The sequence below is a fragment of the Delphinapterus leucas genome, chromosome 8 (genome assembly GCF_059928025.1).
Source record: "Delphinapterus leucas isolate spDelLeu-1000000601 "Yukka" chromosome 8, BTC_Dleu_Yukka2, whole genome shotgun sequence".
Taxonomy (NCBI): Eukaryota; Metazoa; Chordata; class Mammalia; order Artiodactyla; family Monodontidae; genus Delphinapterus; species Delphinapterus leucas.
In genome coordinates, this window is record NC_143136.1 from 73,858,277 (window position 1) to 74,002,455 (window position 144,179).

The 144,179-nt window shown below is 37.2% G+C and overlaps 1 protein-coding gene across 1 annotated transcript; it reads left to right on the forward strand.

Moving 5' to 3' along the window:
* Window positions 1-57,086: 57,086 nt before the first annotated feature.
* On the forward strand, window positions 57,087-103,651 carry ACVR1C (activin A receptor type 1C). The gene is made up of 8 exons (XM_022569768.2): window positions 57,087-57,342; window positions 78,199-78,438; window positions 83,193-83,423; window positions 85,985-86,152; window positions 87,493-87,649; window positions 89,622-89,746; window positions 91,887-92,017; window positions 96,206-103,651. The coding sequence occupies exons 1-8, from the start codon at window positions 57,189-57,191 to the stop codon at window positions 96,329-96,331; spliced, it is 1,332 nt and encodes a 443-aa protein (XP_022425476.2). The 5' UTR covers window positions 57,087-57,188; the 3' UTR covers window positions 96,332-103,651.
* The last annotated feature ends 40,528 nt before the right edge of the window (window positions 103,652-144,179 follow it).

A 144,179-nucleotide genomic window follows, 5' to 3' on the forward strand; every position in this document is an offset into this window, starting at 1 on the left:
GTGTTCAGAATGGTTCTGAATTGGGAAAAGGATAATATAAATCATGTTTTATGTCTAGCAACAAACAAATCTTTGAGCATGATGCAATAAACACTGTGGAGGAGAGTTAAGATTTAGAGATGTACCCTGATTGTTTGGTCAACCAAAAAAGAATATTCTTATTGGAAACGTTAGCTTTAAAAAGGATAAAAATGGGGGGTCTGGGTTAGGCCAAAAAAAAAAGAACAGTAGCAGCATTGGGTGAAATAACTGAGAAAATGGAAAAGGAGGAAACAGCCAAAAACAGGGAAGCAGTGATGACTGCTGGCATTTTGGGAGAGATTTTAAAGTAATTTTGCATAGCTCAGTAACTTGCTTGGGAGGTTTTCTCTCGCTTCTTAGGTTAATGTATCTTTGATACATCCAAGGATCTAAGAGATGGGTCAGGAGAGTTAAGGTCAACGATGGAGTGTCCCGAAATAGAATCAGATCACTAAAAGAGCTTAGTGACATTTAGTGACCCATGAGGCCACTATTGTCTCTTAGAGAATCAACATATGAGATAAATATTTGCCCTGAGCTGGTGAGTGTCCTCTCAAAATGTTGAGTGCGGAACCATGGCTGTGAGTCAGTACTTTCACAGAGAACAGAGCCAACACGTGTTTGCTTTTTTTCCGTGGTCTTTATGTTTTCCACCCATGGACTTCACTGAAAATCTGACAAAAGATTTTATATACCCTTCCTAGAGAAATTGTTTACATTTACATATAAGCATAGTTTTTTGTTGTTTGATCGCCACTTCTCTAATGTTCTTGGTCGTCTAGGGAAATATAAACAATGTAACAAGTAATAATACCTTTAATTATTAATTAAGCTAATAATAACTAATAGTTACTATTAATTAAGTCCTTACTGTGGTAAGGACATTGTGCTAAGCCCTTTATATGCATTACCTCATTTAATCCTCACCTTTACCCTATGAATTAAATAATATTATGGACCCCATTTTATAGATGAGAAAACTGAGGCTTAGAGAACTTAAATAGCTTGCTTAAAGCTCTACGGCTAGCAAGTGGCAGAGCCTGGAATCAAATTGAGGTCCGTGTGGTGCCAGTGCATATAATCTTAAACACTCCTTCATAATACCTCTAAATTTTTTATAGAATTTTTTTATGGGCACTTGAGATCCCATATTCCAACCTGGGCTCTAAAAGATTAGTGAACCTTCTGAATTTATACATTGTGTGCGTGTGTGTGCAATGTGTGTTTTTCTGGAGAGCGATAGCTTTAAGCAGATTCCCTTAGGATACCTCATCTAAAACAGTAAAGAGGCAGTCATCTAGCTCTGTCAGATTTTAGCTGTGGATTAAGTTAGGCCATCATAGAGCCACATATTTGGGCCACATTGATCGTCTTCTCTCCACTTCTGTCATCTCACAGAATTGCTGTTATTGAGTTGTTTTTGGAATAATGCCCTGGTCTTGAATTGAAGAATACTGCCAGAAATAGATGTATAAAATCTACGACTGCATTTGCTTTAGGAATATTTTTGAGTATATTTTAAATATACTCAAATATTTTAAATATTTAAAATGTTTAAAAATACCTCCAGTGTCTTCTAAACGAAACCTCAACCAACAAATTACTTTTAGAAGAGAGAATATACCTTCCTTATGCATAATAAAGAAAGTAATGGTGTATCCCTTTACGCAAAAGCCAAAATTTCGGACTCAAATCTGCAATCCAACTTTAGTACTTCTGGAGGGGTCTTTGGCTTGCATACTTGAATTTTATCTCACCCTCAGTTATAGTCATCTACTCTGATTTGTATTTTCCCTTGTTTTGTGTGTGTGTGTAAATAAATATATATATTTCATTCCATGAATTTTTGTTTTTGGCGGGAGAAGGATTTATTACTTGCAGCAAGTAGGGAGAACACAAGGGATCTTTCCTAAAGCAGTGTCTCCATTCCATGAATTCTTGTAAAGCGTCTGAAATTCTTTATGGAACACTGAGGAATATAAATTAAAAATTTAAGTTTTCCTCCTTCTTCCTTTTCTATCACTTCATGCCTAAAAAGAGGCAGAGCTTTAAGACCTTGCAAATGTTTGTTCTTTAATGCCTTAACCGACAAAGATCATTTTCAAGGAAATGGTCCCCAGTTAGGGCAAAATAGAAGATTAAAATAATACAAATGCCTTCAATGACAAACACTTTTCTTACTGATTAACTTAGCAGACGACCATATCTTGCTTCCCTCCTCCCCTACAAATATTTTCTCAGGCAAAAATGGATTTCTCATTCACGATTGGATTTTCTGAGAAGTAGCTGTATTGTAGCTATTTTGTGTTGTGAATCTAATAAAGCCACATGGTTTAAACCCAGATTTGAAGGGGCAAAGTTCTCTTCCGGTTGTGTATACTTGAGTACCTGAATGTGAAGTCTAGCCCAGTGAAAAGATCAACACACCAGCTCAGGCGTTAGCTGATATGCTGGTATTTATGCATAAAGTTAACATTTGGCTCAAGAAAGAACTTTGAATTTTCTTAATCAGTTAAAACAAGTAATTGGTTAAGAGTCTAAACTTTGGTGCTACAGAGCATGATTCTTGAAAACATTTTAGGTCAGGTTGAACCAATTATGAACTCTGCTGGGAAACTGTAAAAAATCAGGAAAAACGTTAAGACAGCTACAGTGGGTGTCTGTTCTGAAAAAAATGTATACAGAAAATCTTTTCCACTGCCTTGCATACCAAAAGAACTCTCAAATTTTTGCTTCTCACCAAGATCAATCTTATAAACCCTACACTTACATATCTCACTACTGGTTCCTCAGCTCTAACGCATGTCTCATCATTTCGAACTCAGTATCTGAAGTGGAATTCATACACATCCAACCTGACTCTTTTTTTTAAGTATAGTTGATTTACAATGTTGTGTTAGTTTTAGATGTACAACAAAGTGATTCAGTTATGCATATATATATATATATAATATACTTTTTCAGATTCTTTTCCCTTATAGGTTATTACAAACTATTGAGTATAGTCCCTGTGCTATACAGCAGGTTCTTGTTGGTTATCTATTTAATATATAGTAGTGTATATATGTAAATCCAACCTGACTCTTCTCAGTGTTCCCTCTCTGAGTGAATGGCCCACCGAAGGCAGGCATCAGAACGCTGAGGGATACCTTGAATCATTCCTCTCCTTTCCTGTCTCCCCCTCCTTTTTCAACAAACTGCTCTTTTTTCTATTTCTTTTGTCAAAATTTGTTCCTGCCAAGAGTCTTTTTTCAGCCAGATGACTGAGCAATCCTCCTGGCTAGTGACCTAGATTTCACTCTTGCCTAGGCACAGCCCATTCTCTGCATTAGAAGCTGTAGTGGTATTTTAACATTTCAATCTGATCATGCCATTCCCTTTATTGAAAACTTCCAGTGACTCCCCATTACTTTAAAAATTAGGATCCAAATCCTTAATGTTGCCTAAAAGGTGCCCACCTGATCTGAATACATCTTCAGACTCATCTCTAGCATTCGGATTTCTCTAAAACCAAGTGCCTACTTGCCTTGAGTCTTTCATACGCACACACACACATGCAAGCACTCAACCCCTAACTAATTTCTATTCTACTTTCAAACTCTGCTCAACACACATCCTAACAGAAACTTTCCTTGCTACTTCTGACAGGTTCAACCCACTGTAATTTTTAGAGTACCCTATATTTGCCCTTTCTAATACTTATCACAATTTAATTAATTCTGTAACTAGTTTTTAATATCTTTTTCTTTTGTTTGACATAAATTTCAAAAAAGTAGATGACATTTTTTTTTTACACTATATACCCAGTGTCTGAAATTAGTGCCTTGCACAAAGCAGGTATTGGGTGGATTAAGTAACAATTGGTGAAACACCTTGTGAGTTAGGTACAAAATGCCACTCTAAATAGTTATATGATTTTTACCTTGTGGAAATTATTAAACATTAATGCTACTAACTATTCCTATTTCCTTTGGGAAGAAGTCAATTTTAAACACAATTTTTAGTAAAAACTAGGAAAGAAGAGGATGGACATATACATTGACTGAGTGCTTACAGTGTAGAACGGCTTTAGATCATCAAGCGATACTAATTCTAGTGTAATTCTCACAATTGCTCAGTGAGAATTCACAAGAAAAGAACAGAGACCCAAAGGGTAACTTGACCATAGTTACACAGTTATCAAATGGCAGAGATGGCAATAATTCAAAGGTTTCAACAAAATAAGTCCACTTTTGGGAAATAACAGGACCAAATGTATCTTCTGGTGTATTAACACTTGTTAACAAAGGAGATGCTGGGATCTAGGTGTATTTGACTCAAGTGTCAAGAAACCATTTCCATCACATAACTGTCATTCCATCTATGGAATGAACGAAGAAAAGGCTCTTAGCAGTAGTGCTTTGATATACACGCTGAAGATGTATTAATTGCCCATAAAACTTAAAACTAAAGTGAAACTTTGGGGCTTTGCAGGAGCCATCTAAATTAAATCAAGATACAACATAGCAAGTTTTCCATCTGCTTCTATGCCATGTGCTATCAGATACTTTGACCTTTGAGATTTATGAAAGAGTACGACAAAATCCTGTTCTCCAGTTTGTTTATCCTAAGGACATCATGGCTTCAAGGTCTTCCAGGACCTTGAAGAAACAGATGACAACCTGTTGTCCACTTCTCTGCCTCTCTGGTATAGTCTGAGCTTGATCTCTAAATAGATAGCTGCAGCAGGGTAATGGGACAGGCCACCCTCTTCAGCGAAATGAAATTCATATTTGGTGCTTTTGATTGCAGACTTGACTGTCAGTGACCCACAAAGAGATACGTATGGTGCTGCAGTGAATTGGGTCCTTGCTACTCTGTGTGTGTGCACATGTGTGTGCACCTGAATGTGTATCTCTTTTGGTGCTTTTGGTGCTTTGGATTCTGATATGGTTCTCCTGTGAAGTGGTAAGGTCACACCTATGTGGGTGGAAGGAGAGTAAGTGGTCTCACTTTAAAGAGTTGGATATTACTGGAGTCAATGATGTGGTGAAGAGGAGGATTCTCAGAAAAGAATGAACATTTAGAAGCTGGGCTTTAGAAAGGCAAGAGGGAATGTCTGTTGCTCTCTGGGGTCAGCCTCCCCCTAAATAAGATGGCCTCTGCCGAACAGGCCACAGGGAAATGAGTCTGGAGCTGAGGGGGGAAACGCCTCTCTAGGAGACCACAGGAAAGAACATGAACAAATAATACTTTATGAACTATGTTGCCTGGTTGTATGTTCCTATCTGGTTTGGTTTCCCTTGTTATTATATCTGAGCTTCAAGTGGAGTTTGTTTCACTCCTCCAGCCTTGCATCAACTCCAGGACTAGGAATTTAGAGAGCAGTTGTGTTCCACATCAAGCTGTAGTATTACACGTGAATTTTTCTTCTATTTATGTCCCCATGTCCCCACTCTCTGGGCCGACGTGGTGGTGGCAGAGTTGATTACTGAGTTGTTTATCCATCAACCTCTTGCCTACATGACAATATCCTCTCCATTGAAACCTCAGAAGGTATTAGACTTGAGTTATCGAGCAAAGTTCTGGACTCTTTAGAGGAATATCTTTAGATTCTTCTTTCTCGTAAGATTCTCCATAGCCCTCAGATTTCCCGCTAATCATTGCTGTTTTCTGAAAGTCATGTAAGAAAAAAATTTTCTTCTTCTTCAAAAAAAAAAACCCTTAAAGGCACAATATACAAATACACAGCTATATACTAGCCTGATAGAATTTTGTTCATTCTGAAATATAATTTATCAACCAGTAACCATACAATTTCAGAACGTTTCTTGTTTGAATGGGAGGAATGGGTGGAAGATTAGGAGCCCTTTGTGTAGGACAGAGGGGGCAAAAGAGGAATAAGAGAGGCTAGAAATAGCAAAGACCAGCTGGGTTTACTTTGCCTCTTTTCTTGGAGTGAGGCTAATTTACTTTCAACTGGTGGAGTCCTTTTGCCCAGAGTGGGAAGAGATAAGCTGTGAGCCAACTTGTTTTTCAGTGATGGACCAAGTACTGGATGACTTTTTCTCTCAACCACAGCAGTTTCTTAAGAATCTGGTTTCCAGAGAATTCATAAATAGAAGTATCAGTGTATTTTACATCTCTATACAATAGATAAGGAGAAGGGGCACACCAAGAAAATAATGTACCTCATCTTCCAAAATGTCATGGTTTGCTGTATGTTTGATAATCCTAATGTAGGAGTCACCTTAAAGGAAATGAGTGGGTTGATAATGACTTATTATGAACCTCTAAGAGCAGGACACATGTGGGGTCCTATCACAAGATAAGCACCCTACTTGGCAGCAGGTTAGTAAAAGCTACTGGGTCACATAGACAATCCAACAGGAAGTGATTGAGTTTGGATTATTTTTGAGATCTCCCAGCATCCTTCACATCACTCTCAAGTTTACTCCTCTGGAGCTTTGGACAGTAATGCTTTCTATCATTGTTCTTTTTGGTTTCTTGTCCTGTTAGGTTATAGAAAAATCCCTGACGTCTCAGTTTAGGAACAAGAGTCTCACTCTTAGGGGATAGAAAGTGAGTACTTCTGATAACTATTTTTGGGCCTTTGTCATTGGCAATCTTTTTTACTTTGTGCATTTTATGTTTTACAGCCAAAAGTAAATAAATAAATAAATATTTTAAAAAACCTGATGCTCTGTTCCCAAGCCTTCCTTGAAGCTACAGTTAGGGTGAAGAAAGCCACAGCTAGTGTTCAGATGCAGCAGCAGGAGAGATCCTAGCAGAATCATCCACTGTCCGGCCTCAGGGTGTTGATGGCGTCAGATGCACTGTCTGTGCCCATTGGGGGACAGGGCAGAGCACTTCAAAGGCCAGTCCCCCTGGGTGCTTATTATGTGCCAAGTTAATTTCAGTTGCCAATGTCAGAACTGCCAGTGTTAGAACTAGCAATACGTCTTAGGTAGCATTCTGTTACATGAACACATTTGTGCTATAAAAAGATCCTTCTGGCTGAAGAGTCCATGAGAATAGATCGGAGAGGAGTGAATCTCAAGGAAGGGGGACCAGTTAGGAGGCATTTTTGACATTTCAAGTAAAAGAAGATGATGATTTGCGGTAGGATGGTCGCAGTGAGATGGAAAGAAGTGAAAAAATTTGAGAGATTTTTAATAAAAGTTAGAATCCATAGAAACTGCTGATTAACTGGATGTAAAAGATGAAACAGAGGGAAGTGATAAGGGGGAAAGAAACAGGGTATTTGTCTGGGGTTAAAAATAACTGTCCTTTTTGAGTGATTTACTCAGGAAGAGATGCATTTGTACTGAGTCATCTAACTCTCTTACCTCCTTGTAACCTCACTCTGGTAGAGTATAATTACAGGCCCATTTTAAGGAAATGATCCAAGTGGTGGAGGCTTGCTTACTTGGAACTGAATCTCTGACCTGCCTTTTATAGATAGAGCCTGTATTGAATGCACCTAATCAGCTTAGCACACTGACATTAGCCAGTGGAAGAGAAAACAGACAAAGTTTGAGTTTGCTGAAAGACCATATTAATAGTATTAAAAGCATACAAAAATCAGTGAATGGGGTGCAGTCATTTTGGAAGGTGGTGAAAACACCTAGTGTGAATACTTTACAAAGATATTAAGCTTTTAGCAGTGGCAGTCGAGCTAAGAAACTGTTTGATATCCCCCCATTATCCATGTCCACAGAGCGGGGTCATTATTTTTCTTTTTTATGAGACCTGAGCTGTCTCATGAAGTATAGACACTTTGAAGGTATATATTATAGAATCTCAACAAAGTTCCTAAAACACATGACTATTTTCATGGGATAGAATTAACAACAGACAAGAGAAGAAGAAGAACCGAAGTGAAACTAAAATTTCCCAATGTAAAACTTTCTGGGATTAAGAGATGAGATGAGTGAAGATGAGTGTGCCATGCACTTCTTTAGAGAGAATGTGAGTTTAGGGAAGGAAAAACGCAGTAAAATGAGAAAAGATTAGACCTTGACAGTATATAGCAAATTATCATAGTATGCCTCCTCACCATATGCTTGTTCCATGACAAGTTCATGTTCCAAGATGAAATGAGAAATTAAGATGCATGGCATTCATGATTCTGGAAAGGATAATAATAAAAGAAACCTGTACGATAAAAAAAATCCTAAACAACCACACCCAACCAATAGTCATTTTCAAAGTTCAGTTATTACACATTTACTTGCCTTATTCATTTGGAATGTTATTCTGCAAATGCATCAAATCTTTACAATTTATACCTGTTTCCCTGGTTATGTAAGATTTACTCACCCGAAGTCTGTTTTGCTGATGGGTTATGAACTCCTCAATTATTTGTTGTTTTTGTTTTCCTTTGATGATGAGAATCCAGGAGTCATGATGTAATGTTGCTATGGTAATGAATATGTACAAATAGATGATTAAGGGTGGGGGGAACCTTAAATCTTTAGAAACATATTTGCATGTAAATGTCTTTCCAGTGAAATTTTTAAAAATTTCACATGTAAATTTTTTTCTGTTATGTACAAAAGTATGAAAGATGTACTATATTATATCCTATCTTGAACAATGCATTTGTGCTGCTTATATTAAGTAACAGGAGTCACTCACTATGGTCCAAGGAGTATTTTCTTAATAATAGTTCATTTTTAAAGATATTGGATTAAAACTGGATTAATTTCCATAGGTGCGTTTATGTGTGTGTGTACAAATAAAGTATACTCTTTTAAGTAAAAATTGGGACACGTTATAAGGGTGAAGCTCTTTTCTTCAAGCCTATCAGAAATATTTATAGTTGCCTAAGAATATACTTTGCCAGCCATTGGAACTCAATACATGCTGAGTGGTTAACTTGTTACTTCAAAGCTGCCATAGAACTGATGTTGGAAGAAGACATGAACTTAGGACAGAGGGAAATGGTATTTGGAGATGTAGTTTAATATAATCCTACAAGTTAAGTATTTAGATTTTGACTTATTAACCTTTTTTTGTTGTATCACAGAACTTTGCACCAAGATATCAAGAGTTGCTGCTTCCTTCATTGGCTGGCCACATGTTGTCTGGCAAGGTACTTAACAACACTTGGCTTTTTTATACTGTGCTTAAGACAAAGGTAATGATCTTTTGCCATTTGAGGAGGATTCATTAGACCAGCATTGTCCAATAGAAATAGAATGCGAGCCACACATATAATTTAAAATTTTCTAATAGCTATATTAAAAAGTAAAAAGGAAGAGGTGAAATTAATTTTAGTAACATATTTTATTTGACCCAATGTATCCAAAATATTATCATTTCAACATGTAAGCAATATAATATTATTAATGATATATTTTACATTCTTATTTTGTAATAAGTCTTTGAAATCCAGCATGCTTTTTTTTTTTTTTTTTTGCGTTACGCAGGCCTCTCACTGTTGTGGCTTCTCCCGTTGCGGAGCACAGGCTCCGGACGCGCAGGCTCAGCGGCCATGGCTCACGGGCCCAGCCGCTCCGCGGCATGAGGGATCTTCCCAGACCGGGGTATGAACCCGTGTCCCCTGCATCGGCAGGTGGACTCTCAACCACTGCGCCACCAGGGAAGCCCCAGAATGCATTTTATACTTACAGCACATGTCAATTTGGACTAGACACAGTTCAAGTGCTCACTACTCACATGTGGCTGGTGGATAACATAGCAGACAATGCACCAATAGACTAAGAGGAAAGTGTTGAATTTATTTAGAATATTGAAGTTATTCAATATCAGACTTCTTGGCATAATAACCTTGCTTTCTTAGAAGATGAGAGCTTTCCAACTTGCAGGGAAATTTCTTACTGTATTCAAGAGACAAAATAAATATGTGGAGGGTAAATACCTGACATTAGCATAATGCCTTTGTTTGACAGTATGTTCACATTCACTACCCTTTTTAATCCTGTCGTGGTTCTGAGAAATAGGGAGGAACGAAGTTCCACTTACTTTTGAGGAAGCAGGCCCTGATCTTTAGGCTCCAAGTCTCATGATCCAATGGTAGATCACCATCTAGGGTATAGTTACCAAATAATGAGCAAGCCAAGTCAGCCAAAATATAATGTGTTCTAGCATTTTCTTTTCTTTTTTTAAAAAAAGCATCTGTTTTGTGGGTGTCTGGAAGGGCTCAGGCTTGTCCCAGATCTCCATTTTTTTTTTGATTTATTTGTTTGCTTGGATCCAGAATGAAATGAGAACAAAGTCTTTTTATGCTTAGGAATGTTTTGATTCATACAAGGTGGTGGTGGTGGGGGTGAGATCCTCAAGACTGTCACTATCATGCATCAAAGTCCGACAAATATCCCACCCCCAATACTGTGACTCTTTGATTAAGTCAACTGCATACAGCATTTCACCATAGGTCTTCCATAGATGTGCTATTTAGAGCTAAAGTAGGTGAAGAAGCAAGTAATATCTCTTACTCCAAAGTAATTCATTTATATGACAATCACTTTTCAAAGAGGCCCCTAACAGCAGCAATAACACCAGCACTGGATTCTTGGCTTTTTGTGTTGTTCAGTTTAAAATAATCCCATTCAGATTGACATATACACACTACTATATATAAAATAGATAACTAATAAGGAGCTACTGTATAGCACAGGAAACTCTACTGAATACTCTGTAATGGCTTATATGGGAAAAGAATCTAAAACAGAGTGGATATATGTATATGTATAACTGATTCACTTTGCTGTACACCTGAAACTAACACAACATTGTAAATCAACTATACTCCAATAAAACTTTTAAAAAATAATTCCATTCACTTTAATGTACAAGCTACATACCTGGATTAAATTTAGGCTAATTTCTATTAATTGGTAATGCTGCCCTTATATTTTCAAACGCAATCCACATGGGAAGCACACTCATTTGATAAGCCCCAGGGATTTAAACAATACTCAAAGTGTCTAGTGCAGTACTTTCAATCATTCTTCACCTCCCCTTAAAGCTTGTGTATGATTCCAACCCGCCCCTCAGTTTTTCAACTGCTGAAATTGTACTTGCTAAGTATTTTGCATAGGACGGGTCCTCTACTTCCTTCTAAACCTGGATTACACATTGCAGAAGACGACATCACCTGGTGCAGGTAGTCCAGCTTCGGTCGCCATTCATGGGGGGGGGGGTCACTTGAAGGCATCAGATTAGAGATGAAGTTTGTTAAGCCAAAACTATAGGTAGCCTAGGAAGTGAGGCACCTGGTTATTTCCAGGGCTGGACAGAGAGGGCGCCCTTCCACAGACGCGCGCACAGCCAGGAAGTGGCGGAGTGAGGAGCCAGGAGGAATACCCAGGATGTTTCAGGGCTCAGTCTAGTTAGAAAACCTTCAGGGCACTGGACAACCAATGAGTGTCGAGACCTGGACGCGTGGATCTTCTGTAGGAGACTATAGAGCGGAGCAACAGGAAGCAACTGCTGCAGGGTTTAAGTCTTTCTGAAGTCTCAGTAGGGCTTGCCTTCCTGTCCCGACGCCCTTCTCAGCGTATCCAGTCTTGGGGACTCCGCGTCACCCCACCTGCTTTCTTTGCCTCCCCCTGCGCCCCCTCCCGCCCCCACATCTCTGCGATCTCACTGCTTCTCCTGCGGGCCGCCCTTGCCCGCCAGCCGGGCAGCGGGGCCCCGTGCGGCTGCCGGAGGGCCCAGGGGGCGGAGGCGCGGCAGGGGCGGGCTCTGTCGCCCCCCCGCCCCCCTGCCTGCCGGGCTGCCGGGGCCAGTGGCTGGAGCGCCGCGCACCGCCAGCCGCGGGGGCGGGGGATGGGGGAGGCAGGGGAGGGGGGCGCCCGCGCTGATTAGAGCCAACCGCACACTTCAAAAGGGTGTCGGGCAGTGCTTCCCTCCTGCGCCCCGGGAACTTCAAAGCGGCCCGCGCTGCCCCGGCCGTCGCGCTCGGCTCCGGGGCCTCGCAGCCCGGGCGCGGCGCCTGGTGGCCATGACCCGAGCGTTCCGCGCCGCGCTTCGCCAGGCTCTCCTGCTGCTCGTTGCGGCCACCGCGCTCTCGGCAGGTACTACAAGCGACCCTTTCTCCGCGCCCGTGAGGGTGGGCGTCGGGGGCGGTCTGCAGGTGGGCAAGGGGTGGGGAAAGAAGGTGCTCCGAGCGAACTGACCTTCCTCGGGGCGGAGTGCGAAGCGCCAGTTAGATTGAGGGGGCGCGGGATAGGGCGCAGCGTGGGCACCTGAAGTCGGCCAGCGGGGTAGACAGGTGTGTTGGGGATGAAGCCACCAGGAGCGGGGAAGAGCTCCAGGGACGTTGGGGTATGGGATTAGGGGTGAGGTGGGTGACACATTTGGGGGCAGATTGTAGCGGAGGGAGTGTTTGTGGGTGTGTGCAGGGCTGGGAGTTGGGTGGCACCGTGAGTTCACTCTTCAGGGGCTTGGGGGACGCTCCGTGCTGAGCTCCGGAGAGCTAAGCAAGGATGACGACACGGTGGTGGTGGGAGAGTGGGGAGTGGTGGTGGCGATTCAGTCAGAGTTTTAGGAGATGAGGGATACCTCAAAAGCCGCTGGTGCCAAGCTCTGTAGGCGGGAGTGGGAGCTTAAATCTGCGTGGTTTGCAAGGCACAATGCTTTCGAGGTATGATCTTTACTAAGAGCTGCAGGAAAAAAAATTTCTGGCAAGAGTCCCAGCGTTTATGACAGGTCTGTGCTTTGATAGGCTAAATAGAGCCCTCGGCCCAAGCTAGAAATTAAACATTTCTTCATAATGTTTACTAGAAACTGGGGCAAATGCATGTAGTGTGCTATGATGAAAAGCCCTTTAACTCTAAAATTCTTTTCATTATCGCATTATTCTGGGTTATGGAGAGAGACCAGGAGCAGATTCCTTGCTAACTCATTCTTTAAACATGTCAATCAGACATTTAAGACATTTGCACATAAAAACCTGGTGTTTTTCTGTAGGGCTGTACTTTGTCTGAAGCTGATTTTGATGCATTTTTGTTTTCTCCGATGACAGTGTGTTTGACATTAATAGCTATACTCCAGGGTAGGTAGTTTTCCTCTTAGTGACATGTGCAGGAGAATGTTTTGAATAGTATGATTGCTGTCACGTGCAGATTCAGTGTTTTAGATGGTCTGAGAGACTCACCAAATACAATATTCAAATGAAAATTTGATTGTTGGAAGTGATCAGTTGATACAATATTAGGATGAAAACATTTCAGTTATCTTTGAAAAGGCACAGCCTTTTAGGAAGCAGTTACCCAGAGACTTGTCACGAAGATGATGGGATAAAGGGAAGTATTTGCATTCAGAGTTAGTAAATTCATCACTGGGAAGAAAAATGACTATGGGAAGGTCTTTATGAGAAATGGGCAGAAACTCCACTAACTTGGAATACTCAAAGTGCTCTTGATGACTTAATAGAATTTACACACACAAAGTCTTCTGGAGATCACAGTTTTAACTGGACACCTGTGAAGTTGCCTCTGAAGGCTATCTGTACAAACCCTTTTTATTTCAGGGAGCTAATAGCTTTGTTGCAGACATTTAAAAAAATAGACTCAATTATTTTTTATCTAGCTTGAAAGGTATATTTTGTTATATGACAGAATCTTTAGAAGATTTCAGAGACTCTGGGCATAGCAACATAGGAAACACATGCCCTGCCTGCTATGTTCTTAAAAAGGCATGGAAACTTTTGACATTGAAATGTGCAATAGATCATCCATTCAAATTTGATTGTTTCCTTAAAATTTGAAGGCTAAGAAAAATGCCTGATATGGAAATAATGTGGCAATACAGTAGAGAAGTACTTATCAAAATTGAACTTTAACAATGAACTTTTCTATGTAGAATGCAATCATTCTGAAACCTGTTTAAGAAATTTTACTCCTCTTTGTGTCCCACAGGAAAAAAAAAAAGTATATTGCAATCTACATTTTTGATTCTTATTTTTTTATACAAATCTTTGATTATTTGATAGAGGGAGTCAAGGTTATTTATTTATTTAATCTTTTAAATTGTTTTCTCATGTGGCTACCTTCATTATCTTTGACCTGGTCACTTTTTTTTTTTTTTTTTTTTTTTTTTGCGTTACGTGGGCCTCTCACTGTTGTGGCCTCTCCCATTGCGGAGCACAGGCTCCAGACGCGCAGGCTCAGCGGCCATGGCTCACGGGCCCAGCCACTCCGCGGCATGTGGGATCTTCCCGGACCGGGGCACGAACCCGTGTCCCCTGCATCGGCAGGGGGACTCTCAACCACTGCGCCACCAGGGAAGCCCTTGACCTGGTCACTTTTACAAATTGCATTGTTAATCATATTTACCATGTTTTGGAGATGTACATGCCATTGTTGACATGTTATATGAGAAGTTGCTATTGACAGTGACATAGCAAAACCACATGACAGAAAACACTACTTTCCAACTTGGCTCTGTTGAGCACCAAGCCTAGGACCTTAAATATCTGAAGATATTGATGAACGAATAAACCCTTTTTGCTTTGGCTCTTCTTCCCCAGCATCTCTAGCACCTTAGGTATGTCAAGCCTTGACAGCAGAGTAGAAATCATTGCTCCTTGGTGAAAATCTCAGAGGGTAACCGCTGGTCTGGTGGAAACTTAGAGAAACTATTTATTGGTCTGGACTGGCTAAAGAAATTAGGCTGCTCTGTGTTGCTCTAATTATCTAGTTTCTGGGTTCATTGATGTTGATAAGAAAGACCTGACATGACCTCACAACATTTATCATGTGTATTAAACAAAGAATTGCCAGAAGATGCCCTGGAGTTCTCAAATTTGAAGCTGGACTTGGACATTATACAGATTTACACATTGTATATTTTCTACTAATTTCATGAAACTCCTTTGTCTTCTGGATAGAAAGGATTATTAAGAGTCCAGAAAGCTAGATGCTGTTACTCTATAGGTGAAAAGATAACTGTTTCATTTAATAACCAGAGCGGGATAGGGGTTTCAGGTAGTGAGGTTTTTTTTTTCCCCCACTTAACAGCAGTTAGCAGTTCCTACTATACATTTTAAACTGTGCTGGAAGTAAAAGTGAAAGCCTTGGACTGAGTTTATAATGCAAAAGATGGTACCTTTGCCCTTCTTTAAGCATGGTCATTTATTGGTTGATTGACACAAGTGTAGCAAGAGGCTCCCTGGTTCCAAAAAAGAGACTTCTTTGGACTAGGAGAAACTCTGTGCAGAAGTCCTTGGGAACATGTTTCTTCATTGATTGTACTGCCTGAACCTGTTTTCTAGCTTCAAACTTACAGAAGTATAAAATAGAGAGTTCCTCCGGTTTTCTACAATGACGCAAAAATACGGGATTTGAGGTGTGAGAGTAAGAGAGGAACAAAGGATGACACAAAATTTTGACCCAAGCAATAGACGAATAGACCATTAAGTAAGATGAGGCTGACTGCAGGTGGAGCAGGCCTGGGGAGAGGTGGGGCATGGTGGAGGAGAGCTGGAGCTCAGTTTTGGGTATGTTGAGTGTTAAATGTCTCATAGGTACTGGGGTGGAGATGTCATGTGAGCAATTGGTTTTATGAGTCTGGAGTTCAGTCTGACCTGAAGATTAAAAATCTAAAGCCAAGGGCATTTACAGATAATTTTATTTATTTATTTATTTTTAAATATAGTTTATTTATTTGACTGCATTGGGTCTTCATTGCTGGGTGTGGGCTTTCTCTAGTTGTAGCGAGTGGGGGCTACTCTTCGTTGTGGTGCGCGGGCTTCTCATAGTGGTGGCTTCTCTTGTTGCAGACACGGGCTCTGGGCGTGTGGGCTTCAGTAGTTGTGGCTCATGGGCTCAGTGGTTGTAGCTCACAGGCTCTAGAGCACAGGCTCAGTAGTTGTGGCGCACAGGCTTAGCTGCTCTGCGGCATGTGGGATCTTCCTGGACCAGGGATCAAACGCATGTCCCCTGCATTGGCAGGTGGATTCTTAACCACTGCACGACCGGGGAACTCCCTTTAGATAATTTTAAAAGACACATTAAATACAGTCACAGATTTAGTGTATCACAGCATGCCCAGTTAAATTGAATTTCAGATAAACAACAAATAATTTTTTAGTATAAGTAGGTTACAAATATGACATGGGGCATATATATATTAAAAATTAATTGCTGTTTAATTCTAGTTTAACTGGGTATTCTGTACTTTTATCTGGCAGCCCAACATTAAATAAATATTGTGGTGAGATGAACTGCTTCAGATATATGTATTCCCAGCTCTTGCATTAGAGAATACACTTATTTTCTAGTTCTCATCTCTTAAAACTTCTTTTCTAGCTTTGCTCCCATCCCCATGTGTATCTCTGAATAGATCACTTCCAAGTCTTGGCACTGAATGTCCTTCTGAATCAACAGAGGGGGATACCCAGCCTTTCCTAATCTTACATGAGTACCTTAACATAAAAGGATGTGTGAAAAAGAAACAATACTCTCTAGACTCTCTGCAAATGATTTATTATTATGTGAAAGCAGTTGGTTTTGCCCAAAGTTATGGTCTTTTGAATGTGATTGTTGCTTTCAAATGCATTTTTAGAGTACAGGGGGACTGGTTCCAGGACCCCCGGGATACTGAAATTTGAAACTTGAGGATGCTCAAGTCGCTTATGTAAAATGGTGTAGTATTTACATATGATCTACGTACATCCTCCCATGTATTGTACTTTAAATCATCTAGATTACTTATAATACTCAATACCGTGTAAACACTATGTAAATAGTTGTAAATATAATGTAAAACCTATGTAAAGAGTTACCAGTGCATGGCAAATTCAACTTTTGCTTTTTTGGAATTCTCTGGAGTTGGTTGGTTATATCTGCAGATGCGGAACCTGTGGCTACAGAGGGCCAACTGTGTTTTCCTTTTGAATAAACATTCATGTGTTTCTCTTTAAAAAAACTTCTAGGCAGCAGCTGAGATCCAGGTTGTTGTATTTTTCTTGGCAGAACTTGCATCCCTTATTGTAAATAAGGAAAGGTTAGAAGAGAGGAGAACAACTAGAGTCACACAGGACCTGATAATCTGACAGTTTATGGTTCCAGAGCATCTTCCTAAAAGAATGATCTTGAGTCCTTCAGGAGAGGGACAGGGATACATAAATATCAGCCAGAGGATGTTTAGTTCCTGCTCTAGCTGAGTCTCGACCTGCTACCAAATAATTAGCATTGGCTTCATTTTGAGGTTTGCAGGGGAAAAGTGTCCTATAAGTGAACTGTAGGCATGGATCATTAAAAACTCAAACAGATATGTTCACATGAATATAAAGAGTTTGTTTTAATAAATAAACAATAGGATTAATTTTCAAATATAAATGGAAAACAGAACTAAATAGGAAAAAAAGGAAAAGTTCTAAGCACAGAGTGTGTATTTATCATTCCTTATCTTTTATATCTTTTTCTGGGTTTTTTATCGATTGGGATTTCATGTTTAAAATTTTTCACAGCAAATACTAAAAATCTCAAGGTTTATCTTTACATTGTTTAAGAAATTGGGCTAGGACTTCCCTGGTGGCACAGTGGTTAAGAACCCGCCTGCCAGTGCAGGGATCACGGATTCGAGCCCTGGTCTGGGAAGATCCCACATGCCACGGAGCAACTAAGCCCGGGCGCCACAACTACTGAGCCTGTGCTTTACAGCCCGTGAGCCACAACTACTGAGCCCACGTGCCACAACTACTGAAGCCTGCGTGCCTAGAGCCCGTGCTCTGCAACAAGAGAAGCCACCGCAATGAGAAGCCCGCGCACCACGACGAAAAGTAGCCCCCGCTCGCCGCAGCTAGAGAAAGCCCGCGTGCAGCAACAAAGACCCAACGCAGCCAAAAATAAATAAATAAATTTATTTAAAAAAATTGGGATAATATTGGGATATGTTCATAAATGATATAGAAATTCCAGATAGATGCACAACTATATGAATGTACTAAAGCCACCAAATTACATACTTTGACAAATTGTATGGCATATTATTTTATCTCAATAAAGCTGTTAAAAAGTAAATATAATAATAATAAAAAAAGAAATTACTCTTTTGTTAAGGGACCTAGGAATACCTAAATACTGTCTTGGTTCAGCTGTGCCTCTCCTCCAGTCTAAGATGGCTTACTAAGGGGGGCATCTAGAAAAGGGAGGGAAAATAAGGCAAAGTGACTTTTTTGTTGTTGTTGCCTGGTACTTTGGCCGCAAATTGCGTAGCAGAACTCTAATATTCTCCCTTTTTCTAAACTTTGAACAACTAAATAGCCTAGGATAAAGAAAGGGAGGTTGTGATAAGTCAGAATCCTGGATCCTGACACTACGCTACCAACAAAAGGTCTTGCAATGCATGGATGAAGCCAGAGTGACAAAGCAGGGGACCTCTATCTCCAGTAGCTCATGGTAGTTCAACCTTCATGGCAGCTCTGACAGGAGTTCTAGGCCATAATCTCAGGGGTGACTGCTAAGTGGGGAAAGGTGGAGCGTCTGTGGAGTTAGGTGGCTGGTTCTCTTCTATGAGGAAGCAGGTCCTGCCCTTCCCACGCTTGCTATGAAAAGAAGTAGGGGACAGGGTCATGACCATGAGCCCTGTGCCTTTCATGTTCTTTGAAAGCTGGATCCCTGAAGCGCGTGGGTCTCTCGGTTCCCTGGAACCTGAACAATACAGATCACTACTCCTCTCACTTAGGGATCCAGCAAAAAGTAAAAGAGAGGGAGGAGGTGAGTAGGAGTGTGAAAGAGACAAGGAAGACTTTATTTTCATAGAAGCCAATACTCCATTATTTTTCACTCTTTTGCCTTATCATGTGGCTCTTGAATTCATCTGCTCTGATTGGCCAACCAGGCTAACAAGGTTCTATTCTGTCCTGATGCTTCCCTTTTTCTCCTCTAGAATAATTTCCCTTTTCTGTTGTTCTCTTCTGTTTTTTTTAGAGTAGGTATGTGAAGATGCTGTTTCTTTGGAACTGTTTTAAATTAATCCCCTCAAGAATTCATGGGTGAATCATTCCGTATGACTCAAGAGCTTGGCTTATTAGTTTTTTTAAAACAATTTAAATTTGCCAGTGACTTAAGCATCCCAAATTAGATCAGTCTACTTTTTCATTAAACTTTTCACATCAAGAAAATGATTAGGTTCTCTAATTTTGAAAGTGAAACACACATATTTTCTTCTAATCTGTTTTATCGTTCTTGTCTCATGCTAAGGTAAAATGACAGAGATAGATGCTACATCTCTGTATGCTGATTAAGTTCCTTATACATTTTTCATTCAGTGCCATGATTGAATTAATACTTTGGTCAAAAACCAGATTAGAAAAAAATCTAATCCATCAGGATCTGGACAATCATCATTTTGACGCAAAATGTTTAGTTTCATAAATGCATGCTTATCTTAGAGATGTTAACTCAGAGGGTGGTAATCCAGATTAACACAACTTTCAGGAGCCAGATTGTTTTCAAACAGAGCCAAAATATATTAAAGAATATTAACTCATCACATCTCATAACTTTATCTGATGACATTTTCCTGGCCTGATCCCCTAGAAATGTGTTTTTTCCTTCTTTTCATTCCCGTTATTTCTCTTCAAGAGTAAAGATCTACACTGTGAACCTTTGCCTCTCTAAAATCATAGTGAGACTGCATTCTCACTCAAATTCCACTTGGAATCAAGAGTGTGTATTTCCAGGAAATAGACAATACACTCTAAATTTGAAACACTGAAAAAAGAATAATTATATGATTAGCAGAAGATTCCTTACAGAATAATAAATGCATAGTTGAATGAACCTCTCTCCCTTTTATAGCTGTTCTCTAGATACAGCTGTTCTCTAGATATATTAGCTATATTATATTAAAAGGCATTGCTTTTTTGCACATAGAAGAAAGTTGACTTTGTTAAAACAGCTGGACCTCTTTAAAAGGATTGAGAGTTACTGTGACAAATCAAGATGAGATGCCCCTTTAGAGTTAGTTTTCCTGAACTCTCCTTTGGATATTGTCTTTATCATAGTTTTTCATAATATTTCCTTATTACCTTTTTAATACCTACAGTATTTGTAGTGCTGTCCCTTCTTATATTCTTGACATTGAGAATTTGAATATTCTTTCTTTTTCCCTTGATCAGTCTAGCTGGAGGTTTATCGATTTTATTGATTTCTTTCAAATAAAAAACTTTTGGTTTTATTGATTTTCTTTGTTGTTTTTTTCCTTCAATTGTTTTCTGCTCTTATCATCACTGTTTCTTTTCTCTACTTACTTTGAATTTATTCTTTTTTATTCTGTCTTCTTAAGTTGGTACCTTAGATCAAGAGTTGACAGACTTTTTCTTATAGGGTCAGATGGTACATATTTTAGTCTTATGGACCCTACCGTCTCTGCTGCAGCTACTTAATTCTGCCATTGTAGCATAAAAGCAGGCATAGACAATACATAAATAGGTGTTGCTGTGTTTCAATAAAATTTTACTTACAAGTGGGACAGCCAGTGGGCCATAGTTTGCTGACTCTTTCTTAAGTCATTCACTTAAGACCTTCCTTCTTTTCTGCTATAAGCATTTAAAGCTCTAAATTTCCTTCTCAGCAACTGCTTCAGCTCATCCATAAATTGTGCTGTACTGTGTTTTTGTTTCCATTGAGTTCAAAATATTTTCTAGTTTTTGTGATTTTTCTGGGACCTGTGGGTTATTTAGATATCTGTTGGTTAATTTCCAAATATTTTGGGAATTTCCAGATCATTTTGTTATTGACTTCTAATTTAAATCCATTGGGGATGAAAATACATCAGCTGTATGATTTCAGTTTTTTAAATTTCATTTTTATTTGTTTCAGAACCTAGCATGTGTCTGACCTGGTGAATATACCATGTGCACTTGAAAATAATATGTATTCTGTTGTTGTAGGGTGGAGTGTTCTATAAATGTTATTCAGGTCAAGTTGCTTCACATGTTATTCAAGTCATCTATATCTTTACTGATATTCTGTCTTCTTATTTTATCAATCACTAAGAGAGGATTGTTGACATCTTCAACTTACATTTGAATTCAGCTATTCTTCTTTTTAGTTTTTCCAATTTTTGCTTTATGTATTTGAAAAGTTTGTTAATGGGTACATACACATTAGGATTATTATGTCCTCTTGATGTATATTCAGCATTAGGAAACCACTTGCTTTATCCCTGGTAATATTTATTATCATGACATGTCTTTCTTTATCACTGGCAGTATTCTTTGCTTTAAAGTCTACTCTGTCAAAATTAATATAGACATCCCAGCTATGATTAATATTTGTATATCTATCCTTATTTTACTATTAATATAGCTATTCCAGCTATCTTGTGCTGAATGTCTGCATGTTATAGATTTCCCATCCTCATATTTTTAACTTTATGTGTACATACATACATTTATACATGTACATATACATAATATATACATATGTATATATGTATGCGTATAGATGGTTACTTGAAGAGAGCAAATGGTTAGGTACTGTTTTTCATCCAGTCTTCCATACTTGTCTTTTAAATGTAATGTTTAGACCATATACATTTGATGCATTTATCAATGTGGTTATGTTTAAATCTGTCATCTTATTATGTTTATATCTCTCCTTCTCTTTCTTCCTTTTTTTGCTTTCATTTAATTGACTAAATGTTAGTATTCTATATTATTTCTTTTTTAAAAATTAATTAATTAATTAATTAATTAATGGCTGTGTTGGGTCTTCGTTTCTGTGCGAGGGCTTTCTCTAGTTGTGGCAAGCAGGGGCCACTCTTCATCGCGGTGCGTGGGCCTCTCACTATCGCAGCCTCTCTTGTTGCGGAGCACAGGCTCCAGGCACTCAGGCACAGTAATTGTGTCTCACAGGCCCAGTTGCTCCGCGGCATGTGGGATCTTCCCAGACCAGGTCTCAAACCCGCGTCCCCTGCATTAGCAGGCAGACTCTCAACCACTGCGCCAACAGGGAAGCCCTTATATTATTTCTAATACTAGTTCATAAGCTACATCTCTTTGTTTTTAGTGATTACTGCAAGATTTATAACATCCATCTTTAAATTATCAGAGTTTAATCTAAGAACATTATTATCATATTCTTCCATTTCTGTCTTCTTGTCCTTTGTGCTATTAATCTCATATATTTTACTTCTAAATATTTTATAAACCATGGGACAAGTTATTATTTTGGCTTTAAATATTTAATTTTATTTATTTATTTATTTGTTTTTAGTTTTATTAACTTTTCCATTGAAGTATAGTTGATGTAATTACCTTTAAGTGAATTAAAAAATGAATGTGGGGGCTTCCCTCATGGTGCAGTGGTTAAGAATCTGCCTGCCAATGCAGGGGACACAGGTTCGATCCCTGGTCCAGGAAGATCCCACATGCCACTGGGCAACTAAGCCCGTGCATCAAAACTACTGAGCCTGAGCTCTAGAGCCTGTGAACCACAACTACTGAGCCCTCACGCCACAACTACTGTAGCCCGGGTGCCTTAGAGACCGCATGCCGCAACTACTGAGCCCACGTGCTACAACTACTGAAGCCTGTGCGCCTAGAGCCTGTGCTCCGCAACAAGAGAAGCAATGAGAAGCCTGCACACCACAATGAAGAGTAGCCCCTGCTTGCCACAACTAGAGAAAGCCCACACGCAGCAACAAAGACCCAACGCAGCCCAAAAAAAATAGAAGAAAAAAATGAATGTGGTATTTTGTGTTTACCCACCTATTTATCATTTCCATTTATTGCTCTTCATTATTTTGTGTGGATCTGAATTTACAACTGGTGTCACTTTCTTTCAGCCTGAAGAACTTCTTTTAACATTTCTTGTAGCTCAGTTCTGATGACAATACATTTATTTTATTTTATTTTATTGGAGTAGTTTCTGCTCTACAGCAAATTGAATCAGTTATACATATGTATATATTCACTCTTTTTAGATTCTTTTCCCATATAGGTCATGGCAGAGTATTGAGTAGAGTTCCCTGTGCTATACAGTAGGTCCTTATTGGTTACCTATTTTATATATAGTAGTGTGTATATGTCAATCCCAATCTCTCAGTTTGTCCCTCCCTCCCCTTTCCCCTCTGGTAACTATATGTTAGTTTTCTACATCTTTGACTCAACTTCTGTTTTGTAAATAAGTTCATTTGTACCATTTCTTTTTAGATTACACATATAAGTGATATCATATGATATTTGTCTTTCTCTGTCTGACTTACTTCACTTCGTATGGCAATCTCTAGATCCATCCATGTTGCTGCAAAATTATTTTGTTCCTTTTTATGGCTGAGTAATATTCCATTGTATATGTATACCACATCTTCTTTATCCATTTCTAATCTATTTTTGTTTTCTGGAAAAGCTTTTATTTTCATTTTTCTCAAAATTTTATTATTAAGCTTTTCATACACTGGAATTGAAAGAATTTTATAGTTACTACTGATACATTCACCAACTAGATTATATTTGCTTTGCCCATATACATCCATTTATCTCTCTATTCATTAATACGTATTATTTTTGATGCATTTTAAAATAAATTACAAATAGCAGTACACTATTCTCTAAGTACCTCAGCATGCATGTTATTACACAAATTCAATATTTGCAAACACTTGCAAACACAACACTATCCTCTTTTGATGAAACATTTACATATAATGACATTCACAAGTCTTATGTGTGCATTCTTGGTGTTGAGAAATGCAGTCACTTAATCTTCTTCAAGATGTTAATGTTAAACGTCACCACGATGAGTTTACTCATGTCCTTACCCAGTCATTTCTCAATGCCATACTCCCAAAAGCATTTGCTGTTCTTATTTTTTTCACTGTAGATTGGTTTTGGCTGCTGAGTGTGTTGCTTTGTAAATGCCAGTTAGGTAAAGTTTGTTGATAGTGTTGTTCACATCATCACATTTTTACTGAGAGGGGAGTGTTAAAAATCTCCTGTACTTGTGGATTTGTCTCTCTCTCCCTTTATTTCTGTCGGTTTTTATTTCATGTGTTTTGAAACTCTCTTATTAGACACATACACATTTAGAGTTGTCTGTCTACCTGATGCAGTGACTATTTAATTACTATAAAGTCTCTCTCTTCATCTCAGTAATACTCCTTGTCTTGAGTCTATTCTCTCTGATATTGTTATAACCATGCTTCATATTTGCATGTATATTTTCCCCATCCTTTTACTTACAACCCATCTGTATCTTTACATTTGAAGTGCACCCTTTGTATATAATGTTCAGTTGGTTCTTGATTTTTATCCTTTAACGATATGACAATATCTGCATTTAATTTGGTGCAGATATTGCATCAAATTAAATGGCTAGCCCATTAACATTTAGTGTAATAGTTGATATGGATTTAAGCCTACCATCTTGCTATTTGTCTCTCTTTCTATTGTTCCTCTGTTTCTTCTCTTTTGCCTTCTTTTTGTTTGATCATTTTTGGGGCATATTCCATTTATTTCCTTTATGGATTTATTTACACTCTGTTTTAATTATTGTTATTTTTAGTGTATCTAGAGTAACCTAAAATTAATAATAATAAATTAGGTTACTCTAGACCTAACTGTATTCTTTCTTAACTTAATGTTTACTTTGAGTCAATATTGTACTATTTCATACTTCACTCTATACCTGACACTTCATTCTTCCTACTTTACTCCCCTCTTTATCCCATGACATCTCCTGCTTTAATGTAAAGACCATATAATAATATGATTACATTTACCAATAGTATGATTATATTTGACATCAACCAAAAATTATTAGAAACACAAATAATCAAGGAAAAAACCTTACTGTCCAGAGACAGGGCACTCAATAGAACCTGGTTTAGATGTGATGCAGATATTGGAACTATCATACAGGGAATTAAAAATAACTGTGATTAAAAGCTGTGTGGAAAAGGTGAAAAATATGCATGAACATCATTTGCACTCTGAGTGCCATCCCAAGTGAAAGAAAATTGACAGAGTGAGGCACCTTTATTGATAAAGGCTTGTTTTTTCAAAGGATTAAAGCTTAAATGACAGAGCTTGGTTTATGAGTCCTAAATGGAAAAGGCTTCCCAAACAGGTGTTGAATTCCTCCCTATTCACAACTTGCTCAGCTTAATACATGCTTCTTGTGCTCCCTGAAGTGCCTGAAAGTTTTTATTTTTAATTTAGTCTTTTTGCTTTGAAACAGGCTTCATTTACTGTGTGCTTTTGGCATTATTTATTTTTTTCAATTTTATTTTCTAAAATACTGTTGTCCTAGATTCTACTCTATCCTGGAGCCCATTTTTATTTTAAAACTGATTAGGTGGTTTATTTCATTTGTTTTGCTTCTGTTTCCTGATTTCATGTTTATTAGAAATAAAGCACCATGTTAGGGTATGCCTGATGAGAAAAAAAATATGCATGAACAGACGTGGCATTTTAGCAGAAAGATAGAGTGTAAGAAAATGTCAAATGGAAATGCTAGATGTGAAACATGAGAGGAAGAATGTTCTTGATGTGCTTATCAGTAGACTTAACACAGCCGAAGAAAGAATCATGAACTTGAAGATGGAACAATAGAAATTACCTTATAATTATGTAATTTTACTATTATAAAGTCATTACACAAAAGTGGAAGGTGTCAGGAGGTAAAGATGGAAGAATGAAAAGAACAAAAACAGGGCATCCAAGAGGTGTAATACAATATCAAGTGGGGGATAACATATGTGTAAATGGAATCAGGTGGAAAAGAGAATGGCATAGAAGAAATATTTGAAGAGATTGATGAATAATTTTCCAAATATAATGAAAGACATCAAATCATCAATCACAGAGACTCAAAGAAGCCCAAGCAGGATAAGTATCTCTCCTTCCAAACCCCACACTATTAGACATATCATATACAAATTGATTAGATTCAAAGATACAGAGTAAATCTTGAAGGAAGCCCAAATAAAATAGACCTATAACATACAAAGGAACAAAGTTAAGAATTAAAGCAGATGTCTCATCAGAAGCTATGCAAATCAGAAAACAATAAAGTGACAACTTTAAAGTACAGTATAAAACTGTCAACTCAGTATTCCATACCACATAAAGTTATCTTTTTAAATGAAGGAGAAACAGACATTTTCAGACAAATAAAAACTGAGAATTTATTACCACAAGACCTGCACTACAAGAAATGTTAAAGCAACTTTTTCAGACAGAATGAATACAACATCAGAGACTTGTATCCACAGAGTGAAGTAAAGATCTCTGGAAATGGCTAAAATGAAGAGAGATATAAAATAAATTTTTCCTTAACTTTAATCACTCTAAAAGATGATTGACTCTCTGAAACAAAAATAGTAGCAATTCTCTGTGAGTTTATAGCATATGTATGGATAAAATGTATGACAGCTTCAGCACAAAGGATGGGAAGGAGGAAATGGGAATATACAATTGTTAAGTTTCTTATATGTGAAGGGTTATATAGTATTATTTGAAGTTATACTATAATTAATTAAATATGTATATTTTACAATCAAGGGCAATGCCTAAAATAGTAAAGTGTAAATTAAAATATTAAGGTATAAATAAGAAACCAATAATGTACATAAAATAAAATGAAAAATTTTAAATCCCAAAACATGATGACAAAATGGCAAAGGCACCAAACATAGATGGAACAAATAGAAAGAAACTAGCAAGATGGTAGATTTTAATTCAACCATATCAATAATTACATTAAATGCAAGTGGTTTAAATACAGTAACTAAAAAGATGAGACTATCAAATTGAAAAAACAAACAAGAACTAACTATATGCTGGCTATAAAAAACTCACTGTCAATATGAGAAATGCACTTTAACTATAAAGACACAAATAGGTTAAATGTAAAAGAATGAGAAAAGTGGTACCATGCAAACAATAATCATAAGAAAACTGGAGTGACTATCTTAATAACAAAATTGACTTCAGAAAATGGAATGTTGAAAGGGATGTTCCATAATGATAAAGGAGATAACTAACCAAGAAGATATGATAATCTTAAATGCGTATGCACCTAAATACCGAGCTTCAAAATTCATGTAACAACAATTGATAGAACTGAAAGGAGAAAAGACAAATCCATAATTAAATTTTGAGTCTTCAACACTCCTCTCTCATAATTGATAAAATAAGCAGACCAAAAATTAGTCAGAATATATAAGGTCTGAAAAATACTTTTAACCAACTTGACTTAATTGACATTTGTGTAACATTCCTATCAGCAACAGAATTTACATCATTTTAAAGTGCACATAGAATGTTAATCCACATAGATCGATTGTGGGTCATAGAACAAACCTAATAAATTTAAAAGAACTTAAAATATACAGGGTATTTTCTTTGAACATAATGGAAGTAAACTAGAAATCAACAACAGGAGCCTACCTGGAAAATCCCCAAATATTTGGAAATTAAGCAATAAACTTTTGAATACTTATGGATCAAAGTAAAAGTCAAAAGAAAAATTAGATAATATTTTTAATGGAAGGAAATGAAAACACAACATATCAAAAACTGTGGGCTATACCCAAAGCAGTGATTAGAGTGAAATTTATAGGAACAGCAAATAAAGCAAACAGAAGGAAGGAAATAAAGGTAAGAAGAGAAGCCAAGGAAGTTGAAAATAGAAAAAACATTAAAGAAAATCAAGGAAACCAAAAACTTTTTTGTTTTTAAAGATTAATAAAATTGGTTTACCTCTATCTAGATTTACCAAGGAAAAGGGCAATACACAAATTACCAATGTCAGAAGTGAAAGACGACATCACTATAGACCCTACATACATAAAAATAAGGGAATATTTCAAACATTTTTATGCTCATAATTAGGATATTTAGATAAATGAACACATTTCTTTTTTTAATTATTTTTTATTGGAGTATAGTTGATTTATAATGTTGTGTTAGTTTCTGCTGTACAGCAAAGTGAATTAGTTATACATATGTATATATCCATTCTTTTTTAGAGTCTTTTCCCATATAGGTCATTACAGAGTATTGAGTAGAGCTCCCTGTGCTGTACACTAGGTTTTTATTAGTTATCTATTTTATATGTACTAGTCTGTATATGCCAATTCCAATCTCCCAATTTATCCCTTCCCACTTTTACCCCTTGGTAACCATAAGTTTGTTTTCTACATCCATGACTCAATTTCTGCTTTGGAAATAGGTTCATTTGTACCATTTTTTGATTCCACATATAAGTGATATCATATGATATTTGTCTTTCTCTGTCTGACTGAGTTCACTTCACTGACAGACTCTAGGTCCATCCACCTCACTACAAATGGCATTATTTCATTCTTTTTTATGGCTGAGTAATAGTCCATTGTATATATATGTACCACATCTTCTTTATCCATTCCTCCATCAATGAACATTTAGGTTGCTTCCATGTCCTGGCTATTGTAAATAGTGCTGCAATGAACACTGGGGTGCATGTATCCTTTTGAATTATGGTTTTCTCTGGTTATATGCCCAGGAGTGAGATTTCTGGATCATATGGATCCAGCTGGATCATATGATAATATCTCTATTTTTATCGATAGTGTTTTTAAGGAATCTCCATACTGTTCTCCATAGTGGCTGTACCAACTTGCATTCCCACCAACAGTGTAGGAGGGTTATGAACACATTTCTTAAAAAGTACAAACTACCAAGTTTACTCAAGAAGTAACTGAATAGTCAGAGGGATTTATTTCATAGCTTAAAGCTTGAAAACTTTTATCAAAGAAGTATCCAGTCCCAGATGGCTTAACTGGTGAATTCTATAAAACATTTTAAGAAGAATAATGTCTACTTCCACAAATTCTTTCAGAATATGGAAGTAGAGTGAACACTTTTCAGTTCATTTTATAAGACCAGCATTACACTGAGACCAAAACTAGGTAAAGACATCTCAATGAAAAAAACCTACAGACCAGTATCCCTCATAGAGATGCAAAAACTTCAACAAAATATCAAATTGAATCCAACAATATAATAACAGGGTAATACATCATGATCAAGTGGGGTTTTACCTGGGTATACAAGGCTTTCAACATTCAGAAATCTGATATTACAATTCACCATTTCAGTAGCCCAAAGAAAATAAAAATATGACAATATCAATAGATGCACAAAACCCAGATGACAGCACTCACATCTATAATAAAAACTCTTGGGCTTCCCTGGTGGCGCAGTGGTTGAGAGTCCGCCTGCCGATGCAGGGGACGCGGGTTCGTGCCCCAGTCCGGGAAGATCCCACATGCCGCAGAGCGGCTGGGCGTGTGAGCCATGGCCGCTGAGCGTGCGCGTCTGGAGCCTGTGCTCCACAACGGGAGAGGCCACAGCAGTGAGAGTCCTGCATACCCACAAAAAAAAAAAAAAAAAGTGTAGTAAAAACTCTCACCAAACTAAGAATAGAAGGTGAACTTGCTTAACATGAGAAAGAGCTTTTTCAGAAAACCTATAGCTAACATTGTACTTAGCTGTGAAAGACTGGATGCGTCTCACTAAGTGTGGGAACAAGGCAAGGATGTCTGTTCTTACTACTTCTAATAAATACCAAATGTAAAGTCCTAGCCAATGCATTAAGATAAGAAAACTGTATAAAAGTCATATGGATTAGACAGGAATAAACAAAAATTTCTTTATTCACAGATGATTTGATTTTATATGTAGAAAATACTAAAGAATCTCCAAAACATTATTAGAACCAATAAGTTCTTGTTCAAGTTCAAGGTTGCATGATACACAGTTAGTATAAAAAATCAATTGTCTTTTTATGTAGTAGCAATGAAAAATTAGAAATTGGAAAAAAGGAACCATTTACAGTAGCATTTAAAAATCCATGTAATATTTAGGTATCAATCTAACAAAATATGTGGAAAATCTGTATTTTGGAAACTGTAAAACACAGTTGAAAGATTCAAAGACATAAATAAATGGAATGATATACTATATTCACAGAATTGAAGGCTCAATGTTGTTAGTAAGTCAGCTATCTACAAACAAGTTCTATAGATTCAGTGTAATCACAGTCAACATCCCAATCAAAATTCCAGCAGGGATTTTTGCAGAATTCACCAAACTTTAAAAAAAAATTACTATATATGGAAAGGCAAATGAGCTAAAAGAACCAATCAGTTTTGATAAAGAAGAACAAAGTTGGAATCTCACAATGCCTGATTCAAGGCTTATAAATCTACAATAATTAAGACAGTGCATTACTGGCAAAAGGAGAGAGGAATATTGGTTAATGGAATAGAATAAAGAAATGAGAAATAGATCCACACATTATGATTAATTGATTTTTTACAAAAGTATAAAGGCAACTCAATAGAGAAAGGACAATCTTTTCAACAAATGATGCTAGAAAAATAGGCAAAAAAAGAGAAAAAAGAACCTCAAAACATGACTGACATGGTTATAATTGTTAAGTCAGAATGGGTAATAAATGTAAAAATAACATCTAAAACTATAAAAACTTCTAATAGAAAACATAGAAGAAAATCTTGTGATCTTGGGTTAGGCAACATTTTTTAGATGAGAGCACCAAAACCATGATCCATAAAAGAAAATATTGATAAATTGGACTTTATCAAAATTTAAAACTTTTATTCCTTGAAAGGTGCTGCTAAGAGAATGAAAAGACAAGCTGAAAGATGGGAGATAATATTTGCAAGACACATGTTTGATAAAGCACTTGAATCAGAATATATGAAGAATTCTCAGGACTCAATAACAAGGAAACAAAGAACCCAATAAGAAGTGGGCAAAAGACCAGAACAGATATAAGGAAGATATCTGAATGGAAATAAGCACACCAAAAAATGAGGAAACGCTTATTAAAACCACGACATGCCACCACACACCTGTTCCAGTGGTGAAAAAAACAAAATAAAACAAAACAACAAACAAAAAACAAGATAAAAATACCAGGTGCTGTCAGGAAGGCTAAATACCTAGAACTCTCATACATTACCGGTGGGAATATAAATGGTACAGCCACTTTGAAAAACACTGGTAACTTTCTATAAAGTTAAACATACACTTTCTGTAAAATGTACTAATCCCACTCCTAGATATTTAGAGAAGAGAAATGAAACATTTCATATAAAAATCTGTATATTAATGTTTATTACAGACTTGTTCCAAATCAGCAAAAACTTAGGAAATATGTCCTTTAACTAGTGAATGGATCAACAAACTCTTGAGCATTCATTCAATGAACTTTAAAAATTTTTTTTAAAATTTTTATTGGAGTATAGTTGATTTACAATGTTGTGTTAGTTTCTGCTGTACAGCAAAGTGAATCAGTTATACATACAGTTTTAGATCCTTTTCCCACATAGGTCATTATAGAGTATTGAGTAGTGTTCCCTGTGCTATACAGGAGGTCCTTATTAGTTATCTATTTTATACATAATAGTGTGTATATGTCAATCCCAATCTCCTAATTTATCCCTCCCACCCTCTTTCCCCCCGGTAACCATAAGTTTGTTTTCTACATCTGTGACTCAATTTCTGTTTTGTAAATAACTTCATTTGTATCATATTTTTTTGATTCTGCCTATAAGTGATATCATATGATATTTGTCTTTCTCTCTCTGACTTACTCCACTTAGTATGATAATCTCTAGGTCCATCCTCATTCAATGAACTTTTGTTGTATGCAACAACATGAATGAATCTCAAATGCCTTCAGGCAAATGGCAGAAGCCAGAATCAAAAGGCAACATTCATTTGACATTCTAGAGAAGGCAAATGTATAACAGAAAACATCATTGTTTGCTATGGGCTGGGGTAGCAGGAGGAGTTGTCTAACAAGCTGTATAGGGAATTTTGGGGGAAATTTGAACTGCAGTTGTCAAAACTCATAAAACTGTGTACTTAAAAAGGATGAATGTTACCATATGTAAATTACACCTCAATAAACTGGACCCTACTTCCCAAATTGGAATGCATGTGTATGAACTAGGGAGTCTTATATAAATATCAGGAAGTCAGCAGATGGTTGTTCAAATTGGTTAATCAAGAACAGCACTCTATTTTTAGAGTGAATGCCCTAAGACAGTATCCGAAAAACAAGAACAAAAATAGTTAAAAATGGGTGCCTCTGGGAAGTGAGACTGGACAGATTCTTTTCATTTTAATTCTTCCTATACTACTTTTTTTATCATGTGCATTTGTAACATTGATTAAACAAATTAAAAATTACAAGTAATTGATTTACTTTTGTTATATAACTTCCATGCAAGTAAGGGATGTCTGTACATATTAAAATGTTTTTTTGTGTGTATCATCTTCAGTCTGTAAAATGGCATAAGGTAGACAGAAATGAAATCAAATTAGGGTACATAAGGCTGTGTTTCATTCATTAGCGGGGAGTAGAGATTTCTTCTCTTGGCAAAGGAAATTGCAACTGAGGGTTGTTATCCATACACAGATAAAGCCCGTTGTAAATGTGGCATTGCTCACCTGCTTTTTTAGGTGAAAGCATTTGGTTCAACTTGAAAGGTCATTTATCACCTACAAGAGAGCACTTATGGGCTGCTTTGGCTCTTTTTGTTGGTTTACTATAGCATTAAGCTTGCTTGTGGAGAATTTTGCTTCCATCTGCAGTCTATACACAGACCCATTAATGCATTAACAAACCTTATTTTGCTGAATCAGGTTAGAGGTACCCCTTGTTTAATACAGTGTCATGCACATAGTGGGCAGTCAGCATTTTCTTGATTGCCTTCTACACAGTCAGAGAAAGTCACCATGCCGGTTTTGACACTCTTCTAAGACAAATTAAAAGATGAGAGGAAATGTTGTAGAAAGATCATCAGGCTACGCTAGTGTGTTGGTTTATGTCCTCGAGATCAGGTAAGATTCCAGTGTAGAGTGGGAGTCATTATGTGATATTCATATATCTGAATTTTCAGGGATAGCCCTGCTTTCAAATATGCTAGCCTATTTTCAGAGCACAAATTACAATTTTTGGACTTGAAAATAGAGTTGCTGTAAGCAATGGGGTAACATGGCAGCACACATGTGGGTGAATACCAGACTCTGCCATCAGTGTTATTTTAAAGGCATAGGCAGAAGAGCTGACTGAAGATATCCCTATGATATCCTCAGGCACTCCCTATGAACTAAATATTTTAACAGAGCAAAAAGTGATTTTGACAAAACTTTTTTGTTAGTTTCTGATCATAGCATTAATATGTGTTCATTATAGGAAATTAGGGAAAAGTGTTGAAAAATGTAAAAATCATCTTTAGTTTGATACCTCAGAGATAACCACTATTACTATTTTGTTTTATTTCCTCCTAATCTTTATTTCTATGTAAATTAAGATCATATCCTAGATGTTTTATGACTCTACTTTTCATTTAATATCTATAGTGAGCTACTCTAATTAAATATTATTAAAAACAGAGTATTATGCTGTCATATGTATTATCAAAATTTATTTAAACATTTTGATTTGGGGATATTTAGGTTATTTCCATTTTTCACTTTTGTGAATAATAATTCCGCAATGGAAATTTTAAATAAAATTTTGTTTTTTTGATTATTTCATATAGAGGAAGTGGAAATGCAACCGCAAAGATCATAAACATTTTTAGGACTCTTGAGACAGATATGTCAGATTGTACTCCCAAAAGTTTGTACCAAATGATACTCCATCAACTGTGTGTAAAGGTGAAATTAATTGATCCCCTCTTGTCATTTCTGGTTGTTATAATTTACAAAATAATTTTAAATAAAAATTATGTCTTTGTATTAATTTCCTGTTTTGATTATTAATGAGATTAAAAGCTTTTCATGTTTATTGAAAGTTTTTCTTTCTCTGTTCATCTTCTTTGTTCATTTTTCTATTGACATATTTGTCATTTTCAAATTTATTTGTCAAACTCAAGAAATCATTGATTGATATGTGGGAAAAAAATAAGTGTAGCAACCAATATGAGAGTTAACATTCTAGATACTTCTACTCTTTGATCATGCTCAGATGTCAAAGCTTTGGGGTTTTCTTAAGACAAAAAAAGTCTATTTCGAGTTACAGCTGCTGATTTTATCACCTTAGTGGTGCAGTTTCACTACCAAAGAAAAAATTAATCAAAGCCAGAAAGAGTTGTCAGAAACACTCACAGTTATATTCAGGGAGTATGGTTTGGGCTTTGAATGTTGAGCTCTGAACAGCTTATAACTTATGACGGCAGGAACTTAATGTTTAGGTTTTTTGTTTTAACCTCTGTGTGTCAAATGTTTTATATAAAATATCTCTTTTAATCACAAAAACCTTGTGAGATTGGAATTATTATCCCTGCTTCCCCAGTGCGTAGTCACATTTAGAGAGGTGAAGAAACTTCCCGGGCCGTGCAGCTGGTCTAGCAGTGGCTCAGGATTTCAGCTACAGATGTGGAGTCTTCTGAAGCACAGGATGCTTTCCCTACACCTTGCTGAATTCCCACAATGTTAAACTTAAATGAATAGAGCTAGAAAGATAAGGGTTGTTTTTATTATTTTGCTACAGTTTTTTGTTTTGTACTGTTTTATACTGGCTTATCACGACTGTAGCAGCAAAACTCAGGACGACCTGCCTTAGACTTTCCTTTTCTTTTGGCTTAATATGAATTCTTTGAGGTTTCTGAGGTCCTCTAGTTTCTTATATTTCTTCACTTTTATGTCTTGAAATATATTTGCGTAGCTGAAAAAAGCAAGCAGTTATTTTGTTTAATAATGCTTTGATAAACAAAAGGAAGACATAATTCCAGGGAAAGCCATGTAACCTACCTTCTATAGCAGCTATGATAATCCCTAGAGGTCTGAGAATTACATATATTTTAAAAATTATGAATTTAAAAATGTCATCTCCCACTCATCCGCTCCCACTCCTACCCATCTTCTTTGAATAGAGGAAGGTAATGCTGCCCATTTCATGCTTGTACAATGTAAGTTCTTCACAGTATCCAAGCTAAACCTTTGAGTTTTGGGGTCAGTGTTGGAAAGAGGCCCAGTGGGATCAGCCTTAGAGAAAACTTTCCTTTTAAATCACTTGCCCTCCTCTTCCCCTTTCAACTCTTCACTTGCCACTCTATTTTTAGTTAGAGCAGGTTCTTACTTTGTATAGTTTCCTTTTATTTCTAGGTTGAGAATTATCTATTCCTTACCATATCTGATCATAGAAATGAAGAACTGTGGATTGTGATAAAAATTTCTGACAAGTGAGCCCTTAAGAACGCTGAAGACTTTAACTTTTCAATTTTATTTGCCACTTTCATTCTAAACTTGCTACCATTTTGTCTCTTTTTCTATCTGTGTATTCTTTTAGTCCTGTTGTTTGACTATTAATTATTAGTTACATTTTTCTTTATTGATTATTTTAATTGCCTCCTTTAAATGAGTCAGAACCTCCTTAGCTTTTAAAAGTTTATCTTTGTATCAACTTTCTGTATTTTGTTCCATTTTTTATAAATAGATGAAATATTTCACACGTTCGTATTCTCCTTTCATCACCAAATTCTCTGTGATCCTCTCCCACTTGGTTTCTATCTTCTCTACTTCATAGAGATTGAAAAGACAACACTAGCTTTCTATGACTCAGTGGACTTCCAAAGTATGAACTCTGATTATACACTTCAATCTTCAGCAGAACGATGCAATAGTCTCCTGAACAGGTTTCTTCGAGAACTAAGATTCTAGGACAATGACTTCTTTGTTCTCTGGGTATGCAATCACTCACATTGCTCTATCTCATACTGCATGGTGACCATCTATGCATTCACCTCTTGGAGTCATAGATCTTTAGAACTGGGAAGGACATTAGAGGTCATCTAATTGAATTCTTTCTTGGATGGATCAGTTGAGGTCGCAGAAGTCTCAAAGGCCATGTTACTAGAACTAGGATTAACACCCTGCCTCCAAAATACACTGAACTGAATCAGAACTCCTGGGCCGTTCTTTTCTTTACCTAGGTTCATTTCTCCGTGCAACAGAGTAGCAACCTGTGCTCATCACTACAAGATATTGCTGGAAATCATATCCTTCAGGAGGTGGTTATAATTGGTAATAATTTCTCATGGAAACAATATTAAAATTGTACAGTGTGTTCCTGATTAAGAGCTCATCATCAAGTAAATCACAGATTTGAGAAGCAGTATATTGAACGCAGGTCTGTAATAATTTTTAAAAATACCTTCCTCCAAGTTCAATAAAATAGACCTAAAAGTACAGGTTGATTAAATACAGTGTTAATATCTGTGCCCCAATACTGGTGGAAGCATTTACAAAGTGAATCTTTGGCAGGTGAGAATTTGCCTAGACTGAGCTCATTGAGTTGAGCCCAGAAGGCCCAGCAGTCTGTTTTCTGAACAAAAGAAGTCCCTTGTTAGTCAAACACTGTGCTGTCTCCCACTATTAGCTTTCTTTGTAGCTTGGCGTGCGTGGCTTTTATTATTCAGCTTTATTCAGTTTTTTGGAACATTCCATATTGAATAAAAATAGCACTGTGGATGGTTGCCTCTTGCATTTAAGAGAACATTTCTATGTGGATTGTGGCCATTGATAATGAACAAAACAAAGTACAGGAACAGGTTGAACACTCAAGTTCCACTTTCTGATGCACAGTTCATCCCCAGATGAACAATCTGTATCAGAAAAAGACAAAAGAAATGTAACATGATAAAATACAATTATGTTTTACAACATCTGAAAATTTTAAAAGATATCCTTGATCTTATTAAGGTCTGTCCTTAAACCTGGGATTTATGTCCTTCCTTACTTCATTGGTATTATAATTCCCTTTCTTTTTGGAAATGACGGTAATAGAGTGTGCTTTTTTTTCTTTTTATAATGTTCTTCCTTGGGAAAGCAAAAATTTAGTTCAACCCTTGATTATTTAGTTCAACCCTTGACTGAGTCCCAAAATTATTTTTGAAATTTTACAGGTGATATCCCCAAATCTGGTAACCATTGCTATCAAGTGTGATTTTATGTGAACATCAACATAGCAGCTCTATGGGCAATGGGATCTAAATGAATATGCAAATAATAAGTATTAAAGACTTAATTATCTATTTTTCTTTTATTCATTTTATTTCCAATGTCAAATAATAGAAAACTAAGGGTGTCAGATTTTTATGTTTAGTTAAAAGAAATACGGGTTTTAAAAATGCTTGAGAGGGACTTGCCTGGTGGCACAGTGGTTGAGAGTCCGCCTGCCAGTGCAGGGGACACGGGTTCAAGCCTTGGTCCAGGAAGATCCCACATGCCGTGAGCAACTAAGCCCATGCGCCACAACTACTGAGCCTGCACTCTAGAGACCGTGTGCCACAACTACTGAAGCCCGCGCACCTAGAGCCTGTGCTCTGTAGCAAGAGAAGCCACCACAATGAGAAGCCTGCATACCGCAACAAAGAGTAGCCCCCTCTCGCCACAACTAGAGAAAGCCCATGCGCAGCAACAAAGACCCAACGCAGCCAAAAATAAATAAATAAATTTATTTTAAAAAAAAAAAGCTTGAGAAACACTACTCGGGAGTGGAGGTTATTCTGTAAAACGTAGCCCGCGTCCTCTCTATGCTGCCATTAGATGGTACCTGGGATCACTGGGAAGGCATCTCTGGAGTGAGACTCTCTCTGGGCAGGCAGGGGGTGAAGCCAGCCGGAGCTGACTGGGTCCGGAATTCACTCATGCCAAAGCCCGGCTGACATCCTGGGGATCCGGGCAACCTGAGGGAGGACCTGCAAACCGTTCAGGTGAAGAGGAGGTGGAAGTCCCCAGGCCCTGTACTGGGGGAGGGCTCTGAGCCCCAACCTGCGACTCCAGGGAAGGTGACTGCACCTTCCCAGTCAGTGCCAGAAGAGTCGAGGGGCCCTTGGGAGGGTGGTGCCTGGGACACTGAGATGCTTGGACTGGGAATGTAGTTCCATCTGGGGAATGGGTGTGACAAGACTATATTGGCAAAGTGGGGACAAGTTAGTGCCCGTATATTTCAGCCCCATAACAGGAGCTATTTCCCCACTGTCCAGTAGGTGAGGACTGCCATGCTTTCCCCAGGCTGGTGGGGCTGGCTGGAGGGTCTTTGAGGACTGCTGAGAGTGTGGGGTGGGACTGGTACTCTGAATGGGGGAGGGGAGGAGACTGGGGATGGTGAAGAACAATTGTGCTTCTCAAGACTCACCTCAAAGGAACATTCCCTATCCACCCCTGCCCCCTCCCCAGCTGAATTAAGCAGCACTCAGCCTCTGTGTCCTGATACACTGTGTACACATCTCTGGCTCCGTTTTCCACATTATAGTACTGTCCTTTAACACTGCAATTTCTTTAGGAAATGACCTTTTTGCTTTCCTCCCTACCTCCTTTCCTTAGCTCTTACCATGGTGTTTGACACATAATAAATACTTGTGATGGTTAATTTTATGAGTCAACTAGACAAGGCCATGGTACCCAGTTTTTGATCCACCACTGTGGATTTTGTTGCGAAGTTATTCTTAAGATGAGATTAACATTTAAATCAATAGTCTTAGAGTAAAGCAGATTACCCTCCATAATTGGGTGGGCCTCATCATATCAGTTAAAGACCTTTTGAGGAAAATTAAGTTCCCAGAAGAAGAAATTCTGCCTCCAAACCATTTTTAGACTTGAGTTGCAACATCAACTCTTCCCTAGGTCTCCATTTCTCCTGGCCTATCCTGCAGATTTGGAATTGTTAACCTCTACAATCCAGTGACCAATTCCTTAGAATAAATTTCTCTTTCTCTCTGTAGGTACAGATGTGTATATATATATATATATATATATATATATATATATATATACACACACACATACGCGTGTGTGTGTGTACACATCCTACTGGTTCTGTATCTTTGGAAAACCCTAACTCGTACAATATCCTTTTTGTTAAAGTCTAGTTTATATTTATCACCATATACTATCACAAGATTTTAATTTTCAGATTCTACATATAAGTGAAATCATATGATGTTTGTCTTTCTCTGTCTGACTTATTTCACTTGTCCTGATGCCATCAAGGTCCAGACATATTGTCACAAATGGCAAGGCTTCATCCCTTTTTATGGCTGAATAATATTCCAGTGTGTGTGTGTTTTGTGTGTGTGTGTGTGTATGTGTGTGTGTGTATACCATATTTTCTTTATTCATCTGTTGATGGACACTTAGGTTCCATATCTTGGCAATTGTAAATAATGTTGCAGTGAACATTATTTACATATATAATGTTCATATACCTTTTCAAGTTTGTGTTTTTGTTTTCTGTGAATAAATATTCAGAAGTGGAATTGCTGATTATATGATAGTTCTATTTAAAATTTTTTTAGGGACCTCCATACTGTTTTCCAGAGTGGCTGCACCAATTTATATCCCCATGAACAGTGTACAAGGTTTCCCTTTTCTGCACATCCTCACCACCTCACTTGTTTGTTCTTTCCTTCTTTCTTTTTCTTTTTTTTTTTTTTTTTTTTGCGGTACGAGGGCCTCTCACTGTTGTGACCTCTCCCGTCGTGGAGCACAGGCTCCGGACACGCAGGCTCAGCGGCCATGGCTCACGGGCCCAGCCGCTCCGCGGCACGTGGGATTTTCCCGGACCGGGGCACGAACCCGTGTCCCCTGCATCGGCAGGTGGACTCTCAACCACTGGGCCACCTGGGAAGCCCCCTTTTTCTTTTTTTTTTTGATAATAGCCATTCTAACAGGTATAAGATGATATCTTCTTGTGGTTTTGATTACACTTCCCTGATACAAATTCTTAAAAATTGCAATATTCTTTTAATAATGATTTAAAAAACATTTTTAACATCTGGGAACTTGGCATAAAATAATTCACTTATCACCTTCCCTGGTGGCGCAGTGGTTAAGAATCTGCCTGCCAATGCAGGGGACATGGGTTCGAGCCCTGGTCCAGGAAGACCCCACATGCCGCGCTGCAACTAAGCCCATGCGCCACAACTACCAAGCCTGTGCTCTAGAGCCCGCGAGCCACGACTACTGAGCCCACATGCCACAACTACTGAAGCCCGCATGGCTAGAGCCCATGCTCTGCAACAAGAGAAGCCACTGCAATGAGAAGCCTGTGCACTGCAACGAAGAGTAACTCCCGCTCTCCACAACTAGAGAAAGCCTGTATGCAGCAACGAAGACCCAATGCAGCCAAAAATAAATAAATAAATAAATTTTAAAAATAAACAAAAAAAGATTTATGTATTTTTTCATACCACAATCAAATTCCACATGAATTTAATGGTTAGTGTACAAAAAATCATTAGGTGGAATAAAATATTGAACATTTAGAAAACATCTGGATGGGAGAGTTTTCAAGCTTGAAGGCAAAGGAGGAAAGTGCCAAGTAAAAGACTGGTAATCCAGAGGAAATATATATATTTTTCAAAACAATGAAGATGGTACATTAGGAAAAAAGCAAATAAAATGAAAGTGAGAAAGGTTATATGTGACACATATGACAAAGGATTTCTATCTTTATATACAGCTCTTTTAAACTGAGAAGTTTCAAGATTTATCCAAGAGATAAACGGCATGGACAAAAAATTCACCTAAGAGAAAATCCAGAGGAAATATTTTAAAAAATTTCAACCCCATTAGGAGGGAAAAGCAGATTAAAATGAGATGCAACTTCCATCTGTCATATTATTAAGTTTTTAGTGAGAATATCTAATGCTGAAAAATGTATTGTGAAATAGGTACTTTCATAAGGGCCAATGGAAATCTTAATTAGTACAACTTTTCTGGAAGGCTGTTTGACAATTCTATCAAGAATGTCAGATGTTGTAATTTTGGGGGCTCTAGATTACGAAATTAAATTTGGTTAAAAATTAATCCACAAAGATGTTCAACAGTGTTATTTAATTGCAAAAATTAGAAACAACTGAAACGCCTAAAAGTAAGGAAATGCTATATGCCATCCATTTACATTAATAATAGGTCTATCAATACCATCGAATTACCATAAAGAAAATATTATAAAGCTCATGATATAATGCTGACAGACTTAAAAAGCAGCACTTAAAATTGTGTTTATAGGTAGAATTCAACTGTGAAAAACTCTTACGGAAAAAACTAGAAGAAAATATACCACAATGAGAATATTATAGGGTTTTGAGTTGTGTTATGAATTTAGCTATCTTACATTCTTTTGTACTTTGCAGTTTTCTACAATTTTTAATTTAATACTTGTTCATTGGGTTTTTATCATATGCCATACCCTCTTCTAGTTGTTGGGGAATATGATGATAGATAAGGCAGGAAAAGATCCCTGTCTTCATGAAGTTTTCATTCTAGTGAGACTGATACAATAAATAAGCTAATTACAGATTGCAGTTAAGTACCAGAAAAGGTGGAGAGCAGATGGTCTGGCAAGAGGAGTCTGTGAAGATTTCTCTGAGGTGGTGATGTTTGAGCTGAGATCTAAAGAATTAGAAGGAAAGGAAGAGCATGACAGGCAAAGGGACCAGTCTGAGCAAAGACAATAATGTGGGAAAGAACTTGTTATTTAGAACTATAACAAGGAGACCGGTGTGTCCAGGAGGCTTAGTTATAAGAAATGAGGTTCAAGGATTGAGAAGAATCCAGACTTACTAGGCTCTTAGGTCATAATAATGATTGTGGATTTTGTTTTATCCTAAATGTAATTGGAATCCATTGAGATTCACTCTTCTCCTAGGCAGAAGACAATACAAAATCTCAGGACTTGAAGGAACAGTTTGATAAAGAACCACTTAGGCTGCCAACGTAAGAAAACTTATCAAATTCAATAAGAAGTATATGGGAGGGTAGCAGAAGACATGTGTCCTGTGATTAGGAACAGCCTTTTCTTTGACATGATGCTTTGAGATGGGAGACCCCAAACAGCATCAGTCCTTTTCTTCCTTACATGACTCCAGTCAAGGTCTAAAGTTGTAATCATGTATATACTGTGATTTAGGGATTAGTCAAGAGTCAGGATGTCAAGATCAATTCAGAGAGGCTTTGAACTTTCCTCTACTTCCCCAAAATATCATGCTGACATCGAAAAGAACATTAGATTCTCATATGATAAATATAGAGCAAGATAAATCATCTTTAATATTGACTGGAGAAGTTTTGTTGCATTACAAACCTGTAGGATCCACTCACCCACTGAAATATGTGTGTGGATTTGGAGGTACAAACCTGTCCTTCACTGGGTGTTCATATTTCTAACCCCAGCTCTCTATCTATGATAGATAGGGTAACCCAAAAATTACTTGTATTGAGAATTGTGACCTGAGCTCAGAGCAGAAGAGGGCTATAAAATTGGAGGGGTCTTTAGAAATCGAATCTACTTCCTGACCTTATGATATATTGGATGAGGAGTCTAAGATGCGGAGAGGTTGAGAAATTTGTCTGAAGTCTTAGGTGGTTTATGGTAAAGGGGCTGAAACCTCAGGTTTCATTTAGTGCTGCTTTATTTTTTTAATATTTATTTATTTTATTCTATTTTATTTACTGATTGATTGATTTTGGCTGCGTCGGGTCTTACTTGCAGCATGCAGGGTCTTCGCTGAAGCGTGCGGGATCTTTCACTGCCGTGTGGGCTGTTCGTTGTGGCACGCAGGCTTCTCTCTAGTTGTGGCTCAGGCTTCAGGGCGCGTGGTCTCTGTAGTTTGCGGCATGCGGCTCTCTCATTGAGGCGCGTGAGCTCGGTAGTTGTGGCACGTGGGCTTAGTTGCCCCTTGGCATGTGGGATCTTAGTTCCCTGACCAGGGATTGAACCCGTGTCCCTTACACTGAAAGGCGGATTCTTTACCACTGGACCACCAGGGAAGTCAATTTAGTGCTGCTTTTGGATTGAGGATATTCAGAATGGCTAATATTAGAATTCAAGATGTGCTGGACTTTTCCTAAATTGAGCTCTACAACTGGAAGTGAAAGTGGTTCACCTAGATAGCATCCCTCCTGTTAGGGTGGTTCTGCTCCTTCTCAGCCATGAGGATGAGGCCTCCTGGAACAGGGAATACAATTGCCACTTGCACAAAGGAATGGTTTTCCGTTGTGCTGGGTATACATTCCTATATTTTAGGAGTTATGAATTTCTTTGGATACAGCCAGGCAAATATAATTTCTAGAAGTTGAATTTCTGCTTAAAGCTCATTTAGCCAAAAAGTTTGCTTTTATATTGCCCATATTTTATTTCTTTACTTAGCATCTTTATTGTAGTATAATTGCTTTACAAGGTTGTTGTTAGTTTCTGCTGTATAACAAAGTGAATCAGCTATATGTATTCATATATCCCCGTAACCCCTCCCTCTTGCATCTCCCTCCCACCCTCCCTATCCCACCCTTCTAGGTGGTCACAAAGCAGTGAGCTGATCTCCCTGTGCTATGCAGCTGCTTCCCACTAGCTATCTATTTTACATTTGGTAGTGTATATATGTCAGTGCCACTCTCTCACTTCATCCCAGCTTACCCTTCCCCCTCCCTGTGTCCTCAAGTCCATTCTCTACATCTGCATCTTTATTCCTGTCCTGCCTCTAGGTTCATCAGAACCATTTTTTTTTTTTTTAGATTCCATATATATGTGTTAGCATACAGTATTTGCTTTTCTCTTTCTGACTTACTTCACTCTGTATGACAGACTCTAGGTCCATCCACCTCAATACAAATAACTTAGTTTCATTTCTTTTGTGGCTGAGTAATATTCCATTGTATATATGTGCCATATCTTCTTTATCCATTCATTTATCAATTGACACTTAGGTTGCTTCCATGTCCTGGCTACTGTAAATAGTGTTGCAATGAACATTGTGGTACATGACTCTTTGAATTATGGTTTTCTCAGGGTATATGCCCAGTAGTGGGATTGCTGGGTCATATGGTAGTTCTACTTTTAGTTTTTTAAGGAACCTCCATACTGTTCTCCGTAGTGGCTGTACCAATTCACATTCCCACCAGCAGTGCAAGAGTGTTCCCTTTTCTCCACACCCTCTCCAGCATTTATTGTTTCTAGATTTTTTGATGATGGCCATTCTGACTCGTGTGAGATGATATCTCATTGTAGTTTTGATTTGCATTTCTCTAATGATTAATGATGTTGAGCATTCTTTCATGTGTTTGTTAGCAGTCTGTATATCTTCTTTGGAGAAATGTCTGCTTAGGTCCTCTGACCATTTTTGGATTGGGTTGTTTGTTTTTTTGATATTGAGCTGCATGAGCTGCTTGTATATTTTGGAGATTAATTCTTTGTCAGTTGCTTCGTTTGCAAATATTTTCTCCCTTTCTGAGGGTTGTCTTTTCATCTTGTTTATGGTTTCCTTTGCTGTGAAAAAGCTTTTAAGTTTCATTAGGTCCCATTTGTTTATTTTTGTTTTTATTTCCATTCCTCTAGGAGGTGGGTCAAAAAGGATCTTGCTGTGGTTTATGTCATAGAGTGTTCTGCCTATGTTTTCTTCTAAGAGTTTTTATAGTGCCTGGCATAACATTTAGGTCTTTAATCCATTCTGAGTTTATTTTTGTGTAGGGTGTTAGGGAGTGTTCTAATTTCATTCTCTTACATGTAGCTGTCCAGTTTTCCCAGCACCACTTATTGAAGAGGCTGTCTTTTCTCCACAGTATATTCCTGCCTCCTTTATCAAAGATAAGGTAAACATATATGTGTGGGTTTATCTCTGAGCTTTCTACCCTGTTCCACTGATCTATATTTCTGCTTTTGTGCCAGTACCATACTGTCTTGATTACTGTAGCTTTGTAATATAGTCTGAAGTCCAGGAATCTGATTCCTCCAGCTCCATTTTTCATTCTCAACATTGCTTTGGCTGTTCGGGGTCTTCTGTGTTTCCATACAAATTGTGAATTTTTTTGTTCTAGTTCTCTGAAAAATGCCACTGGTAGTTTGATAGGGGTTGCATTGAATCTGTAGATTGCTTTGGGTAGTATAGTAATTTTCACAATGTTGAATCCTCCAATCCAAGAACATGGTATATCTCTCCATCTATTTGTATCATCTTCAATTTCTTTCATCAGTGTCTTATAGTTTTCTGCATACAGGTCTTTTGTCTCCTTAGGTAGGTTTATTCCTAGGTATTTTATTCTTTTTGTTGCAATGGTAAATGGGAGTGTTTCCTTAATTTCTCTTTCAGAGTTTTCATCATTAGTGTATAGGAATGCAAGAGATTTCTGTGCATTAATTTTGTATCCTGCTACTTTACCACATTCATTAATTAGCTCTAATGGTTTTCTGGTAGCATCTTTAGGATTCTCTTTGTATAGTATCATGTCATCTGCAAACAGTGACAGTTTTGTTTCTTCACTTCTGATTTGGATTACTTTTATTTCTTTTTTTCTCTGATTACTGTGGCTAAAACTTCCAAAACTATTTTAAATAATAGTGGTGAGAGTGGGCAACCTTGTCTTGTTCCTGATCATAGTGGAAATGGTTTCAGTTTTTCACCATTGAGAATGATGTCGGCTGTGGGTTTGTCAACATGATCTTTATTACGTTGAGGTAAACCCCCTTTCCAGAGGGTTTTTGTCATAAATGGGTGTTGAATTTTGTCAAAATCTTTTTCTGCATCTATTGAGATGATCATGTGGTGTTTCTCCTTCAATTTGTTAATATGGTGTATCACATTGACTGATTTGCATATATTGAAAAATCCTTGCATTCCTGGGATAAACCCCACTTAATCATGGTGTATGGTCCTTTTAATGTGCTGTTGGATTCTGTTTGCTAGCATTTTGTTAAGGATTTTTGCATCTATGTTCATCAGTGATATTGGCCTGTAGTTTTCTTTCTTTGTGACATCCTTGTCTGGTCTTGGTATCAAGCTGACGGTGGCCTCGTAGAATGAGTTTGGGAGTGTTCCTCCCTCTGCTATAATTTGGAAGAGTTTGAGAAGGATAGGTGTTAGCTCTTCTCTAAATGTTTGATAGAATTTGCCTGTGAATGCAACTGGTCCTGGGCTTTTGTTTGTTGGAAGATTTTCATCAGAGTCTCAATTTCAGTGCTTGTGATTGGTCTGTTTATATTTTCCATTTCTTCCTGGTTCAGCCTTGGAAGGTTGTGCTTTCTAAGAATTTGTTCATTTCTTCCAGGTTGTCCATTTTATTGGCATAGAGTTGCTTGTAGTAATCTCTCATTATCCTTTGTATTTCTGCAATGTCAGTTGTTACTTCCCCTTTTTCATTTCTAGTTCTATTGATTTGAGTCTTCTCCCTTTTTTTCTTGATGAGTCTGGCTAATGGTTTATCAATTTTGTTTATCTTCTCAGAGAACCAGCTTTTAGTTTTATTGATCTTTCCTATTGTTTCCTTCATTTTGTTTTCATTTATTTCTGATCTGATCTTTATGATTTCTTTCCTTCTGCTGACTTTGGGGTATTTTTGTTCTTATTTCTCTAATTGCTTTAGGTGTAAGGTTAGGTTGTTTATTTGAGATGTTTCTTGTTTCTTGAGGTAAGATTGTATTGCTATAAACTTCCCTCTTAGAACTGTTTTTGCTGCATCCCACAGGTTTTGGGTTGTCATGTTTTCGTTGTCATTTGTTTCTAGGTATTTTTTGATTTCCTCTTCTATTTCTTCAGTGATCTCTTGGTTATTAAGTAGTGTCTTGTTTAGCCTCCATGTGTTTGTAGTTTTTGCAGGTTTTTTTCCTATAATTGCTATCTAGTCTCATAGCGTTGTGGTCAGAAATGATACTTGATATGATTTCAATTTTCTTAAATTAACCAAGGCTTGATTTGTGACCCAAGATATGGTCTCTCCTGGAGAATGTTCCATAAGCACTTGAGAAGAAAGTGTATTCTGGTTTTTTTTGGATGGAATGTCCTATAAATATGAATTAAGTCCATCTTGTTTAATGTGTCATTTAAAGCTTGTGTTTCCTTATTTATTTTCAATTTGGGTGATCTGTCCATTGGTGAAAGTGGGTTGTTAAAGTCCCCTACTATGATTGTGTTGCTGTCAATTTCCCCTTTTATGGCTGTTAGCATTTGCCGTATGTATTGAGGTGCTCCTTTGTTGGGTGCATAAATATTTACAATTGTTATATATTCTTCTTGGATTGATCCCTTGATCATTATGTAGTGTCCTTCTTTGTCCCTTGTAATAGTCTTTATTTTAAAGTCTATTTTGTCTGATATGAGAATTGCTCCTCCAGCTTTCTTTTGATTTCCATTTGCATGGAATACCTTTTTCCATCCCCTCACTTTCAGTCTGTATGTGTCTCTAGGTCTGACGTGGGTCACTTGTAGACAGCATATATATGTGTCTTGTTTTGTATCCATTCAGCCAGTTTATGTCTTTTGGTTGTAGCATTTAATCCATTTACATATTTAAGGTAATTATCAATATGTATGTTCCTATTACCATTTTCTTAATTGGTTTGGGTTTGTTTTTGTAAGTCTCTGTTTCCTGCCTAGAGAAGTTCCTTCAGCGTTTTTGTCAAAGCTGGTTTGTTGGTGCTGAATTCTCTTAGCTTTTGCTTGTCTGTAAAGGTTTTAATTTCTCTGTTGAATCTGAATGAGATCCTTACTGGGTAGAGTATTCTTGGTTGTAGGTTTTTCCCCTTCATCACTTTAAATATGTCCTGCCAGTCCCTTCTGGCTTGCAGAGTTTCTGCTGAAAGATCAGCTGTTAATCTTATGGAGAGCCCCTTGTATGTTATTTGTTCCTTTTGTATTGCTGCTTTTAATATGTTTTCTTTGTATCTAATTTTTGATAGTTTTGTTTGTTTGTTTGTTTTGTTTTGTTTTGCGGTACGTGGGCCTCTCACTGTTGTGGCTTTTCCCGTTCTGGAGCACAGGGTCCGGATGCGCAGGCTCAGCGGCCATGGCTCACGGGCCCAGCCGCTCCACGGCATGTGGGGTCTTCCTCGACCAGGGCACGAACCCACGTCCCCTGCATCAGCAGGCGGACTCTCAACCACTGCGCCACCAGGGAAGCCCAATAGTTTGATTAATATGTGTCTTGGCATGTTTCTCCTTGTATTTATCCTGTATGGGACTCTCTGTACTTCCTGGACTTGATTGACCATTTCCTTTCCCATATTAGGGAAGTTTTCAAGTATAATCTCCTCAAATATTTTCTCAGACTCTTTCTTTTTCTATTCCTCTTCTGGGACCCCTATAATTCAAGTATTGGTGAGTTTAATGTCCCAGAGGTCTCTGAGACTGTCCTCAATTCTTTTCATTCTTTTTTCTTTATTCTTCTCTTTGTTATTTCCACTATTTTATCTTCTAGGTCACTTATCCGTTCTTCTGCCTCCGTTTTTCTGCTCTTGAGTTTTTCTAGAGAATTTTTAATTTCATTTATTGTGTTGTTCATAATTGTTTGTTTGCTCTTTCGTTCTTCTAGGTCCTTGTTAAATGTTTCTTGTATTTATTCTATTTCCAAGATTTTGGATCATCTTTACTATCCATAATCTGAATTCTTTTTCAGGTAGACAACCTATTTCTCTTCATTTGTTTGGTCTGGTAAGTTTACCCCTTGCTCTTTCATGTACTGTGTATTTCTCTGTCTTCTCATTTTGCTTAATTTACTGTGTTTGGGGTCTCCTTTTCACAGGCTGCAGTTTCACAGTTCCCATTGTTTTTGGTGTCTTCCCCCAGTGGCTAAGTTTGGTTAAGTGGTTTGTGTAGGCTTCCTGGTGGATGGTACTGGTGCCTGTGTTCTGGTGGATGAGGCTGGATCTTGTCTTTCTGGTGGGCAGGACTGCACCTGGTGGCGTGTTTTGGAATGTTTGTGAACTTACTATGATTTTAGGCCGCCTCTCTGCTAATGGGTGGGGTTGTGTTCCTGTCTTGCTAGTTGTTTGTCATGGCATGTCCAGCACTGTAGCTTGCTTGTCATTGAGTGGAGCTGGGTCTTAGCGTTGAGGCAGGGATCTCTGGGAGAGCTCTTGCCAATTGGTATAACATGGGGTCCGGAGGTCTCTGGCGGACCAATGTCCTGAACTAGGCTCTCTCACCTCAGGGGCTCAGGCATGACACCCGGCCGGAGCATGAAGACCCTGTCAGCCGCACAGCTCAGAATAAAAGGTAGAAAAGAAAGAAAGAAAAATAAATAAATAAATAAAGTTATTAAAATAAAAAAACTAAAAATAAGAGAGCAACCAAACCGATAAACAAATCCACCAAATGATAACAAGTGCTAAAAACTATACTAAAAAGAAAAACAGACTGACAAAACCCTAGGACAAATGGTAAAAGCAACCCTATACAGACAAAATCACACAAAGAAGCATACACATACACAGTCACAAAAAGAGGAAAGGGGAAAGAAAATATATATATATATATAAAAAGAAAGAAAGAGAGCAACCAAATCAATAAAAGAATCTATCAATGATAATAAGCTCTAAATACTTAACTAAGATAAACATAAAACCAGAAACAAATTAGATGCAGAAACCAAACCCGAAGTCTATAGTTGCTCCCAAAGTCCACCTCCTCAATTTTGGGGTGATTCATTGTCTATTCAGATATTCCACAGATGCAGGGTACAAGTCGATTGTGGAGATTTAATCCACTGCTCCTGAGGCTGCTGGTAGAGATTTCCCTTTCTCTTCTTTTTTCGCACAGCTCCCGGGGTTCAGCTTTGGATTTGGCCCTGCCTCTGCATGTAGGTCGCCTGATGGCATCTGTTCTTTGCCCAGACAGGAGGGTGTTAAAGGAGTGTCTGATTCAGGGGCTCTGGCTCAGTCAGGCCATGGGAAGGGAGAGGTACTGAATGTGGGGCGAGCCTGCAGCGGCAGAGGCCAGCGTGACCTTGCAGCAGCCTGAGGCGCACCATGCGTTCTCCTGGGGAAGTTCTCCCTGGATTACGGTACCCTGGCAGTGGCGGGCTGCACAGGCTCCTGGGAGGGGAGGTGTGGATAGTGATCTGTGTTTGCACACAGGATTCTTGGTGGCTGCAGCAGCAGCCTTAGTGTTTTATGCCCATCTCTGGTGTCCGCACTGATAGCTGTGGCTCATGCCCGTCTCTGGAGCTCTTTTAGGTGGTACTCTGAATCCCTTCTCCTCACGCACTCCGAAACAATGTTCTCTTGACTCTTAGGCAGTTCCAGACTTTTTCCCTGACTCCCTCCCAGCTAGCTGTGGTGCACTAGCCCCCTTCAGGTTGTGTTCATGCAGCCAACCCCAGAGATCCCAACCTCTCCCTGAGATCTGACCTCCAAAGCCCGAACCTCAGCTCCCAGCCCCCACCCTCCTCGGTGGGTGAGCAGACAAGCGTCTCAGGCTGATGAGTGCTGGTTGGCACCGATCCTCTGTGAGGGAATCTCTCTGCTTTGCTCTCTGCACCCCTGCTGCTGCACTCTCCTCCATGGCTCTGAAGGTTCCTCCCACCCCGCCCCAGCCCGTCTCCACCAGTGAAGGGGCTTCCTAGTGTGTGGAAACTTTTCATCCTTCACAGCTCCCTCCCAGAGGTGCAGGTCCCATCCCTATTCTTTTGTCTCTGTTTTTACTTTTTTTCTTTTGCCCTACCCAGATACGTGGGGAGTTTCTTGCCTTTGGGGAGGTCTGAGGTCTTCTGCCAGCATTCAGTAGGTTTTCTGTAAGAGTTGTTCCACATGTAGATGTTTTTTTTTTTTTTTTGCAGTACACGGGCCTCTCACTGTTGTGGCCTCTCCCATTGCGGAGCACAGGCTCTGGATGCGCAGGCTCAGCGGCCATGGCTCATGGGCCCAGCCGCTCCACGGCATGTGGGATCTTCCCAGACCGGGGCACAAACCCGTGTTCCCTGCATCGACAGGTGGACTCTCAACCACTGCGCCACCAGGGAAGCCCTAGATGTATTTTTGTTGTATTTGTGGGGAGGCAGGTGATCTCCACATCTTACTCCTCTGCCATCTTAAGGTCCTCTGTCCATATTTTATTAAAGCTACTTTCTTTTTCTATTCTATTTTTCCTTACCATTAAGAAAGGAAAATGTTTTGAAATGACCATGTGACAAGAAAATAAAATTTTGAAAAGGAATACAAAGGGTCAAAGAATTTCCATTGCCCTGTCTAGCTTTACTTCACAGACAGTAGTGCCAGTTGTCCCGGCTCCTATCCTGTTGCTGTCCTTTTCATATTCAGCACACTGATGAGCTTGAGTTGTTCTTTTTTTAACTCAGAAGTCTGCAAATGATGAAAGGCAGCAGGTCAAACCTGAGAGTTTTCTGAATTAAAAAAATATTTTGCATTTTATGTCCTGCTCCCAAATTAGGGAAATTGAATCACCTAATTTCTGGAAAAGAGGAAAAGGTATGTGTCAGAAATTTATGTAAGGCACTGGCTAATAAATGTTTTAGCATATAACCCCCAAATGTAGGAAACCAGTTTAATGAAAATAATATCTAATTCAAAACATTAATATTTCCCAACCAAATATTAGTAAGAATAGCACACAAACACAAGTGATACATTTGGTTCTTTTTTGTAGTCTTATGGTCTTTACATTTCTAGACACCACGGTGTGCTTGCCACCACATGTAAATATGGATGAACATTTATTTTCTGGTTGATTAGAAATATGCACATCCTTTGGTTTCATGCGGGTAACAGATGTCTTGTGGGTAACAGATGTCTTGGCTTTTATAGACTAATTGGCAAAAAGGGGGAAGAAGAGGATAATTAAAAGGGTAGGAGGAGACACAAGAAAAGTGCAATCTTCCTTGTGGGGAAAATCTAATAGACCTCCTTATTACGGGTAATTACCTCCTTCTTCAACTTCATTTGCTATCCCTTTCCATATGACTCAAGTACAGTATAATGGGAAAGTATAAAATAAAGAAATGTAAGTCTGACCTGTTGTCTGCTAACAACCAGTTTTATCCTGTCATAGAATATTCTAGTGTAATTGACTCAATAACATAATTTTTTTAAAAAAACAAAATATGAATGCATGTCTCGTCTCTAATGGCAACCTATGTTTTACTTGGTAACACTAGGGACCTATGTTCAGTCTTGCATTTTTCATTTCCCACCAATCCACTATGTGCAAGACTGAATATGTTTGTAGGTTGTGTCTTAGATATACATCTTAGGTTCGTTTTAGTTTGCTGTTTGTTCTCTGTCAGTGCTACAGTACAGCCAGTTGACCTGGAATAAATGAGGACATTTAGCAATTGTTTGAAGCCATTATCAACAACAAATCCTCAGTTTTGTCAGTGTTTTCCACCATGCAAGATTTAAAGTAAATGTCTCACTTACTATGTCTTAACTGTATCACTTTGGTCTGTATTATTCTTCTGATTGGTACCTTTTACTTTAAATTGAAGGAGGTTTTTTTTTTTTTTTTTGCAGTACACAGGCCTCTCACTGTTGTGGCCTCTCCCGTTGCGGAGCACAGGCTCCGGATGCGCAGGCTCAGCGGCCATGGCTCACGGGCCAGCCGCTCCGCGGCATGTGGGATCTTCCCGGACCGGGGCACAAACCTGTGTCCCCTGCATTGGCAGGTGGACTCTCAACCACTGCGCCACCAGGGAAGCCCTGTAATCATTTTTATAAGGAGCTAGTAATGCTTCCAAGAGAAAGTATCAGATTATGTACTTAGAAACTTACACTTAATACAAAACTTAAACAAACTGAAAGGTAAGGTTATTTATACTAGATGTTAGGCACAGGATATTGACTTTTATTTGACCACTTGTCTCCTCAGAAAATATGTAGGTAGAATTTGTTTAAAAAGATAATTAGGACAATAAAGATCAAAATATCAATTGTCCATTGTTAAGTAATTATTAATGTCTTTTTGCTGTATTAGAATTAAATTTTATTCTAAAAATAAAATATTTTCTTGTATATAAAATATAAATTTTATAATAAGTTATATTTTATTCGCCATTGCTAGAAACTGGTGAGGTGTGAGGATGGTTTCTGTACCCATCTTTTTTTTTTTTTTTATATCAGCTTTGGTAGGATAGAGACAACATTGTTTGAGTAGTCTGATGACTGCCACATAAATTCAGTCACTTGATCTTTTTGAGCCTCATTTCATTATCTGTAAAATGGAGAGAGTGGCAACTAATTCCCACGGTTGCACTGGGAATTATACGCAACATTAAGCACACATGAAACTAACATATGTTTAGTTATTGAGTACTTTATGGTTGTCTCCACTCATTGGACCCATATCCCTTAGTTACTTGCCTTGATTTCCAGGCTAGGCTTCTCATGGAAATAGAAAATTCAAGGAGACTCTGATGAAGAGTCTAGTAACAAATGGTTTGAGACTATGTGTCAGGAGAGTTATTCTTCCCAACTTCAGCCCCTTAAAATATGAGATTGAAGAATAACCACAGTGGGGTAGGTTTTTTAATTGTAAAAGAATTTTCCATATTTTTAAATTGTAAATTTCCATAAGTTGTACATTCATAAAATTGTAAAATGTTGGCACTCTATGAGACTTCAGGATTTCTAGACCCACTGCCCTTCCCCTGGTTAATTTCCCATTTTTCAGAGGAAGGCACTGAAGCCCTATAAGGTTAAATACCTTCTCCAAAGCCAATCAACAAGTGAGTGACAGAGCCAGGACTGGAAACTTGGTCTTTTCCTGAAATCTTTATCTGTACTATCACAAGACCACCCTTCTTTGTGACCACTGGGGATCTAGCCTGGACCATTAAAAGAATAAGAGCATTCAACTCACTCAGCCATGCAGAAAGAGATGAATTTCTTTGTTATGCTTTTTATTTTTATTCTTTATTGGAGTATAATTGCTTTACAATGTTGTGTCAGTTTCTGCTGTACAATGAAGTGAATCAGCTATATGTGTACCTATATCCCCTCCCTCTTGGATCTCCCTCCCACCACCTCCCCCATCCCACCCATCTAGGTCGTCACAGAGCACCAAGCTGAGCTTCCTGTTCTTTATAGCATGTTTCTGTTAGCTATCTGTTTTGTGTAAGGTAGTGTATATATGTCAATCCTAATCTCCCAGTTCGTCCCACCCTCCCCTTCCCCCACTGTGTCCACTTGTCCATTCTCTACGTCTACGTCTCTATTCCTGCCCTGCAAATAGGTTCATCTGTACCATTTTTCTAGATTCCACATATATGCATTAATATCTGGTATTTGTTTTTCTCTTTCTGGCTTACTTCACTGTATGACAGACTCTAGGTCCATCCATATCTCTCCAAAGACCCAATTTCGTTCCTTCATATGGCTGAGTAATATTCCATTGTATATATGTACCACATCTTCTTTATCCATTCATCTATCATTGGACATTTAGGTTGTTTCCATGTCCTGGCTATTGTAAATAGTGCTGCAATGAACATTGGGTACATGTGTCATTTTTAATTATGGTTTTCTCAGGGTATATGCCCAGTAGTGGGATTGCTGGGTCATATGGTAGTTCTATTTTTAGTTTTTTAAGGAACCTCCGTACTCTTCTCCATAGTGGCTGTATCAATTTACATTCCCACCAACAGTGCAAAAGGATTCCCTTTTCTCCACACCCTCTCCAGCATTTATTGTTTGTAGATTTTTTGATGATGGCCATTCTGACCCATGTGAGGTGATACCTTATTGTAGTTTTGATTTGCATTTCTGTAACAATTAGTGATATTGAGCATCTTTTCATGTGCCTCTTGGCCAACTGTATGTCTTCTTTGGTGAAATGTCTATTTAGGTCTTCCGGCCATTTTTTAATTGGGTTGTTTGTTATTTTGATATTGAGCTCCATGAGCTGTTTGTATATTTTGGGGATTAATCCTTTGTCCATTGCTTCATTTGCAAATATTTTCTCCCATTCTGAGGGTTGTCTTTTCATCTTGTTTATGGTTTCCTTTGCTGTGCAAAAGCTTTTAAGTTTCATTAGGTCCCATTTGTTTATTTTTGTTTCTATTTTCATTACTCTAGGAGGTGGGTCAAAAAAGATCTTGCTGTGGTTTATGTCAAAGAGTGTTTTTCCTATGTTTTCCTCTAAGAGTTTTAAGTCCAGAGATAAACCCACACACATGTGGTCACCTAATTTATGACAAAGGAAGCAAGAATATACAATGGAGAAAGGACAGCCTCTTCAATAAGTGGCTCTGGGAAAACTGGACAGCTGCATGTAAAAAATGAAATTATAACACTAGCTAACACCATACACAAGAGTAAGCTCAAAATGGATTAAAGACCTAAGTTTAAGACTGGACACTGTAAAACTCTTAGAGGAAAACATAGGAAAAACACTCTTTGTTATGCTTTTTAAATGGTCTGTGCACATTAGTTCATTCAGTCTTTCTTTATGGATTACAAATGTATTTTGATTGTCTCATAGGACCACCAGCTTTAACTCCTCCAGTAAAAGAAGACAGAGTCACTAATATTTACATAGTAATTCCTATGAGCCAGGCATTATTCTTAGGACTTTATGTAGATTAACTATTTTATTCTCCATAATGACACCGTGAGGAGGTATATCTCACCTTTCATATAAGGGTGTGGAAGCACAGAGGAGCTAAGTAATAGCCAAGATTATTACCAGGATTTGAAGGCTTTTGTCAGATTTGAATCAGAAGATGCTAGAGAGAGGGAGATTCCACTGTCAGAAGATGCCTGGGTGGATGGATCTTTATTATATGAGCTCTCTTTTATGCAAGGAGAGTGACTTAAAACATTTCAAAATTACCTAGATTTTATATATCTAGCTCTACTGAGTCCCAATCAGTCTACATTATTAGGTTCTACTATAGCACATTAATATCAACAAAAGATTATATTTATTTATATTGATAACCACTAGAATAAATAGAAGAGTAAGCTATTATACTTGATCCAATGTTGATTAAAAAATGGTATTTTATTTCATGATTGTAAGTCCCTTAGCATGTAGTAATAAAAATGTTTGTAGGGATGGTATTTTGCTGTTCAAGAACAATTATCAAAAGAAGAGATAATTTCTATTGATCACTATGTGGTTTGTTCTTTCTTACACATGCAGTTATATAGGAATATTATCTATATTGCTTACATTGGTATTTGAAGTTGAGTATAAAAATGGCCATTTCTGTATCAAATATTTTACAGGTATAAAATCAGCTCCAATTTGAGTAATTAGCAATTTAAAGACTTTAATTTGAGAAAAAAATGATTGTATGGAAAAATGTTGGACATTCAGAAATTGCAGGGTGCTGTTACAATTTAACAAAACCTTCATTAAAGTAATGATACAAAAGGCTTATTCAGCATTGTTCTATTGAAAAATAATTTAAATAAAATTTGAATAAATTACTCACAACCACTGGATTATTCCAGTGGTTGACGTGATGACAGATATTTAACGTCAGAACAGAAGTGCTCTACCACTTTGAACATGGGAGTTAACGTGTGGTGTGTGTGTATATGTGTGTGTGTGTTTATTAAGTAGGGAATGTTGAGAAAACTTGAGAAGAAAACAGATTAATTTAGCAAAGTCTAATTTTTGAAAGTTTTATTGATACGAATATATTAAATTCTATGATTGATTTGTTTTGCTCTACTGAATAGATGTGTTCATTAAAGAAAATTGCCTGAAGGTCATGGTCTATGTTCAAATGACTCTCATTCTGAGATGTATTCTTTAGTGAAGAGGGGGAAGTATAATGGCTCATCAATGCCTTAAAGGTAACTGTGACAATACAATAATGTTAAAGAATCACAGAATATAAATGTGAAGAGTCACACTATTTTTTAAAGCTGTAAATATCTATGGTTAGGTTTGTGTTTAGCACATTCACTTAACAGTTTAAAGGAGAAATTGTAAATGAACAGAATACACTGGACTGTACAGTTACTCAGCTCCTGTAACAACACTTATGTTCTACAAGTGATGCTGGACAGCGCCCCTAGGTTGCTGTGTTACTGTATCCTAGCATTTCATAGGAGCTATTGATTTAGGAAAGAGCTGGTTGAGCTTAAAAAGGAGGGATTTACACCATGGATTAGAAAATTGTTTCAAAATATAGTAGCAACTGAATAAATTGCTTGTAAAAATATAAGCAATAGTAAATGATGATTGGGCAACCCTTTTGATAAAACACATTGCTGAGAGGGAGTAACAGCTTTAGCATGTGTGTCTATCTAGCACTATTTAAACCCTCTCTCAATCTTCATAAAGATTGAATTTCGCTATTCAAGTATTATGAAATAAATTTGCATTATAGCTTCCTAAAGCTTTTTGCCTTACCTTTTCCAGGTTTGAAGTGTGTTTGTCTTTTGTGTGACTCCTCAAACTTTACCTGCCAAACAGAAGGAGCATGTTGGGCTTCCGTTATGTTAACCAACGGAAAGGAACAGGTGATCAAGTCCTGTGTCTCTCTCCCAGAATTAAATGCGCAAGTCTTCTGTCATAGTTCCAACAATGTTACCAAAACGGAATGCTGCTTCACAGATTTTTGCAACAACATAACTCTGCACCTTCCGACAGGTAAAGGGTTTATCTTTGTTCATGCCAAATTTAATTGTACTCTTGGAAAGTTATATACACATGATAGAAATCAAACTGTTTTATGTTTCTTTAAATAAGAAAATCTGTTTTACAGTTCTCTCTCTCCCTTTTTTTGTTTTTGGTAAAATTCTCTAGAGCCTAGTTGAGATTGATTTTTTAAAAATTGCACAAGACTGTCAAAACATTGACAACAGCATAACAATTTTGAAGAAATCTGTACACATGAGTTGTATTTTTTGAAGTGATTAATGAACCTAAAGTAAAATATAAATTTTTATGGATTCTCTTAAAGGAAAGAAATTAAAATGTATACCAAGAAAAAAGAAGAGAAAAAAGAGCAAAACAAAAATAGTAGATTGCCAACTTTTATGGAGACAGAATCTTTTTTTCATAGGTAACTTCTGCATATCTTCTTTGCCCACACTCAAGTGAGAGCACTCATTAACAGAAGACAGATAGAATGGAATTTGACCCTTCATTATTGTGCAAATATGTTCTTGCCTTTCCCCCAATTTCATGGAGTTTTATCCTAATTTACAAGGTACAAAAATCTTAATCTGGCCTTTTATCAATAATCTGGAGTCTGAAATTTTGGGGGCTAGTAAGGGGCAAGTAATTCAAGTTAAAAACTAATTTATGACATGAAAATGTCCTGCTTGTAGATTTTCTTTAGTACGTTAATATCTATACACAAATACATATCTTCCTCACAAATGAACATTTACATGTACTGTTATCCAATCTCAGATGTTCATATATCACCATATTCTAATATAGTATTTTTAACCTATTATTATTATTATTTTTAATAAATTAACTGCTCTCCCCCTTTTTTACTGGAGAACATTTACTTTATGCAAAAACTTGACATTACTTCTACAAATGAAAAACCAATTTACTTGCCATAAATAAAAGGTAACTACGTAAATAAACAAACAAATGTACTGACTGCATTACAGTTAGGTATTTTGTATTTTCTTTTTGTTTAAAAGAGAAGACAGTGGTGTTAAAGACATACTAACATGCAATGAGTCCTTTTGATACATAATCAGAAAAACTAAGAGAACTAGAGGAGAAATTCTTGTATGATTCAATGTTATTTAGTATCATGTTGGTTTACCACTCCAATTAATCTCAAGAACCCTTAAAAATCATTTCATGAACCACCCCTAATACTTGTCCCATTTTTTGAGAAACACTACTCTGAAGCATTATCCTATATGTTACGACCTCAGAAGTCATACTTGGCATATTTCATCCCCCAAAGCTACTAGGAGTCTTTGATTTTAGACCACAGTTATTTTGTCTCAGATTCCATAGACTTCCTTGGTTTGATAGTGATCTGGTATCTATTCTGATACCTGAATTTTTCTTTCCTTATATATTCTCCCCTGGTTTTGGTGGACCAGAGAACCCTAAAATGAAGGTCCCCTATATTTGATGCTAGTCTTCCCATGACAAGATCCAAAAGATTAAGGAGGGGAAGGAAAGTCTCCATATTAGGCTGTGGCAATGACCTCTTTAATGTGTCTTCTTAATAAAGAATTATCCATAAGACCATGTTCTGCCAGTCAGTATGGGTACAAGACAGTACTTTGACTGCAACAAAAGGTCTTGGAGGACAAAATGGTTCACACGCAGTTGGGCAAATTAAAGGTGCTTAGCGCAGCTAGGATGTGGGTCCTTCCCAGCCCAACTCTAAACTCTAACTACTGAGATGCCTATGTTCTACCTTCAAGTCCACTTGGGAACCAGACTTTCTTTTTTAAAAATCAATTTTATTGAGGTATAATTTGGATATAATGAAATGCACACATCTTAAGTGCACAGTTTGGTGTGTCTTGACACATACATTTGTGTAACTGCCACAACATTTCCATTACCTCAAAATGTTCTCAGTCAATCGCCACTTTCACCAGGGCTGGGAAACTGATCTATTTTCTAATAGCTGTAGATTAATTTTTACTGGAGTTTCACATAAAAGGAGTCCTATGGAAGATATAATTTTGCACTTGGCTTCTTTCACTCAGCATGTTTTTGAGATTTATTCATGAAGTTGGGTATATCAGCAGCTTGTTTCCTTTTTACTGCTGGGTAATATCCCACTGTATGTTTTGTTATTTTTACGCTTTCATCCACAATGGGTATTCAGGTTGTTTTCATTTTGGGGCTGTTATTAACAAAGCTGCAATGAACAATTGAGTACAAGTCTTTGGAGATATGTTACCTTTCTCTTGAGAAAATACCTAAGAGTGGAATTGAATGGTCAAATAATAACTATATGTTTAATTTATAAATCTAATCTCCCAAATAGTTTTCACACTGCTTATACCATTTTGTATCCCCAGCAGAAATGTATGATAGTTCCATTTGATCCATATTTTTGTCAGCACTTGGTATAATCAGTCTTTTTAATTTTGGCCATTCAAGTGATTGTATAGTGGTATTTCATTGTGGTTTTAATTTGCATTTCCCTAATGACTAATGATGATAAATTATTTTTTTCTTGCGCACATTGGACATTTGTGTTTCTTTCTTTATAAAGTGTCAAATACTTTGCATATTAAAAAAACTGGGTTATCTTCTTATGGTTGAATTTAAGAGTTCTTTATATATTCTGAATACAAGTCCTTTATCAGATATGTATATTATGCCTATTTTCTCTCATTCTGTGGATTGACATTTTGCTTCCTTGAAGGTGTCTTTTGCAGAGTAGAAGATCAAAATTTGATGAAGTATATTTTATCTTTTTTAAAAATTATTAATGGTTCACATATTTCATGTCCTGAGAAGTCTTTATCTATCCAAAGGTCATAAATATTTTCTTTTATGTTTTCTTGTCAAAATTTTAACATTTCAGCTTTTACATTTAGGTCTATGTTCAATTTAAATTTAATTTTTGTTATTATGTGAGGTTAGGTGGAGTTTTTTTTTTTCCACATGTATATGAAGTTGTTCCTAGCATCATCTGTGGAAAAATCTATCCTTTCAATTACTTTGACCCTTTGAATTAAAATACAGTGACCATGTATATGTGGGTATATTTCTGGCCTCTATATGTCTATACTTATGTCACTATCAAACTTTCTTGATTATTGTAGCCTTATAGTAAGTATTAAAATCAGGTCGTATGACCCCTCCAACTTTGTTCTTTTTCAAAATTGATTTGGCTATTCTAAGTCCTTTGAATTTCCATTTAAATTTTGGAATTGGTTTGACAATTTTCATAAAAATATGATGATGAAATTTTTATTAGATTGAGTTGAATATGGATTATTTGGAGAAAATAGTCATGTTAATAATATTAACTCTTTTGATCCATGAACATAGTATGTTTTTCCATTTATTTAGTTTTTCTTCAGTTACTCTTAGTGTATTGTAGCTATCAGAAAACAGGTCTTATACATATTTCCTTGAATTTATCCCTAAGTATTGCATGTTTTTAGATGCTACTATAAATGGTATTTTTAATATATCAATTTCTAAATGTTAACTGCCAGTATATGAAAATAAAATTAATTTTGTATATTGACCTTATATCCTGTAAGCTTGTGAAAATAGCATATTAGTTCTAATAGCTTTTTAAAAAATTCTTTGGCATTTTCTACATACAGAATAATCTGTGAGTACAGACAGTTTTACATCTTCCATTCTGATCTCTATACATTTTATTTCTTTTTCTTGTTTTTTTTGCACTGGCTAGGATCACTAATACAGTGTTGAGTAGGCGTGGTTAAAGATCCTTGCCTTTTTCCTGGTTCTAGGAGGAGTGCACTCACTCTTTTACCATTAAATATGAAGTTTTTTTTGTAGATCCCTGTTATCAACTGAGGAAATTTGCTTTTATTGCTAGTTTTGGGAAAGTCTTTTTTAAAATCATGAATGAATATTAACATTTTTCAAGTATTTTCATGGATTTATTGAGATTATAGCATGACTTTTCTTCTTTAGTCTACTGATATGATGGATTATCTTAATTGGCTTTCAAAGATTACTTATAACAGGGAAGGTATGTATTATCTAGCCAGTTAATTAATATGTCTACAAAAAATGTTATGTGACATTTAATTGATATCAAATTTCTTTACATAAACTAAAAATTTGTTTCTTTTAGTGACATGGGTATGGTAAATTGACATTGAATTGAGTAGGATTGTATATGCAGTCATCTTGTGTTAGGTTGTTCTCTCTGTGAGGCAGCACTGAATGGTTATTAGCTGTGTTTGGAACAGCAGCTGTTGGAGAGGAGTTGGGAACCTCTAGGCTGAGCTGTGATATAGCCAGTGCCAAGAACTCCGCTGTTTTTGTGTCATCAGGTGAGTGTGATTGATATCCCCTGCTCTGCCTAGTAGGAATTTATCAATTTCAAATGTGATCACATGTATATGAAATATATAAAAGCACTCTGAAAAGTAGACAGTGTGATATTTCCACAGTACTTAATCCTCTGCATCACATTCACGGGTAAAATGATAGAAGAAAAGGTTGAGAGGTGACCAGAACAGGTTGGAGAAACTCTGGGACTTCCCTTTTCAGTTTCAGCTGAAAGCTAAGTGGATCCTTCCCTTTTGGCTCTTTCATTCATCACCGCAGATTGTGGTGTCATTTCTGGATAACTGACTTCATGTAGGTACAGTAACCCACTCTTGTCATGTTTCAGCTGGCTCTTTTCTGTCCTTAGGTCCTGTTTGTGATGATTGGGCTCTTGCTTTGTTTCTTTGTGACAAAATTCCTACCTTGAATACATCTCGTGACTTTTTTTCTCCCCACTTCCTCTCCCTGATGGTGTCCTAGTAACTCAGCAACTGGAGATCTGTAGGCACAAACTCTTGCCCTCCTAAAAATCCTCTTAAGTGTTTGATTCTAATTCTTAAAACCTTAGACTAGTGGCTTTCATACAGCTTTCCATTGTGGCACACAGAAAGAAACACATTTTATATAATTTCCCCCAACCCACATGCACACACATCTGAAGCAAGAATTTCACAAAATATTCTTACCCATAAAATGTACAAGGTACTCTGTGCCCTTTCATTAAGTAAAAATGCTGATCAGACCCCATAAGTTGTTTACATATTTACAGTTTAAGAGAGACTGCTTTAGTTGATATTTAAAATGTGGTAATTTTAAATGCAGCAAGGACATTTATTATTTTAATTAACTAGCTCAACAAACTATTAAGAATCTGGTTACTATTTTAACTTACAATGTTTTTCTTTTAAGTGGCCTTTTAAAACCTTCTTACCCATTCATTTATAATACTAAATTGGATTAAAGTTGAATTAATTCAGATCATTGTAAGCAGGATTTGATTTAGATCACATTAAATTTGATCACTTGCCTTTAAAAAAAAGTACTTCCTTGCTTCACATTGCATGTGGGTTTAATTTTCAGGAGTTAATTTTTTTGATAGAAGTAATTTTATAGTTTAGTAGAAATATAACATTAGAAAAATTGCTCGTTTCCCTGAAGCTTATTGTAGTAGATATCTTTGATGTCACTGGAGTGACCTTCCAAGTTCAACTATTATCACAAATATTTAGAGGGCTTTTTTCTAAGTAAACTTGAAAGTCGAAAACCATTTCCAAAAACAGGCAAGTATTTGACTAGTGCTTGGAGCTCATGTCTCTACTAATAGTAAATGTTATTTTCATTATATGAACATACTGAATATTTAAATATTACAATTAATATATGCTATGCAAATCAGTTAAGCAAGAGAAACATATGTATTTTATGTAGTGTAACCTAATTTCTTATTACTGTTTATTTCTAGACCAGATAAAAATAGCCCTTTTAAACTCCAAAAATATCTGCCCACCTTTCTGGATTCTACTTGTCTTGCCCTGACTCCAGTGACTTTAGATCTAGTACTCTCAGGCTTCAGTAAATTTCCTGCACAGTAACTCATGCAGATTGACCACTCACAGCTTCCTCTGAAATTAGGAGAGAAGCCACTTTGGTGGGAAAAATTCACCTCAAAAATAAATGATGTTTTCTTAGCTCTTCAAGAGCATTTCCATTTCAGTAAAAAAAGGACTTATTTACCCAAATTAGTGTGTACTTTTGGGGTGGAGGATGGGGAGGGGGATTGTTTTCATGGTAAACAAACAAATAATAAGTGAAAAAGTTCCATTCTTTTGGAAAATGTTCCAAAAGATGTTTGGGGTGTGTGTCCCTGTAATGGGTTCTGTCTGTGAGCCCCCTAATAAGTTCTCACAGTTTCTTTACTGATTTTGTGTAAGTTGGGCCTTCTGTATCTATTCTTCAAGCTTCTTAAACTGTTTTCCCTATATTTTCTAATATTTGAGTCTCTGATAATTAATTAATAATATCTACAGCTTCTATGAGTTTGAATCTGCTGACTCATATTCTGGGTGGCTACTTTCCTTGCATGTTTTTTAATTTTGATTGTGAGTTCATGTTTTGAGAATCATATCTGGAGGAAACTTTTGATGTCTGTATTTAAAATATGTTCCTCCAGAGGAGATTTATATTAGCTACTGCCAGGTATCTGGAAGTGCTACCAACTCCAACGCATTCAGTGTTTTGATTAGGTATTTTTGGCCAACATATAGCATGAATTCTGGCTCTAAGCCTGCCTATATAGATGCACACTTATGGTGAGGACCTCTCAGAGGTTTTTTTTTTTTTTTTTTTGCTCTACCCAAAGTCAAGGTTGAGACAGACAAATAGATGAATATACACCCTGTCTCTCTCTGCAGAAATTTTCTATTTTGTTTTATTTTCAATGTAATGCCATTCATATTTGACTGATTTATACCAGGATCTCTGATCTGACCTTTCACAATTTCAGGAACCATGTTTTATTTCCTGATCTTGTTATACAATCTGATAAACTAAGCACTGAACTACCAAGAACTGGCAGATGCCTCCAGGGTAAATGGCAGTCCCAGTGCTCAGATACCTCCTGGGATTTGCATTTTATTTTTGGCTGCTGAGCAATTCATTTATTTTCCTACCAGGTTAATCATATAATAGAAAAAAGAGTTTTTCATTTATATTTTATTCAGCATTTTTGTGTGTGCTGTACTAAGAAGGGCTCTGCGGACATCTAAAGTGTAACTTGGCAGAAGTGGAAACTCCAGGATGGTTTATTTTTGAAATGATGCTGGCATAATTATCTATCCATCTGGAAGAAAACAGGGCTGTACCACAGTGTCATACCATATACAAAAATAAATTACAGCTTGATTAAATATCTAATTGTGAAACATAAAACAATTTAAATGTCAGAGGAAAATTTAGGAAAAAAAAGGGTTTTTATGACTTTACAGTATGGAAGCTGTTTTTAAGTAAGACAGGAAATCCAATTGCTGTAAAAGGAAAAGACAGATATAATTGACTACATGCAAACTAAAATAAAAATGAATAATAAAAGATAACATAAATAAAACCAAGATAATGAAATATGGGATAGAAATATTTGTAGCATATATGACTGGAAAAAAAATAACTATTTAAAAGATAAAGAGCCTCTGTGTGTGTGTGCATGTGCACATGCCTGTGTACATGGCAAGGGAGAGAGTGGAAAGAGAGAGAAGGAGAGGGGGTGCTAAATGAAAAAATGGGCAAAAAACACACATGGAAATTTTACAGAAGAGAATCTTCAAAGTGGTCAAGTATTGAAAAGATGTTCAACAAAACTAATAGCTGGGGAGATGCAAATTAAAACAACATACTATTATTTTCCACCCACTGGATTGGTAAAAGGTAAAGGAGGATGTTTTCAACTAAAAGTATCAGAAACTTAGATAATATCTTAACTAGTGAGGGAGTTCACAGCCTCAGCATGACAAGAAATCTGGAAGTAGGTTCTTTCTATGATTTGTTAACAAAGAGACTCAACAGTGTCAACAGCCTACTTCCAGTTTTCTTTTTATGTGAATTGGTGAACACCATTATTATTTAAGACATTATTATCTAACTTTCTGATACTCTTATCTGGTACACTTTTTTCCTCATGTGTATCTGCTTTTTCTAACAAGGGAAATGTTGGGTTTTGCTATTAACAATCTCAAGATTCAGGGGAGACAAAAGTAAAAAATCATGATTTGCTCAGATTGGGTCATCTAATAGAAACTGCCATGTTTAGCAGAATTATCAAAGGTCTCTTTCCTTATTGCAAGTTTAAACCAGACGTAAATACATCTCCTTCTAACCCCAGGGAGAAGGCTTGGGTTTATTACTAAGCGGAGCAGGGGAAAAAATGAAATAATGAAAAGCAACAACTTTAAAACAAACCAAAAACCTTATTCTTGAGAAGCTGTGGACATAGCATAGCCATCACATGGCTTTTAAACCTGAGTTTCCATTGTCTGCGTGGTACTCTCCAGAAGAAAAACTTTTTTAAAGTATACCCAGACTAATAGTTTCCCCAGTTGCCTGCCAGAAGAAAGTTCAAACTCTCTGGAGAAAGGCACTTTAATATTAGGTCTCAAAGAGACACAGCAAACACTTTTTCAAGGACATGAGAAGTACATAATGAAGAACAAGCACTCCAAGCTTACAGGGGTTCAAAACAGCATGAGCATGAGCCAATAGAAGAGAGCACAAAGTTTCATATATTGGAATTATCAGACAATAATTATAGAGTAGCTATTCTATGTTTAAAGAAACAAAAGGCAAATTTGAAAACATTTGTTAGAGAATAGGAAATTATAAAACAATGACCTAGCAGATTTGAACAATATTGAAAAAAACTTTTTAAAAATTAAAGATACAATAACAAAAATTAGAAACTTAATGTATAGGTTTAACAACAATTTGTATAACAACTGAAGAGAGAATTAGGGATCTGAAATATGGGTCCGAAGAAACTATTTTGTATTCAGTAATAAAGAAAATACATAATGGAAAATATGGAAGAGAGGGTGACAAATAGAGGAAAGTATAAGAAGGTTTGATATGTGCTTTTACATATACCATGCATATATTACATTAATAAAAATGTTGACATATTACTAGCAGGCAAAATTAACTTCAATGAAAAAAAATTACTAGAGTTAAAAAGTTCACTTTTTAATGATTAAAGTTTCAATTTACCAGGGATTCTTTTTTTTAAATTTATTTTAAATTTATTTTTGGCTGCATCAGCTCTAAGTTGTGGTACACAGGATCTTCGTTGAGGCATACAGCATCTTTCGTTGTGGTGCGTGGGCTCCTCACTGTGGCACACAGGCTTCTCTCCAGTTGTGGCATGCAGGTTTTCTCTTCTCTAGTTGTGGCGCATGGGCTCTGTGGCACAAGGGTTCCAGAGTGTGTGGGCTCTGTAGTTTGCGGCACACAGGCTCTCTAGTTGAGGTGTGTGAGCTCAGTAGTTGTGGCACGCGGGCTTAGTTGCCCCGCAGCATGTGGGATCTTAGTTCCCTCACCAGGGATCAAACCTGTGTCCCCTGCATTGCAAGGCAGATTCTTTACCACTGGACCACCAGGGAAAGTCCCTACCAGGGATTCTTAATAAATTTAAATTTCTGTGTACTTAAGAATATGGTCTCAGACTTTCCTGGTGGCACGGTGGTTAAAAATACACCTGCCAATGCAGGGGACACAGGTTTGATCCCTGGTCCAGGAAGACCCCACATGACAGAGCAACTAAGCCTGTGCACCACAGCTACTGAACCTGCGCTCTAGAGCCTGTGAGCCACAACTACTGAGCCCATGCGCCAAACTACTGAAGCCCGCATGATCTAGGGCCCGCGTGCCACAACTACTAAGCCTGCGTGCTGCAACTACTGAAGCCCATGTGCCTAGAGCCCATGCTCTGCAACAAGAGAAGCCACCACAATGAGAAGCCTGCACACCACGAGGAATAGTAGTCCCCACTCGCCGCAACTAGAGAAAGCCCGTGTGTGGCAACAAAGACCCAATGCAGCCAAAAAAAAAAAGAAAAAAGAATATGGCCTCAAAAATAAAGAAAATATTTACAGATCTATAAGGAGAAATAAAGAAGTCCATGATCTCAGAAGGAGATTCACCACTGTCTTGGTAATTGATGGAATAAGTAGATTTTTAAAAAAACCAGTGAGACTACATAAGGTTGAAACAACATGATTTATGAGCAACCTAATTTTTAGAAAATTATAATGTAAATTATAATAGTCTTATGACGTATCTGTAAGGAAAATTTCAAAGCCCAAGACGTTCTACCACAAAATTCTGCTAAATTTCCAGGAACAGATAACTGTGTAACTGTTACACAAACTCTTCCAAAACATGGACAAAGAGGAAACACTCCTTAACCTATTTTATGCATAACCTTGATATCAAAACCCAACAAAGACAGTATGTAAAAAAGAAATTACAAGCCATTCTCATTTATGAGCATATATGTAAGTATCCCAACTTTAACCTGTAACAATACAGGAAAAGGGATTCTGGGAAGCACAGTACAAGGAGAAATGATTATTTGCCAAATCAGGATAATGATTACCCTGGAGGTTGGGAAAGGATATGATCACGTTGGGTATCTCCGAGTGGGGGAACAGGTAGTGGGTAAGGGGGCTGGTGATCCATGGGGGTTTATAATTATTTTTATCCTCAGTGTATATGTTGTATGCACTTTTCTGTATATTTATTATATTTCACAACAAAAGGAAAACAAAACATCAAGTTTCAAAGTAACTTCTTTTGGCCACACCGCGCGGCACGAGGGATCTTAGCTCCCCGACCAAAGATCAAACCTGCACCCCGTGCATTAGAAACACAGAGTCTTAACAGCTGCACCACCAGGGAACTCCCAAAGTAACTTTTGAGTATGGGTAAATTTATGAAAATTACACATTCTCTTAACATCCGGAGTTGATATCGGAGAGCTAACCGGCTGAGGACATTATTTAATTCTTTCTTTATAAATTTTTATACTGTTTGTTTTGTTGCAAATGTGTTCTTATTCTAATGAAAAAATCTAATGGATCAAAGTTTGCTAAGACTATAAATGTTTCAAAGACATCTAGTTTCCTCCAATACCCATTTAGTAGCAGATCCCAGACTTAGCTAGGTGTATGGCTCTCCTTCCAACTGACAGTATTTTCAGCTACTCTTACTGGTAGGTGTGGCTTAAGTTGTGGCTAATGAGTTGACTGGCAGTGTTTTGGAGAACTTCTGAGAAGACTCATTTAAAACAGAACCGGCACCTTATATGCCATCCTCCATCATGCTGCCTGGATGTAAAGGATGGAGTTTAGCAGCTGCCTTGGACTACATGATAGGGATGGAAACAAGGGAGATGAAAGGACCCTGACCAAAAACTACATGGAACCAACCTGCTGACATTGGACTATCCATCTTCAAATTTCTTTTACGTGAAAGAGAAAATGAAACTTCTGTATAGTTTCCTCTGTCATTAGTAGCTAAATCTAATTCTAATGAACATAGAAACAGCAAAACAAGTCATTGAGAGTTCTACCTGCTTATTGGTTGTACCTGACCCACAGACAGGTTTCATCTGATCTGCATAGTTTCTTGGAGAAAAGAGTGAGTTTCTTTATAATGTTAAACATTGAGTCAGTATAAAAATCCAGACATCTGGCTTATCTTGAAAAAATCAGAAGATTTGGCATTCTTGAAGTTGGCTGAAGCAGAAGTGACTGATTTCCTTATTGGGCATGAGCTTTCCTTGTTCATTCATTCACTCATTCAATACCTATTGAACTTATATCCACTGGCCTAGAGTTCCTACTATCAGTAGTTTAGTATATTTTCTATTTTAATATAGTTGAGTTATTCTGTTTAATATAATTTTATGTCTGACTTTCCTTTCTTATTATTAAAACATGTCTTTCCTATGTGAAGGAATCACATTTTGTTGCTTGTTTCTTTCATAGTGGGTTGCACTGTGATTTGTAACAAATGATTTCTGGTGACTCTAGGTGACATCAGAGACATGCTCAGAGAAATAGTGGTGATGTCAAATAGCATCAAGGACATTCTAAAATTGTCTATGAAAATTCATCGAGGATAAGGTCAGGAAACCTGGGCTAGAGAAGCCTCTTATTTATAGGGTTAATTTTTATAGGAACTGCTATTTAGTTTATGCGTGCACTAATTACCACCCTTCATATGGAAATAGAGTATTCAACAAAAACATTCAAGTTCTGGGTATCTTTGTTCCCATTTTGCTACCAAAACATACAGTGACTGAAAGGGTAAGTGTAATAATAATTTCTGATTTTTCCTTTTGGAGTTCAATACACTATTTTAATACTATTGTATTTTTGACTAATTCAAATAATTAGTTTCAATAAAGAAAATACATGCACAACATTAAAATGTGGGTACTTTCCTAATTAACCTCAGTACAGTTTTCACCTTCCTGTTCTCAATTGTGTAAAGAAAAAAAGAACAATTTATTATTTATATCAGCTAGGGTAGATGAACAATGTATATTGTTAGGCACATGTCTAAATTAGACTTTAAGGCAAACTGAAGGATTACATTTGAAGGAAGATAAAATGTGAAAACATTAGAATTGCATTTATCAAAATTAATCATTTTAAAGCGTGCTATAATTATAAAAATTTGCAGACTCAGGTAGTGAATATTATTCTTTGGGGAGCTGAAAAGTCTTGCTATCTTAATCCCTTTAAAAAATCCATTGTTGTCTCAACTTTTATGGTTTTCTATTTTAAATGTAAATTTATTGCTCTAGGCAGTGTAAGGTGATATCAACATGCTGAGAAATACTCATGGGACCCCTTGTGGAATTGTTCTGCCACCACATGAACAAATCCATTTGTAGCTCATTCTCTGAGGATTCCCCACACACCTGACAGGTGTGCCAGACAGGGATTTTTTTTCCCCATAAGCTGAAAGATGCTATGATTTTTACATTTTGAAAAGTCTATGAAATATAAGCATACAAAAAGTCAAACTTGTACTTTAAATGTTTAATATAGGAAGCATTTCTTGTCTCAAGGAACAAGTACACTGGTTTTAATTATGAAATTTTGTTCATAGGGATTAATAGGAAATTGAAAGTAAAATTTATAACCAATTCTAAATTGAGGATTTTACACTACGTAAGCCCTACTCTTCTCAGTTAAATAAATACTATTACCTGTTTACTGAAATATTGTTCAGGTGATTATCGTATACAGGATGTTGAACTGGGTCAAAATATCATTATCTCATGTCAGTCTTTTCCAAATGGACAAGCTGCTTTGTGTGAATGTGTTAGCTGAGGGAGAAATTCTATTAGCATGAACTTTAGGACAGAGAAGTGTAACTTTTCCTTGTCACCAATATTTTTAAGTGCCTTCTTTGAACAACGCCCTCAGCTATGAGATAGGGTGCTTCTTCCAAGGAACTTTCATTTTTCTTAAGTAAAAGTTTGGCTTAAAAAAAAATTAAAATATTCTTTGAGTAATTACTATCTACTTTCTTTATAGATATGTATCATTCAAGAATACACACTACTATATATAAAATAGATAATCAACAAGGACCTACTGTATAGCACAGGGAACTCTACTCAATACTCTGTAATAACCTGTATGGGAAAAGAATCTGAAAAAGAATAGATATATGAGTATGTATAACTCAATCACTTTGCTGTACACCTGAAACTAACACAACATGGTAAATCAACTGTACTCCAATATAAAATAAAAAATTAAATAAATAAAAAAAAGAATATGTGCTTTGATGACAGATTAAGAAACTGATCTCTGGTGCGTGCCCTAAAATTAAGAAAAACTGCGAAGCCGATTTGAATTCTTCCTACATTGTATTAATCTCACCTCTGCTTGAGTCAGAGTTCTTCCTACCCCTTATGCCAAAGATTATACTCTTCAATCTAACATTCTTATTTCCTTAATATATGAAATCATTGTTATTTTTAAATTCAGGTGCTGGTGGACAAAAGAAGATTTGAGGCTTCTCAGTGTTCCTCCCAGAAAACTGGCAGCACAAGGGGAACTAGCCAGGAAATATTTTGATGTGTGGTGCTCTCTGCCTGTTACATATGCATGAGCTCAGGCCAGATGTAGACCTTGTATAGTAGTAGCCATTTATAGATTGAGCACTGAATGACGGAATGGCCCATCAATACCTCATCTGATATGGTTAAAAGGCAGAAGTAATTCTCATGTTATTTCTGTCACTGTCATTGCTCAGTTGAATCTCTAGATTAGAAAATATTCTGCCACTGTTCAGTACTTGAGGTTCATGTTGATCAGAAGCAAACTGTTTGACATGATTATTCTCTGTGAAGAAGTGGGACCATTTGCTTCCCCCTATAGTGAAGCATGTTGGAGGGATCTAACCAAATTAACTACTAACTGCATTTTTCCTGGTGACATTTATAAATATAAGGGTCACTGTGAAGAAGTAGGAGGCTAGGACAAGCTCTCGTGGGTGGTGGTGGAGGGCTCCCTGTAATCAGGAGTAAAGAATTACATGGAAATGTTAGACAAATAAAACTGCGCTTGTGACTTAACTCCTTGGACCCATTCTACATCCCATGTGTGTGCTTCACACATGTAAAGTTTTAGTTACATATTCTTTATACTGGACTGATTCATCATGAATGGAACTCTTCATCATGATCTTTTTCTTATCTGCCATGTCTCTCGCTCCTACATAAAGTTTTCTCCGTATTTTTACCAGCCAAATTGCTTTGGAATTGTACCCTAGATGGGTCATGTATTCCTTAGTAGATTTTAAATTCCACAAAGATGTGGACTGTGCCCCATTCTCTGCTCCCCATCCCAGAGAGTTGTTCTCAGTGCAGTATTATACACACCAATCCATTTGGTTCCAGGTTTTGAACCAATTTAGTAAAGCAACAAGAAATCAATTAGAAATGTATTTTCATTACCATCAGGCAAATGTTTGAGATAATGGTACCCATATTTCTGGGTGCTTTGAAATGGCAGGTAAAGGAGAAGACTTGGGAGATTTCTCATTGCTTAACATGTCACTCTGTTTTTGACAAAAGAAACCATTCCTGTTGAGCTAATTAGCAAGGTAGCTTTGAATATCTTAGAGGTAATGTATTTCTTTTTTCTGTTTCAGCTGCACGTATTATTTCCACACTTTCCCCCCAGAAACCTGTGAACTAAACAAAAAGCTCTTTAACTGAAGTCAGAGGTCATAGAAGTTTATAGGGTGGTAGATGGACTGAACATCACCATGTCATTCAGTTGTTCCTAGTGGCATTTCTTCTGGTGCCAGGACAGAAACCGACCTATCAAAAAGCATCTCGAGCAACACTGTCTTTTTGGTTGCTTTATTCTGAGAACATTTCAAAGCCACAAGCTGGAGAAACAAATGCTTCCCTTTTCCTGGGGTGGGTGGGGGGCGGGCGGGTGGTAGGGAGGCAGTTGAAGACTTGATATTTATACATTCATGGATTCAACTTTGCAATAATAGCATCTTTTCACTTGGGGAAAACTTTTGATAAAAGGAATAGGAGTGGTTCAATGCTAAATTAGTTTGTGGTTTCTTTAGGGGTGCTTTGGACCCTCTTAAATTTATGTAGCTACTTGCTATAGCAACTTCTGGGAAGGAAGCACTAACCTTGAAATGGTTCATAAAAATTCACTTTGTCTGGATGAAGACCTCTGTTTTCTTTGCTCAGATTTGTTTTTAAACAGCTGTCCAGCCAGTATATATCTTTTCAGTCACTATATCCTCATTTTCTGTACATCGCTCCATTGTAATATATCAGTTTCTAGTCAATTGAATGCCATTCAAATACAGTGAAGAAATATACCTTTAAGTTGAACACAAATATACTACAGGATTTTTGTGTTATTTGAAGGCACTGATCAAGTCCACATCTCTCCTCAGTTCTAAGGCATCTCCTCCTATTAGCATATACTAAAGAAATACAAATTAATTAATATGAAGGTCATATAAATCTCATAAACATCAATAATTTTTCATACTTTTAGTAAAGAAAGAGAAAAGGTCAGCAGGGGAAGAAACATGGAGATCATGCCCACATTTTCTCATCTTTTTCTTTTCATCTTGAGAAGTTTGCCTCCCTAAAGCCAGAAATAGGAGGTGGCGAGGAGGTAACAGGAACTGTCCTGGGAGAAGCTGAGGCATCTAAACTGGTTCTGAACTTTATTTGGGCAGGAGTAACCACCACTGCTTTCACAATCACCAGTTCCACTCCTGTCTCTAGGGAAAGCTGCAAATTCACAAAAATAGTTTAAAAAAATTTCTCCTTTCTTTCCTTTTTTCTTCCTTCCTCCCTCCCTCCTTTTCCCTCCTTTTTTCCTCTCCCTTTTTTTGTTCTTACCTTCTTACAATCTTTTGCCTTTTGTATGATTCCCTCCAGCTGCACAGAATCTTCCACCTCATACATTCCCTTCTTCCTGGCTTGTTAATACCTCCTTCTCCTGTGTCATCTTGGTTTAATGGACTGCAGAACTTATATAGGGGAGACTTTTGTAAGCTAGACTCTCATCCATGTGGGCTAGTGTTTGTCTCTTTTTTCCCAACCTCTTCTATTTAATTTACTAGAGAGTGAAATAACTAGAGTTAGCAATGCAACACTCCCAGACCTCACTTTTGGGATTAACGTATGCCACCATGGAGCTGCTTATTCCATGGAGAAATCACCTCAGTTGACATGGTCTCAAAATTTGGAAATTATCAAATAATAAAAGTTCTCCTGGGACTTCCCTGGCAGTGCAGTGGTTAAGAATCTGCCTGCCAATGTAGGGGACACGGGTTTGACCCCTGGTCCAGGAAGATCCCACATGCCACGGAGCAACTAAGCCTGTGCGCCACAACTACTAAGCCTGTGCTCTAGAGCCTGCGAACCACAACTACTGATCACACATGCTGCAACTACTGAAACCTGCATGCCCAGAGCCCTGCTCTGCAACAAGAGTAGCCACTGCAATGAGAAGCCCGCGCACCACAATTAAGAGTAGCCCCTGCTTGCTGCAACTAGAGAAAGCCTGTGCACAGCAATAAAGACCCAATGCAGACAAAAAAATAAAAATAAATAAAATTATAGAAATGGAAACAATATTTTAAAAAGCAAAAAACAAAGAAAAGAGTTTTCCTATGATCAAGAATGTAAAATCTGGGGCTTCCCTGGTGGCGCAGTGGTTGAGAGTCCGCCTGCCGATGCAGGGGGCACGGGTTCGTGCCCCCGTCCGGGAAGATCCCACATGCCGTGGAGCGGCTGGGCCCGTGAGCCATGGCCGCTGAGCCTGCGCATCTGGAGCCTGTGCTCCGCAACGGGAGATGCCACAACAGTGAGAGGCCCGTATACCGCAAAAACAAAAACAAAAACAAACAAGCAAAACAAACAAACAAGAATGTAAAATCTGTTGGGAAAATTAATATTTTCACCCGAGATAACTTATTAAAATGTATTCTTAACTGCACTACTGTCTTTTTCTACCATGACTTATTGGGTGTAGACCACAGTTTTCTTCATTTGTCTCCTGTAGAGATTACAATCAACATTTGGTTTAGAAAATAGTTTTACAAATGTTTGCCTTAAAAATTGCTCAGTGCTTAAGGAGCTCTTTCTGGATGGTGTTGCTAGCCTTTTTCTAGCCGAGTCATCTTTTTTTTCTTACTAACTCGTTTCAGTAAATTGTTCACAAAAGTAGAAACATTGCCCATCTGTAATAAACATCCGTGAGAGCAGTAGCCATCACCAGAGCCATGCACTTTTATAGATATTATTCTATTTTCAGGCTTGCTGACCTTTCACCTCTTTATTGGTTGCCATAGTGATGATCTGAGCTCTGCTTAATAGAGCTTTACTAAAATGAAGACAATCAATAAGCTTTTTAACAGTAATGTTTATATTGATAGTTCCTAATAACATGTATCAAAATAAAATTTAGCCATATAAATGTATCCAATAGTGGAGTTTTATTTTTAAAAACATGTTTAGGTACATGTTTATGTAAGCTGCAAATGGTTAAGTACATTCTGTGGCTTTCTTAGAATTCCTGGAATACCTTTGTGAGGACATAAAAATACGGATGCAACTTGAAATGTAGATTTGAAAGGTTATTATGAAGTGGATTATAAAACTTTTTTATAACAGCAAACTTCAGAAGTGCAACTTCCATGGTTAATGATTTCTCATTCAAAGTCAAGTCTGAGATCTCTTGTAGCACCTTGTCCTAAGAACACTCAAGGCCAAGCTGTCCTCATATGCACCTGTACAACTTCTAATGATTTCAGAGGAATCCTGCAACACTCAGGAGAAGGAAAGTTGGTGATCTGCCAAAATTCACCTGGCAAAGTAGAAGAGCATGAAATATGTTTGTTTCCAAAGTTCACTGAACAGTTTAAAATATTTTACTCATTGGTAGTAGATAGACTACTATTTTTAGGCTTATAGTGAAACTTTTATGAACACATCTTTGAGGAATTTGATTCTTTTTCCTTTAGAATTAAATATTTGTTTTCAAATTATGTTCACATATTCTGGTTAACATGTTGTAAGTAAAATTCAAGTACATTTAGTATAATAAGCTCTCCTGGGTTGTCATTACCAAGAAGGAAGTCTGAGGGGTGACTTAATTCTTCCTCTCATTAAGAACTAGCATATGTTTTTTGGAAGAAATCAGATAATAAATAAGTGAATCTATGATGTGCCAGGTGGTGATAAGATCCAGGAAGTTAAATAAAACAGGACAAAGGTATAGAGAGTAAATGGGGAGTGAGAAGGAAGTACTATTTTAGATAGAGTTGTCAGCCAAAACCATCATCTCTGCCTGCATTATTGCATCAGGCTTCTAATTGGGTTGTAGGTATTTTCCAGGTAAACATCCTTGCCGCAAACATTTTTGCAGCAAACATTTTTTGCCATATAACTAATTGGCCGTAAGGTAATTTTGCCATGAAAGATGAAATAACTGGTTGACAGTTTGGTTTCATTTCTCCATTGATGGAGTACTCCTATTTTTATATTAGATAAATCTTAGCCCTCATAATGGTCTCTACAGTGATGAGTAGATGTGGCGATCTTAAAACACTGGATGATAACAATTATATCGACTTGATAGAAAAGACGGTAATAAATTACTGGAAGTGTGAAATAAGAGAATGTAAAGCCAGATTGCGTACGATACTAGAAAATGATAACATATTGGTTTGCAAATCCTTCGGTGATTTGAAGGTGCAGAGTTGAACCCACATTTCCCATGCAACTTTGGAATGTCTATCAGTAGACGTGTGACAATTTGCCAAGAACAAACAACAGCATAGAAGCTTTCGTAAAGCAATACAAAGCTCAGTTACAAGTATGCATCCTAGCATTTGGAAACTGATACCTCTCTTAATTAAGGAATAAATTTTAGCAAAAAGGTGTGATGCTGAATGAGGAGACGAATCAACAAGCAAAAACAAAAGGTATAAAATACTATGAACGAAAGACTTGGAAGACAAGTGCTTAGGTACAACTCATTAAATAAAATTAGTTATTTATGCAGTATCACCATGAAGCTCTTACACATTTTAAATGTATTCAAATATTTTGTATTTCACTATAAAGTCTTTTAAATTTTGTTATTCATTTTTCACTGTTTCATTGTTTCCTTTTTTTTTTTTTTTTTTTTGCGGTACGCGGGCCTCTCACTGTTGTGGCCTCTCCCGTTGTGGAGCAACAGGCTCCGGACGCGCAGGCTCAGCGGCCATGGCTCACGGGCCCAGCCGCTCCACGGCATGTGGGATCTTCCCGGACGGGGGCACGAACCCGTGTCCCCTGCATCGGCAGGCGGACTCTCAACCACTGCGCCACCAGGGAAGCCCCATTGTTTCCTTTTTAATGTCACTTTTATTTTTTGTTATTTTATCTTTTACAGCAGAATTGCCTTATGGCCAAGTAGTTATTCAGCAAAAATGTTTGCAGCAAAAATGCTTACCATGAAAATACCAGATACATTGTAATTGGTTTCTTAGCTTTTACTTTGTGCCCCTAGTGTCTGTTCACACAGCGGTCACTCAAGATATAAGTTAGATCCTATCTTTTGTCTGTTCAGAACCCTGTGCCAGCTTCCACTCGGAATACAATTCACAGTTCTTTTAGCCTTCAAGACCCCACATGATCTTTTTCCTTTTGACCTCCCTGACCCCATTTCCTTCTACCTTTCTCCTCATTTACTGCACTTGAGGCAAAGATTGTTCCTGAACACTCCAAGTAGGTCTCCACCTCAGGGCACCTTGCACTTGCTTTCCTTCTGCTGGGAACATGCTTCCCTGAGATACTTCTCTTGAAGCTCCCTGCCCCCTCCTCAGAGTGGCCTTCTGTGACCAGTCTCTAAAGTAGTGTCCCACCATCACTTTGTCTCTTTGTTCTGTTTTCTTTTTCTTCATAGCACTTATGATCTCTTGCTTTTGTATTACATACCCATCTGTGGTTGTATGAGAACATAAGCACCACAGAGCAAGGATCTGGGCTCTCTCACTCACTGCTATATCTCCATCACCTGGAATAGTGGCAGCATATTGCAAGAGCTCAGTAATTATCTGTGGCTAAAAGAATGAATGTGCCTTAAGTATGGATTGCTGAAAAATGGGGAGAAAATAGTAATAAAATGTCAAATGGTTTGGAGGTTTTAAAAAGGATCGCAGGTGCTAGTGCTTTCCACGATCCTAATTCTATCTTCCATTGTCACCTAGCAGAACGGAACTGCAACTGCATCCTCGCCTCAACTCCCTTTCCCCGCCTTTGCTTTTATCATAGAGAGTCTTCACCAACTAACATGAGTGCATACTGTGTAGCTGCACATTATAGATGTAAAATTTTGGTGATTGCATTTCCAATTTCTAAAATACTTAACGTGGGTTAACATATGGTCATGTTCTTTCTTTTTTTGATTACAGCATCACAAAATGCCCCAAAACTCGGACCCATGGAGCTGACCATTATTATTACTGTGCCAGTTTGCCTCCTGTCCATAGCTTCACTGCTGACAGTATGGGCATGCCAAGGTCGACTGTGCACCTACAGAAAGAAAAAGAGACCAAACGTGGAGGAGCCCCTTTCTGAGTGCAATCTGGTCAATGCTGGGAAAACTCTAAAAGATCTGATTTACGACGTGACTGCCTCTGGCTCTGGCTCTGGTATGTGCCTATTGTTCATTTTTCAGTAAGAAAAACTCTACTTAAAAATAACACCCATTTTAAAAGAAAGGGCCCAAATATTCTTAATTCCATTGTTTAAAATGCTTGATATGGTACATTTTGGCATGGAAGCTCCTTTCAGGATTTGATGAAGAGTAAAAACTGTCCTGGCCTAAAGAATGAATTGCTTTTTGTGCCTTTAGGTGTTCAGATTCTCATTTTCACATGCCTTCAGAATTTATTTCTGAAGCCAGAAAGAGTTTTTTTTCTCTGCCCTCTCCCACATTATGGTTAGTAATAATCATGGTTGCCGTCTTGGTCATGTTACGTGGGCACAAAATAGTTAGGGGGCTTAAGCAGTTGAGTTCTGGGGAAAACATATTAGTTATGCAAAGTAGCGTTCTTTGCTTGTGATTATAAAGGTCTTTGGAATCGGTAGGCAACCCCTGGGATCAAGAATGTAGTCTTAAAGCATAGAAACGGAAGATGAAAGGGAACAGCACAGCATTCCTGGGCTGGCTTGTGCTCCTAAGGTTATATGACAACTCTTTCCCTCTTTAATGGAACTTCAGAACCCCTGATGAAGCAGTTCAAAATACCAGGCTGTATTATGGCTTAAATGAGCCTTTCTCATAGCACAAAGCATCTGAGGGCTTTTTGAGTTTCCGGTGACAGAAGAGCGTTGACCCCCAACCCACATCCCGTAATAACAAGCTCCCTAAAATGGCAGGGTACTCCCAACTTTCATGTATAATTCCAGAAATCCTGTCAGCATGTGGTGTTGCAGAAACATGAACGAGGGTAAGACTAATTGAGTCATTTCAGTCACCCCTGCATCCCATCTTGCTTTGGAAAGATCATTAAGGATGATTACCCCAAACAGATTTTGAGGAACTCCCTTGCCCATGGCCTTTGGGAGTGTCCAGGCAGGCACAATTAACAAGGGCAGGTGACAGAGTGTTGGTAGCATCTATGTGGGCATCCATATTTAACAAGAAGCAGCTTTGGACTCAGAAGTATTTATCAGAAATGAGAGGCTTAGGGCTTCCCTGGTGGTGCAGTGGTTGAGAGTCCACCTGCCGATGCAGGGGACACGGGTTCGTGCCCCGGTCCGGGAAGATCCCATATGCCGCAGAGCGGCTGGGCCCGTGAGCCCTGGCCGCTGAGCCTGCGCGTCCGGAGCCTGTGCTCCGCAACGGGAGAGGCCACAACAGTGAGAGCCCCGCGTACCGCAAAAGAAAAAAAAAGAAAAGAAAAGAAAAGAGAGGCCTAATTATGTCATCCAGAAAGTCCAGATAGTTGGCTGCTTCTGGGGGCAAGATCGCTTGCTCGCTGACCAAAGCCTCAATGTTTACAACATCACTGCACAAATCAGGCGGCATGTTTTCAAAGGAGGAATACTGGAAAGAGTATCTCCAAATTGCGAAGTTTATAAAACTGAAATCCAGATTAAATTGTTGGATAGAAAGTTGACATTTTTTCTTTAAAAGTAAAACTTACTAGGATTTAATACTCTTTCCTTCCTTGAGTGTTACCTTTTGGGGGCCACTGCTCCCTAACTTCCTGAGCCCTGGCAACATTCTAGGCTCAGAATATAGGCACAGAAACTCTGATTTGTGCCAAATTCCTTGAAACCTTATACAATTTATTAAAAGGTTCAAGTGATTAAATAATCATCTATTTAATCCCCACCAAACCTTTCAGTTCGTATGAAGAGGTAAGGCAGAAATACGTGTTTTGGAGCTACTTCTTGACTATACTTAAGATTGACCAAGGATTTCCCTTTCAAATAAAAGTAATGAAGATTTTATAACTGGAGACTGGATATTTAGTTTAAGAAAGTGGTTGTGAGCCAGGGCATAAAATCAAAAATTAACGTTAAGTTTTTTGGTATTTTTGTGCATCTTGAAACCTAAATCTGGACTTATTGACTGCTGGACCCTTTCCTCTTTAGATTATTCTAAGCTCTCTCTTAAAAGAAAGCCGTGAATATACCCAAGCATGGATGATTTCTTTAATGATCAACTTAAAATAGTTCTAGGCACTTTTCTCCAAAGCCAGCTGCATATGTTTGCCAGTGACCACTGGCTAACAGTAATGGATGGCCATACTGCCTTTGATCATCAGGGAGAACGGGTCCATGTGTAGCAAGGCTTCTGTCACAAAAGCTCACCCATAGGAAGGAAATCAGGAGTTCTGCTTCTCTGCTTCTCTTCCCTGGACAGCGACCTTAAGCAAGAAGCAGCTTTGTCAGATGTTGAGAGACAAAAATTATGAAGCATATCCCAACCTGGTCAGGGACAGATTTCGAAGAGATATAATGTTCGCAAGAGAGGAAAATGGACTGGTGTTTGACTGGATGGTCTTTGAGAGATCATGGTGTCTCAGGTGGCTTCTAAGAGGCTTGGTAGGTTTCTGCTTTCCTGTCGTGATATAGCACTACTCATGGATGGTGACATTTCCATAAGTCAGGCATCAGCTTCTACAGTCCCTGGTAAAAAAGAGTAACATAGCAGGGAGAGCCAAAGTCCATGTGTCTTCAAAGGAAATCTCTAAGTGTGTAACACAAAAATTACTCAGATTATTTTTGGTGGTTGCTTTGAAAGATGCTGAAGCAATTTTCATTGTTTTACTGCCTCAACTTAATTGCTGTGCTGAGTACCTTAGATGAAATCCTTCTTTGTCCCCGGTCTGAGGCATTGATTATGTGCCTAATCAATTTGCAGTTTGAAAACATTGGCTTATCTAGTTCTCTAGCCAATTGTTGTTGTTGTATTGTTGGTATTGCTGTCGTTGTCATCGTTGTTGTGATTGGTCGTGGTGATGCTTTCGTGAGTTTGTGTGTGCAAGATGAGGGGAGGGAAGAGAGAGAGATTGAAATTGTACTTTGGCTTAATAATTGTTAGTACAACTTTCATTGTGTGGCAAGTAGTGAAACTGACTATGGCTTACAAAAATATCCTGGATAGTTTGCAGCTAGAAATCTTTCCAGCTGGGGAGGACTGTGGTCATATCCACTGAATGGTGAGAGCATAAGAATTTGGATTGAAAAACAGTGTCTTAGTTGTAGGTCTGACTTCCACTTATTCCTGGGCAAGTTTTTGACTACCACACAGCCCCAATTTTCTCATCTCTAAATGATAAAGTTGAACCAGATGATCTCAGAAGAACTTTCTGGCTGTGAGGCTTTGTGACTAATTGTTGAGATCCATAATAGCAAATTTATAGTCTGTGCTTATTTAGTCATGGTGGGTGGTTCTCATGAACATGAGAACATCTGAATAAACTGGCTCATTTCAGGAGTAGAGGTCGAAGCCTACAGGAGCTTACAGGGTTGTTGCTATAAGGGTTTCCCAGCCATCTGAGTACAATGACAACTAAACATGACTTTCCCAAATAAATTATACTGTGACCTCTTTAGCTATTTTCCTTCTAATTATAAGAGTAATAAATATTTATGGACTATTGTGGACATTAAGCAAATGTAAAGAATTAGAAAGGAGAATATCACAATTTACTTCACCCCGATTCCACTAAATAGAAATACCCATCATAGCATTTAGCATATATTCTTTTCAGTCTTTTTCCCGTGAATATTTTCAATAGCTAGATACACTTATTTAGATGGATAGAATTTGCTATGCTATTTGTCTTTAACAAAAGTATTTTTTCATTTAACAAGGTATGGTTTTTATTATAGCAGAAGTACTTTCCTATGTCATTAAGAAATAACTCTTCATAAACAGCATCATTATTTTTGGCTCTAAGTAATCCATCCTTAGACATAATGTTAAGCGCCAAACCATTATTGAGCGTGTAATAGGCCAGATACCGTGCTAGGTGCTTACCATGCTTAGTAATTCTCAAAGTATCCCTATGATATAGGTAATATTATTGCCCACAGGTTTTCAGGCAAGGAAGCTGAAGCTCCGAGAAGTTCAATGATTTGCCCATGATTACCATGTGGCACAGATGAAATCCGAACCCAAGCCTTGCTTATCTGTGGTCCCAACCTCTGCACTGTACTTAACAATTTTTCTCTTATCAGACACTTTTCCTTACTTTTTCTATAAGTAATAATATATTAAATATCTTGACATAAATTTTTCTGCATTTTTCATTAAATCTTTAGAATAGAATTCTAGAGGTAAAGCTATTGGTTCAAAAGAACCTAAACATTTTACGTACATTCAGAATATATTTTCTTTGACTTTCTTTTATTCCACAGAAAATATCCATTTGATATTTTCTATGACTGCACCTTGCTTTCAGTGTAACATGATTGCCTCACTTCATCATTGAATTCGATTCTTCACTTTCCAGTTTTAACTTGGTTTTTTAAAAAATTCATAAAGCATTCTCTGTTGTACTAGGAATCATACATTTTATTTTAGAGGCTAACTACTTACGCTTTTTAACCTTTGTGTATTTAGCAAACTGACTGGCTTCAATGTGCAAATCAGAGAGATTTGCAACAATTTTGGAAAATTAGATATCTGCAGTGGCAGGCTATATTCAAGAAATTTTTATTTGTGAATATGAGAAGAGAAATCATAGTAAGAATTTGGAGTACTTTTTGAGCATGCTTTGGCTAAATTAAAGTTTGGTATAATGGTGCTTATGTCTTCGAAATCAGTAAAATTACTAAAGTGGTTAAATGTTTGCTTTTTTATGTGAAAATAATGGTCACCATGACGGTTATTTTCTGGCAATTACTTGTTTTTAATCATCAATTTCATCTTTTCTTTGGTTAGGTCTGCCTCTGTTGGTTCAAAGAACAATTGCAAGGACGATTGTACTTCAGGAAATAGTAGGAAAAGGTAGATTTGGTGAGGTCTGGCACGGAAGATGGTGCGGGGAAGATGTGGCTGTGAAAATATTCTCCTCTAGAGATGAAAGATCTTGGTTTCGAGAGGCAGAAATTTATCAGACCGTTATGCTGAGACATGAAAACATCCTTGGTTTCATTGCTGCTGACAACAAAGGTATTTTCAATCTAATTGGGTCCAGCAAATAAGATATTATGTCTACTATCAGAGGAGAATAAATAATCTCTTTGTTTTAATAAAATCTACGTAAAAGTCTGATTTCTTTTTTGAGGAAAGAAAATGTTTTCCTCTTCTCCACAGATAAATGTGCAATAAATGTAAAATAAAGCAGGGCAGACGAGTGATGTGAAGTCATGATGACACTATAGCCAGCTTGATATTTAAAATATTTGATGACTGGTATGGCACAGGAGCTAACCAACCAGAACAGAAGCTTCAACTGGAACAGAGTTTTGGGAGAACCCTGCCATGCTAGGTTTTATCCCTTTAGTTGCTGGGTCATAAAAAGTTCTGGAGGCATCTTGAGGGTTCAGGAGTTGCTTTGGGCGTCTAGGGCAAAGGAATACCATTGGACGTTTTGAATAGCAGCTGTTAATTAAACAGGATAGAAATATTTCAATATTTTGATAACTGGTACAAAGATACCAGTGAATGATAGTTGAATATTCATCTTTGTTAGGACTATACTTTCATCTGTACAACAGACCTCAACTCCAGGACTCTAGTTTTCTATGAACATTATTAGAATGGTGGCAAGCAAGATAATTTTAGTGAAATTAATGTACTTTGAGTATGGTTTATATCGTGAGGTTTAACATTAACAACCCCAAATAACACTGCTTTATGAGATTTGTGGAATAAGACAGACCATCAACTTTTTGGTATTTAAATCAATAGTCATAAAATTTTGTGCATATGCCCAGTAATCAGGAACTAGATAATAGAGTTTGTGGATTACCTGTGCTCTCTTTCTTCTTTTTGCATAGCTTTTACTCATTTAGCTGTGCAACAATTCCCTTAAAGGGAAACAGGGAACAAAGGTGAGCAAAACTTGATCCAGTCAATTATTTTTTTATTTGTATCAGTTATACTCATGAAGAACTTGGGAGAGGTGGAGATTATAACATCTATCTAGCCACAAATTATCTGTGGCTATCAGAAACCTACCATTACCTAGGAAAATTTTAAATCTATGGTTATTTCTATTTAATATAAGCTTGATCATGAAAGCATTTATGATTAATTAGATGGCCAAAGAGAAGTTTAGCGCTATTATACATTCTGGCTGTAGTTATGTTTGCTGATGATTTGTCTTTTCTGATTTGCCAGGGAGAAACTGAGCTTAAAAAAGGAAAAGGTTCTTTCCAAATTCTTAACTATACTATTGAAAATGAAACATTTCTTATTAAGCTGTTAAGAACTTTTACTTTTTCTTCGTAACATTGAGCTAAACTATCTACTGGTTAGCTTCATTCGCAATGTTATGAAAGCAGCAATGACTGCAGCTATATGGGTCATCCTGATAGAGCTAATTTAATCATGACATTTATTGGATTATAAAACAATATGCACAGCAAAGATCACCCTTGATTGTCTCTTCTTCAGTTTAACTGGTCTACCTGTGTCAATGGCTTACTTGTCAGTGGCTTTGATTCCAAGTGGTCTGTAACGTCACTTTCATTTTCATGCATTTCTATATCTTTTGCAACATTTACAGTTTCACTCTTTAGTTTAGTCACCTGTCTGACAAAGACATTGATACGAGAGGGCAAAGATAGCCACTGGTGTTAAGCAGGGAGAGAGGTGTAAGTGTTAGTTTTATATGTGATCAGTTTATTAGTGAACTTTATCATGTTATGTTGATTTTTGCACTCCTAGGAAATGTTATCACTACCTGGATTTGGAAATTAAATACTTGGATAACCAGGAGCTCTTGCACATAAAGCACTAGGTACAAAAATTCCTTAGCAAATGTTCTTTAATTATAGTTCCCTTTCACTGAGGATCAAAACTGGTCAGGACTTCCCAGGGCTATTGTAGACATCTGATTCTGAAAGCTAAAGCTAAGTCTAGGGACTCTAATACCTAGAGAAATTTTAGGCTAATTTCTCGTCTGCTAAAAATCTTTTATAAACTGGATTAGCTTTGGTTAAATAAGGCAAATTATTTGAAAAGGTCTAGTAATTGTGTTTGGCACTTATATTAAGCTTTGAGGGAAATCATAAATTTCATATTTTGAAAGGTGAATAATATGACCATCCTTGGAATGTTAGAGCTTTTATGATAGTAATAATACTTTGTGTAAATTTGTTATATTTCTGTTTTTTATTGGTACAATCTTTCTTAAAAGCTCAAGAGTAATTTATAACACAACGCTGAGCCTAAATGCATCTCTCAGTAGTTTCTGCCATAATGTGGTTGCTATTACCAGCAGGTATTGATATAGAGGGAATAAGAAAGGAGTAGTTCAGTTGGTAGAATCACTGCCTCACAGCTTCCTATAGCGATGGTGGGTACATGTAACAGGTTCTAATATATCAGTAGGAATTCGTTGAGAATTTTCACCCTACCAACTTGGACTGTAAGTATTATCACGGAAGGAGTTAACTTTGCTTTGTTAACAACACAGATTTGCTTTAAACACTGACATTTGTTAAAAGCTTTTGGCTTCTTTCTCAACATAAACTTACAGCAACAAAATAACTTTTTCCTGTTAGATAATGGAACTTGGACTCAACTTTGGCTTGTCTCTGAATATCATGAACAGGGCTCCTTATATGACTATTTGAATAGAAACATAGTGACAGCGGCTGGAATGATCAAACTGGCACTTTCAATAGCTAGTGGTCTGGCCCACCTCCATATGGAGATTGTTGGCACACAAGGTATGCATTTTCTTTCCAATATTTTTTCTCCTTGAATATGAGGATAGAAACACTAAGTTGTATTTTAGTGTTCAGCTGTGTTTTAGTTTATTACAAACAATTATCAAATGTAAAGAAACACTAAAGGTATTTTATAAAGCGGAAGGTTTTGTCATGATATAGCCAACTCTCATCTACATACTTGTCATTTTGTATACTATCCATAATAATATTTTTATTCCTAGTGGCTCTATCTTTGCTATTTACAATATGTACCTGAGAGATCTTGCTTTAGTGGCAAATGCTCTATTTTCAGAGAATACAAATGATTTAACTGTTTACCCTTGATAATTAAAATAATTAGAAAGAGTTATTCTGACCTTAAAAAAATACTTATATATCATGTACTTGAACTCCAAATAATACACACTGTCTCGTCTGTTTATTGAGTTAATAGAGAATTGGCTCTAGAAAGTCAGTCTAGTCACCGTAGTGCTTCTCAGATTTGGATTCATGATCCCTTTAAACTCTTAAAGATTATTGAGGACCCCAAAAGTTTGTATATATGGGTTATATCTATTAATATTTACTATATTAGAAACTAAAATTGAGAAATTTTAAAGTATGTATTAATTTACTTAAAGTATAATAATTAACCAATTAAATATTAAAATAAATAACATAATTTTTAAAAGTTACATAATTTTTGTAGTACAAAAGCCAATCCAGCTAAAATAATGCCATTTTACACTTTTGCAAATCTCCTTAATGTCTGGATTTTCATACCTGTTCTTCATTCAGTCTGTCCCAGTATGTTGTTTTTGGTTGAAGTATGTGAAGAAAATGTGACATCACACAGATATGTAGTTGGAAAAGAGCCTTAAGGACCCCCAGGGATCTTTGGGCCCCATTTGAGAACTGCCGGTGTAGGGTAGTAGAAGTTTGAAACATGTTTTGTAAGAGAATATTTGCTGTGTTCTTATGTGGACGTAGCAATGCTAATACTTTCCCTACTTATTCAGCGAATATTTACTAGTGGTTACTAAATGTCACCTAGTGCTCTAAGCATTGGAGGCATGGTGATGAGTAAGACATAGCCACTGCCCTTATGTAGCCTACAGTCTAGTTGGGAGGGACAGATAATGCATATGAATGAGTAAGATAATTTAGATAGTGATAAGGGCTATGAAGAAGACAAAGTGGGATAGTCTGATGGAGAATGACTTGGAATGTAGAATGGGGGTCAGGGAAGACCTTTCTTAGAAGATAACATTTGAGCCAAGTCTTCAAGATGACTCCTTTCAGAGAGGTTCAATCTCCAGTAATGAAAAAAGTGAATATGTTTACCTTATGCTTCATAGGTAAACCTGCTATTGCTCATCGAGATATAAAATCAAAGAATATCTTAGTGAAAAAATGTGAAACTTGTGCCATAGCAGACTTAGGGTTGGCTGTGAAGCATGATTCAATACTGAACACTATTGACATACCTCAGAATCCTAAAGTAGGAACCAAAAGGTAAGATAACTTACTTTGGTAGCATACTGAGACTTATGACTGCCCCATAAACATGAATGCCTGGGATATGTGTATAGGGAGGTGGGTGCAAATCCAAAGTGGGAAACCATTAGGCCCAAGAAAGCAAGAAGTCTTCTCTAGGTCACCGAGAAATCAGTGGCACAATGGTTATAAAGCAAGAAGAGTTGGCATTTGGTCATATAGGAAGTAGCTATTTGTGTGGGGAGTCCAGTGGAAAGGAATGGTGGAAGTGATGGTGATATATTATTTTTAGCATGCCACATCTGAGAATAGTTTTCCTACAGAGAGGAGGAAAAAAATGTTAGCAGTGTATAGCTCCTCCAAAGCCTTTATATCAATACTTCAATACCTCGTAAATGAACTGAAACTCAGGGCTAGGTCTATACGTTCAGGTCCTAACAACAGATATAGAATCAGTACACTGAACTAGATAGGTGATATAATATATATATCTATATAATATAGGTGATATATATATATATAATATTCTCTCAATATTTAAAAATATTATGTAACATATTTACCTATAGTTGTACTTATCCATAAGTCTGCCCAGTTGATGTGTATTAAGGTAATATGAGTTTGGACACAATTCCCACTTTCAAGGAACAGAATCTCTGAAAGTTAAGAACAAGCATGCTTTATATAGAGCATACCACACGTATGTCAGGACAGACCCATTAGTAATGGGATTCCTGGTGTTTTCTTATTATAGCCAGACTGTGGCCATATGGCCAGCATACTTCTGTTTCCTTTCATTTGAATTTCAGGATCTGTGCTACTTTGGCATAATTCCAGGTTTCTTGACCTTGAAATCAGAAATAACCAAAACACTTTCCTGGAGTTGTTAAAGGCCCTTGAGAGTAGAGAATTTCTAAGCTGGTATAGTTAGCCTACAAGCCATATTTGAGATTCCAGGCCAGTCCCTCTGAGTCCTTCACTTTGTTCCCTGGGAGGCTTTAATGGGGCCCCAGAAACACTTCAGGACAATTTATTCAGACTGGGCAGCCCTAAGGGACCTCTTCTTTTTTCCCTTTAAAAAGCAAGTCTTAACTTGTCCGTCAGGGAAGTCTGGGATGCTGGATTCCTTCAGAGAATCTAAAGCTTTTAAAATATTGGGGAGAGTGTTGCATCCTCACCTCAATATTCTGAGAAATCCTCGAAATAGCCCTAAGACAGCTAGGCTCAGTCAGGTCCCAGGGACTGTAGAATTTTTGATTTAGTCCTATTCAAGCAAGGCTGTAATTTTATTGGAGCCAATATATAATATGAATATATGTTTTGGAGCCAATGTATAATAACATTGTTCATTCAGAGCAGGTATTTGTGGAATGATGCTGAGCACTGTGTTGGAGTACTGGGCCCACCGTGATGAATAGAACATACTCCTTGCCCTCAAGGAGCTTTCTTGGCTACAAACTACTGGGAATTGAGTCCCATCTTTCCTATTGAGTGCTTTCCAAGTATTTGGCTCCTGGCCCACAGGCTTTAACACTAGGATGATCTCTAGTTCTATTTAAAATGTTTTTAAAATTATCGCTCAATAATTAAATAAATTTATAAATATATAAAACACACAATTATGTCAATAGATGCAGTAAAAACATTTAAATAAATTTAATCTCCATTATTGATAAACACTCCCAACAAACTAGAAATGAAAGGAAACTTTCTTAATCTTATAAAGGACTCCTACAAAAAACTTACAGTTAGCATCACACTTAGTGAACCCTGGCCCCCTGCATTGGGAACGCGGAGTCTAAACCACTGTGTCACCAGGGAAGTCCAGTTAGCATCATACTTAATTTTATTCTATTATAGTGGCGCAGATCAACCTGTAAATTTGATGTAAACTGCCTTAACATATCGTATATCAGGATTTATTAACATTGTGTGTTACTGGACTGCTATAAAATCATACACAGAATCTGAAGTGTGCATGTTTTTGAAGGTACATGGCTCCTGAAATGCTTGATGATACAATAAATGTGAATATCTTTGAGTCCTTCAAACGAGCTGACATCTATTCTGTTGGTCTGGTTTACTGGGAAATAGCCCGGAGGTGTTCAGTTGGAGGTAAGATTTTGGAAATATTCTTTGTGTCTGCCTTTCCTTGATGCGCTAATTCAATGCACTATATTGAATCGTTTCTAAATATTTAAGAGATTACCTTTTGGCGATATCTTTCCGGTGGCAAAAGTGGAGCATTTTGAACAGAATGGAGATTTTAGGTTGTGATTACCGCTTAGTTCTCCTGATAATTCTGATTTCCATAATAATACTTTGCAAAGCACTTGAAAATTTTCTTCTTTGAGCTGTATTCCTATTTTATATCAGAAATTAAACCCAAGGAAGCTAAATGACTTGCCAAGGCCGCAGGACTTAAATTGAAGTCTTCTGGTTCTCGGGCTTTTCTTGTTCATTTCTTTCCGGTGATGATGTATGTGTGGGGATTAAAGTGGAGGACAGAGGTAAGCAAAAACTAACTTCCTGACTCTACTGCTCCCAGCAGTTTAGAGATTAATAATGAGAGGAAGAATTTGGGAAGATGAAACCCTGTAAATGCAGTCTGATGAAGTTGTTTCATCAGTGGAGAAAAGTTAAATCCTGGTAGAAAATGATTTAGATTTTTCAGTTTCAAGTGAGACAGACTTAGTCCTAAACCTTGGTTTAGCAACTTCCTGAATGTCTGACTTTAGGTGAGTTATATGGTCTCACTTTCCTCATCTGTAAAACGAAGATAATAAAACTGACCTCTTGGGCTTTAAGGATTTAATGGACTAATTCAATTAATTCATGTGAAGCTTTTTGTATAGAGCCTGCTCATAGTAAACATTCAACGAAAGGACTGTCATTATTAAACCACTGTCAGTTTTTGCATTTTGTATTGATGTCATTTTGCCTTACATAAATCTCATATTTAAAAAAATGAAAAGCTTAAAATTATATTTGAATGAGAAAACATGCTTTCCCCCTTTTATTCCTAGGTTAGATAATAAAATATTCAGGAAGATGAAACTATTCACAGAAGCAATAGACTTAGAGTGGTGCAGAAACAGAACATGGACACTGGAATCCCCAAGCCTGGGATCGAGTTCCAGATCTGCCACTTACTAGCTATGTGACCTTGAGAAAATTCATGACACTCTTTGTGCCTCAGTTTCCTGATTCTGTAAAAATGGGATAATATGGTACTTTCTTTAGTCAGTGCTTTTGAGGAATAATTAGTTAAAACATGTAAAGGGCTTAGGAAGGTGCTTGGTAAATAGCAAGATTCAAACATGTTATTATTTTTTTTAATTTCATACTGATATTTGTCTAGATTTGCTTTTAGATTTTTGTCCTTAAATTTTCTTCAACAGTTGAAATGGTAATTTAGTTAACATGATTTGAATTTCATTTTCTAAATTATGCCAATCTTAAATATTTAAATTAAAAGAACTATAGTTTAATTCAATTGATTCTGTAAGGAAATTCTTGAACTCAGGTAACATTCTGATAATTAAAGTCAAATCTTTGTCTATTATTTGAGACTCTTTAAATATTAACCTTCACGTTGAACTGTTCATCTTCAAATACCTTCGGCCATTTCTCTGGAACATTCTCAGATCTAGTAGCTGTAAAATCCAACTGTAAAAAACTCAGCTCTTAAAAGACTGCCTAACAATTTTCAAAAAGAGAAAGCTATTGTGTTTTGAAAAGGAGAAGTATACTTCATTCATGGAGAAATATACGTCATTCACAGATCAGTGAGGCTTGCTGTAAATTTTGTAATTAGATATTACTCCTGAATTGCACAATGGCATTTTACGAAAATCAAAATTTACATAATTTTCATAATATAAAATTATATTTTTATAATTATTAAGTTATGTAAATGTAACATGACATTTTATATAAAATTATATATGTATAATTATATAAAATTATATATTTTATACAGTAATTACATATACTTTTGTCTCATATAACTTGTTTAATTATCAAAATTATATAAATTTTCATAGTATAAAATTTCATAAACTTATATAACTATTCAACTTAGTGCTTTAAACTTATATCTTTGGTTTTACAATGATACATAATTTTAATAAGCCTGATTTTCCAGTTTTCCAGGGTACCACTAGTGCCTAGAAAACTTAATTGGTATTATTTTGAAGTAAACATCTTTGTTTATTATTCACACTGGGCAATTTATTACGCAACTTTTTTATAGGAATTGTTGAGGACTACCAGTTGCCTTATTATGACATGGTGCCTTCAGATCCCTCAATAGAGGAAATGAGGAAGGTTGTCTGTGACCAGAAGTTCCGACCAAGTATTCCGAACCAGTGGCAAAGCTGTGAAGTAAGGCTATGTTCTTGTGTATATTTTTCCCATTATAATTTTGAGGTAAGTATCAGGGTGGATTTTCAGAGGCCATAGTCCTCTTTATCTAGGCATCCAATTCATTTCATGTATGTAGGTATATGTCTTCATATAAGCTTCAGAAGGATTTTATTGCCTTTAGCTGTCAGTATCATAAGGCTAAGTTATGTGGCAGGAACAACCTTGACATCCCAGTGACTTCACACAAGACTTTATTTCTTGCTATGCCAAGTCCCCTATAGGTTAGGCAGCTTTCATTGGAATCTGTGCTCCCTGTGGTGATTCAGTAATCCAGGTGACTTTGATCTTGCGATGCTGCTATCTAAACACACAGTTTCCAGAGGTCTAGGTCAGGAGAAGAGAGGAGCTGGAGGGTCACACACTGGCTCTCTAATACTTTGGCTCAAGTGACACATTTCATTTCCACTCATGGTTCATAGACCAGAACGAGTCACACAGTCCCATCCAGCTGGAAGGGAGCTGGGAATGTCGGGAACACAGGCATATTCGGTGCGTAGTCAATGTCTGTGCTACACAGAGTATTACAATTTCAGTCATCCTTAGAGTCAATAAATTATTCCTAATCCCTAACTTGCTGATGTTTGAGTTTATTCTCTTCCATCAGAAAAGCTTCCCCATGGCAGGGACCATTGTTGTTTATCTCCTCATCTTGTACCACGCATGTAGTAACCATCATAGAGCAGACATATTGCAATGCTTGTTCTGCCTGTGTGAAGAGAGAGACTTCTCTAGCTCCCACAGGAAGTAAAAGGGAAGGTGGAGGAAAGACTATAAATCATCTAACTAGTTCCACAACTATTTTAATGCTTTAATCTCCCCCATCCCAATTATGACTGTTTGTCTTCTGCCATATTTAAATGTAATGCTTGAGGTGATTTTTTTGGTGACATCTTTTAGTTTTGGCTCTGTCATATGTCATATCTTATACTGTTACGTTTTTCCGCATTTTTCCTCTCCTTCATGTTTTGCTCAACTCATTTCCTATTTAAGGCAAGATTTATGTCCTGATATTTCTATTTTGTGTAGATAGCTTACCTATATACTCATTTGAGAAGAGAATTTGAGGCATTTATAAGCAAATTGAAATTAAATTAAAATTTTTTCTGATATTAACCATTTCATGCATATGAGAGGATATTAACATATATGTAAAGTTATATGTAAAGATAATAGAATTCATGACCAAGTTTAAAAAATAGAACACTTCCAATACCTTTGAAGATTCCTCACCCCTCTGAGAGGCTACTATTATAACTAATCATTTTATTATTGCCTTGCTTTGCTTTAAAATTTAGCCATACATATATATATATATATGTACGTGTATATGGCTAACTTTTGTTTATTTGTGAAATATATTAATGACACTATAGATATTCTTCTTAATTTTTTTTACTTTACCTTATATATGTATAGCTATAATCTGTTTATTTTCATATCTGTGTAGTATTCCATTGTATGTATCTAATTTCTTTTTTTCACTCTACTGTTGATTGTCACATGTGTGATTTTTAGTTTCTTTTAAAACAATACTGCTGTGTGTGTGTGTAAAAATTATTTCTTTAGGGTATAAAACTATAGATTCTTTTGGGGTGCCTACATAGATGATCATATCCCCAAATAATGAGAGTCTGGGGACTCATACCTTTCTTACTGCAGTTTCTAGGATTTCCAGTATAATGTTGTGTGAAAGTTATGACAGTTTTGCCCCTTAAAACTTTGCATGTCTTACCTTTGACACCTTTTTTTATATTAGTTTTGTTTTTTATTGTTTGTTTTGGAGTTTTTGTTTTCTTTTTAAAATTTTCTTTGTTTTTTGTTCTGATTCTGTGAAAAATGCCATTTATTTGTTTTGTTTTAAATATACTTTCGCTTTTTACTTATGTTTAGACTTTTCTCTTTGCTTTTTAAAATGTACTTTATTTTTAAAATATTTTATATCATTTAATTCTAGCATCTAATGTTTTGATAGGTTTGATTTTCCTGTTTGTTGTTTTGACCAACTCTTGCTTATGATACTTTATTTCCTCATCTTCTTGTGAATTTTCACTATGAGCTCAGGCTTACTGCAACGTTTTAAGGCTAAGGTTTGATTTTTTCTTTACCAAGATCAAAGATTTAGACAATTTTCTTCACAAAGTTCCTTCTAAGACCAATTCATCCTTACAGTCTGGACTTTGTAACTGTCTTGATCTGACACCTCCTGTGTGCTTTGGGCTGTATTTCCTGTCTTTCACATATGGTCCATCAATTCTGAAATTCTAGACTGTGAGATCAGCAAATGCCATCAGAGCAACGCCTTGCTTCAGTGATTTCTTATACCTCTCTGGATTCATGCATTCTCATTGTTTTCCCCTCTGAGTATTTATCTTATTTATTTACCAGTTCACTTATACTGATTTTTTTTAATTCAAAATTTTTGATATTAGTATTTAGATCATTATTTTATTGTGGCATAATTTACATATGATAAAATGAATAAGTCTTAGTATATAGTTTGATGACTTAAAAGAAATGTATATGTGTGTACTTACCATCCAGAGCAACACAGGGAATTTCCAACCCATCCCTTATCCATTTTTGTCTTTCATGCCCTTTCTTGGAATATTTTAAAAGATAGTCATTCTACCATATTCCCAGAATTTTCAATTAAAAGAGGATTAATAGCCTCCCTCTATAGGATTAATATCTGTGTTTTGACAGGATTTTAAAAAATATTTTAATTCCACTACAAAGATTTTAAAGAAAGTTTACATATTCTGAAAGCCCAAGGGCAGAAATTGTTAGCTTTTTTATACATAACATATATAATTTCTTAATTGAAAGCATTTTATTTTCATCCAGCTTGAAAGAAGAGGAAAATTTTCATAAAATGCATACATAAAATGCATAAAAAGATTAATTGTTTCAAAGATTATTGATCATCTCAAGAAGATAAAGCTATTCAATTGATTTCACTTACTCTAAAAGGATGTTGTGTAAGGTGGCCATATTCTCTTTCCTAAAATTACATTCAACAGAGTAGGTGGAAGACAAATAAACAACTAATCACTAAACAGAAAAGACTAAAACAAATGAAACTGGTCCATCATTTCACATTATGCTAATCAAACATGACCTTAAAAATGATAGTGTAATTCCATAAACCAAAATGCCACTGAGCAAAGGCTCCCTATCATCTCCTATAGCTACCTTCAAGGTCCACAAATGATGGCTTCAAATCATCTAGCAGATCAGTGGGCCCTGTGCCTCTGCCTGAAGCCAGAGGAGATCCCCTGGCCCCTTTCTGAGAGGAGACACCTGGCCTGTCTGAGAGAAGACACCCTGGTCTCCCTAGGAGAGGAGGTGCCCTGATCTCTGTTTGAGCGGAGACAGCCTGGGCTCTGTCTGAGGGGAGAGCCCTGGTCTTTCTATGCTAGAAGTTGACCTGGTCTCTGTCTGAGGGGAGAAACTTTTTTCTCTGTTTGAGGGGAGAGCCCAGTCTTTTTCTGAGAGAAGTCACCTTTGTCTCTGTCCATGGGGAGACACTCTGGTCCCTCTCAGGGGAGATGCCTTAGTCCTTGTCTGAGGGGAGACAGTCTGGTCCCTTTCTGAGAGGAAATGTCCTAGTCCTGGTCTGAGGGTAGATGTCCTGGTCTCTGAGAAGAGACACTCTAGTCTTCTTCTGAGAGAAGTCACCTTGGTCTCTTTCTGTGGGGAGATGCTCTGGTCCCTCTGAGGGGAGATGACCTGGTCTCTGTCAGTGGGGAAATACCCTGGTCCCTTTCTGAGAGAAGTCACCCTGGTCTCTGAGAGGAGACGCTCTGGTCTTTTTCTGAGAGAAGTCACCCTTGTCTCTGTCTGGGAGGAGAAGCCACGGTCCTTGCCTGAGGGTTGATGCTCTGGTCCTTGTCTGAGGGGAGATGCTCTGGTCCTTGTCTGAGTGGAGATGCCCTGGTCTGTGTCTGGGGGGAGATGCCCTGTTCCTTGTCTTAGGGGAGACACTCTTGACAGGATTTTTGAAGTGATTTGGCCCTGATCTCCTTCTCATATTGATTTAAGTTTACTATTTCTGTATCAGAGCTTAGCATCGATTCCTGTGTTTGTGGCTTTTCTTCTCTCGTACTGTGTTTTGTGCTAAAGACTTTGATATTTTCTCTCTTAAAGGCACTCCGAGTCATGGGGAGAATAATGCGCGAGTGTTGGTATGCCAATGGGGCAGCCCGCCTAACCGCCCTCCGGATTAAGAAGACTATTTCTCAACTTTGTGTCAAAGAAGACTGCAAAGCCTGATGATGAGAATTGTGTTAAAAAGAAACCTCTCACATCTTTCTTTCTCATTTTTCCTTTTTATGTGAATTTTTTGGCCTTTGTTTTGTCATCATTGCTGTTGTTCTACCTCAAAGATAATGCAGTGCAGTATTTAAGTGCCCAAAGGCACCATGAAAAAATAACTAAAGTCAAGTATGGGCTGGAGTTGACTTCATCCACTCCCCATGTTGTCTTTAATTTTATTTTGAAAAGCAACACATCAACTCATCTTTTTATTTAAGAAACATATTACAAAAGTGTAAAATAAGCTATATGAAATAATGAAAGTTATTAAGGTTTTATTTTACTTGAATCAGGAGCACATGAATGAATAGAAAAGAAAATATAAAAGCCCATTGTTTTTTCCTGAGATGAAAACACGTTTATTAAAAATGTGGCCTGGAGGATGTTATATCTAAACAAAACTTTAGATCATAGAATCTGTGGTTTTCTCTTTAAACAGGATCTTTTAAAAATTAAATATTGCTCTGAACTTTAGTATACAAAACATGTAAAAGTAGTGCTGCTCAGGTGGAAGATGGAAGGGAGATCAGATCACTTCCTTGGTTTCTCCTTCCCTGTTCTCTTCATAATCCACCACCACAGCAGCCCCTGAGGCAAACAGTTGGGAAGTCACAAGGTTGTTACTTTCTCTTATTTTCAAATGAGACACCTGACACCTTGAGACATTGACAGATGTCCCAAAGTCACATAGCTAGTGATAGAGCTGGCACTAGGTCCAAATCTTATGATAATCCACATGATAGTTAGCTAGCTTCCTACTTTCCCTTTAATTCCTATAGCATTTTCTCTCCCTATGGAGAAACAACATCTTTCATGATGGAATTTGTGGTTTAGTCAAACGGAAGACAAATTAAGTTATTTTGCAGAATCATAATGGATCTGTATGAACTCTCAGGACAATATCCACTGACATTTTCCTCATAGAAATTCCATAGTCACCCTATTTGTTAGATGAGTTTTAATGTTCTCTGAATACTTCCAGACATTAATCAGTCATAAGGTCATAAATTGTCAGAGATGTCTTTAAGATGTATTGCAGAGGTCCCTACTACTTTTGTACATATACATTTAGAAAGAGAAGAACAGAAAAGGAAGAGGCTACTAGGGGATATTTTGAGGAAGAATTAAGAAAACTCTTAAATGAAATATGATAACCAAACCCAAGCAAGGGTTATCAGTAAAGAGATATTCCCTTACCCTTTCAAAATGAGCAATGGGTACAGAAGGCTCATGATAATTTTGCTTTTATTCTATTTCCTGTGGAGACAAAAGTGATGCATTCTGAATAATACATGGAACATTAAATATCTCCTTCAAATCTATAATTCTGCTTTGGTGAAGGAAGATTTAACATGGTATCGTTTATTGTTCTAAAACATTGTTTCCTAAACTCTGTTCCTTAGAATGCTCTTCTGAGATGATCAAAGACCAAAAGTGTTCTTTGATAGATTTTTAGAAAGTGATACCGCATATTAGTATATTATGTGCTTTGAGGAGTCTAGCAGTAAAAAAATGTTACTTGAATTTCTTTAACTGGATTTTCCAAATTATTTGACCAATGGAACTCTTTTATAAAAAACGGGAAACCTTTTACTAGCCCACATTTTAGTTTCTACAAAGCATGACTTGGGTAACAATGTTCTAAAGGATATACCTGTGTATTATCACATAGAGCACAATCTAGTGACTACACTTCATTCCACTATGGAAATGTGTTACTAAACCCATCTTCATTTGACTAGGATGAGATATCAAAGGCAAAAATCTGACAGCTGTGGTTTACATATACCTTCATTCTCATTCATGCAATTATCCATTCATTAAAAAATGTGGGGCACTGCATATCTTCCTTGCCACAATTTTGGGTTCAACAGGGAAATTAAAAGGTGGATAGGTTCTGCCCTCAGGGATTTTAAAGTCTAATTTGGGAATGGGAACAGGGATGTGGGTGTGTAGGGGAAGTAAATTGACAAATGTGAGGATGTCTTGAATTCTATATGACTGTGGGTTTCAAAAATTGCTCTCAATTTGCAGCACATGTAGGAAGTATCTTTATTGGTTATTCGAGACAATCTAAATTATGTAATCAATTTTTAAAAGTGCATATGGGAAAGAATTCTAAAAAGAGATTCTGTGAAGGAGTAATCTTGCTTGTGCTTGTTACCTTGGTTTCTCATAGATTGTTTCTGCATATATGAGAATGAAATTATTTATTTACTATGATTGTACTATAGTTTCATAAAAACAAGAGTAATATTTCCTCTTTTATTCACATATGATGGGTGAATATACTTATTTAATTTTTGAGAGAAGGTGTTTTATAATCTCCCATTTTCCTTGACATTATGTTTTGTAATCTATTTGAAGGTGTCCAAATATAATTCCATATTTTTATTGAGTCAACTTCCACTGTAGAGAAATCTGTACATTTTGAGATATTTTTCTTGTTTTTGTGTTTGTTAACTATAACTCCTAAATGAATAGTCTTATATTTCAATTTCCAAATGCATTTTTAAAGAAAGAGGGTAGGTTAACATAAATTATAAGAAAAAGTTAAAAGTTTTAATTTTTCCTTAACTTTCAGAATGATTATAAATAGAAAATGCTCATTTACAGAAATATGATACAGTTTAGAGCATTAGGCAAATTTACTGTATATAACCTATGCTGTTAAACTTTACATTATTTCTTTTTAATGGAGTCATTGTGTAATATTTATTTCTTTTGAATTGTGTTACAAGCAAAAAATATTCTTCTTAGGCTCAAAGTGTCAGTGTTCTTTGCTCCTTTCAAATATTTTGGCTTTGGGTATAACGTGAAGCTTGGGAAAATGCTATTTATGAAATTTCAGTACTGTATAAAGTGGTGATGGGATTTATATGCAGCATCACTTCCTTAAACTAAGGGAAACATCATTTGTTGTCAATATTTCAGCATGAACTTGTTGCCTTATAAGCTAAGCATTTAAGTGTGTAATTGGTACAGATTCTGTTGTGTGCTTTCTTCTGTCTAAAATATTTGGCATGTCACATCTAGAATTCTTAATTTATGTTCTGACTTGAAAGTTAAGTGAAACATGACTGTGTCGTGCACTATTTTAGGTATAGCACTTGCTTCTCATCTTTATACTTTCAATTAACTTTGCATTTTAAATTTCCATGATTATATGAAAATAGTAACCTGATTGCAGTGTCTGAAGACTTCAAAATCAGCTTTTATTTTAAAATGAAAATCTACAATAGATTCACTAGGTTAGACGTTCCGTAAAAATTTATTATTTGTAATATTTCTACCTTAGTAGAATTATTAAATAAAACAAAAGAAAACTACTTCTACTATGCTGGATTTTTGCCACCATGTGACTTATTGGGGCAGAGAAAACTCAGGGCTCTCTTAGAATTTACGCAAAAGTACCAGGGAAACTACTTAGCAAATCATCTGAAGGCAGGGCGCTCACATTTGCCATTATATAAAGTTCAACTTAAAATTACTTAGCAGGGAATAGTTTCTGATTAATTATTTAAAATAAATACGGAAATGTAATTCATTTACAAAAATTTATTTAAAGTCTGGACATTTTATTTCCCACCAGGAAATTAAGAAAGTAAAAATAGCAAATGAGCGAAGGCAGTTGATGTCTTCAATAATTGTTCCTTTAAATAAATTTACAAGTACAACATTTTAAGTTATTTGGAAATGTTTAAGAATTAGTATCTTAAAATGGTGTCATTGTGGTTTCTGAAGAGATTCTAAATATTTTTTCTTTTGTGAAACATATTCTTCTGTGTTTGATAATGTTTTGTATTAGCTCCCTCCACAAGCTAATACCTACATCGACTTGATGCATTATTTAGTGAAGACAGTAATCCCTTTGCTCCTGAGGGCTTCTTCTAAACGGAAAAAATGTCAGTTGGAATACAAAAATTTCATTAAAATGTTAATATTAAATAGAATTTCTATAGTATAGACAATTTTTCAAATTTTTTAATACAAATTTTCAGATATTTGGCTTTCTTTTCTCCCTCTAGCTTTTCTTTTATGCTTCATTATTTTTCTCGCATCCTTTTAAAATATTCCCTCACTGTCTCCCAAAATTATCTTTAGTCTCTAATTAAAAAAAAAAAAACTAGCTACTATTTACCTTAATCATTTTACTATTTAGCCTTCTAATAAAGGGAGAATCCCTTGGTGGTCTAAATTAGTTTAGTGGTGTCACAGACAAAAACCAAACCCAGTATTTGGGAACTGTAAAGGATGTAAGGGATTTTATAATTCAATTCCCATATTTTGTTAGATGAAGAAACTGAAGATCAGAGATTAAATGACCGCTAGTTATTAGCAGAACTAATGTGAGAAACCAGTGGTGACACCTACCACACTGCCCTGCCACATCCAACATTTACTAATTAAAAAATAATTAGCATCCATGTACACCTACGTTGAATGTAAACTAACATGCCATTTGATGATCAAATCCCCCTTCTCTTTTTATTTCTGCTAAAATATTCTGCTCACTTATGGTGAGATCAGTGAGTAAAACTAAAATAATCTAAGGAAGAGTTGTAAAATAGTTGTCCAGCTAGGTAGGTGACCACTGGAGTGCTGAATAAAATTTAGAAATTGTGAGAATATAGAATTTCTTAGTGCAAGTAGTGCAAGAGATGCTTCATGACTTCTTTCTATAAGGATTGTTCTTTATATGCACTGGAGTGGGAGTGAAAGATGATTTGGTAGTTGAACGTGGGACCATGTGTAGTAGCACATTATCTTACTTCTTTCTTAGTTTCTCATTAGTTCATCCTCGGCATTCACATTCTTTCAGTGCATTAAAAAATATCTTTGCTAGATTTCATCAATTCCAATCACTGTTCTTTTAGTATTCTAGCTCCTGTCCAGATTACTACACACTGAACCTCTTAACAAGATTTTAATTTCCCGTATCCATATATGAGAGCTTTCATCTCATGCCTTCTCTGGTACTTTTTCATTAGCATTATGAAGAGTGTATTTGTTAACGGCAGAGAAGACTTTCTTTTAAATTTTAAAAAGACTAAGCAGTCTAGGTATATTCTAGCTTTTAGCTAACATACAAGGGATGTCTACTTTTGCCTTAATGATAAATTCCACCTAAGACGTAGATTGGACAGAGAATGTGAAATATATGTCCCATAATGTGATTGCTAAATTTCTTTCTGCTATATTTCATACTATTGCTTTGTTTTGCTTTGACTATCTTAAAATTAAGCCATTATGCTATATGGTTTGGAATATATTATATTGATGTTAGGTAATAATCCCCATTTAAGTCCCTCTATTAATATAACTTCCAGGATACTTCTTTTTTTCTTTTTGCGGTACGCGGGCCTCTCACTGCTGTGGCCTCTCCCGTTGTGGAGCACAGGCTCCGGACGCGCAGGCTCAGCGGCCATGGCTCACGGGCCCAGCTGCTCCGCGGCATGTGGGATCTTCCCGGACCGGGGCACGAACCCGTGTCCGCTGCATCGGCAGGTGGACGCTCAACCACTGCGCCACCAGGGAAGCCCTAGGATACTTCTTAATTAAGTTGTAGATTAATACAACATTTGGGAGAATATGAGCTCTATCTAATCCTAGATTTTAATATTTTCAGATATGACTAATTTTTTTTTAATCATTGGTCAATGTTATCCTACAAGAAGTTTTTCTCTCATAACTAACAGTTTTAACTGCTAGATTTTTACTCTGGGCTACATGAACATGAATACTAGCATAGCCACTAAGAATCCAACTGTATTAGGGAAATTAACCTTATGCTGAGTGTCACCAGATCCAGCTGGGTGTGTGCTTTGCTAGAATCCTCTCAGGTGAGGGGTAGGTAGGGGCTGAACTCCAACCTGCAATTGCAGAAATATTTTTATAGTTTGCAGAAAAGCACCGTATTAGCTTATATAGCTTTAGAAACGGGCCTGCTTACACATCTTCAGAAAATGAGAACTAAAACTTCAAAATGGTTCCTGATATCTGCAAGTTGAGAACTTGGAAAAAAAAATACTTTAGATTTTCATCCTACATTCCCAAGAGAGCAAAAGAGATTGCATGTTTATCTTGTTGATTTAATTTTTCAACCCAGACAATAGGTAGCAAGACACATGGACCCTAATTTTGATATCTCCATTGAGTTTTTAATTCCACACCCAAACCTATTTGCTGACTTTGCCTTTAAAAAGGCAATTACGTGCCTAAATTCTAACTAATGCAGGATTAAAGTGATATTTACCAATATCTCCATTTCCTCCAGTAGGCTAAATACAAGTAGTTAAATATTTTTGAAAATCCAACTCTTTTTTCTCTTTATATAAAGGAAGGTTATTTTAGCTAACATACTAAATTCTAGTTCATTTCCACAATGACTAGTGTTCAGCTTTTGTACTCTTCTGATCCTAGACTGGAGAAAATCATTCAAACTTAATCTGTGTTTCAGGTTTTAAAATATCCTAAAAACAGAAAATTAGATTCAGATCTCAAAAAAAGTAATTTTGAATTGACTTTCAAAGTACTAATACTAATTATACTTTTCTTTTGGTAGTGTGACTTTTCTTATACCTAAGAACATATTACAAATGTCAAAACCATTGCATTTTGACATTGCAAAGCATGCCTTGAACTCTTGAACTACTGTGAAAAGAATCACTGTTGTAAAGACATTGTAAGCTAGCTGAAATTCTTAAGAATGTAAAAAGATATTACCTTTCAACAGACAGGCACAAATGAATGTATATAAGAAATATGAAGAAATAAATTAGGTTTTAAAATGAGAAATAGGCAATAAATTGTATAAAATATATGTAGATGGAAATTTTAGTAGTTGCAATTTAATCATTGATGCTGAAGAGAATTCCAAATTCCAAAGAGAAATGAATGATATTCAGAGGTTTCATTAATTTCTAGCCCGTGGAAATATGCATTTTATAGTAATATATGTATACTTATTTTGTTTAAAAGTAACAGTATTTTAGAATTTAGTATGAACTCAGTGATAGCCTTCATACCAAATGTTTAACTTTACCAAAAGCAAGTCATAAAAGTATTTATTTTAAAGCTTTTAAAAATATTATTGCATAACTTTCAGTTGCCTCCAGATGTAAATAGGTATCTGCCTAAATGTTATATTTTTATGTATGCATTTTCCAAAAAAGTATTGTTTTGTAAAGTGGCAAAAATAATAAATTAAGCACTCCTTGAACTTGTTTCTGTGAAGCATATAGAGCTCTATTTTAAATAAAAAGAAAAAGTGTCATATTCCAGTTTCTATACAATTATGTTCTATTATTTTAAAATCGTATTTATATTTGCATGCAGTATATGGAGGGGGTTTTGGGAATTTAAATGCTGGCTCCATGGCCACTGGAATTTTCCTTCCTTCCTTCCTGGAAGTGACACTTGCTTCTTCAACAGCTATTTCTCTACATGAGACTTAGGACAATAGCCTTTGTTTTATTTTTCCTGTAGAGTAACAGGAAAAATATTTGAGCTGGGTTGTCCTGCTTTCAAGCCTAAAATAGCTTCCTTCACACTTAAAATAAAAGCCTAACACTCATGAGGTCTACAAGCACCTTGGGGATATGGACTCTGACAACCTCTCTGCCTTTATTTCCGGTATCCTCTTATCTCCAGCACCAGCTGTTCTGGAGATGCCTGATCTGGCTGTTCCTTGAACTTGCCCTACACATACCTGTCCAAGGGATTTGCTCTATTTCCCCTGCCTGTTCCTTCTCTAGACATTTGTATGGCTTAAGTTTCTGTGCGAAAACCATCACACCAAACAGACCTTTCTTGCCACCCTTTCTAGAGCAGCACCCTTTGTCATTCTATCCACTCGGTCTGTTTTATTTTTCTTTATGGCATTCTGCATTAGCTGGCATTATATTATATCATGTGTCTTGTAGTATATAGAACCATGGTGACTAAATCCTTGAGCACTAGAATTAGGGGTAATTTCAGCTAAGTTTGAAGATGTAGGTTTTTTAAATTTATTTTTTATTTTTACAATTTTTTATACAGCAGGTTCTTATTAGTTATCCATTTTATACATATTAGTGTATATATGTCAATCACAACCTCCCAATTCATCGCATACTTTAGATGGACATTTAATTCCTGAGTGGTTACCTTAAGCTATCATTTTTCTCTCTCAAATTGTTTGATAGAGAACACTTGGTAGCACGTGTGACTCTTGGAAATAAGAACCTTAAAACACGAAATTTTGTATTACAGATTTTTTTTTAAACATCTTTATTGGAGTATAATTGCTTTACAATGGTGTGTTACTTTCTGCTTTATAACAAAGTGAATCACTTATACATATACATATGTTCCCATATCTCTTCCCTCTTGCGTCTCCCTCCCTCCCACCCTCCCTATCCCACCCCTCCAGGCGGTCACAAAGCACCGAGCTCACCTCCCTGTGCTATGTTGCTGCTTCCCACTAGCTATCTACCTTACATTTGGTAGTATATATATGTCCATGCCTCTCTCTCGCTTTGTCACAGCTTACCCTTCCCCCTCCCCATATCTTCAGGTCCATTCTCTAGTAGGTCTGTGTCTTTATTCCTGTCTTACCCCTAGGTTCTTCATGACATTTTTTTTCTTAAATTCCATATATATGTGTTAGCATACGGTATTTGTCTTTCTCTTTCTGACTTACTTCACTCTGTATGACAGACTCTAGGTCTATCCACCTCATTACAAATAGCTCAATTTCGTTTCTTTTTATGGCTGAGTAATATTCCATTGTATATATGTGCCACATCTTCTTTATCCATTCATCCGATGATGGACACTTAGGTTGTTTCCATCTCTGGGCTATTGTAAACAGAGCTGCAATGAACATTTTGGTGCATGACTCTTTTTGAATTATGGTTTTCTCAGGGTATATGCCCAGTAGTGGGATTGTTGGGTCATATGGTAGTTCTATTTGTAGTATTTTAAGGAACCTCCATACTGTTCTCCATAGTGGCTGTACCAATTCACATTCCCACCAGCAGTACAAGAGTGTTCCCTTTTCTCCACACCCTCTCCAGCATTTATTGTTTCTAGATTTTTTGATGATGGCCATTCTGACTCGTGTGAGATGATATCTCATTGTAGTTTTGATTTGCATTTCTCTAATGATTAATGATGTTGAGCATTCTTTCATGTGTTTGTTGGCAGTCTGTATATCTTCTTTGGAGAAATGTCTATTTAGGTCTTCTGCCCATTTATGGATTGGGTTGTTTGTTTTTTTGTTATTAAGCTGCATGAGCTGCTTATAAATTTTGGAGATGAATCCTTTGTCAGTTGTTTCATTTGCAAATATTGTCTCGCATTCTGAGGGTTGTCTTTTTGTCTTGTTTATGGTTTCCTTTCTGTGCAAAAGCTTTTAAGTTTCATTAGGTCCCATTTGTTTATTTTTGTTTTTATTTCCATTTCTCTAGGAGGTGGGTCAAAAAGGATCTTGCTGTGATTTATGTCATAGAGTGTTCTGCCTATGTTTTCCTCTAAGAGTTTTATAGTTTCTGGCCTAACATTTAGGTCTTTAATCCATTTTGAACTTATTTTTGTGTATGGTGTTAGGGAGTGATCTAATCTCATACTTTTACATGTACCTGTCCAGTTTTCCCAGCACCACTTATTGAAGAAGCTGTCATTTCTCCACTCTACATTCCTGCCTCCTTTATCAAAGATAAGGTGACCATATGTGCGTGGGTTTATCTCTGGGCTTTCTATCCTGTTCCATTGATCTATCTTTCTCTTTTTGTGCCAGTACCATACTGTCTTGATTACTGTAGCTTTGTGGTATAGTCTGAAGTTAGGGAGCCTGATTCCTTCAGCTCCATTTTTCGTTCTCAAGATTGCTTTGGCTATTCGGGATCTTTTGTGTTTCCATACAAATTGTGAAATTTTTTGTTCTAGTTCTGTGAAAAATGCCAGTGGTCATTTGATAGTGATTGCATTGAATCTGTAGATTGCTTTGGGTAGTAGAGTCATTTTCACAATGTTGATTCTTCCGATCCAAGACCATGGTATATCTCTCCATTTTTTTTTTTGCGGTACGCAGGCCTCTCACCACTGTGGCCTCTCCCATTGTGGAGCACAGGCTCCGGACGCGCAGGCTCAGCGGCCTTGGCTCACGGGCCCAGCCACTCCGCAGCATGTGGGATCTTCCCAGGCCAGGGAACGAGCCCGTGTCCCCTGCATCGGCAGGTGGACTCCCAACCACTGCGCCACCAGGGAAGCCCCCTCGCCATCTATTTGTATCATCTTTAATTTCTTTCATCAGTGTCTTATAATTTTCTGCATACAGGCCTTTTGTCTCCTTAGGTAGGTTTATTCCTAGATATTTTATTCTTTTTGTTGCAGTGGTAAATGGGAGTGTTTTCTTGATTTCACTTTCAGATTTTTCATCATTAGTGTATAGGAATGCCAGAGAGCTCTGTGCATTAATTTTGAATCCTGCTACTTTACCAAATTCATTGATTAGCTCTAGCAGTTTTCTGGTAGCATCTTTAGGATTCTCTATGTATAGTATCATGTCATCTTCAAGCAGTGACAGCTTTACTTCTTCTTTTCCGATTTGGATTCCTTTTCTTCTCTGATTGCTGTGGCTAAAACTTCCAAAACTATGTTGAATAAGAGTGGTGAGAGGGGGCAACCTTGTCTTGTTCCTGATCTTAGTGGAAATGCTTTCAGTTTTTCACCATTGAGGACAATGTTGGCTGTGGGTTTGTCATATATGGCCTTTATTATGTTGAGGAAAGTTCCCTCTATGCCTACTTTCTGCAGGGTTTTTAACAAAAATGGGTGTTGAATTTTGTCAAAAACTTTCTCTGCATCTATTGAGATGACCCTATGGTTTTTCTCCTTCAATTTGTTAATATGGTGTATCACATTGATTGTTTTGCGTATATTGAAGAATCCTTGCATTCCTGGAATAAACCCCACTTGATCATGGTGTATGATCCTTTTAATGTGCTGTTGGATTCTGTTTGCTAGTATTTTGTTGAGGATTTTTGCATCTATGTTCATCAGTGATATTGGCCTGTAGTTTTCTTTCTTTGTGACATCCTTGTCTGGTCTTGGTATCAAGCTGACAGTGGCCTCGTAGAATGAGTTTGGGAGTGTTCCTCCCTCTGCTATATTTTGGAAGAGTTTGAGAAGGATAGGTGTTAGCTCTTCTCTAAATGTTTGATAGAATTTGCCTGTGAATCCAACTGGTCCTGGGCTTTTGTTTGTTGGAAGATTATTAACCACAGTTTCAATTTCAGTGCTTGTGATTGGTCTGTTCATATTTTCTATTTCTTCCTGATTCAGTTTTGGCAGGTTGTGCATTTCTAAGAATTTGTCCATTTCTTCCAGGTTGTCCATTTTATTGGCATAGAGTTGCTTGTAGTAATCTCTCATGATCTTTTTTATTTCTGCAGTGTCAGTTGTTACTTCTCCTTTTTCATTTCTAGTTCTATTGATTTGACTGTTCTCCCTTTTTTTCTTGATGAGTCTGGCTAATGGTTTATCAATTTTGTTTATCTTCTCAAAGAACCAGCTTTTAGTTTTATTGATCTTTGCTATCATTTCCTTCATTTCTTTTTCATTTATTTCTGATCTGATTTTTATGATTTCTTTCCTTCTGCTAACTTTGGGGTTTTTTTGTTCTTATTTCTCTAATTGCTTTAGGTGCAAGGTTAGGTTGCTTTTTCGAGATGTTTCCTGTTTCCTAAGGTAGGATTGTATTGCTATAAACTTCCCTCTTAGAACTGCTTTTGCTGCATCCCATAGGTCTTGGGTCGTCGTGTCTCCATTGTCATTTGTTTCTAGGTACTTTTTGATTTCCGCTTTGATTTCTTCAGTGATCACTTCGTTATTAAGTAGTGTATTGTTTAGCCTCCATGTGTTTGTATTTTTTACAGATCTTTTCCTGTAATTGATATCTAGTCTCATAGCGTTGTGGTCGGAAAACATAGTTGATACAATTTCAATTTTCTTAAATTTACCAAGGCTTGTTTTGTGACCCAAGATATGATCTATCCTGGAGAATGTTCCATTAGCACTTGACAAAAATGTGCATTCTGTTGTTTTTGGATGGAATGTCCTACAAATATCAATTAAGTCCATCTTGTTTAATGTATCATTTAAAGCTTGTGTTTTCTTATTTATTTTCATTTTGGATGATCTGTCCATTGGTGAAAGTGGGGTGTTAAAGTCCCCTACTATGAATGTGTTACTGTCGATTTCCCCTTTTATGGCTGTTAGTATTTGCCTTATTGAGGTGCTCCTATGTTGGATGCATAAATATTTACAATTGTTTTATCTTCTTCTTGGACTGACCCCTTGATCATTATGTAGTGTCCTTCTTTGTCTCTTGTAATAGTCTTTATTTTAAAGTCTATTGTGTCTGATATGAGAATTGCTACTCCAGCTTTGTTTTGGTTTCCATTTGCATGAAATATCTTTTTCCATCCCCTTACTTTCATTCTGTATGTGTTTCTAGGTCTGAAGTGGGTCTCTTGTAGACAGCATATATATGGGTCTTGTTTTTGTATCCATTCAGCCAATCTGTGTCTTTTGGTGGGAGCATTTAGTCCATTTACATTTAAGGTAATTATCGATATGTATGTTCCTATTCCCATTTTCTATATTGTTTTGGGTTCGTTATTATAGGTCTTTTCCTTCTCTTGCGTTTCTTGCCTAGAGAAGTTCCTTTAGCATTTGTTGTAAAGCTGGTTTGGTGGTGCTGAACTCTCTCAGCTTTTGCTTGTCTGTAAAGGTTTTAATTTCTCCATCAAATCTGAATGAGATCCTTGCTGGGTAGAGTAATCTTTGTTGCAGGTTTTTCTCCTTCATCACTTTAAGTATCTCCTGCCAGTCCCTTCTCGCTTGCAGAGTTTCTGCTGAAAGATCAGCTGTTAACCTTATGGGGATTCCCTTGTGTGTTATTTGTCATTTTTCCCTTGCTGCTTTTAATATGTTTTCTTTGTATTTAATTTTTGACAGTTTGATTAATATGTGTCTTGGCGTATTTATCCTTGGATTTATCCTGTATGGGACCCTCTGTGCTTCCTGGACTTGATTAACTATTTCCTTTCCCATATTAGGGAAGTTTTCAACTATAATCTCTTCAAATATTTTCTCAGTCCCTTTCTTTTTCTCTTCTTCTTCTGGAACCCCTATAATTCGAATGTTGGTGCGTCTAATGTTGTCCCAGAGGTCTCTGAGACTGTCCTCAGTTCTTTTCATTCTTTTTTCTTTATTCCGCTCTGCAGTAGTTATTTCCACTACTTTATCTTCCAGGTCACTTATCCGTTCTTCTGCCTCAGTTATTCTGCTATTGATCCCATCTAGAGTATTTTTCATTTCATTTATTGTGTTGATAAATCATTGTTTGTTTCATCTTTAGTTCTTCTAGGTCCTTGTTAATGTTTCTTGCATTTTGTCTTCTATTTCCAAGATTTTGGATCATCTTTACTATCATTATTCTGAATTCTTTTTCAGGTAGACTCCCTATTTCCTCTTCATTTGTTAGGCCTGGTGGGTTTTTATCTTGCTCCTTCATCTGCTGTGTGTTTTTCTGTCTTCTCATTTTGCTTATCTTACTGTGTTTGGGGTCTCCTTTTTGCAGGCTGCAGGTTCATAGTTCCTGTTGTTTTTGGTGTCTATCCCCAGTGGCTAAGGTTGGTTCAGTGGGTTGTGTAGGCTTCCTGGTGGAGGGGACTAGTGCCTGTGTTCTGGTGGATGAGGCTGGATCTTGTCTTTCTGATGGGCAGGTCCACGTCTGGTGGTGTGTTTTGGGGTGTCTGTGGCCTTATTATGATTTTAGGCAGTCTCTCTGCTAATGGGTGTTGTTGTGTTCCTGTCTTGCTAGTTATTTGGCATAGGTGTCCAGCACTGTAGCTTGCTGGTCGCTGAGTGAAGCTGGGTGCTGGTGTTGAGATGGAGATCTCTGGGAGATTTTCACCGTTTGATATTATGTGGAGCTTGGAGGTCTCTTGTGGACCAGTGTCCTGAAGTTGGCTCTCCCACCTCAGAGGCACAGCACTGACTCCTGGCTGTAGCACCAAGAGCCTTTCATCAACACGGCTCAGAATAAAAGGGAGAAAAAGTAGAATGAAAGAATTAGTAGAAGAAAGAAAGAAGGAAGGAAGGAAAGAAAGAAGGGAGGGAGGGAGGAAGGAAGGAAGGAAAAAAAGAAAGAAGATAAAGTAAAATAAAATAAGATAAAATATATTAAAGTTATTAAAAGTAATTATTAAGGAAAAAACAAAACAAAAGAAAACAACCCGGACAGATAGAACCCTAGGACAAATGGTGGAAGCAAAGCTATACAGACAAAATCTCACACAGAAGCATACACATACACACTCACAAAAAGAGGAAAAGGGGAAAAAATCATAAATCTTGCTCTCAAAGTCCACCTCCTCAATTTGGGATGATGGTTGTATATTCATGTATTCCACAGATGCAGGGTACATCAAGTTGATTGTGGAGCTTTAATCCGCTGCTTCTGAGGCTGCTGGGAGAGATTTCCCTTTCTCTTCTTTGTTCGCACAGCTCCCAGGGGCTCAGCTTTGGATTTGGCCCCGCCTCTGCGTGTAGGTCGGCGGAGGGCGTCTGTTCTTCGCTCAGACAGGACGGGGTTAATGGAGCCGCTGATACAGGGGCTCTGGCTCACTCAGGCCAGGGGGAGGGAGGGGCACGGAGTGCGGGGCGGGCCTGCGGCGGCAGAGGCCTGTGACGTTGCAGCAGCCTGAGGCGTGCCGTGCGTTCTCCCGGGGAAATTGTTCCTGGATCCCGGGACCCTGGCAGTGTCGGGCTGCACAGGCTCCCCGGAAGGGGTATGTGGATAGTGACCTGTGCTCGCACACAGGCTTCTTGGTGGCGGCAGCAGCTGCCTTAGCGTCTCATTCCCGTCTCTGGGGTCCGCGCTTTTAGCCGCGGCTCGCGCCCGTCTCTGGAGCTCCTTTAAGCAGCGCTCTTAATCCCCTCTCCTCGTGCACCAGGAAACAAAGAGGGAAGAAAAAGTCTCTTGCCTCTTCGGCAGGTCCAGACTTTTCCCCGGACTCCCTCCCGGCTAGCCGTGGCGCACTAACCCCCTGCAGGCTGTGTTCACGCCGCCAACCCCAGTCCTCTCCCTGCCTCTGACCGAAGCCCGAGCCTCAGCTCCCAGCCCCGCCCGCCCCGGCGGGTGAGCAGACAAGCCTCTCGGGCTGCTGAGTGCCGGTCGGCCCTGATCCTCTGTGCGGGAATCTCCCTGCTTTGCCCTCTGCACCCCCGTTGCTGTGCTGTCCTCCGCGTCCCCGAAGCTTTCCCCCTCCGCCACCCGCAGTCTCCGCCCGCGAAGGGGCTTCCTACCTTTCCTCCTGCTCAGCGGCCTCCCACTGGTGCAGGTCCCGTCCCTATCCTTTTGTCTCTGTTTATTCTTTTTTCTTTTGCTCTACCCACGTATGTGGGGGGTTTCTTGCTTTTTGGGAGGTCTGAGGTCTTCTGCCAGCGTTCAGTAGGTGTTCTGTAGGAGTTGTTCCACGTGTAGATGTGTTTCTGGTGTATCTGTGGGGAGGAAGGTGATCTCCGCGTCTTACTCTTCCGCCATGGGGTGTTTTTTGAAGATGTAGTTTTAAAACATTAAGACTAATATATTGTTTTGCACAGTGAGTAATACTTTATGGAATGCATTAACTCCCCCCTCCCCCAGAAATGTCTGTAGTAAAACCCAGTCAAGAATAGTTTAGCCAAAGTCATAGTGGCTGTTCCAGACTGACATTATGAGAAAATTAGGTTGTTTGGTTTATATTTCCAACCCTACAAAGATTTTTCTAGGACTTAGCATAAGAGAAGCAGAACCCTGCGTGGGTTTTATTTTTGGTGTGGGTTCTGAAGTTTTTTGCTTCTTCATTTTTTTTCCATTTGGGGGGCAGTTTTGTTGATGTGTCCTCGTCTTGCATTAAGTGGGTACTAGCCAGATTTACAAGCCAAATATTCTTGCTCAACAATCATTAAATCAGGTTCTCATCTGGCTTCATCATTAGCTTCTTCTTGGAGTTGAGAAAGGCAAAATATGTTTATTTTACATCAACCTAGGTTGTGAAACCTATGCAATAAATAAAACAAGTGGTTTAGTTTCAGCAGCACTAGTGTTAGTATTTTATCCTCAGCTCTAATTTTGTAATAACTTTTTAGCATTTGATTTTTTAGCACTAATGTGTGCAAAAGTTGAACATTCATGCTGATGAAATGATTTACCTAATGAGTGAACTTAACAAATGAAGAGTTACCTTCCTTCCCTTAGGATGGATTCCTGGAGATCAGGGAATTACTAAATCAAGGCTGTTTTATGGGATGTTCTAGAAGAGATTGATGACTTTTATGACTTTTAGAGGAAATAAATGTATGTTCAGTTAAGGAGGGTTATGAAAACTTTAATTTGAATAGTTTCTTTAAAATTATTTAATGAGAAACATTTTTCTATAGTTTTTTTAATGCTATATCTAACAATGTTGTAATTACAATCGCTTCTATAATTAAAAGGTAAAATTATTTTCCTCTCATATATTAGTCAACAAACCTTTGTCAAATATTGCTGCTCCATAGTATCATAAGAGTCATTGTAGGTGGTGCTAAGAAACCAGTAAGCCCCTGCACTTAATAAGATAATCTATTAAGGAAGACAAAGCATGTACATGAATTGCTATCTAGCCTTAGAAGCTAGTAATACAGAGATGTCATAAGGAAGAAAATTGTTAAGGCTGAGTGTGGGTACAGGTAAAAAATGATAACAAAGACAAAGAAATGAAGTATGAGTTAAGCTGTAAGAGGCAAGAAAATTACTGAGTTGATACTGTAAGATGGGAACGATCTGTATAAGTGGAATAAACAGAGAAGTCCTTGGTAGGAAAAAATATCTGAAAGTCAGGAATGCTCATGGCAGTGAGTAACCACGGAACTAGAATGGAGGGTCTGATGAGGTTCAACATTTAAACTTGATTCTGCCTTTGAGGGAGACTGAAGGGTTTAAAGCAGCAAAGATAATGGGACGTTGGTATTTAATAAAGGCAGTAAAAGAGTTATCTTCTTAGGAGATTTATCAAAGTAACCTGAAAATCCTGCCATTACCTTTCTTCCCTAATTGGTCAATATTTAGAGAGAGCAGACAGGTGAAGAATTTCAAGATAAGCTGTACGGTTGGTGTCATGTAGGTGTCTTTATATGGTACTTTTTTCCTACTTTTTACTGTGCCTTAAAAGAAAAGCAAATTTTATTCACAAGGAAGAGAAAAATTAAATGAAAAATTATTAAAGATAATTGAAGATTTCATCTTTAGTAATTTAGTTTTATCACAAATATGACCCAGGGTATTTTAAAACACACACACACACACACACACACACACACACAATCATCTTAAATAGTCTTTCTTGTAATTTTATCTATGCATGAAGAAATTTCCAGGTGCCACTGAACTGTGTGCAGTAAATTTCAAATATAATCAAATTCGGTTTAGAAATACTAATGGTGATTTCATAGAAGAACACTTGCTTCAACAACTTAGGAAATTACACTTGATTTTCTTTTGAGTGTTACTCAATTGTGCTTGAAATTGTTCATTTGAACTCTTCTAAACAAGAAGCAGGTGGTTAAATGTGGGCACTGTTTAACATTTACACAAAACATTCCAAGCACAATGCACTTTTGCCATTTGAATCTCAACCAGCTCTTGCTTCTCTCTCACAACCTGTCCTTCCTAGGCCATTTGATTTGACCTCACTACATCCCTGAAAGGAGAGTTTGTTCAAAAGTAGTTACCTGCTAGGAAGCATTAGACTATTTTTACAATCTTCCAGCTAAAGCTTTTAATGTGGCAACTGCTGGTTACTGAAGCAGTTTAGGAAAAAAGGAACTGCTGAGTTTGCCTTTTATTTTCAAATGGAGAAACACAAGGTGACACAATCACGAGATACAAGTGAACCAGAAACAAGGAAATACAGCCTAGTTTTCTTCACAGAGCAAAAACAAGACTTTCAATTCTATACCACAATCTGGATCTTTGCTTTTATATAATATGTGAACTAGTTTATAAAATGTGCTTTTCTCTAAGTCAGCTTTTCCTTTATCAGAAAATGCATGGGTGATATCATGAACCTCTTACTGAGAAGCCATTTGCTGAAGAATACTTATTAAATAGCCCAAATTTATAATCAGGTAGGAAGATTACATTCACAGAAATTCATAGAAATACATAGACGTAGCTATTTCTTTATTTCTTCCTTCCTTTCTGAAACAAACTTCTGTAGGATATATTCTCTGTCCCCATCTCCCCTCTCATCCATTCCTCAGTCCACTGTAATAGACCTTTTTTCTCTTTGCTCCTCTAAAATATCCTTCTCTATGCTCAGGAATGACCGTATATAGCCTAGTGCAGAAAACACTTTACCCTTTTCTTTCTTAGTGCTTCTAGGATCTTTGACACAGAATGTCCTCTCCCAGAATTATTTTTCCTTATTTTCTGAAATATCATTTTCTTCTGGTTCTCCTCCTACTACCTCTTTTTCTCTTTTTCAGTGTTCTCCACAAAGTTTCTTTTCTCTGTGTATCCCTAAAATGCTAATATTTACCCAGGATTCTGGCTTTGGTTCTTTTCAGCCTAAAAATTCCCTTTTGGTGATCTCATCTGCTCTTTTTCTTTAACAAACCTACGTGTTCGTTCCAGACTTCTCTTCTAAGATCCAGTCCTAATTTTTAGTTGCTTCCTGATGTATCCACTCTGATGTGCTACAGTTACTTGACTCAAATGTCCTTTTTGTATCTGACTTCCTCTGCTTAGCATAATGTATTTGAGAATCGTTCATGTTGTTAGATGTATCTGCAGCTTGTTCTTTTGTATTGCTGGATACAATTCTGTTGTATTAACATATCACAATTTGTTTATCCAGTTACCTTTGGGCGTTTGGGTTTTCCAGTTTGGAGCTATTATGAATAAGTCTGCTATGAACATTCATGCAAAAGTTTTATTGTGGATATGTATTTTCATTTCTCTTGGGTAAATACCTAGGAGTGTAATTTCTGGATCAAATGATAAGTGAAAACCATTGTCCAAAGTATTTGTACCATTTTATACTCTCACTGTCAATGTATGAGGTAATAGTTGCTCCCAACTTTTTCATTTTAGCCTTTCTAGTGACAATGCAGTAGTATCTCCTTGTTATTTTTAAAAATTTAATTATTTTATTTTTGGCTGCATTGGGTCTTCGTTGCTGGGCACGGGCTTTCTCTAGTTGTGGTGAGCGGGGGCTACTCTTCGTTGCGGTGCGCGGGCTTCTCATTGCAGTGGCTTCTCTTGTTGCGGAGCACGGGCTCTAGGCGCACGGGCTTCAGTAGTTGTGGCACATGGGCTTAGTTGTTCTGCAGCATGTGGGATCTTCCCCGGCCAGAGCTTGAACCCGTAACCCCTGCATTGGCAGGCGGATTCTTAACCACTGCACCACCAGGGAAGCCCTCTTTGTTATTTTAAATTGCAATTTTGTGATGGCTAATGATATTTAGCTTCATTTCCTGTGAGTATTGACTCCTATATTGGGAGGTATGTTAAAATAGTTTGCCCATTTTAAAATCGGTTGTTTGTTTTCTTATTGTTGAGTTGTGAATGTTCTTTATATAGACTAGATACAAATATTTTGTCAAAATGAACTCATTTTCTTCATGACAAACCTGTGCTCTTGACTATGATTCTCTTGTTCCACCCAGTAACCAAGTCCTATTGTTTCTAGTTCCTTAGTGTGACTATTCCTCCTCTTCATCTTTATGCCACTACTGTTTTAGCTCATTTCTACTCTTTATGTTTCCTCCTTTTCAGATAACATTAGCAATAGTTCTAAAACATAAGTATGATGGCTCTAAGTCATAAAAAATAGGGGGCAAAATCTCATTCTCCTTCTTTCTACTTATCAAATAGGAATAAGCATGTTCTACATACTTTGACCAACATCTTTCCAGAAGTTGGCAGTATTCCCCCTTTGCAGATGACATGTTGTCCTTGCTAGTGGAATCAGTCTTCTGAGCCCAAATCTAGTTTACTGATAGGTTTGTCCTGAGTTGTCCATACTCCAAATGGTTTCTATCCTTTTTAACTTATTATTCAATGTATAGTTTTATGGTCTGGAATATGGTTTATCTTGGTGAGTACTCTGTGTGCACTTGAAAACAATATGAATTCTGTAGTTTTGTGTATAGTGTTCTATAATAGTAAATAAAGACACATTATTTGATAGAGTTTTCAAGTCTTTTTAAACTATCTGACTTCTATTTTCTATCAGTTACTGAAAGAAAGATGTTGAAAACTCCAAATATAATTGTGGATTTGTTGGTTTCTGCTTTCACTCAGTTTTTTTTTTTTTTTTTTTTTTTGTTTTTTCACTCAGTTTTTGTTTATGTATCTTGAAGCTGGTTTTAGGTGCATTCACATTTAGTTTTATGTCTTCTTGTTAATGAATCCCTTTATTATTATGAGATATCTCTTTTGAAATCTCATAATATTCTGAAATATGCTTTGTATGATATTAATATAGTCAATGCAGCTTTCCTGTAGACTGTATTTAAAGTGGATTTCTTGTAGACAGCATATAGTTGGGTCTTACATTTTTAGCCAGTCTGATAACCTCTGACTTTACAAAATTGGAGTGTGCAGACCATTTATATTTAATATAATTATCAATATATTTAATTTTAATTTATTACCTTGCTATATTTTTGTAGTTTTCTCATCTTTTTTTAATTTTACTTTTATTCTTCTTATTTTATTTTGAACTAGTTCACTACTTTTACTGTTCTAATTTATTTCCTCTATAACTTAGCGACCTCTCTTTTTTTTTAAAGGGATCACTGTAGGTTTTACAATATGCAACTTTAATTAATTTATCCTAATCTTCCTTCAAATACTGTCATATCAGTTTACATATAATGTAAGAATTTTACAAAATATATTTCCATTTTCTTCCTCCTTTGTGTTTTTACTGTTGTACAATTTACTTCTCTGTATGTTATAATTTCACAATATATTGACTTAATTTTCACTTTAAATGGTCGGTTTTGTTTTAAATAAATGAAAAATCCTTAAATGAGCACTATTTTTTCATCATATTTACTATATCTGATGCTCTTGATTTCTTTGTGTAGATTTGAGTTTTAATCTGAGGTTATTTTCTTCAGTCAGAAGATTTTCCTTTAACATTTCTTATATAGCACCAAGTTCTCTCAGCTTTTGTTAATCTGAAAATACCTTTCATTTTTGAAGAATATTTTCACTGGACATAGAAATCTAAATTGCTTTGTTTTGTTTGTCAGCACTTTAAAGATGTTGTTGTGTTATCTTCTAGTTTGCATTATTTCTGATACAAAGGTCAGTGGTAATTCTTGTCTTCCTCTGTATTATGATCTTTTTTTGCTTTTTTCTTCAAATAGGAGGCTTCAAGTATGTTTATGTTAGACAACCTCATGTTGTTCCATTGGTAGCTGAGGTTCTAATCATCTTTTTTCTGCTGCTGCTTTTCTGTGCTTCAGTTTGATTCATTTCTATTGCTTATGAGTTAAAGTTTATTGTCTCTTTCTTTTGTGTTTTCCAATCTGCTTATATACCTTTCTAGTGAAATTTTCATTTCTGATATTATGCTTGTTTCAGCTCTAGAAGTATTGTTTGGATTTTTTATACACCTTTTCTTTTCTCACTATTTTCATGTGTACTTTTATGTGTCCTTGAGCATATTTATAGTAGCTGTTTAAAAATCTTTGTCTTCCTTTGGGTCTATTTCTTTTAACTGCTTTTTCTCTTGTTTGTAGATTATATTTTTCTTCCTCTTTGCATGTCTAGTAATTTTTTATTAGAAGCTGAACATTGTAAAGGCTACATTTAGTGAGTGTCTGGATTTTACTGTCATCCTTTTAGGAGAGTTGAAGTTTGATTTAGAAGGCATTTAAGGGGCTTGGAGAATAGTTTTATCCTTTCAAATCTTATTTTCAAGATTGTTTTGTTAATCTAGCTACTTTTGTTAAAGTAGCCTAACTCTAGGGCTAGTTTAACACTATTAACAAAGGTGTGACCCTCCTGGGGTTTCAACTGAATGCCCCAGGTTTCAGTAAGCTCTCTATACACTGCCTGGTCAGTACTCAAACATTTCCCAGTCCTGTGTGAGCTCTGGGAATTGTTCAGTTTACAACTTCTCGATAATTGTTCTTTGCCTTTTCTCATTAAGATTCACCTAAGCATGCACTGTACTATATTTGGCAAAAGACTCAAGGGTACCTCACTGCAGACATTTGAAGCTATTTCTCTGTGAAGCTCCCTCCTGTTCTGCCAGTATGAGTTATCTTAGCCTTCTCAAACTCCAAACTCCATCTCCTCAATTTAATGAGCTTGGTTCCTCCTCTCTCCTCACAATCCTCCGGGAAGTGCCTCTAGGAAAATATCCTGGGCAGCGGTGGGGCTGCCTGTTTCATGTGTTTCCCTCATTTTAGCAATTATAATCCTGTGCTTCCTATTGTTGGATGTCTGAAATATATATATGTAAATATATTATATATAATATAAAATATATAATACTGCATGTATAGTTGACCCTTGAGAAATGTTGGGGTTAGGGGTGCCAACTTTTCATGCAGTTGAAAATCCGCATATAACTTATAATCAGTCCTTCATATATGCAGTTCCTCCCTATCTGCTGTTTGGCATTCAGGGATTCCAACAACCACAGATGGTGTAGTCCTGTAATATTTACTAGTGAAAAAAATCCTCATCTAATGAAGCCACACAGTTAAAACCAGTGTTGTTCAAGGGTCAACTGTATATTACACAAGTATATTTGCATATCTATTTCACATATATATTGTGCATATATTTCATTCATTTCAGATTTTTAACTCTTTATGGCAGGGAGGCAATTATAGCACCAGATGGTCTGTCATGGATGGAAGCAGAAGTATCTACTTTTATTTTTTAAGTTTTTGATGTATTAAATGTGTTTTTCAAATTACTTATCAATAAGCTTGTCTATTCTGTGACTAGGTCTTTTGAAACTGAATCAAGTAGAGTAACTACAATAAAATTTTGGACAGGTACAATTCATTAAGCCGTGTTTATACTAAAGGGGGCAGGAACAGGGAATGAGAGAGAGAGAGAAAGATCACAAAGGCTTCACAATCATTTGTTCATATTGAGGAGTTAGTATAGACAGATGGTGGGAGGTGGCGAATAATAACTTTGAGGTACAGACTACTTGTAAGCAGGCAAGCATTTCCAAAATTGTCTCTGCAATGTTCAATTTCGTTGTAGAAATAGCTTGAAAATAATATTTTCTAGCATGCCTATGTTACTTGGATCTTTAGTTTTAGATCGCTATGAAATTTGCAGTTTTTACAGAACGCTAGAACAAAACCATTGATTATTATTCTAAATGAATGTAGGTAATTATATATACTTTTGACACTTCCATCTTATTTCTGACAGTTACAAGTTTTTCTTCTCTGGAATTGGGGGTTGGAGTGGCAAGTGCCTGACATCCTTCCTAATATAACACTTATATTCCTCTTTCTTACTACCACTTTTTCTTCTTTTCCTTTCTGATTATGTGTATTTTTCCATTTCCCACTCTAGTTACTCAAGAAGCAGTAGATAATAGGAATTATAGTGGTGAGGACTGGTTTAGAAGGGGAAAAGAATTTTGCTTAATTACTTCCTCCTTCACATGGCTTGGTCACCTTTGAATCATGACCCATGTGAATCTAACTTAATGTCTTTTGAGGCTAGATTCATGAAACCAGAGCTTGTTATCGAAATTTGAGAACAAACAACTCTAGGGGCAGGTTGACACAGTCCCCAGTGACTTTCAGTACTATCATAATGTATGTTCTTCGATGCCCACTCTAAAGAAATAGTAATGCTGAATTACTGCAAATTGATTCTGGTTTCAGTTGAGAGAGCTTATTTAACACATAAAGAGATAATATGTGTTTGCTTAAAACTATATAATACATATCATTTAGATTAAAAAAATGATAGGAAATTTAACTTTTTTGTACCAATGCTCCTTTTTCCTTCTGTTAATTTCTCTGAATGAAACACCTGTAAAACTGACTTCAGCATTACAGGAAATAGGTCCCTTTTCCAAAAATGCAATTTTAAAATATTATACTCTATAATACAGATCATAGCAATAGTTCTTAATTGTATTTGTTTCTGGTCAATGATATTTTAAGAATGTGATGTGTTCTCCCCATATAAAAATTTTTACACACACAAACACTCACAAGATTGTGCGTTCAATCCAAGGTGTCTTTAAAGACCATGAATATATCCCATGTTAAGGCAGTATTCTGCATGAAGGTAGAAGAGAAATGTATGTTTTGCTTGAGACAGAGAATTGATATGTGTTGAACATTTACTTTTTTAATGTAAATTATTTCATTTATCTCCTTTGAGGCAGACGGTATTTTCCGAAAATGGCAATAATATTTTTTTGGTCTCACGTACCCTTCCAGAACATTGCTACTGTCCCTTCTATGGAAGCTATTTCTCTTCCACTTGAACTTATGGGGCCTGTGTGACTGTCTCAATGAAAAGAATGCAGCAGAAGTGACATCCATGACATCCATCTATGTCATACAAGGTAATACATCTTCTTATTGGCTCACTATTTCTCTAAAAATGTTCACTCTTGCAATCCAACCACCTTGTTGTAATGAAGCTCAGGACACATGGAAAGATTACATGTAGGTGTTCTGGCTAACAGCCCCAGTAAAGATTTAAGCCAACAGTCAATATCAACCAGCAGGCATGTGAGTTAACAAGCCTTAAGGTTATTCCAGGCCCCAGCCTACAAATCATTTGCAAGATTTTAGTCTACCAGCTGACGTCCCAAACATCATGGAGCAGAGATAAAATGTGAATTCAGTCATCAGCCTTTAAGCTGCCCCTGCTAAGGCTGAGTTGAGCAGAGATGAGCAATCCCCACAGAGTTTTTCTCTAATTGCAGATTCCTGAGCAAAATAAATGTCATTCTTTTAGGTCATTGAGTTTTAGGGTGGTTTTACAGGCAGGAGTAAACAGTTGGAACACATTTGGGTTTCAGGAAGTAACATACAGCCAAAACTAAAGCAAATATGTGTGGAAATAGCTTTAGGACTAGGACTCAGGCAGAAATGAGAAGCATCTTTAAGACAGTGTTAGTGCAATCTTAAAGGGGTCAAGGAAATGAGTAAAGGAAGCCTCATGGATCTTAAAAAGGCTTTCAGTGAAGACTTAAAGGAAGAGGAAAATGCTGGAAGCTGGAGGAAAAGATACTCTTGTTATGTAGTGAAAGAAAGTTTAGCAACAATGTCTCCTGCAATAAGGTGGAAAATAAGAAGTATACCTATTTTCTAGCTAAGAAGAATTGCTGAAAGAGGGTTGAATGTACTTTGCCTCTTGTCTGCTTCTAGCTGCCTGCAGTAAAATGCAAGGAAGGAAGATGAGCTAAAGAAAGAACTGTTATATATAAAGTCTCTAGGACTTGCTGGGTTGGAAAAGAAAACTGTTTCTCATTCCCAGCCTCTCCAGATGGCAAATGATGCTAAAATTAAGATGTGGCTTCTGAGCAGAGATCAAATCCAGGGTGCTGTCAGGAAAATGTGGTCTAAATATAAAACCTTTTGTTAAAGCCTCATAAAGGTTTTAGATAGTGCCTTATAGACCATTTCAAACAGACAAAAGGCCCTCTAGGGATCTTGGTAGGTGCTTCACAGATTCATTCTATAAAAACAATAAGCTTTTTAAGAATCTTAAAGGAGGTGGCCTTAAAGAGAGCTCAAGTCAGAAAAAGGCTTATCCCAGTGAGATTTGGACATATTTCTATTCTCTAATGGGGTGGATTATAAATTGATTCATAAGAAACCCACAGAGTGTTTAAAGGAATTTTATCTCCTTGTACTGAAAATGATAGAGATAGTACAACATGAAAAGATATATTTGGACCCCTCAAAATCTATGGACAGGAAACAGATTAAAAAACCACTCAACTGTAAAGGTAACCTATATTTTAGGGAATAGAAAGATGAGTCAGTGTTTGGAAAGAGCCCAAAAAGCAGAGCAAAGAGCCATGGAGAATTCCTGGTAGTAGGACTGAGCACTTATCAGGGAACTGGTAACATGTACCTGGCTGTATTTCAGAATTGTTATGAACCAGTGACTACTGTGTTTCATCTATTTTACCTTTTTTGACTATGAGTACATTTAATGGTTTTCCTCTGTCTAACACATCATTGTATCTCAGGTGTATGTGGAGTTGATGAATCATGTGTTTAGTTCACAGATCTGAAGATCAAGAGGAATGGCACTCAAGGTGCTTAACCCAAGGAACCACACCCAAAACACTTGATCAAATTTAGATGACAATATCCTAAACCTCAAGTCTAAGCTTGATGAGCTTGGGAGAGAGGTCTTGGGGAAGAAAGTGAGTGTATTTTGCTTGTGGAAGAGATGTGAATTGGTATGGCCTGAAAGTTAATCATGGCATATTTTAGTTTTCAAGAGCAGCCTCTACTCTATTTTTGGCCCCAAGTGATCTTCCAGAACATTGCCACTCCCCCATTAATGGACTGTATATCCCATTCCCTAAAACCTGGCAGACCTTAGTGGCTACCTCAAAGAATAGATTGCTATAAAAAGTGATGCTGTGTGGCTTCTGAGGCTAGAGCACAAAAAGAAACAGAGCTTCCACCTGACAGCTCTTTCTCTTGGAATGCTTATCTTTGGAACCCCACGTTGTGAGTCATTTTTAAGCCACTAAATTGTGAGGTGGTTTGTTATGCAGCAATAGGTAACTCAAATAACCACCAAGAATACTGTAAACTGGTATGATCATCAATTTTTACAGACAAGGATATACGCTGACAGCCACATAGCACATAAATGGAAGAGCTGAGTTGTGGAACCCAGGGTGCCTAAATCCACAGTTTGAGTTCCTTCCACTCTTTGAAACCCTTCTGTAAAAGGGCATAGGTTGACCAGAAAGACATTGAGTTGAACTAGATTGAGCTCTAGACTGAGAAGATTGAGCCCAGCGGAAGGAAGATGAGATTTGTAGCCTGCTAAATGTAGAGGCCTTCCTTGAAGACAGGATACATTTTGCTGTCAAAAAAATTATAGTCAAATTCTGTTCTTACATTTACGAGTTTTTGTGTGACCGCAAACATGCTATATAACTTCCCTGTGTGCAAGTTTCCTCAATCAGGAAACGATGATATAATATCTGTCTTGTAAAATTGTTGTAAGAATTATTATTTTTATATGAAAATAAGAGAAACTATTATTATTAGTCTGACTATCTTACTGTAGTCATCTGAAAGTTCTGTGGGAATATGAGTGTCATACATCCACTGCTCATTGACCTTTGATCAAAATGTCAACACTGAACCTGGCCATTGTCCCTTTCTCTTTGGAAACACTGCCATCTCTTTCCCTAGTTTCAGATACTCACTGCCTTCTGGGGCTCTAGCTGTCAGAAGTCTGCCACTTCCCCTAATCCTCAGAAAGTTTCTTCATATCTACTTCCCCTACCACAAACTTTTCTGCCTTGAATTTTAGCTAAAATAGATTATTTATTTAATGACATTCAGGTGCAAGTGAGGCTTAACCCTATAAGACCTTTGCACTTTAAAAGAACAGCTCATTAACTACTATGAGTCTCTACTTGGTAGAATTAGTGGGAGAGACAATTTTTGTTCCCAGAGCTCTTGGCTTACTCTCTCTTTCCTCCCACAATAAGCAAAAAATATTCCTGAAAGTTACTTTGTAACCTCTCTGCACTCCTTTTGTAAAACACTTTATATCCCAACAGGGCCCAATAGAAATGAATTTGTTGCCAACAGGGCCCAAGAGAAATAAGTCTGTTGCCTGAGGAGGGAATTGAGGTTGGCAGTAAGAACACAAATGAACTTTATTTTAAAATTACAATTTCTTTACTACCTTTCACCCTCCTCACATAGTGGATGGAGTTGGTTGGGGGAGGAGGCTACCATTTATTGACCGCCTTGAAGTACTTGATGTAGCTCTCAGTTTATTCCATTGTTTGCTTGTGTATTTACTGTCTGGATTAGCCAAACCTTATTTTCTTAAAAATATGTTCATTATTAGTGATTATTTGAATCCTATGGGGGGGGCAGGAGAAAGGGAGATTTATGTTGTTCCTATGACTCTGGAAAGGTGACTTCACTCCATTTTGTTTGACACTGAGCACAAAGCACTACTGTATACGATGCTGTAGAGGCTCATGAGGTAGACATTACAGAGAACAGAGTGTATAACTAGAAGTTCTTTGGAACAGGCATTTGGTTCATTCTTTAGGAAATATGCAAGAGAGGTTTTTACAGTTCAGGCCAATGAGGGAGATGAAGAAAGAGAATAAGAGTAGATAGAGCTTGTATTATATCATACATATTTTTATCAATTCATACTCTCCCCAATATACATAAAATAAAACTTGTAATTCATTATAATTTAATCAAGATATAAAAAAATTTGTCCTAAACAGTATTGAACAGCCCCCATCAAAATCTCTAGCTTCATTTCTAGTCAGTGTAAAGTTGTCCACTTCATTACATTCCCTTTGGATTTATTACTTTGAGGTTTCATTTTGTTCAAGTGCTCTGTCTTATAATAATTAAACCCACAATTTTATTATGGTAACCTTCCACTTTCTTTAGCATCAATCTTGTTCCCTTTGATCATGGATTCCTCTGTCCAGGGCTCTTGCTCCATTAATGCCACTATATGGTGCTGGTACCTCTTCTAGTCTCAAAGGCTGGCTGTGTATCAGACTTTCCTGAGGAGTTTTGAAAATTATAGATTTCTAGGGCCCATCCAGAGCTACTGCATCATAATGCTTTTCATATCTGTTCCTTCTTTTTCATTCTCATTACCACCCAAGTCCAAATCTTCATTTGCTGGGTTGTTGCAATTATTTATGAATTGTTGCCTCCAACTAGTCTCTTGTCTCCCTAAGAATGCCTTTGCCAGATTAATCTTCCTAAAATAGTGCATCACACATATTGTCCCAATGTTCAATAATTGTTAATGTATCCCTCAGGAATATAATCAATTATCTTTAGGGTGACCTTGAAAACTGCTATAATTTAGCTTCTACATACCTTTTCAATGTCTTCAGTCCTTATCTGACTTGACTTCCCACCAGTACATGTCTGATGAATCTTTCTGTCTTAGTTTAGACTCCTATAACACAATACCATAGAGTGAGTAGCTTCTTAAAAAACAAATATGTATTTTTCACAGTTCTGGATGCTGGGGAGTCTAATATCAAGGTGCTGGCAGATTCAGTGTCTGGCGGGATCCCTCTTCCTTGTTTGTAGGCGGCTGCCTTCTTGCTGTATCCTCACATGGCAGAGAAGGGAGCTCTGGTTTCCCCTCCTCTTCTTATAATGGTGCTGATCCCATCATTGGAGCTCTACTCTCATGACCTTATCTAAACCTTCCCAAAGGCCCCACCTCCTAAGACCATCACATTGGGTGTTAGGGCTTCAACATATGAATTTTGGGAACATAAAAAGATTCAGTCCAGGAATTCCCTGGTGGTCCAGTGGTTAGGACTCAGTGCTTTCACTGTCATGGCCCTAGGTTTGATTCTTGGTCAGGGAACTAAGACCTTGCAAGTCATGTGGCATGGCCAAAAAACATTCAGTCCATAACACCTTCCTTCTTACTAAAAGACTTTCTTCCTATGATTTCTTTCATATCATAAATTCTTTCTTAAATTTTATGTTGAAATAATTTCAGACTTTCAGAAAAGTTGCTAGTATAAACACTTCCTTATTACCCTTCACTCAGATTCTCCGTGTTAACATTTTACTATATTTGCTATAACATTTTCTGTCTCTCTTTCATCCATATATATATAGCAGACATGATGCTTCTTTACCTCTACCTGCTTCAGTATGTATCTCCTAAACACAAGGGCATTCTCTTAGATAACCACAGTAATATAATGATCAAAATAGGAAATTAACATTGATACACTATTATTATCTGATCTACAGAAAATGTGGATTAAGCAAGGCACAAATGAAAGAATATTTTTCAAAATATATGTATATGAAAAAGTCTTACCTTGAGAATATAAAAAGAACTCTTATAATTCAATTATAAAAAGATAAATGCTCCCTTCCCCACTGGGACAAAGGCTGGGACCTCCCAAAAGAAGACTGACAAATGGTGAAAAAGCACATGAGCAGGCGCTCAGTATTAGAATGCAAGTTAAAACCACAATGAGAGACTACCGCACACTGAGTAAAATGCCTAAAAACATAAAAACAATAGAAAACCCCAAATGTTATGAAAACATGGAGCAACTGGAGCCATTATGCATTACTTATGCATATAAAATTATTCAATCACTTTGAAAAACTTTGGCAATTTCTTATAAAGGTAAACAGGTTTTCCTTATGACTCATCACTTCCACTCCTCTTTAATTATCTAAGAAAAATGAAAACATATGCCCACAAAAATACTGTAGAGGAATACTCATAATATCTTTATGTATAAAAACCAATAATTAGAAACCACTTAAATGTCTATGACTAGAAGAAGAGATCATTAATAGTATATTTATACAATGGAATAACATTCACAGTAAAAGGAGACATACCACAGATAAAACTATGTGATGAATCTCATAGATGTGATGTTGAGAGCAAAAAGCAAGAATAAAAATTAAAAATTTAATTTACAGAAGTTCAAAATATATGGTGACAGAAATCAGAACAGTGTCTGCTGTGGCAGAGAATGTACCGACTGGAAAGGGTCATGAGAAAACGTTCTGATGTGATGGAAATGTTCTATGTTTTAATTCGAATGTGGGATTTTTAGGGGTATACATTTGTCAAAGTTGATTGGCTCATGTACATTTCACTGTGTCTCACTTATATTTTAATAATAAATGTAAAACAGAACTTGTGAGTGGGGTGCAGTCAAACTACAGGGATATGCTGGAACACAGGTCTACTAGCAGTGGAGCTACTAACATCTCTAGATGGAAGGCCTGGGTGAAAGCAGAGATTTCCAAAATTCAGAAGAAGAGTGAATTCCCTACAACAGGCCAGTGAACTGACTTCAGTTAGGGACATGGACAAACTTTGGTGAATTGCAGGGATGGAACCAGTGAAATAAATAATCAGAACTCTATTATTCTCTATCCCTTCTATTTCCTGCTAGGACTTTCCATTGGTTGTACATCTGAAAGCAGAGGGCATGAGAACACTGTAGATATAGTACTTACAGGTCAGCTTCCCAGGGGATGGAGTGGGAAGGAGAAGGAAAGAGATTAAATCTTAAGGGAAAAACAGAAGATACCTGGCATATGGCTTATTTTTACACAACTTCAAAGGGCATCATTTAATTATCATAATGGTGGCTTGGCCAAGAGGTTCTACAGATTGAGAGACATCTGAGTGAGTTGAGAGTATATGAAAGAGAGTAATTGCAACAATTGATTCTGGAATTTAATCTTTTTAGTAATGAAAGTGAGCATACGATGGGATGAGGGACAGTGCAACCATGGTAGAATCAATGGAATACGGGACCATGTAGGGTAAAAAAATTATTGGAGTTGTAGTACTACGAGGAGTTTTTGCTAATGAGACTATGGAGGGATTTCAGTTAATAGTGGTGAAAGGTCAGGTATATGTCTATGGAAATCTGTGGCTAAGGTAACAGAATACAAAATGATTGAAGGAGAGGAAATCAAGGAACTAAGCCACCAGGAAAATGGAAGGATTTTCTGCACATATATTGAAATAATCAAGAATTATCACAGGATGGAGAAAATGACAGAGAGCTAGGAGCTAAAAGTTTAAAAAGAATGATGAGGACCAGAGATGATTGCAATAAGGAGAAGTGGGTGGTATAGTCTGTTAGCCTGAGTCATCCTCAATGCTTTTCTCTCAGCCCCCAGAGTCAACCAGTCATTAAATCCTGTCAGTCTATTGCTTTTCTCAATATTAGCACCACTCTAGTCACCCACTGGGTTTTTTAAAAAATCATTTCTCCCTGTTTCAAAGCATTAGTTTTCTAAATGAGGTTCCACTAGCTACTTTGGCCAGTCTGTTTTCTTTGCTGCAATCAGTGAACTTTTCTTAGTAAATATTGTCATGTCATGCAATTCCCCCCTATCTTCCTCTAATCCAGAACGTATATTTTTTTCAGTGGGACTCCACTGCTTTTAAGATTAGGAGCAAATTCTTTCAGGTTTCTAATGAGCCCAGATGATCTGGCTTCAGGTCTATTTGTCTAGTCTTATCTAGCAACATATTCCCCCATCATCTCTCTGTGCACCAGTCACACTAGCCTTCCTGTTCTATCCTCCTGCAGGGTCTTTGCATATATATGCATCTTGCTTTGCCTGGGGTGTGTCCTCCTTCACCTCCCTGTGTTTCACCAGGTTAATTAGCAGTCTTCAGTTAAAGCTCTGTTCAAATATCACCTACCTAAGGAAACCATTTCAACATCTGCCAGACTGAGTCTGTAGCTACACCCTTTATATAAGGAACAGTATGAGTGCTTCTTAAGGGAGACGTTCAAAGGAGTATCTCATATGGGAGACATTTAAAATTTATGTTGGCTTCTCCTTTGTTAGGGTTGTACTCAGCTAGTTGCTGAGATAGAAGGAACAGATTGACGTGAAAAAGAGAATATCCTTAAAGAAGTCACAAATGAACTCTGGTTTAATGACGTGGTTTCGGCATATGAGTCTTGTGGAGAACTGGTTTGGACAGGTGTGTAACTTTTGCTGGAAACTCCCTCAAATGCAGCCTTTGTAGCTTAGGGATTTTGATTCCACTTTGAAGAAGGAAAATGGATCTTGAGCTGCAGTTTGTTCAATGTGAAACAGGTTCCATTGGATCTAAACTAGCAGGGACACTGTAGTGTAGGAAAAGCCTGGTGCCTCCAAGTAACAGATGGGTCTTTAATAGCGACACTCTGTGGTAGCAAAAAGCACCAACAGTAGTGGGCCTGTTTAGTGGTCTTAAATTCTTGATTGTCATTAGAATCATTAGGAAGCTTTGAAAAGATACCAACAGTAGTGATGTTTGAACAAATCTATAAATTTACTTGAAAAATTATTTAATTGTGCACTTAGAGTATGTGGATTTATAGTGTAAATTATGCCTTGAGAAAGTGGTAGAAAGTATTAAAAAATGATACTGTTGCTTGGCTGCACTCTTCAATTATACAAGAACCTCTGTGGGTAGGGCTTGGACATTATTAGGTATTAAAACTCCCCAGGAAAATTTAGCAATCTTTAACAAAGGTACATATGCTTTTATTTTTGACTCAGTTCTGTTGCTAGGAATTTATTTTGGAGACCTATCTCTAGCAATACAATTCACAATATTATTCATTTGAGCATTGTGTATAAAGGCAAAATATGGGAAACCATCTTAATGTACTACAATACATTCACACAATAGAGAGCATTATGCAGCTATAAAAAAAGAATGAGGAATACCACTTCGAACCAACATGTAGTGATATCCAGGATATGCTTTCATATGAAAAAAAGCAAAGTGCCAAAATATATCTAGAGTATGATACCCTTCAAGTAAACATGAAGGAGACAGAAGAAATTATACATATATCTGCTCATTTGTGCAAAAAGGAATATGGCAAGGATAAATTAAAAACTTTAGGGCTTCCCTGGTGGCGCAGTGGTTGAGAGTCCGCCTGCCGATGCAGGGAATGCGGGTTCGTGCCCTGGTCCGGGAGGATCCCACATGCCACGGAGCGCCTGGGCCCGTGAGCCGTGGCTGCTGAGCCTGTGTGTCCGAAGCCTGTACTCCGCAACGGGAGAGGCCACAACAGTGAGAAGCCCGCGTACCGCAAAACAAACAAACAAAAAAACCAAAAAACTTTAATGTGATTGGTTACCTACAGAGGTGACTGGGAATGGAGCAGGAAGAATGCGGGAGAGGGAATGGGTAGAAGGGATGAGTGGGGACACTTCTGTAAACACACCTTCTTGTACAGTTCTGACTTTGAGAACCAAGTAGTGGCTCACATATTAACAAACAGATAATTAATATTAACCAGGATGTGTGAGAATCAAAACAGAATACAAATGATTACTAATAAATGTACTAGAAATGAATACCACAACCATAACAAATGGGATAAAAAAGAAAATAACAAACCTAAGTAATATTGAAAAACAGTATTTTGAATATATTCTACAAGGCCAAAGCCAAAAGCGCTGCACACAAATACTGTACTCTTTTTAGTAAATTTGTTTTTCACAGAGGTATATATATTAGTAATTCTGAAACTATGTGTATTCTGAAAGTGAGTAAATAAGTAAATAAATTTTGTAGAATGAGAGCCAAATACAACTGAGGAAAGGGAGAAGACTAGAGTGAACTTCAGGTATTAGCATCGTAGGTATCAGTTTCACTACTAGTTATATATATATACATAATATATTATGTAATATAGATATATTTATTTATAATAATTTTCTATAATAATTATGTATATATAATATATATAGGGGGAGAGAGAGAGAAAAAGGGAGATATAAAAATAGATACAGATGTACATGTAATTGTATGTGTATACATGTATGTACTTCCTTGCTCTGTTCACTTAGAAAACCTAGAAGCAATGACACCCCAGCAGTAATGAGTATACCTAGTACCCAGAACTTGGTTTTTAAGTGCCATTTTTCAATAAAATGACTGAATCCAGGGCTGGGTGCAGAAAGCATACGGTAATCCTTGATCATCTTGTGGTACCAGAAAGTAAGTGTTCAATAAATGATGGGAGCATATTGAAAAGCTTGGACACCAACCTGAAGTAGCTCAGTTGCCAAAGCTGGGATAATTTGGGTAACAAAATAAATAATGACAATATTGGATTATAACACACTGAATAAAATAAATATCTGTGCGTCTGTTGATTAATACAGATGATTGACTACATAAATAAATACAGCAGAAAAGACTGCTCTTCATTACAGTAAAATTCCAATCAGTAAATGTAGAAGGAATGGTGGAAATGTAAAATCACCATTTCGCAAATGCCCAGTAATAGTTGTCATAAGGAAGACTCAATGGATGCTAAAATCAGTAGGCAGAAACATAATTAGAAACAAGATATTTGCATAATCTCAGAATATCTCTCTACAAGATACTAATTACAAAGATAAAGTAGTATCTCTACAATGGAGAAACTTGGCAGACACCAATGTAAGTGACCAAAGTTAACATCACCAATAATGTGATACGCTGACATCATGGATTTCCTGATAGGAGGTACTGAAAAGTGCACAACATCATTTCTTGGTGTTTTTCCAAAACCACATAACTTTCATGTAATTATGAGGAAACATCAGACAAACCCAAATTGAAGAACATTTTATGAACTGTTCTGTACTGACCAGTATTCTTCAAAAGTGTCAAGGTCACGAAAGACAAAGAAAATATAAGGCTGAGGAACAGTCCCAGATTGGAGGAGACTGGGTGGGATTAGAGCCTGTCTTGGGGGTGGGGAAGCTCTCTGGAGAGCCAGGTAGGATTTTATGCTATTAGAATATAGGTGATTTCTTGCATAAGTAAAGAGATGGGGTCAAATGAATAATCCAGGAAGTGGTGCTGGTCATAGAGTTTAAGAATGCTCTTGTAGCACCCTGAACTTCTCCAATGCAGCATTTATCAAGTTACAATCCTGTCTGTCTCCCCTATTAGAATGTAAGCTCTATGCACACAGAGAGGTGCCACCTCTATCTCATTCACCGCTCTGTCCCACACATTGCCTTACACATAGTCAGTGTTCAATAAGTGTGCTGAAAAGTATAACCTTAATCTTCTTTTGCTGGTCAAGCCCATGCAAACACATTTTGTCTTTCACTTTGCTCCAAGTAGCTGCACTGGTTGGAATGCTGTATCCACTGGTGGCTGAGGGCTTCATTCCTTTATTTAATGCTTCCTCTTCCTTCAGGCTCAATGCAAGCCCCATCTTTTAGTGGAGAGCAACTTGGGCTTTATAATTTATTTATTTATTTAAAATGTGGGATCTTAGTTCCCTGACCAGAGATAAAACATACACCCCCCTGTACTGGAAACGTGGAGTTTTAACCACTGGACAGCCAGGGAAGTCCCCATCTTGGGCTTTAGAGACTAAATATAAGGATTCAGATCTTACTTCTCTCACCCTCCATCCAGAAACCCACCTCAGTCTTTCCCCCTCTCCAGGCTTGGTTACTTCAAGAGTAAAGAAAGGTCTTTGGATTTTTTTTTTTTTTTTTTTTTCAGTACGCGGGCCTCTCACTGCTGGGGCCTCTCCCGTTGCGGAGCACAGGCTCCGGACGCGCAGGTTCAGCGGCCATGGCTCACGGGCCCAGCCGCTCCGCGGCATGTGGGATCTTCCCGGACCGGGGCACGAACCCGGGTCCCCTGCATCGGCAAGCGGACTCTCAACCACTGCGCCACCAGGGAAGCCCAGGTCTTTGGATTTTTAAGCAATGATTTTCAAACTTTTAAACATTTGTTTTGCTGTTGTTGTGATTATTGACGAAGGGATTGTTTATTTGCTTATTTTCTAAGGCCTCTTTTCTTTAAAGGAAATCTGTATGTAGTGTCCAGAGGTGTACATAAATAATACAAGGAAAAAAGGAATTGCTCCATCAGGGGACATGTGGAGAGAGGAGTGTGTGGTAGAGTGATGGAAAGCCTGCCCAAACAACATCCCTTCCCCAGCCACCACCCAACTCTGGAAACCTTTGAGGTACCAATGACAAACTTCCAGTCCATAGTTTGAAAACTCTAGCAGATGGTTACAATTTTTCTACCACCTTCAGAAGCCCTGGTTTATCCCTACTGTGAGCTGTGGTTTTTATCCTTGCTCCCTTCCATTTGGCATTGACCATGCTACTACCTGCACGAGGAGGAACGGGCAATATATTTTTAGATCCAAGACCTGGTATAAATCCTTCACCTAGTATTTCATTTGGTGAAAATTTCTTGATGATGATCGTTGGGGCTGGGATCTCCAGAAACTTCTTAGAGGAGGTGATCCCTGAGTTGGGCCTGGGGAGAGAGAGAGGATTTGAATTATCAAGCAGGAGGTCATTAGCCCCTATCATTGGGGACTGTGCAGTAATGACAGGCAGAGGAGGGCAAGCAGTGGGAAGTCACGAGAAGTTTTGAAAGACAGAGAGAGCTGGTAGGTGCAGGGTGGGCTGAGGTGGGTGACCTGAGACAGGACATGTGAGTGTAATAGCCCAGCTGTGACCTCAGACAACCTAAAACCAGAAACAGAAATTATCATGCCACATTTTAAATTAATTCCCTAGTGTAGCCTCTTCAGAAAGATATTTCAGGAAGATAATTGGAATTGGCTGGTTTCCAGGTATCTTAATTTCAAGTCCCAAACAAAACATGGGCAACCTCCAAAGCAAAACTTTTCCTGACGTTTCCGAGGCCACATCCCACAGCCGCTATTCGCAGCTCAAGCCTACACCCTTTATCAGATCCAGGTGAGAAAATGGTGATTGCTCTAAAGGTAGAACACTCTCTACGAAGCAGTTGCTCTGGTTTGGCTGTTGGCACCAGCTAGCTGGCTGTTGGTGGGAGCATCCTGCCCTCTGCTGGATTTGGCAGGAAAAATGAATTTGCATTGCCTGCTAAAGAATTAATGAAGGTTGAAAGTTTGGGGTTTTATCTAAAAATAAATATTTGCTTGCATGTTGATGAGGTCTAATTAATCAAGGAGTGCATCCCCTGGATGACATGTGGCTTTCTTAGAAGACTTCCAGGTATCCAGGAAAAAAAATAAATCTTTGTGTCATATGTATACATCTTGCTCAGTAAATAGGGGTGCAATGTTGGCATTTTTAAAGAAATGTAAAGAATCAAAGCTGCATCTCTAATAATTTTTAAAGTATTCACATGGTATATGACAGGAGGAACTTTGGGAGAGCCGTCAGACTGCCCGGATTTATATATTAATTCTGCAAGTTACTAAATCTATCTGAGACTCAATTTCTTCTTCTGTAAGGTACATATCCACCTTAAAACGTTGCTGTGAGGATCAGATGAGCTAACAAGGAACGAGAAAGCACTTCGCTGTGCCCACTGAAAGTATGAGGTCTTAAATATACGTGCTATGCACAGGTTCACACAAGAGTACACACACACACACACACACACACACAAAGTAGAGGCACACCGCAGTGATATTGCAGGGTTGGTTCCAGACCACTGCAATAAAGCAAATATCACAATAAGTTGAGTCACACAGACTTTTTGGTTCCCCAGTGCATATAAAAGTTATGTTTATACTGTAGTCTATTAACTATGCAATAGCATTATGTCCAAAAAAATGTACATACCTAAATTATAAACTATTGCTAAAAAATGCTAACCATTGTCTGAGCCTTCAGCGAGTCATAATCTTTTTGCCGGTGGGGGGTCTTGCCTTGATGTTGATGGCTGCTGACTGATCAGGGTGGTGGCTGAAGGTTGTGGTGACTGTGTCAATTTCTTAAAATAGGACAACAATGAGGTTTGCTTCCTCGGTTGATTCTTCCTTCCATGAACGATTTCTCTGTAGCTTGCAATGCTGTTTAATAACATTTTACCCACAGTAGAACTTATTTCAAAATTAGAGTCAATCCTCTCAAACCCTGCCAACCGCTTTATCAACTAAGTTTACGTAAAACAGAACACACAAGAGTTCACACAAACGTACAAACCAACATTGTTCAATTATTGACTTCCTGAAATGTATTTGGGTAAAACTAGAAAACAGATCATAGATATTTCAAATCCAGAGAATGAAAAGAAAGCAGGATGCCCTGCAAATAATTTCTATAAAAAGCTCTAGAGACAGAACTTTTTTACTAAGTAGTATTTATCTTCAACTGCCTATCACTATGTTCTGTACAACCTATAAGAACATCTGCTTTTCTCACTTTCATAAAGAGAAAAATGGCAAAAATGAATTTGAAGAATAATCTTTTACAGAAATATAATCCCTCCCTTTTCTCCTTTCCTCTTTTTCCTTGGGCCCTTCCCTATCCTTCTCTTCCATTTGTTTGATTTGAAACCAGAAATAAGTAGCTTCAGCTAGTATTGTCACTGCTGTCAATGGTTAGCTATTTCTCATCCCCTGTAGAAATTCCTTAAGTATGTCGTTTTCTCTTCAGTGTTATGATTATAATTGGAGTAGAGTATGGTCCTGGCTCATTTAAAGGATAAAAAGCTGAATGACAATGGTGTTGATGTTACTGTAGTAGCTTTTTTTTTTTTTTTTTTTTGCGGTACGCGGGCCTCTCACTGTTGTGGCCTCTCCAGTTGTGGAGCACAGTCTCCGGACGCGCAGGCTCAGCGGCCATGGCTCACGGGCCCAGCCGCTCCGCGGCATGTGGGATCTTCCCGGACCGGGGCACAAACCCGGGTCCCCTGTATCAGCAGGCGGACTCTCAACCACTGCACCACCAGGGAAGCCCTGTAGTAGCTTTTTAATAAAAAAATAATTGATTTTTTATTTAATTGATGTTATTCTCTTTATTAGCAGCTCTGCATGATAAAGGGTTTTTAAACATCCCATTTGTGCTTTCACTTGAAGAGTAAACCCAAATTTAATTGATCACCTTGCCAGCCTCAGTAAGTGCTATTTTGATGTTTTGTAGGAAATTCTACTTCAACAACGATTTAGTACTAGGTGCTGAACATATGCAGAAATATCTCTATATATGAGATATTCATGATATATGCAGGCTTTAGTTACATACTTATATAACTAAATACGTGATAAGTCTAGTGGTGTGGAAAATGGGGAAGAAATAACTAGAAGATATCACTGGATCTTAAAATTGAACAATTTTCCAGGTGGGCAGAGTGAATATATGCATGTGTTAGAGTGGGTGAAGAGCAGCCTTCAAGAGAGAGAGTTCCAGGTAAGTAAGATATAGTGAAAATTATGAAAATCTGTGCAAATAATGGGGAGATGAGGCTGAGGCTGGACTGGTAGTTTGGGGCCCAATGCAGAGGCTATTAAACTAATAAGATATAGAGTTTGAATTTCACTGGGTATGTGTGTAAACTAATACCCTTGAGTGACGAATTAATATTATACCCCTGTGATATTCTGTTTAGTCAGGGAAGTGTTTATGAGGGAGGGTTGGGTTTGAAGTTGGGTTTTAAGTAGTGTTATAATTCCCTCTGCCTTTCAAACTATGTGTAAGTTGCTGAATGAGGACTGCAACAACCTCTAAGTTGGGTTAGTGAGTGAGTCTCAGAACAGACTAGAATCCTTATATTGGATCTTTAAAACACAACAGCTTAAATCCATTTTGAATCATCAGAAAGTCACACACTTTTAAAAAGCAGCCTCTGTGGTCCAGTTAGTCTTAGATAACCATATACCTTAAACTATCTAGAGTCCATTGCCTAAGGAGAAGTATTTACAAATGTCATAAGTCACTTTCTATGTCTGACCTGCCGTTTTGTCACATAAAATAAAAAAGAGATCAGAAAAGACCCATGGATAAAGGCTCTCCACTTCACCAAATATGCTCGCTCATCTGATTAATCATTTTTAAAAGTCAAATTATTTATATAAGCTGCTTGGAATGATATTACTGATATTAAACTTTCTTGTCTGCCTATAGTAATTCCACAAACATTGCAAGAGACACGTTGCTCACAATAAAGCTTTGTTTATGGCATCTTAAAAGAAAGCACTTTGAACTGATATTCCCCGATCCCTATCATCATAATGAGATTTACATTTAAGTTAAGAAATTTTTCTTTTGTGTGTTTGCTCAGCACTTAGCACATTATAGGCATTCTGAAGGATGGAGCATGTTCCATTAAACAATTTGGGCAAAAATAAAGTGTAAATAAGTGTGATAAGAAGTGTAGCCAGGTTCTTAGTGCCCTCATCGTGCAAACAAGAGGCCATAGACTAGCATAAGAGCCTGGAGGAGCACAGATGTTGGCTGTCTTGCTTGTTTCTCTACGGCCAGTGCCCTGCACACAGTAGGTACTCATTAAATATCTGTGGTCTAATAAAACAATGAATAGACTCTCTTTCCTCATGACCTTGCTCGCAGTGGTTACCTTAAGGGCATAATAAAGTAGTAATTCCTGCATGACTACTTGGTCTTATGAGTTAATGTTTGCAAAGCACTTTGAACTTCTTGGGAAAAAGAATGGTGTTTTTTTTGGCACCATTTCATGTTTGCAGTGGCACACAAATTATTCCTCCTCCTCTTCCTCCAGCTGCCCTCACTGTGCCCTCCCCCAGCTCTGTGCTGCACCAGGATCTCCCAGAAGGCAGCCACACCGCTCTCACTGCCTTCTCGCAGCTGTTACCTCCAGCCCTGCAGAACAGGTAGGGACAGAGCAAATGCCAGAAAGATTTCTTTAAGACCTTGCAAGAGACTCTGGAAATATGGAATTTGGGTTGATTTTAATAACACTTAGAGCAACTGGTGTATAGAGGGATGCAGATTCTTGGTCGGCCATGGAAGAAGCTATTGGGACAGGCAGGTTGATCTGTGAGGATACATCAAACTAGATCCTGAAGGGGAGATAGAGGGTGTCAGAGAGGCAACTGGGAGCATGTGTCAAAGCAGCTGGTTTCTAAAGTGTATATGATTTTAGACACACAATACAGAACCTTGACTAGTAACTGGCAGAAAGTACTAGAGTTGTTTTAAAAGGGACTCAATAAGACAAGATGTGTTTCTTTTACATGGGTAAAAATTTCAACTGTTATGATTACTTTCCCTATAATTTAAAAAAATATTTGAGGATGAAAAAAAGAGATTCTATCTCACAATAGATAATCATAGGCTGCAATGTTTTCCAATGTGTTTATTGCTATAAAAATTGCCTTGATTTTTAGAAACTCAATAATTAAACAGTTCAAATGTGATTTGGGAAACAAAAGCTGTTTTCTATTAAGAATGGTTGTCCTTTATGAAGAAATTCTAGAAGAAGAGTTTTTTTTTTCTTTTTCAGGTTACAATATATGAACTTTCAACTGATCACACACAATGCATATCTCAAGGTAATTCCGGGAAAGCCGGTTACAGGTGCAGAATAACTAGAATGACTATATCAGGGGCAGATCTTGCCTTAAAGGCAGGAACAGATCCTATTTTCCACAACTTTAAAATGACTTGTTTTCCAAACCAAATCATGATGTTTTCTCTGTGTGTGGAAAATTTTCCATGATGCATATTTATATGTTAGCTGCTGTATGCGTGAAAATTTGCTCTCTCTAGAAATTGTTTCTAGGGACTGGAAATGAATGTTATGGGGATAAAAGCTAACATGGTTTTCTATTGAAAAGATAGACCGTGTAAATGATGCCTGCTTTGCTTTAAAGGGAAAACTCAGGTAAGCATGGTTTAGTTGAACAGCATGAAGTCAACCAAAAGTCTCAAATTTTGTTCAGAATAAATTATGGAAGTATCTTCCAATTAGATTGCAATCATTATTAATCTGAAAACAAAAGCAAGGGGAATAAAATTTGTAGTTAGTTTACAGTAAGTAGTATTTGAAACTCTGAAAGTTTAGCATCCCCATAAAAGCCACATGTGAAACATTGAGATGGGAGTGACTCCAGATAAGAAATGGTTTCTTTCTCCACTTAATTCATTATAGAATGAAGAACCCTGATTTTCCATTTGTACAGGGCTAAAGGATCACATAGGCATTACTGAATTTTTGTTGTTTCCCTCTGTCTTTTTCTTTTTTAATCTTTATTGGAGTATAATTGCTTTACAATGGTGTGTTACTTTCTGCTTTATAACAAAGTGAATCAGTTATACATATACATATGTTCCCATATCTCTTCCCTCTTGCGTCTCCCTCCCTCCCACCCTCCCTATCCCACCCCTCTAGGTGGTCACAAAGCACCAAGCTGATCTCCCTGTGCTATGCGGCTGCTTCCCACTAGCTATTTACCTTACGTTTGGTAGTGTATATATGTCCATGCCTCTCTCTCGCTTTGTCACAGTTTACCCTTCCCCCTCCCCATATCCTCAAGTCCATTCTCTAGGAGGTCTGTGTCTTTATTCCTGTCTTACCCCTAGGTTCTTCATGACATTTTTTTTTCTTAAATTCCATATATGTGTTAGCATAACGGTATTTGTCTTTCTCTTTCTGACTTACTTCACTCTGTATGACAGACTCTAGGTCTATCCACCTCATTACAAATAGCTCAATTTCGTTTCTTTTTATGGCTGAGTAATATTCCATTGTATATATGTTCCACATCTTTATCCATTCATCTGATGATGGACACTTAGGTTGTTTCCATCTCCAGGCTATTGTAAATAGAGCTGCAATGAACATTTTGGTACATGACTCTTTTTGAATTATGGTTTTCTCAAGGCATATGCCCAGTAGTGGGATTGCTGGGTCGTATGGTAGTTCTATTTGTAGTTTTTCAAGGAACCTCCATACTGTTCTCCACAGTGGCTGTTTCAATTTACATTCCCACCAACAGTGCAAGAGGATTCCCTTTTCTCCACACTCTCTCCAGCATTTATTGTTTCTAGATTTTTTGATGATGACCATTCTGACTGGTGTGAGATGATATCTCCTTGTAGTTTTGATTTGCATTTCTCTAATGATTAATGAAGTTGAGCATTCTTTCATGTGTTTGTTGGCAGTCTGTATATCTTCTTTGGAGAAATGTCTATTTAGGTCTTCTGCCCATTTTTGGATTGGGTTGTTTGTTTTTTGGTTATTGAGCTGCATGAGCTGCTTATAAATTTTGGAGATTAATCCTTTGTCAGTTGCTTCATTTGCAAACATTGTCTCCCATTCTGAGGTTTGTCTTTTCGTCTTGTTTATGGTTTCCTTTGCTGTGCAAGAGCTTTGAAGTTTCATTAGGTCCCATTTGTTTATTTTTGTTTTTATTTCCATTTCTCTAGGAGGTGGGTCAAAAAGGATCTTGCTGTGATTTATGTCATAGAGTGTTCTGCCTATGTTTTCCTCTAAGAGTTTGACAGTTTCTGGCCTTACATTTAGGTCTTTAATCCATTTTGAACTTATTTTTGTGTATGGTGTTAGGGAGTGATCTAATCTCATACTTTTACATGTACCTGTCCAGTTTTCCCAGCACCACTTATTGAAGAGGCTGTCCTTTCTCCACTCTACATTCCTGCCTCCTTTATCAAAGATAAGGTGACCATATGTGCGTGGGTTTATCTCTGGGCTTTCTATCCTGTTCCATTGATCTATCTTTCTGTTTTTGTGCCAGTACCATACTGTCTTGATTACTGTAGCTTTGTAGTATAGTCTGAAGTCAGGGAGCCTGATTCCTCCAGCTCCATTTTTCATTCTCAACATTGCTTTGGCTATTTGGGGTCTTTTGTGTTTCCATAGAAATTGCGAAATTTTTTGTTCTACTTCTGTGAAAAATACCAATGGTAGTTTGATAGGGATTGCATTGAATCTGTAGATTGCTTTGGGTTGTAGAGTCACTTTCACAATGTTGATTCTTCCAATCCAAGAACATGGTATATCTCTCCATCTATTTGTATCATCTTTAATTTCTTTCATCAGTGTCTTATAATTTTCTGCCTACAGGTCTTTTGTCTCCTTAGGTAGGTTTATTCCTAGATATTTTGTTCTTTTTGTTGCAATGGTAAATGGGAGTGTTTTCTTGATTTCACTTTCAGATATTTCATCATTAGTGTATAGGAATGCCAGAGATTTCTGTGCATTAATTTTGTATCCTGCTACTTTACCAAATTCATTGATTAGCTCTAGCAGTTTTCTGGTAGCATCTTTAGGATTCTCTATGTATAGTATCATGTCATCTTCAAACAGTGACAGCTTTACTTCTTCTTTTCCGATTTGGATTCCTTTTATTTCCTTTTCTTCTCTGATTGCTGTGGCTAAAACTTCCAAAACTATGTTGAATAAGAGTGGTGAGAGTGGGCAAGCTTGTCTTGTTCCTGATCTTAGTGGAAATGCTTTCAGTTTTTCACCATTGAGGACAATGTTGGCTGTGGGTTTGTCATATGTGGCCTTTATTATGTTGAGGAAAGTTCCCCCTATGCCTACTTTCTGCAGGGTTATTATCATAAATTGGTGTTGAATTTTGTCGGAAGCTTTCTCTGCATCTATTGAGATGATCATATGGTTTTTCTCCTTCAATTTGTTAATATGGTTTATCACATTGATTGTTTTGCGTATATTGAAGAATCCTTGCATTCCTGGAATAAACCCCACTTGATCATGGTGTATGATCCATTTAATATGCTGTTGGATTCTGTTTGCTCTTTTTTTTTTTTTTTTTTTTTGCGGTACGTGGGCCTCTCACTGTTGTGGCCTCTCCCATTGAGGAGCACACGCTCCGGAAGCACAGGTTCAGCGCCCATGGCTCACGGGCCCAGCTGCTCTGTGGCATGTGGGATCTTCCCGGACTGAGGCATGAACCTGTGTCCCCTGCATCGGCAGGCAGACTCTCAACCACTGCACCACCAGGGAAGCCTTGTTTGCTAGTATTTTGTTGAGGATTTTTGCATCTATGTTCATCAGTGATATTGGCCTGTAGTTTTCTTTCTATGTGACATCCTTGTCTGGTCTTGGTATCAAGCTGATGATGGCCTCATAGAATGAGTTTGGGAGTGTTCTTCCCTCTGCTATATTTTGGAAGAGTTTGAGAAGGATAGGTGTTAGCTGTTCTCTAAATGTTTGATAGAATTTGCCTGTGAAGCCATCTGGTCCTGGGCTTTTGTTTGTTGGAAGATTTTTAATCACAATTTCAATTTCAGTGCCTGTGATAGGTCTGTTCATATTTTCTATTTCTTCCTGATTGAGTCTTGGCAGGTTGTGCATTTCTAAGAATTTGTCCATTTCTTCCAGGTTGTCCATTTTATTGGCATAGAGTTGCTTGTAGTAATCTCTCATGATCTTTTGTATTTCTGCAATGTCAGTTGTTACTTCTCCTTTTTCATTTCTAGTTCTATTGAATTGAGTCTTCTCCCTTTTTTTCTTGATGAGTCTGGCTAATAGTTTATCAATTTTGTTTATCTTCTCAAAGAACCAGCTTTTAGTTTTATTGATCTTTGCTATCGTTTCCTTCATTTCTTTTTCATTTATTTCTGATCTGATTTTTATGATTTCTTTCCTTCTGCTAGCTTTGGGGTTTCTTTGTTCTTATTTCTCTAATTGCTTGAGGTGCAAGGTTAGGTTGTTTATTCGAGATGTTTCCTGTTTCTTAAGGTAGGATTGTATTGCCATAAACTTCCCTCTTAGAACTGCTTTTGCTGCATCCCATAGATTTTGGGTTGTCGTGTCTCCATTGTCATTTGTTTCTAGGTATTTTTTTTTATTTCCTCTTTGATTTCTTCAGTGATCACTTCATTATTAAGTAGTGTATTGTTTAGCCTCCATGTGTTTGTATTTTTTACAGATCTTTTCCTGTAATTGATATCTAGTCACATAGCGTTGTGGTCGGAAAAGATACTTGAAGCAATTTCAATTTTCTTAAATTCACCAAGGCTTGTTTTGTGACCCAAGATATGATCTATCCTGGAGAATGTTCAATGAGCACTTGAGAAAAATGTGTATTCTGTTGTTTTTGGATGGAATGTCCTATAAATATCAATTAAGTCCAACTTGTTTATTGCATCATTTAAGGCTTGTGTTTCCTTATTTATTTTCATTTTGGATGATCTGTCCATTGGTGAAAGTGGGGTGTTAAAGTCCCCTACTATGAATGTGTTACTGTCGATTTCCCCTTTTACGGCTGTTAGTATTTGCGTTATGTATTGAGGTGCTCCTATGTTGGATGCATAAATATTTACAATTGTTATAACTTCTTCTTGGACTGACCCCTTGATCATTATGTAGTGTCCTTCTTTGTCTCTTCTAATAGTCTTTATTTTAAAGTCTATTTTGTCTCATATGAGAATTGCTACTCCAGCTTTCTTTTGGTTTCCATTTGCATGAAATATGTTTTTCCATCCCCTTACTTTCATTCTGTATGTGTTTCTAGGTCTGAAGTGGGTCTCTTGTAGACAGCAAATATATGGGTCTTGTTTTTGTATCCATTCAGCCAATCTGTGTCTTTTGGTGGGAGCATTTAGTCCATTTACATTTAAGGTAATTATCGATATGTATGTTTCTATTCCCATTTTCTTAATTGTTTTGGGTTCATTATTGTAGGTCTTTTCCTTCTCTTGTGTTTCTTGACTAGAGAAGTTCCTTTAGCAGTTGTTGTAAAGCTGGTTTGGTGGTGCTGAACTCTCTCAGCTTTTGCTTGTCTGTAAAGGTTTTAATTTCTCCATCAAATCTGAATGAGATCCTTGCTGTGTAGAGTAATCTTGGTTGCAGGTTTTTCTCCTTCATCACTTTAAATATGTCCTGCCAGTCCTTTCTGGCTTGCAGAGTTTCTGCTGAAAGATCAGCTGTTAACCTTATGGGGATTTCCTTGTGTGTTATTTGTCGTTTTTCCCTTGCTGCTTTTAATATGTTTTCTTTGTATTTAATTTTTGACAGTTTGATTAATAAGTGTCTTGGCGTATTTATCCTTGGATTTATCCTGTATGGGACCCTCTGTGCTTCCTGGACTTGATTAACTATTTCCTTTCCCATATTAGGGAAGTTTTCAACTATAATCTCTTCAAATATTTTCTCAGTCCCTTTCTTTTTCTCTTCTTCTTCTGGAACCCCTATAATTCGAATGTTGGTGCGTCTAATGTTGTCCCAGAGGTCTCTGAGACTGTTCTCAGTTCTTTTCAT

Excerpts from the sequence above, each read along its gene's own strand:
- ACVR1C (XM_022569768.2), top strand. The coding sequence starts at position 57,189 with ATGTTAACCAACGGAAAGGAACAGGTGATCAAGTCCTGTGTCTCTCTC. Across the intron at positions 57,343-78,198 it reads AACTCTGCACCTTCCGACAG|CATCACAAAATGCCCCAAAA; the intron begins GTAAAGGGTTTA and ends TTTTGATTACAG. Across the intron at positions 92,018-96,205 it reads ACCAGTGGCAAAGCTGTGAA|GCACTCCGAGTCATGGGGAG; the intron begins GTAAGGCTATGT and ends TCTCTCTTAAAG.